Source organism: Pseudorasbora parva, chromosome 22, assembly GCF_024679245.1.
Source record: "Pseudorasbora parva isolate DD20220531a chromosome 22, ASM2467924v1, whole genome shotgun sequence".
Lineage (NCBI taxonomy): Eukaryota > Metazoa > Chordata > Actinopteri > Cypriniformes > Gobionidae > Pseudorasbora > Pseudorasbora parva.
The window spans coordinates 40,916,334-41,043,833 of record NC_090193.1 but is presented as its reverse complement, the minus strand read 5'-3'; the positions used below and the strand labels follow the sequence as shown (position 1 = coordinate 41,043,833).

At 41.8% G+C, this 127,500-nt stretch overlaps 3 protein-coding genes across 6 annotated transcripts in view; 1 reads left to right on the top strand and 2 right to left on the bottom strand.

The window, feature by feature from the left end:
- Positions 1–31,023: 31,023 nt before the first annotated feature.
- map1lc3c (microtubule-associated protein 1 light chain 3 gamma) lies at positions 31,024–32,777 on the bottom strand. 3 transcript variants are annotated; one of them, XM_067431192.1, is made up of 4 exons: positions 32,278–32,777; positions 32,119–32,190; positions 31,943–32,049; positions 31,024–31,491 (listed from the first exon to the last, which is right to left on the bottom strand). In XM_067431192.1, the coding sequence occupies exons 1-4, from the start codon at positions 32,332–32,334 to the stop codon at positions 31,308–31,310; spliced, it is 420 nt and encodes a 139-aa protein (XP_067287293.1). In that variant the 5' UTR covers positions 32,335–32,777; the 3' UTR covers positions 31,024–31,307. The 3 variants fall into 3 exon arrangements, with proteins under 3 accessions (XP_067287293.1, XP_067287295.1, XP_067287294.1); XM_067431194.1 differs by having other exon boundaries at positions 32,119–32,174; positions 32,277–32,425; XM_067431193.1 differs by having other exon boundaries at positions 32,119–32,187; positions 32,278–32,372.
- A 1,523-nt stretch (positions 32,778–34,300) lies between these two features.
- Positions 34,301–91,589, top strand: strn (striatin, calmodulin binding protein). Of its 2 annotated transcripts, XM_067431011.1 has the most exons (18): positions 34,302–34,668; positions 55,600–55,703; positions 58,223–58,296; positions 64,989–65,070; positions 65,835–66,011; positions 66,172–66,307; positions 68,495–68,657; positions 72,155–72,265; positions 74,501–74,644; positions 74,732–74,868; positions 76,674–76,849; positions 77,591–77,638; positions 80,477–80,598; positions 80,849–81,016; positions 82,671–82,817; positions 83,456–83,557; positions 86,977–87,063; positions 87,461–91,589. In XM_067431011.1, exons 1-18 carry the CDS (start codon positions 34,456–34,458, stop codon positions 87,628–87,630), a joined length of 2,361 nt encoding a protein of 786 aa, XP_067287112.1. In that variant the 5' UTR covers positions 34,302–34,455; the 3' UTR covers positions 87,631–91,589. The 2 variants fall into 2 exon arrangements, with proteins under 2 accessions (XP_067287113.1, XP_067287112.1); XM_067431012.1 differs by lacking the exon at positions 72,155–72,265 and having other exon boundaries at positions 34,301–34,668.
- Positions 91,590–117,955: 26,366 nt separating this feature from the next.
- opn6a (opsin 6, group member a) overlaps positions 117,956–127,500 on the bottom strand; it is a 10,610-nt gene continuing 1,065 nt past the window's right edge. The window contains exons 2-6 of the mRNA XM_067431020.1: positions 124,456–124,661; positions 121,926–122,025; positions 121,733–121,837; positions 121,257–121,480; positions 117,956–120,000 (exon numbers count right to left, since the gene is read on the bottom strand). Of these exons, the coding sequence (XP_067287121.1) occupies positions 119,494–120,000; positions 121,257–121,480; positions 121,733–121,837; positions 121,926–122,025; positions 124,456–124,661 (1,142 nt within the window). The 3' untranslated portion in view covers positions 117,956–119,493. The remainder of the gene's footprint in view (positions 120,001–121,256; positions 121,481–121,732; positions 121,838–121,925; positions 122,026–124,455; positions 124,662–127,500) is intronic.

Sequence of the window (127,500 nt, the reverse complement as noted above, 5' to 3'; positions counted from 1 at the left end):
TTTTGTTGTCATTTTAGTTCTTAAGCTTCAGGCAGTTCCCAGTGTAATATTTCTGATATTCATCTAATATTTAGATTTGATGTCATATCTGACAGCTCACAGTAGTTGTATCCTGAAATCTGTTATTTATTTTGAATTAGGTTTTATTTTTCAGTTGTCGTAATTGTTTAAGTTTGAGTCATTATTATTTTGATCAGAAATGTCAGCTGTTCATCTTTACCCGATGCAATATTTCTAAGGGTTTAGAGTTTTTCATCTAACATTTATAGTTGATGTATTTGTACTTTGTTGCTGATGGAAAGCTAATATTTTTGTCTGTTTAATGTAAAGACTCGCGGAATCATCGTTTTTGGCACACGGTTAAATCTTAACATTTATTATTATTCATCCGGTAACGCTTCTGCATGTGCTCAATATCACACTCCACATCTCCAGATTTTATATTTGATGTCCAGGTTTGATGTTCAGAGGTCGGCTCTCGTAACGCCGCTGACCTTTGACCTTTGACCTTCGTGTTTTCTGGAATTTCGTGTCGTGCACAAAGCAATAACAACAGCTGGTGCTTATTTAAAGAGCCGTTTACAGTGGCTGACGTCCAGGGGTTATTTCGCTCGGATGGATTCGGAGAACTTTATCTTTCTTCGGTTCACATCTATTCATTCGCTCATGATGAACAGACACTGATGCACTCATTAAAAACACGGCACGGTTAAATGATTTCTAATGATTTTGAAGGAATTTAGGCGAGTTTGTTTGTGGGAACGCTACCGGTGGGAAGACCGATCAACAGTGTTTCTGGGACATTTATTGATTATTATTGCACTGTGAAAAGAAAATCATGTTTCCAGTTGAAAATGTTCTGATCACTTCTATATTAAATCAATTCACAGAAATTCAATTTGGCCAACTGATAAATTTAGATGCGATCAGTCACTAGATGTTCAATTGGAAACATGATTTTTTGTTTTACAGTGTGTGTGACTATTTTCAGAATGAACAGGTTTCTATAATAAAAATATAATACTGCATATGAAAAATACTATAACACTAAACATGTTTTATCTAATATCTTTATTTTATTTCACATCTGAAATCTCATCCTGAAATTTGCGTTTAAAATAGTTTTTTAATAATATTTTGAATTAGGTTTTATTTTTACCTTTTCCGTTTTCATTTGAATTTTTGTTTTAGTCATTTTGCTATGCGCTGTTTTTAAGTGTAAATATAATTGAAAAGATGTGTTTATTTGACACCAATCAAAACAGTTTTTTGTAATTTTATCAAGTAATTAATATCTAGTCTTTTTTCATCTGATATTGATTTGATATTATTTTAATATATATGTAAATATCATTGATGTCACCAGAGTGACGGCTGAAATTATTGTGGGATTTGTCATTTTTCTGGTTTTGTGAGTTCATAATAGAACAGATTATGCATCTTTTAAACATACATCATTATGTCATGGATATAAACATTACTTTTTTTAATGAATATTCCTGTTTGTATTTATATTTAGCAAACATTTATTAACAAAATGTATATTACAGCTAATTTAGTGAAAGTTAAGTTGCAAAAAGCCAAAACATTATTATCTTGATCTACATTTTCTGTTTTTTTACTTTGAACAAATGGTTTTGTCTCTGGGAAAACAAATATTTTGGTTAATATTAAATCAAAATGTAAATGATAAGAACATCTGGCAATATATTTGGTGTTTTTTAAAGTTGGTGCCAATCAAAGCATCATCAGTATTATATTTAATCGGTTGCATTATGCTAAATTAATGAAATCAGACGCCCGAGCAGAACAATCTCTCTCATCACTGAAGCGGGATCGTGCTGGAAAAACATCAGCTGATGCGGGTTTTCCCGAAAAACAAAAAGAGACATGGATTCTCCTCGTGAATCCCGGCGCCTGATTGGCTGTGATCCCGCTTCCGTAACCATGGCGACCGCCCACAGAGCACCTGGAGTGATGACGCAGCCGTCGCCATGACTCCTGAAGGACGGAGTGCTGGTATAAATAGAAAGAGGGATGATATTTGGTGAAGATACTGCCAGCTGTGACCCACACACACACACACACACACTCTGGTATCAGAGCCACAGGTGTGACACTGAATGAATGCCAATGGGAATCTCTTTCAGTGTGACTTTGGGAAATCACAGAGTTAGTGAGACTGTAACAGACCATAATGCTCATCTCTTATCGCTCAGGAGAGAAGATGGAGCTCGAGTCCAGTCTTATATTAAAGGGTTAGTTCACCTAAAAATGAAATGTCTGTCATTAACTCCTCTCCCTAATGTCGCTCCACACCCGTAAGACCTCCGTTCATCTTCACACACAGTTTAAGATATTTTATATTTAGTCCGAGAGCGTATGCAAGTGTATGCACACTATACTGTCCATGTCCAGAAAGGGAATAAAAACATCATCACAGTAGTCCATATGAGACATCAGTGGGTTAATTAGAGTCTCTTGAAGCATCCAAAATACATTTGGGTCCAAAAATAACAAAAACTACGACTTTATTCAGCATTGGCTTCTCTTCCGCGTTTGTGTTCAATCCTCAAATAAAGATTCAAACGGTTATGAGTCAGCGAATCGATTCATGATTCGGATCGCGTGTCAAACTGCTGAAATCATGAGTCATTGGCGATCCGAATCATGAATCAATTCACTGATTCATAACCGTTCCAATCGAAAGAAATACTTTTTGGATGTAACGAGTAAAGTAACGCATTACAAGTAACGTGCATTATGTAATCAGATTACTTTTCGATGTAACGAGTAAAGTAACGCATTACAAGTAGCATGCATTATGTAATCAGATTACTTTTTGATGTAACGAGTAAAGTAACGCATTACAAGTAACGTGCATTATGTAATCGGATTACTTTTGGATGTAACGAGTAAAGTAACGCATTACAAGTAACGTGCATTATGTAATCGGATTACTTTTGGATGTAACGAGTAAAGTAACGCATTACAAGTAACGTGCATTATGTAATCGGATTATTTTTGGATGTAACGAGTAAAGTAATGCATTACAAGTAACGTGCATTATGTAATCGGATTACTTTTGGATGTAACGAGTAAAGTAACGCATTACAAGTAACGTGCATTATGTAATCAGATTACTTTTGGATGTAACGAGTAAAGTAACGCATTACAAGTAATGTGCATTATGTAATCGGATTACTTTTTGATGTAACGAGTAAAGTAACACATTACAAGTAACGTGCATTATGTAATCGGATTACTTTTTGTTGTAACGAGTAAAGTAATGCATTACAAGTAACGTGCATTATGTAATCGGATTACTTTCGGATGTAACGAGTAAAGTAACGCATTACAAGTAACGTGCATTATGTAATCGGATTACTTTTTGATGTAACGAGTAAAGTAACACATTACAAGTAACGTGCATTATGTAATCGGATTACTTTTTGTTGTAACGAGTAAAGTAATGCATTACAAGTAACGTGCATTATGTAATCGGATTATTTTTGGATGTAACGAGTAAAGTAATGCATTACAAGTAACGTGCATTATGTAATCGGATTACTTTTGGATGTAACGAGTAAAGTAACGCATTACAAGTAACGTGCATTATGTAATCAGATTACTTTTGGATGTAACGAGTAAAGTAACGCATTACAAGTAATGTGCATTATGTAATCGGATTACTTTTTGATGTAACGAGTAAAGTAACACATTACAAGTAACGTGCATTATGTAATCGGATTACTTTTTGTTGTAACGAGTAAAGTAATGCATTACAAGTAACGTGCATTATGTAATCGGATTACTTTCGGATGTAACGAGTAAAGTAACGCATTACAAGTAACGTGCATTATGTAATCGGATTACTTTTTGATGTAACGAGTAAAGTAACACATTACAAGTAACGTGCATTATGTAATCGGATTACTTTTTGTTGTAACGAGTAAAGTAATGCATTACAAGTAACGTGCATTATGTAATCGGATTACTTTTGGATGTAACGAGTAAAGTAACGCATTACAAGTAACGTGCATTATGTAATTGGATTACTTTTGGATGTAACGAGTAAAGTAATGCATTACAAGTAACGTGCATTATGTAATCGGATTACTTTTGGATGTAACGAGTAAAGTAACACATTACAAGTAACATGCATTATGTAATCAGATTACTTTTGGATGTAACGAGTAAAGTAACGCATTACAAGTAACGTGCATTATGTAATCAGATTACTTTTGGATGTAACGAGTAAAGTAACGCATTACAAGTAACATGCATTATGTAATCAGATTACTTTTGGATGTAACGAGTAAAGTAACGCATTACAAGTAACGTGCATTATGTAATCAGATTACTTTTGGATGTAACGAGTAAAGTAATGCATTACAAGTAACGTGCATTATGTAATCAGATTACTTTTTTATGTATCGAGTAAAGTAACGCATTACAAGTAACGTGCATTATGTAATTGGATTACTTTTGGATGTAACGAGTAAAGTAACGCATTACAAGTAACGTGCATTATGTAATTGGATTACTTTTGGATGTAACGAGTAAAGTAACGCATTACAAGTAACATGCATTATGTAATTGGATTACTTTTGGATGTAACGAGTAAAGTAACGCATTACAAGTAACGTGCATTATGTAATCAGATAACTTTTTGAGTAATGAGTGAAGTAACCCATCAAAGATTGTCTGCTTCTTCACCGCAGCCTCTCAGACGCTGAGAGACAGACGGTGGTCCATCAGTGGTAAATGTCTTATAGATGCAGCTCGAGACTCTCAGCTGCTGTCAGCACAGGTTTAAAGTTTCAATAAGACTTGAATTATTCCGTCAAACGATCCGTTTCATCCTCCAGTTGTAGACGGTCGTGTTTGTTGTTGAGCAGTCTGTGATGAAAACATCTGAAGCATGAGTTCTCTGTGTGCGTTTCTTGCATTGATTTCTTTACTTCAGAAGTGGATCACGCAATATCTGGCAACATTGTTACCGTTTACATATTAAATAATATAATATAGTTAATACCATATAATATTATAGTCTTGTGATGGGAAATATATATTTTAAATCAACTGAAGCCCAATCCATGAGGGTCTTGCAGCAGATCATACATCATTTACACACACGTGACACGTGATCTTTGACTGATGAAACATTTACTGTGGAAAAACACACGCTGGCAAACAAACGCGGACTAATTGAGCGAGTTCATTCTGTCACACACATGAATAGATGCTCGGGCCAGGCCGCTCTTATCAGAGGAGGCGTGACGTGTGATTGGCCAGCAGGATCAGGTGACAAAACAACCTCTCGGGAGGAAAAGTTCAGGTTTGTGTCTAAAGTTTCATGTGCGGTTCGTTTTTCATTGGTTAATTATTAAGTGTGGGAAAGAGCAGTTCGCGGGGTGGGGAGAGACACGGCTGCTTTCAGATGCACTGTAGAGCGACAGAGGACTCTAGGGCACCTGTTTCATTCCACATAACCAGTGTGTGTGTGTGTGTGTGTGTGTGTGTGTGTGTGTGTGTGTGTGTGTGTGTGTGTGTGTGTGTGTGTGTGTGTATATGTGTGTGTGTGTGTGTGTTTGTGTGTGTGTGTGTGTGTGTGTGTGTGTGTGTGTGTGTTTGTGTGTGTGTGTGTGTGTGTGTGTGTGTGTGTGTATATGTGTGTGTGTGTGTGTGTGTGTGTGTGTGTGTGTGTGTATATGTGTGTGTGTGTGTGTTTGTGTGTGTGTGTGTGTGTGTGTGTGTGTGTGTGTGTGTGTGTGTGTGTGTGTGTGTGTGTGTGTGTGTGTGTGTGTTTGTGTGTGTGAGCCTGTTTATGTGGTTTATGAGGACATATCAAATGTCCTCATAATTCAAATGGCCTTAAAAACATACTAAATGATGTTTTTTTGAGAAAGTGAAAATGCAGAATGTTTCCTGTGATGGGTAGGTTTAGGGTGTGTGTGTGTGTGTGTGTGTGTGTGTGTGTGTGATAGGTAGGTTTAGGGGCAGTGTAAGGGGATATACGGGGAAAATACGGTTTGCACAGTATAAAAATCATTACACCTATGGAATGTCCCCATATGTCACAAAAACAAACATGTGTGTGTGTGTGTGTGTGTGTGTGTGTGTGTGTGTGTGTGTGTGTGTGTATGTGTGTGTGTGTGTGTGTGTGTGTGTGTGTGTGTGTGTGTGTGTGTGTGTGTGTGTGTGTGTGTGTGTGTGTGTGTGTGTGTATGCGTGTGTGTGTGTGTATGTGTGTGTTTGTGTGTGTGTGTGTGTGTGTGTGTGTGTGTGTATGCGTGTGTGTGTGTGTGTGTGTGTGTGTGATTTCTGAGTTTACATGTCATGGGTTTGTACAGGACATTGTGTGAACAAGTTCTTCTCTGTGTAACCCAAATACGTCTCCATTCACGACAGGAGACACTCCTCCTGCTTTTAATGTCAGCTTCCCAAAGCTATCGCTTTCCGTTCTTCAGCTCATTCTGAGGAACGAGGTGATCAGGTGATCTGTACTGTAGTTTTAAATCCTTTTAAAGCCAAACACCACAGGAGAACTGTTTTTTGTAATACAGGTTTCTGAAATGTTACGTTTAAATATGCAAATTAGGTGTGGTCTAATTAAATATGCACTCATTTGCATACATTTCCAGCACAGAAATCTGTATATTGGATAAAGTCAGATTTATAATTCATTTGGTTGTGCTTGCTTTAAGTGATAATAGAGTGCATTATGCAGTTGTCTTCAGATCTGATGATTAATGAGAGAAAAGCTCATAATTATATTAATATCAGCTGCTCTATCAGTCGTTTAACAAACACATTTATGGTAACAGCGTTTCCATGGTGACAGTATTTTCGGCTCACACTGAATGAATGTCGTCTAAGCACACATCAGCATTATTAAAGCTACAGTTATTTCCTGCATTCTGCCTTATTCACAGTTTAAGAGTTGATTCTCGAGCAGCATTAACATTTTTTGTTGTTTTTTAACGCGTGACGGAGTATTTCTGTGCCGAATACACTCCTTCAGGAATCACACGAGTTTCAGAAAGGACTTTTTTGAGTACAGCCCTGAATGACATCATAAAGGGCGGAACTCCTTATATGGGCACTTCCCCCGGGTGAGCATGTGCACACACACACACACACACACACACACACACACACACACACACACACACACACACACCCTTGCAGAACTCCAGAAACACAAACTGCATCCCCTGTAAACACAACGGCAATGCCGCCGGCGGGCTCCCATAACCCCAACCAAGCTTGATAGTGTGTGTGTGTGTGTGTGTGTGTGTGTGTGTGTGTGTGTGTGTGTGTGTGTGTGTGTGTGTGTGTGTGTGTGTGTGTGTGTGTGTGTGTTTGTTCCTGGTCATGAGTGGGATCCACAGGCGGAGGAGAAACTGCATCAGATGTGTGTTTTGTTGGCAGTCGGCGCCCAAGTACATATAATGTAAACAACACCAAGGTATAGTGTGTGTGTGTGTGTGTGTGTGTGTGTGTGTGTGTGTGTGTGTGTGTGTGTGTGTGTGTGTGTGTGTGTGTGTGTGTGTGTGTGTGTGTGTGTGTGTGTGTGTGTGTGTGTGTGTGTGTGTGTGCATATGAGGACACAAATGTGTGTAATGCCATGGGTATGACACAGGTATTACAGGAGAGGGTGAAATATGAGGACATTACCCATGGCCCCACTTTACAAAAGGCTTATAAATCACACAGGAGGAGTTTTTATAGAAAGTAAAAATGCAGAATGTGTGTGTGTGTGTGTGTGTGTGTGTGTGTGTGTGTGTGTGTGTGTGTGTTATGGACACTAATAATGGTTTATACTTCATCACTAAATGCTATTTTTACTTCTTGAAATCATTTGCAACTTAAACTCGTCAAAAAAAACTGTCTCAGCACACAGAAAAGAAAATGAAAGAGTGAAGTGTGTGTGTGAGCGTGTGTCCATGTGTGTGTGTGTGTGTGTGTGTGTGTGTGTGTGTGTGTGTGTGTGTCTCCAGCATGTGCCTTATAATTACACACATTCTGTGTCCCGCCGTAACGCATTCCTTCCTGTGTCCTTTGCTCGCTGGCCTTCGATCAGCCGGAGTTAATCCCAGGTTTGGAATTCCCCTCTGTCAGCAGACCACACACACACACACACACACACACACACACACACACACACACACACCCCTGCGTCCTGCATGTCGTCTGTTCCTCCCTTCCCAGCGGCAGCAGTGTAATTTTCACATGCAATCATGTGCTTAACTGTTAAACCACAGCTTCACTTTTAACTCCCGTCTGTGCGACTGACGCGCCGGCGAGCAAACAGGGGATTTATGAGCTGCACACACTGCAAAAAATGCCTTTCTTACTCAGTATTTTTGTCTTGTTTTAAGTCAAAATATCTAAAAATTCTTACAATAAGAGGTATTTACTAGACAAGCAAAAGTAATTGTCTTGTTTTGGGGAAAATAACTCTAAATGAAGAGAGTTTTTGCTTAAAATAAGATAAATAATCTGCCAATGGGGTGAGAAAAATAATCTTGTTTTCTGTTTGAATTAAGATTATTTTTCTCACCCCATTGGCAGATTATTTATCTTATTTTAAGCAAAAACTCTCTTCATTTGGAGTTATAATTTGTTCTTGTCTAGTAAATACTTCTTAATGTAAGAATTTTTAGATATTTGGACTAGAAACAAGACAAAAATAATAAAGTAAGAAGAGCATTTTTCACAGTGTGATGAAGGATGCTGTAGATATTCAAGGCCTGAATCATGAACTCTAAAAGCTAGACAGCATTTTAAAGCATCGGGTGAACAGCAAACCCTGATGTTTTCCTCCCTGCCGCCGCTTCTGTGGTTTCGAGTGTTTTTGTGCGTCTGGGCCTAAAATAGATGCATTGAGTTCTTGTACTGTACAGTGTGTTTGTTCGAGGTCACCCTCGGCCGGTGTGTTTATAAAGCCGTAAGCCAGTAATTTTCCAAGATCCGCTCCGTAGGTTGATGGCAGCCAGGCAATGTAAACTCACACACACACACACACACACACACACACACACACACACACACACACACACACACACACACACACACACACACACACACACACACACACACACCACACCACACACACACACACACACACACACACACACACACACACACACACACACAGCCCCTAAACCTACCCATCACAGGAAACATTCTGCATTTTTACTTTCTCATAAAAACTCCTCCTGTGTGATTTATAAGCCTTTTGAAAAGTGGGGACTCATAATGTCCTCATATGTCACAAAAACATGCCCACACACACACACACACACACACACACAGACACACACACACTTGAGTCTTTCAAAGAGAGCCCTGTTCTCTCTCAATATCAGCACAGCAACTGCACCGCTCACGGCCTCATGAGGTTCCATGAGACTGAACCAATCAGAGCAGCCGCAGGAGGAAACGCCCCTCTTTTCGGCCGATGCCATTGGTTAGTGAGAACTTCTGCTGCTTCCATTCATGTTCAGATATTCTTCCTTGATACACTTAAAAAATTAAACTGTCCTTATTTTGCATTGATGGATTCCATTCCAGCCAAAGTTTCTGATTTCTATTGGGCTTTTCCAAGCGGAGAGGAAACAAAACTGACTGTGGGACATTGCAGTGTTTTATTTTAAATGATTTATCATTATTGTGTTAATAATCTTGAGTCAGAATAACTTAATCTCTTCTCTGATGATGAGGGCGGGGCCACCTGTCACTCACATGAGATCAGCCAATAGCTAACCACAGCCGTCCAATCAATTCCCCACATACACAATCAAGCCCCGCCCACATTTGTTCTTGTTTGTGAAGCGATTAACTCAGATATACGGCACGATCAGGCATAACATTTATCCACTCCTAGTATTGTGTTTGCTGCCAAAACACCCCAGACCCGTCTCTGATGGACTCCTCTAGACCCCTGAAGGCGTGCTGTGGTATCTGGCACCAAGATGTTAGCAGCAGATCCTTTAAGTCCTGTAAGTTGTGAGGTGAGGCCACTTGTTTGTTCGGCTCATCCCACAGATGCTGGATTGGATTGAGATCTGGGGAATCTGGAGGCCAAGTCGACGCCTCAAACTGGTTGTTGTGCTCCTCAAACCATTTCTGAAGCATTTGTGCTTTGTGTCAGGAGCATTATCCTGCTGGAAGAGCCACAGCCACCAGAATACCGTTTCCATCAAAGGCTGCAAAACTGTACGCCTCAAACTGAGCTGCTCTGTGTATTCTGACAGCTTTCTATCAGAACCAGCATTAACTTCTGGAGCAGTTTGAGCTCCAGTAGCTCGTCTGTTTGATCGGACCCCACGGGCCAGCCTTCGCTCCCCACGGTCATCAATGAGCCTTGGCCGCCCATGACCCTGTGGCCGGTTCTCCACTGGTCCTTCCTTGGAGCACTTTTGATAGATACTGACCACTGCAGACCGGGAACAGCCCACAAGAGCTGCAGTTCTGGAGATGCTCTGACCCAGTCGTCTAGCCGTCACAATCTGGCCAAACTCGCTCAAATCCTTACGCTTGCCCATTTCTCCTGCTTCACACACATCAACTCTGAGGACTAAATGTTCACTTGCTGCCTAATATATCCCACCCACTAACAGGAGCCGTGATGAAGAGATCAACAGTGTTTTATATGACATAATAAAGAACAAAAGACGAGTGTAACTTCCCGTTCATGACTTTATCATCCAGCGCTGCTATGAGAACTATGTTTTACCTTCATCTGTTTTCATTCAGCAGAAATACATCACACACCCTCCAAACCGCTCGAGGACTCGAGGTCTGAAATGTTTAAAATAACGCAGCCGGACAGTTTTCCCTTTGATATATATGTGTGTGTGTGTGTGTGTGTGTGTGTGTGTGTGTGTGTGTGTGTGTGTGTTTGCGGCGTGCGCTGCGATGAGCCTCTGAGATTCCAGCTGTTATTCTCCTCAGAGCTCTTGTTTTTGTTGTGTTGAGCAGAATACAGTTACGTGGGTAAGATATTCCAAGATTTCCGGAAAAGAGTTGGCAGTAGCGCCTCCGCCCAGTAATTACAGCCCGTGGCTTGGCCAGGAGCGCCGAGGTCAGGACGAATGACTGACGAACATTAGGAATGAGACTCCATCCAGTGTTTATATCAGGGAGGACAATCTGCATCTCATTCCATATAACGCAATAACATTTACACACCACTGCTAATGCATCTGCACTTCTGAACGTCTGTTTTCATAAACATTATCATCAAATATTCTTCATACTCTGCAAAAAATGCTAAGCTGCTTTATCTCTGCCTGCTTTTCCTCAGTTTATATCTAAAGGAAACTCAGCGAGATATAAACTCATAACTGGGAGATAAATGTAGCAATAAGCGTTGTAAACTCTTCATGAAAGGGAAGTTACTCTCGTCTTTTCTCCTCTATCGTGCCGTATATCTGAGTGAAGCGCAAACAAGAACAAATGTGGGCGGGGCTTGATTGTGTCTGTGGGGATTTGATTGGATGGTTGTGGTTTGCTATTGGCTGATCTCATGTGAGTGACAGGTTGCCCCGCCCTCGTCATCAGTGAATGGCACACACATTTTCATGGACATTGCATATGGTCAGGGATCTGCTAGCTAATCACAGCGAGAGTACAGATCACACACACACACACACACACACACACACATACACACTCACACACACACACACACACACACACACACTGCCCCTAAACATTCTGCATTTGTACTTTCTCATAAAAACTCCTCCTGTGTGATTTATAAGCCTTTTGTAAAGTGGGGCCATGGGTAATGTCCTCATATTTCACCCTCTCCTGTAATACCTGTGTCATACCCATGGCATTATAAACATTTGGGTCCTCATATGTTACACAAACAATCACACACACACACACACACACTCACACACACACACACCTTCAGGAAATGGCCCTTCTGTTGATGATGGTGTCTTACCTGCAGGAGACTGTTATAATCCATAAAGCCTGTCTGACAGCTGCTGCTTACACACACACACACACACACACACACACACACACTCTCTCTCACACACACACACACACCCTTACACTCTGGGGCTCATGGGTGGTCCTGCGAAAATATAATCAGCAAAAACAAAGACTGTTCTGTAAGCAACACACACACACACACACACACACACACACACACACACACACACACACACACACACACACACACACACACACACACACACACACACAGACAGATGCTGACTGGACTGTTATTTTAAGATCAGACAGTCCGTTTGCACCAGCTCCTCTGGAAATAGAAAATAAACTACATTAAAATGAAAAATAATGTGATTTAAAAAAAAATAAACTTTTCCTTTGATTGATTAATTCATGCCTCAATACGGGATATTAATGTGTTGCATCTTCCACAGTTTGAGTCGCTCATCTTCTCCTCCTGTCAAGAGATTCTGCTTAGCAACCCGTTGTCATGGTGGTGGTCCTGCGCTCTGATTGGACGAGAGACGAGGCCTCAGGGACTCCGGTCCGGTAATTGCCTTTTTTTCTTCCCAGACGGAAAAAAAAGCAGAGCAGGAGGAACATGTTGCGTAACTAACATGGTTTCATCACACGCACACACACACACACACACATGTTTGTTTTTGTGAATTGTGGGGACTTTCCATAGGCGTAATGTGTTTTATACTGTACAAACCGTATTGTCTATCCCCTTACACTGCCCCTAAACCTACCCATCACAGGAAACATTCTGCATTTTTACTTTTTCAAAAAAACTCCTCCTGTGTGATTTATAAGCATTTTGAAAAGTGGGGACATGGGGTAATGTCCTGATATGTCACCATTTTCTGTAATACCTGTGTCATACACATGTTATTATACACATTTTTGTCCTGATATGTCACAAAAACAAGCACACACACACACACACACACACACACACACACACACACGTTTGTTTTTGTGACATATGGGGACTCTCCATAGGCGTAATGGTTTTTATACTGTACAAACCGTATTTCTATCCCATTACACTGCCCCTAAACCTACCCATCACACACACACACACACACACACACACACACACACACTGCCCCTAAACCTACCCATCACAGGAAACATTCTGCATTTTTACTTTCTCAAAAAAACATCATTTAGTATGTTTTTAAGGCCATTTGAATTATGAGGACATTTGATATGTCCTCATAAACCACCTTTATAGTGTAATACCCATGTAGTTATACACATTTGTGTCCTCATAAACCACATAAACAGGCGCACACACACACACACACACACACACACACACACACACACACACACACACACACACACACACACACACACACACACAGATCCTCCGTTATACTCAGGCTCTCTGTCTGTCTGGTTGATTATAATGAGAGCGTATCAACCGCAGCACTAAACCACCCAGTTATAATCAACACAGATCTGCGCGCTGTAAACATGAGATTTTATTTTTATTTTATTCAATGCCACAAAAAACAAAAGGTATTATGTGGTCAATATTTTTTAATGGAATATTGCAGTGTATATTCTAAATGATTTATCATTATTGTGTTAATAATCAGAATAACTTCATCTCTGATGATGAGGGCGGGACCACCTGTCACTCACATGAGATCAGCCAATAGCAAACCACAGCCATCCAATCAGATCCACACAGACACAATCAAGCCCCGCCCACATTTGTTCTTGTTTGTGAAGCGATTAACTCGACATACGGCTCAATAGAGGAGAAAAGAGCGTTTCATGTGGACTTTAACAACATTAACTAGGAGAAAATGCATGCATTTCAGCTCCTAACACGTTTTCAGCTTATTTTTGTTTTTCGTTTGTTCCAAAAGGTTTATGTGTAAAATCGTTTATAAAATGTGAAAATAATTTGGTTTGCAAAGAGCCCAGTTCTCTTTATGTGAATGGTGTTTTCCTAAAAAAAAAAAAATGCATTGTTCATATTGAAGCCAGATGTGTCCAAAGAAACAAACTTCCCCTCCCACGCCATGCATTCCCAGAATATGTGTGTGTGTGTGTGTGTGTGTGTGTGTGTGTGTGTGTGTGTGTGTGTGTGTGTGTGTGTGTGTGTGTGTGTGTGTGTGTGTGTGTGTGCCATCTCACTCCCAGCATGAAGGCGTAACAAACACACTAGCCGTGTTTATGTCCATGTGCTTCACAGAAATCTGTTCTAAGCAGTGTTGGGTGTTATTAGTTCTTCTGTTATTAGTTACTGTAATTTAATTACTTTTCTCTTGAAAAAGTAAAGTAAGGGATTACTCTGTAAAGTAAGTAATTATTTTACTTAAAAGTAAAGTAAGGGATTATTTTTGGTGTAATTTAACTACAGTTACTTCACATTTAATTGAACTAAATACTGTATTTGTACTGAATATATATATATATATATATATATATATATATATAATACAACAGGGGAATTAACATCAACATTTAAGTCTGAGTTTAAAAGCATGTTTTTGTGTCTCCTTCTCACGTGTGTAATACTTTGGTCAGTTAATAAGATTAATTGATGTAGTTTTATATTATGTATTTGAATAAATTAAGAGCCGTTTCATGTCTATCCTCGACTCGCTGAACTCGAGGCTGATTTAGGATTTGGAAAGTAAATACTTTTAGGAGAGAGTAATTTCTACAGTAATCTAATTACACGATTGAAGATGAGATTAGTAACTAGTAATGAGTTACTTTTTTAGAGTAACTTACCCAACACTGGTTCTAAGAGCGTTGTGATAGCGTTCCCAATAATTGATGAAAAGCTCTCAAAAATGTTATTCTCCTTGGTTATGCAAACGTTAAATAAAACAGTCTAATTTTATTATTTTGCAAATATTATGAGAACATTAGGCTACTTTTCCGAAACTAGTAGTATGTTTAACTGCACTCAAAAATGTTTGGGTAGTTTTTGACCCTGAGATCGGACGTAACGACCCAGTGTTTGTGCTAAACATTAAAGGGATAGTTCACCCCAAAATAAGAGTGTGATGTTTATCTGCTGACCCCCAAATCTGGGTGCAATCATAGATATATTTACAAAGATGCCTCATTAGTGCTTGCGTGGATAGGTCAAATGGCATCTATGTATATTTTTCTATGTATATTTATCTATGATTGCGCGCCGGTATTTTGACCTTATTCGCCGGAAGTAATGTCTCTGGGAACATTAGATGAGATTCGTCTGATATGAGGTAAAATAACACAAATACTGTTGTGTTTCTGACAGAAAGCGATCGTTTCGTATCTTAAGACATCAGTGTGTCGTCTCGAGCCGCAGAGTTTAATATGGATTCGTGTGTGTGTGTGTGTGTGTTTTACTCTTATAGAAATACACCCCATTGACACGCATTATACGAGCAACGGCTGAGTTAAAAATCTTCATTAGTGTTCTCCTGAAGAAACACACACACCTATGATGGTCAGCAGATCAACATCAGGATCATTTCTGGCTGAACTATCCTTTTAATGACCAGATAACTCTGAACGAATGTTACTGGAAGAACGTTTGTCCATAACTTTTTTGATAATAACGATTTTACGCTCCTTCACATGAAAGGGAAGATTGTTCCTGTGGATTTGCCACTAAATATCATGTGTGTTGGGACGCTTTGAGCCTGAGACCGTGCAGATCTCTCTTTCTTTCAGAGTAATGGCTCAGTTTTGGGGTTTGGCTTTTGTGCGCTCTCCAATTCTTCATCATTTGGAACATAACAAAACAGGACAGATCCTGTAACCAGAGAAATACGAGTATCCGCTCGACTCATTCAAGCTCGCCGGCCAAATGAGAAACAAATGTTTCTTGTCAGACGCTCTTGGCCGGGATCCCCGTCCTCCAAATGACGAACTTCCAACACAAAATCTCCCAAATGCTTTGCAGCGGGACAAAGGGAGTCGGAGAGCGCTTCCGTTCACAAGGTATCGGGTGGCGCATTGAGTCTTATCGTTTTGGGTTCATCTCGCTTCGAGTGGACTTCTGCCAAGATGGAAAATCATTATTAGTGAATGAAGATAAAAAGGAAATCAAGCAAATATGTTTATTTTGATGTACAGGTGCTGGTCATATATTAATATCAGCAAAAAGTTGATTTATTTCACTAATTCCATTCAAAAAGTGACACTTGTATATTAAATTCATTCATTACACACAGCCTGATATATTTCAGATGTTTAATTCTTAAAGTTTAATTCTTAAACCTAATCTTGTGGATGTTTATTGATGATTATAACTGACAACTAAGGAAAATCCCAAATTCAGCATCTCCTTTAAATGGCCTCAGTCTAGTTCTGTCGGCTACACAACGACTGCTGACTCGACAGTCCTCCAAAAGACCTTAAAGTCCTCATGTAATCAAAATTGACCATATTTACTTTGCAAGCGCAAATTGCTAGTTTTGTGGGGAACAATCCATCCGTGCAAGTCAATCCGCATCAAAAAATTATTTGGCTTCGTAATCTTTAATCAAAATCTGAAAATGCTCCTCCCACTACATTGGCAGGCCTTTTTTGATGACGCCTGTTTGACGGCTGGCTTCGACATGCCATCATTAAACACGCCCATCCAACCGACAGTCTGCTGCCCGCGACTGTGTAGAGAATGAAGGAAGTATCGAGTGTCATGGCGACGCCCACTAAGACTTGCAGGAAAGCTGTGGATATCCAATCAGGTCACAGGGAGGGGGAAACAAGTCACGCCCTCTGTTCTGCTCATTTAGTATTCCGTTTCTCTCAGAAATACGTCAAATCACCAAAATAAAGTCGGTCGCAACTTCCGGTTCACTGGGACTTTAAACAAGGAGGGCGAGACACTAAAGGTCACTGCAAAAGAGGCCGGCTGTTCTCAGAGCTCTGTGTCCAAGCACATTTATAGAGAGGCAAAGGGAAGGAAAAGATGTGGTAGAAAAAAGTGTACAAGCAATAGAGATAACCGCACCCTGGAGAGGAGTGAGAAACAAAACCCATTCAAAACTGTGGGAGAGATTCACAGAGAGGGGACTGCAGCTGGAGTCAGTGCTTTAAGAACCGCTGCGCACAGACGTATGAGAGACACGGGTTTCAGCTTCACATTTCTTGTGTCAAGCCACTCTTGACCACCAGAGAGCGTCAGAAGCGTCTCATCTGGGCTAAAGACAAGAAGGACTGCTGAGCGGGCCAGAGTTATGCTCTCTGATGAAAGTAAATTGAGTGCTGTACGTAATATTCAAATTTTCTGAGATGCTGAATTTGGGATTTTCCTTAGTTGTCAGTTATAATCATCAAAATTAAAAGAAATAACCATTTGAAATATATCAGTCTCTGTGTAATGAATGAATGTAATATACAAGTTTGACTTTTTTGAATTAAATTAGTTAAATAAATCAACTTTTTTTGATGATATTCTAATTATATGACCAGCACCTGTATATACACATAACGCAACAGCTGACAGCTGACAAATCGCATATATACAGTCTTGTTCAAAATAATAGCAGTACAATGTGACTAACCAGAATAATCAAGGTTTTTAGTATATTTTTTATTGCTACGTGGCAAACAAGTTACCAGTAGGTTCAGTAGATTCTCAGAAAACAAGTGAGACCCAGCATTCATGATATGCACGCTCTTAAGGCTGTGCAATTGGGCAATTAGTTGAATTAGTTGAAAGGGGTGTGTTCAAAAAAATAGCAGTGTGGCATTCAATCACTGAGGTCATCAATTTTGTGAAGAAACAGGTGTGAATCAGGTGGCCCCTATTTAAGGATGAAGCCAACACTTGTTGAACATGCATTTGAAAGCTGAGGAAAATGGGTCGTTCAAGACATTGTTCAGAAGAACAGCGTACTTTGATTAAAAAGTTGATTAGAGAGGGGAAAACCTATAAAGAGGTGCAAAAAATTATAGGCTGTTCAGCTAAAATGGTCTCCAATGCCTTAAAATGGAGAGCAAAACCAGAGAGACGTGGAAGAAAACGGAAGACAACCATCAAAATGGATAGAAGAATAACCAGAATGGCAAAGGCTCAGCCAATGATCACCTCCAGGATGATCAAAGACAGTCTGGAGTTACCTGTAAGTACTGTGACAGTTAGAAGACGTCTGTGTGAAGCTAATCTATTTTCAAGAATCCCCCGCAAAGTCCCTCTGTTAAAAAAAAGGCATGTGCAGAAGAGGTTACAATTTGCCAAAGAACACATCAACTGGCCTAAAGAGAAATGGAGGAACATTTTGTGGACTGATGAGAGTAAAATTGTTCTTTTTGGGTCCAAGGGCCACAGGCAGTTTGTGAGACGACCCCCAAACTCTGAATTCAAGCCACAGTACACAGTGAAGACAGTGAAGCATGGAGGTGCAAGCATCATGATATGGGCATGTTTCTCCTACTATGGTGTTGGGCCTATTTATCGCATACCAGGGATCATGGATCAGTTTGCATATGTTAAAATACTTGAAGAGGTCATGTTGCCCTATGCTGAAGAGGACATGCCCTTGAAACGGTTGTTTCAACAAGACAATGACCCAAAACACACTAGTAAACGGGCAAAGTCTTGGTTCCAAACCAACAAAATTAATGTTATGGAGTGGCCAGCCCAATCTCCAGACCTTAATCCAATTGAGAACTTGTGGGGTGATATCAAAAATGCTGTTTCTGAAGCAAAACCAAGAAATGTGAATGAATTGTGGAATGTTGTTAAAGAATCATGGAGTGGAATAACAGCTGAGAGGTGCCACAAGTTGGTTGACTCCATGCCACACAGATGTCAAGCAGTTTTAAAAAACTGTGGTCATACAACTAAATATTAGTTTAGTGATTCACAGGATTGCTAAATCCCAGAAAAAAAATGTTTGTACAAAATAGTTTTGAGTTTGTACAGTCAAAGGTAGACACTGCTATTTTTTTGAACACACCCCTTTCAACTAATTCAACTAATTGCCCAATTGCACAGCCTTAAGAGCGTGCATATCATGAATGCTGGGTCTTGTTTGTTTTCTGAGAATCTACTGAACCTACTGGTAACTTGTTTGCCACGAAGCAATAAAAAATATACTAAAAACCTTGATTATTCTGGTTAGTCACATTGTACTGATATTATTTTGAACAAGACTGTACATATTACTGTTGTTTGGTATGATTATATATATATATATCATAGATCATCTTGTAGGCACTTGAGTGGTAGATGTACTAACATTATATTTGAGGATGACCTTATTGCATATGCATTTGTAGCAGTTTACCAGCCAAATAAAGCATGTCTTAAAGGTAGATTGCGTTGGTCATTATGGAAATTATCCGAATGCATCATGTTCTTTAATTGCATGTCGTCAGTAGATCACGCGGGGTTTGTAATCACTCTCTCACGCTAATTTGCCCTGTTTAGTAAATCTGACCCTTGATACGCGTCCCCCGTTCAGTTTGATTGACAGCTCACTCGATTGGTCTTAGAGGCTGAGATTAGCTCAGATTAGTAAGGCTCCAGGTACGGTCAGGAATGACCAGAATGAGGCGAGGGGTCACGGGTTCACGGGGTCAACGCTTAACGGCAATAATGACTTCTGTTCAATACACCTCTGCGTTTCAATGAACAAGATGAGGTCACACAATGGCTGCGGTAATGAGTGACATAATGCGGCCGCCGAGGTTGCTGAGCTCATGGACGTTTATTTTGGTAGTATTGGAAAATCTCCTGTTCTCAGTAGGATCCTCTGGGAGAAAGCGTGTTCCTGGAAGCGGCGATGGCTGGAGTTTATTGATTCTCAGAGCCCGAGGCCTTTCCATTAGCTAAGATTACGTGACCTTTTCCTGCATGGACTCTGGCATTCAATATTGAGATGTCAGACAGAGAGCGCTCAGCTGTTCGTTCTGCGTTTAAATCAGGAATAATCCCAAAAGAAAAGAAAAATCAGGAATAATCCGTGTTTGTAATAAGTTTGTGTCGGGGATCAAACTCACTCCTGCAATAAGAATCTCGATTGAGAAATTAGGAACTTCTATTGTGTCTTCCCTTATGAAATATGTAATGTAATACATTAGGCAATATATTCACATATATGGGATTTAATATTTATTGCAATATATTGAAAGCAGCAATCATTTGTATATTTGCAATATATTATATATATTTATAATATATTTCAAGTAATACTTTGGTAAATATATTCTCCTTTTGTAAGGGTTTGTTAGGGGTCAGTGTGTCCTACATATTCTTCTGCATGGACATCCACATGTCAGATTGACCCCTGATGCTAAACTCACCCTAATTTATTCAGCCTCTCCAACTGATGTGTGGAAACTTCAAGCACATTCATGACCCACAACGAGAACCGGTCACCAAATTTCAAGAAGAAATAAGAAGTTTAACCAGTTTATCAAGCAGTTTAAAATGGATCATGCATTGACCTTGGTGTCCATACAGCAGGAAAAGGGCTTTATACACAGAACTCTCTCTCTCTCTCTCTCTCTCTCTCTCTCTCTCTCTCTCTCTCTCTCTCTCTCTCTCTCTCTCTCTCTCTCTTTCTCTCTCTCTCTCTCTCTCTCTCTCTCTCTCTCTCTCTCTCTCTCTCTCTCTCTCTCTCTCTTTCTCTCTCTCTCTCTTTCTCTCTCTCTCTCTCTCTCTCTCTCTCTCTCTCTCTCTCTCTCTCTCTCTCTCTCTCTCTCTCTCTCTCTCTCTCTCTCCGCCTGACCCGTCATGCACTTCGGATCAGCTCCAGTTTCCATTAATGGAGTAAGTAGAGCAGTGGAGCGTCCCGCAGTGAGTCGACGGCCCCTAATTCAGTCTCCAAAACCCAGTGAACCGCCTTCCTAGACAGCACTTTAAGGCATTAAGGCCTATTTTACCCTTTACGGTGGAGGCTATCCCATAATGCATACAGAGGCTCTCTGATTATAAATAATACAAATGTAGCATACAATACTGAAAACAAATCATTAATATCAAACCTGTGCTTCATATGAGACACTAACCAACCACTTACTGTATACACTATAGTGTTTTATTTATGTATTAGTTTGTTCATTTATTCATTCATTTGTAGTAATAAATACATTTTATTTATTTATATCCATTAATTTATGTTAATACATTTGTTTTTTATTTGCTGATGTAATGTAATTGTAATGTAATTCTGCCTATAGCGCCTCTTCTGGCAGTGCTGATAATGCAGTTTGGAAATATGCATGAAATATATAGCTAGAGTATAACTATTGTACTGCACTTCAGGCCTTAGAGGACATCTCTGTGTGTGTATGTGTGTGTGCATGTTTTTATGAATGTATCTATGTATGTGTGTGTGCATGTATGTACTGTATGTGTGTATACATGTGTGCATGTTTTTATGAATGTACGTATGTATGTCTGCATGTATGTTTGTTAAGGTCAGCCTAAAGCTCAAATGCTCTCCTGTGTGTGTAAAGAAGTAGAAGCCCAGATCAAAAATAACCTCTTACACAGTCAGGATTGACAGAGGCCTGAAAAGGGGAACGTGTGTGTGTGTGTGTGTGTGTGTGTCTGTGTGTGTGTGTGTGTGTGTGTCTGTGTGTGTGTGTGTGTGTGTGTGTGTGTGTCTGTGTGTGTGGGTTGAGCACATTTTGCGGTTTAAAGCTTTAGGGGATTGAAGGAAAGTGTGTTTTTAGGAAATTGTAAGTTTATGGTTCACCCTCCTCTCGCTGTGGGTATTTTATTTGGATTTGTTTACAGACATCATCATCATCTTCATCATCCTCATCAGGCTCTCAGAGCTTCTGTTTTCTGCTTCAGCGGCACATACTCATAATAATATTACTCATGTTTAAATTGTAGATTTACTGAAGTTATTTTCATGCGTGATTTGCTTTGGTGCGTTGAAACTGGGCATGCATTTCATGAAGCAGTTATGAAGTCTTAGATGTAACTGTTCCTCTTCTGTCTGTGTGTGTGTGTGTGTGTGTGTGTGTGTGTGTGTGTGTGTGTGTGTGTGTGTGTGTCGTCTTCAGGCTCTGGAAAGCGAATCTTCTGGGCCGGAGACAAGGCTTGTCTTTGTGCTGCGAGAGTGAATGATGAATGCTCGCTCGACTTCTGTTCAGCTGCGCTCACGATCCGCCTTGTTCAGGCGCTGCACGTTTGGTGTGGTAATGTCATAAACACTGCTGTAAACCTCACAAGACCTCATCTCTGCTCTTTGATTGGTTACTGGACGACTCTTGGCTTCGGTGCTGTTTGGTCATATTAAAAAGACCAAATTTAACTTGAATTAATTAAATAGGTACACCGATTAGGCATAACATTATGACCGGTGAAGTGTGAAGCGAGTTTGGCCAGATTGTGACGGCTAGACGACTGGGTCAGAGCATCTCCAAAACTGCAGCTCTTGTGGGCTGTTCCCGGTCTGCAGTGGTCAGTATCTATCAAAAGTGCTCCAAGGAAGGACCAGTGGAGAACCGGCCACAGGGTCATGGGCGGCCAAGGCTCATTGATGACCGTGGGGAGCGAAGGCTGGCCCGTGGGGTCCGATCAAACAGACGAGCTACTGGAGCTCAAACTGCTCCAGAAGTTAATGCTGGTTCTGATAGAAAGCTGTCAGAATACACAGAGCAGCTCAGTTTGAGGCGTATGGACCAGTCAGGGTGACCTCTGACCCCTGACCCCGCCGAAAGCACCAACAGTGGCACGTGAGCATCAGAACTGGACCACGGAGCGATGGAAGAAGGTGGCCTGGTCTGAGGAATCACGTGTTCTTCTACATCACGTGGATGGCCGGGTGTGTGTGTGTGTGTGTGGCTCACCTGAGGAACACATGGCCCCAGGATGCACTAATTCATATATACTGTAATCCATAGACTCATTACAAATGTTAAATAATGAGTGAATTCGGTTCCTTTCAGCTGATGCCACCGAGCTCTTCTTTTTAACCCCTCATGCTTGTGATCCAATGTAACGTTGTTTAAAGGTTATCATTGAGATCAAAGAGAAGAGTCTGAATCAGCAGCAGATGGAGGTGAAGTCAGGCCAGCGCAGAACAGATGTGTGTGTGTGTGTGTGTGTGTGTGTGTGTTTATCTCCACATCTGCACTTTGAGTTGATGCGTTTCTGTTTGTCTTTGGCTCATTTTGTTTGTGTGGGCGAGAGACTTTGACAGAGCCTCGTCCGAATGCGACGCGAGCTGCAGATTCATTACGGGATTACAAAATTATGCTTCATTATCATCCTTTTCGCCACATAAGAGAGAGAACTCATGCATCTGTTAATCATAATTATGATTTATAATTGATACAGGCCATCATTTTTAAACGTTTACATTTTTGAAAATTCATAATTGAGATTTAGCAAAGCATGGTTTGCTGTAAGGACGAAAGCGGGTCCTCCGGACATCACGGGAGTCTCTCTCCGGTCCGCCTGATTCGATTTAACACTGTAAATAATTGAAGCGTGCGTGAAACAGAAGCAGGGCCTCATGGGATGCGGATGACATCATCAGTTCAAGCGAGACGAAATGGATATGCTGTGAGCAGAGACAAAGCTAATCCTGGTCTGAAGCTAATCCTGGTCTGAAGCTAATCCTGGTCTGAAGCTAATCCTGGTCTGAAGCTAATCCTGGTCTGAAGCTAATCCTGGTCTGAAACTAATCCTGGTCTGAAACTAATCCTGGTCTGAAACTAATCCTGGTCTGAAGCTCATCCTGGTCTGAAGCTAATCCTGGTCTGAAGCTCATCCTGGTCTGAAGCTCATCCTGGTCTGAAGCTCATCCTGGTCTGAAACTAATCCTGGTCTGAAGCTAATCCTGGTCTGAAGCTCATCCTGGTCTGAAGCTCATCCTGGTCTGAAGCTCATCCTGGTCTGAAGCTAATCCTGGTCTGAAGTCTATCGGAACCACGAGCGCTCACACACACAGGTTACAGTTCAGAGTTACATCTGGAGCCTTCAGCTGTGCTCTTATTGAGGCAGATTGTGTAAAAAAAAAATCTAGCTATTTTTTAATAATCATAAAAATAATCATTGCATTTATGATATTTATGATTTTTTGCAATAAAAAAATATTTTAAATATTTTCTATAATTGAATAGACTTATAAGATCATTATTTGTAGTATTATTATTATATTATTTTAATAAAATATGTTATTGTATAATTTAATTAAATTAATAATAATATGCATAAACACTGTAGTTATTTCCCTTAAAATAATATTTTAAAAAATATAATTTAATAAAATTATCACATCATTAATTGAGGGGTTGTAATATTTTTATAAATAAAATTAATAATTTATAATATGAATAAAACAGACAAGCTCATGGGATCCACTAACGGCTGAGCTCATGGGATCCACTAACGGCTGAGCTCATGGGATCCACTAACGGCTCAGGTCATGGGTCCACTAACGGCTCAGCTCATGGATCCACTAACGGCTCAGGTCATGTGATCCACTAACGGCTCAGGTCATGTGATCCACTAACGGCTCAGCTCATGTGATCCACTAACGGCTCAGCTCATGTGATCCACTAACGGCTCAGCTCATGGGATCCACTAACGGCTCAGCTCATGGGATCCACTAACGGCTCAGCTCATGGGATCCACTAACGGCGCAGCTCATGGGATCCACTAACGGCTCAGCTCATGGGATCCACTAACGGCTCAGCTCATGGGATCCACTAACGGCTCAGCTCATGGGATCCACTAACGGCTCAGCTCATGGGATCCACTAACGGCTCAGCTCATGGGATCCACTAACGGCTCAGCTCATGGGATCCACTAACGGCTCAGGTCATGGATCCACTAACGGCTCAGGTCATGGATCCACTAACGGCTCAGGTCATGGATCCACTAACGGCTCAGGTCATGGGATCCACTAACGGCTCAGGTCATGGATCCACTAACGGCTCAGGTCATGGATCCACTAACGGCTCAGGTCATGGATCCACTAACGGCTCAGCTCATGGGATCCACTAACGGCTCAGCTCATGGATCCACTAACAGCTCAGCTCATGGGATCCACTAACGGCTCAGCTCATGGGATCCACTAACGGCTCAGCTCATGGGATCCACTAACGGCTCAGCTCATGGGATCCACTAACGGCTCAGCTCATGGGATCCACTAACGGCTCAGCTCATGGGATCCACTAACGGCTCAGCTCATGGGATCCACTAACGGCTCAGCTCATGGGATCCACTAACGGCTCAGCTCATGGGATCCACTAACGGCTCAGCTCATGGGATCCACTAACGGCTCAGGTCATGTGATCCACTAACGGCTCAGCTCATGGGATCCACTAACGGCTCAGCTCATGGGATCCACTAACGGCTCAGGTCATGGATCCACTAACGGCTCAGGTCATGGGATCCACTAACGGCTCAGCTCATGGGATCCACTAACGGCTCAGGTCATGTGATCCACTAACGGCTCAGGTCATGGATCCACTAACGGCTCAGGTCATGGATCCACTAACGGCTCAGCTCATGGATCCACTAACGGCTCAGGTCATGGATCCACTAACGGCTCAGCTCATGGGATCCACTAACGGCTCAGGTCATGTGATCCACTAACGGCTCAGGTCATGGATCCACTAACGGCTCAGGTCATGGGATCCACTAACGGCTCAGCTCATGGGATCCACTAACGGCTCAGGTCATGTGATCCACTAACGGCTCAGGTCATGGATCCACTAACGGCTCAGGTCATGTGATCCACTAACGGCTCAGCTCATGGGATGCACTAACGGCGCAGCTCATGGGATCCACTAACGGCTCAGCTCATGGGATCCACTAACGGCTCAGCTCATGGGATCCACTAACGGCTCAGCTCATGGGATCCACTAACGGCTCAGCTCATGGGATCCACTAACGGCTCAGCTCATGGGATCCACTAACGGCTCAGCTCATGGGATCCACTAACGGCTCAGCTCATGGATCCACTAACGGCTCAGGCACGCACTGCTTCAAGTCGGCCGCTGATCGGTCTGCGCATCGCTGGGTGAAGTCGAACAAGCCTCTTGTTTTCTTCCCCATGGCTTTGTTATCCTTTATTTTTCCTTCTCTCCGGTTCACATGATCTCAGTAAAGTGGGGTGAAGGGTCAAAGGTCACCTGGATGTAGCAAACCATGCGTTTATAAACTCGATCCAGTTCTGCAGTCACAGCATTAAACTGAGTAAATACAAGTAATGAAACTAAAAACTGGATTCTCATAATAGTGAGCACATTTTGCTCCAATCCAAAACCATGCAGCCACACACACACACACACACACACACACACACTGAGGGCCTCATGGGTAACAGTGCTCGACTGAGATCTGGAGCAGCAGTGCCATCTACAGACCACTGATGTGTTAACAGGCATGAGCTGTGTGTGTGTGTGTGTGTGCGTGTGTGTGTGTGTGTGTGTATGAGAGAGAGAGAGTGTGTGAGAGAGAGAGTGTGTGTGTGTGTGAGAAAGGGTGTGTATGTGTGTGAGAGAGAGTGTGTGTGAGAGAGGGTCTGTGTGTGAGTGAGAGAGGGTGTGTGTGTGTATGCATAATAGCTATATATAAAATATTACTATATAAAAGTAAAACATTTAAAATTATAAAAATGTTACAGCCTATATATAATCCACAACACACACACCTTTCTTACACACAGACACACACACACACTTGCTCACACACACACACACACACACACACACACACTTCAGCCCCAGTCTTATTAAATAATCATGTGGTCTTCTTATGGACCTCTAGGGATGGTTATGAAATATTCATTCATCTGTGGTCACATGACCCACTCATGCTCACTGATGATGTCACCGAGTGAATTATTAATGTGTCCTGCTGTCCGACAGACGGTGACTCAGTGTGTGTCGGGGCGGGCACGGTCAAAGGTCACCGTTTTGTTGTTGGCTTCATGCTTTTGTTCCAGTTTTTAGTGCGCTGTAGCTTTAAGGGTTTGCGTGGGAATGGTCATGTGCCAGGAGTATACACACTATATTCTTTCACCTAATATTCGTTTTTACATCAGCAAAAATTAGAGTTTCATTCATAAAGTGAGACCGCAGACTCTCGATATCTGAGTGTATTCTGCACAGGAAAAGCACTAATGCATGCTTCCTACACACAGCAGCAAAAACAGTGTGTGTGTGTGTGTGTGTGTGTTTGTGTGTGTGAGAGAGCATGTGTGTGAGAGAGTGTGTGTGTGTGTGCGTGCGACAGTGTAAGAGCATGTGTGTGAGTGTGTGTGCGTGAGAGTGTTTGTGTGTGCGTGTGAGAGAGCATGTGTGTGTGAGACAGTGAGTGTGTATGTGTGTGTGTGAGAGAGCATGTGTGTGAGGGTGTGTGTGTGTGAGACAGTGTGAGAGAGCATGTGTGTGTGAGAGAGTGAGTGTGTGTGTGCGTGAGTGTGTGTGTTTGTGTGCGTGTGACAGTGTGTGAGAGAGTGTGTGTGTGAATGTGAGTGTATATGTGTGTGAGAAAGAGCATATGTGTGTGAGTGTGTCTGTGTGTGAGAAAGTGTGTATGTGAGAGCATGTGTGTGTGTGTGAGTGTATGAGAGTTTGTATGAGTGTGTGTGCGTTAGGAGAGAGAGAGCATGTGTGTGTGTTTGTATGATTTGCCTTTAGTGTTTGACTGTGTCTTAATTTATGAATATATTTATTTTTAGGTTATTTACTGTAATTCTGTAACAGAAATCCTCCAGTTGAGATGAAATGATTCAAATAAAATACAATTAAAATTGAAATAATTTGGCAAGAATGAAATGCATCTCAACAAACGCCAACAAAAGCATTATTTTCCTCAGAATTATGAATGTGCACAAGATAAAATGGTTTTTCATATTAAAAAAAAATAAAATTCTACAATAATGCATAATTAAAAATAATAAATACAAATTGTAATAAACACAATTAATGAATCATTCCCTGAGGCGAGAAACACACATTAAGATATTAAAGAGATTTAAGAGCGTTTCAGATTTAGGCTTTAGTATCTTAAGACTAATCATCTGTTCAGATATGATGATTATAATAATTACAGTAAGAAAGGGATTGATTTTAGAGCAACACTGATGTTTACTCACAGCTGCACTGTTAGGCATTACCATAATGAATCATTTACAGGAACTATAGATTATAATAAAGCAAAGGCCGATCCTAAAACTAGCGGTGATGATCTTAAAGCCGAACGCATTTCGCTTTAGTATAAAACATGACTCAGATTCAATCTTCATGTGATTAATTAACCGCTTCAGAGATGAACTTCTGCTATCAGACCATCATAACCTACAGGCGCCGCAATAATTCATCAAACCAACCGCCCATAATCCTCATTGCCGTGCTAATGAACCTCACACACACACACACACACGTTTGTTTTTGTGACATTTGGGGACATTCCAAAGACGTAATGGTTTTTATACTGTACAAACCGCATTTTCTATCCCCTTACACTGCCCCTAAACCTACCCATCACACACACACACACACACACACAGGAAACATTCTGCATTTTTACTTTCTCATAAAAACTCCTCCTGTGTGATTTATAAGCCTTTTGAAAAGTGGGGACATGGGTAATGTCCTCATATTTCACCCTCTCCTGTCCCATTATACACATTTGGGTCCTCATATGTCACAAAAACATGCCCACACACACACACACACACAGGTGAAGAAATGCAGGATGAGGATCCACTGATCTCTGAACAGCACAACAGCGCCACCTGCAGGCTCACACTCGCTCATTTCTCAGACGTCATGACCCTCTTATTAGTCTCATTACTATGTGAAATTATATACATAATACCTTATAATTATATATAGCTTTTATAAAATAAAAAAAGAACAATCATTTTCAGGATTTAACACAGTAATGATAATCAAGAATCTTTATAAAGAGAATTACAAACCTAAAATGAAACATTAAGGCACAATATGTAAGCTTTTTTTATAGATTAAATTTACAGAAAACATTAGAATAGTTTTATATATTGTGTTGACTTTATCCCAAATGTTTCCAAGTATGTTTATATCCAGAGAAACCAGTGATTTTAATCAGGACATGGCCCGTGTGTGTGTGTGTGTGTGCGTGTGGCCTATCAGTGACATCATCCCCGCTTTAAAGGTCCCATTATTCGCAATTCCATCTTTCAAACTTTAGTTAGTGTGTAATGTTGCTGTTAGAGCATCAATAATACCTGTAAAATTATAAAGCTCAAAGTTCAATGCCAAGCGAGATGTTTTATTGAACAGAAGTTCCCTTTCAAAGCCGACAGCGAGCGGCCGGTTTGGACTACACCGCTGCACTTCCTGCTGTGATGACGGCACTAGAACCGTTTGTTGACTAAAGCTCCGCCCACAAGAACACGCAAAATAGGGGGCGTGGTCCTTTTGCTCTCGCAGGTCGAGAATAGGAAGCGTTGTTTTTGTAGAGTGTGTTTGTCGCCATGCCATTGAAACGCTGCTATCTTCATCCTGGAGTCAAATCACCTTTGTTTGGCCTTCCCACGGACGCTGTACGAGATCAATGACTACAGTTTACGGTTAACTCGGTTCCGGAAAATTATAACCACAATTTAAAACTATATGCAGCACATTTAGCTGAGGACTGCTTCCTCAATCTCAATCAGTTTAATGCCGGATTCGCAGAAAGATTATTCTTAAGAGATGACGATTCCCTCTTTGTCTGGAGAAGGCGTTGTTTATGGACCACAACCGGTAAGTGTATTTTATTAAGTCGGTCCGTTTAACAGTTTATGTAACTCATGACACAAAGTGCAACGCTGTTTAGCTTTGTTAACTAACGTTAGATGGTCATTGAAACTAATCCGAAAAACTTAGCATATAAAAGTGTAGTAGTTCATTCAGACACCATCGATTGTTGTTGTTTGTAAATGATCAGCATTTTTGCAATAACGGAGCGCGCGTATGGTATCTACACATTATGATAAGAGGCGGGACCTTTCCGGGCAACGTGCTAAGCTGCTGTCCAATCACAACACGGGAAGCGCTGGCCTAATCAGAACTCAGTACGTATTTTTGAAGGAGGGACTTCATAGAACAAGGAAATCATCAGGCCGTTTTTAGGACAGAGGAAACACCGGTGTACAGATAAGTAGATTGTGTGAAAAATACTGGGGTTTTTTTACATGTGAAACATGAACTCATGTTATATTGCACACTGTAAACATAATCATAATCAAACACGCGAAGAATGGGACCTTTAATATCGGTTTTATTAGACTCCACCCACTCAAGTCAAGACGCCTCTGTGCCGAGTAAGAGATGGAAAACTACATAGTGTGGCTTTAAATAAACTTTACAGAGGGTTAATCATTGCTTTCAAATTACATAATTTCTCAAACACAACCAAACCGTCACATACACTCTTCAAAATGTTTAAACTTAGGCACAGTATGCAATTCTCGCATTCAAAACAAAGAGGCGTGTCTTGACTCGAGTGGGCGGAGCTTTTATTCTGCCGTGTGTGTGCGTGTTGCAGCGCTGTTTTATCATCTCACACAAATCTGTGTTAAAGCGATGTTTTAATGCTACTTTCAGTGCTGCTATGAGACACTTGTTCACACTACAGTGAGCGAGATCATAACTTATTCAATATTTTTACTTAGTCATTTTTTTTGTTTTGTTTTTTTTCTTCCCTTTGTTGCACAGAGATACTTTGGAATGAAAAGCATTATAAATAAAATCCATTTTTAATAAAAGCTAGATGGCATACAATTAAAGTTAAAGCCTATTACGATTAAAAATCGATTTCGACATTCTTGGAAACATTTGGGATAAATGTAAACACAAGTCAATAAAATATAACTTCGTGTTTTTTTTGGATGGATATTTTAATCCAAAAATCTTCCATATTGTGCCTTAAATCTTTGAGTCCCTTTTGCAGCACCCTTTACATGCGCACTGATGTTCAGAGGGATTTGAGGAGTTAGTTTAACCCGTTGCAAAAAGTTAACTTTTTTAGTCTCGTATAGGGGCGATGAATCGTCTTTATAGACTTTCCTTGCTTTAACATTGCACAGAACAATACGTCAATAAATAAGTTGAAAGTGTGCAGCAAACATGAACATACTTTATTTTTTTAAATCACCACATGATTAACCATTGAGAGCTTGACATTTGACAGTTTTATTTCCCAGGCACAATTGAGGAGGCTTCTGCACCACATGAAATTATGCCGCCCTCTAGCGAATTAAAGAATTTATTACGCAGACAAATTAAAACACAAAATAGAAAGAGTATTATCGCAGATCTAAAAAAAGGTTACCACTATATACAAAGACTTAAATATTTCACAGTTGAGTGAAGTAAACGATCAGGCCCATCTGAACTCATCACCTGTTATTAAGAGCCACAAAATGTCCGAACATCTCCTGTGAGGCGTAGGTCATGTACAGAAAGCCATCTTCATCTTTATGGTCCTTATAGAGCTGAGCCATGGTCATGGACATGCTGGCAATGCCAGCGTTATTGATCAGCAGGTAGAACGCTTGATTGGGCATCAGGGTCATTCGATTCCTGAGGGGGGAAAAAAGAACACACCGTGAGAAAGTCCTTAAATCCAGATCAGCTGATACCTCGAGCCATTCACTGCACCACTAATGCAGTGTGGGAACTCTAGAGCCATGGCATCACACACACCATCGACTACTATAGCATATTACTTCATATTACCACTAACTTTATATACACTAAGCGTATGAATCCACCGGTAAAGTCGTTTAAAACTTTTCGCGCCTTTTGACATTTAAATTCGCGCGTCTGTTATGACAGTTATTTTCTGAGGTGATTTTGAATTTGAACACTGTCCGCCGCCAATAATCAGAAACAGTCATTTGTGATATAAGATGTGCTACAACAATAAACGGGATTTAAATATCTAATAACTTGGACACTTCCGGCAGAATCATATGTAAAATAACTTTAAAAACGCTTGATTAAAGAATAAAGGGTTAAGTGTTTTGCTCACCTGATGATGGTGACGAACTGAGTCATGGTGAGTTCTTGTGGCACGAGAAACTTGGTCTTATCCAGAGGTGGTAAGTACTTCTCTCTTTGATATCGCTCAATAATCACCTGAAATACAGATCATTTAAATCAAACGTGTAGGTGAGCTAACAATTCACAGAACTGGACTTTTCCTACCGGGATTTTAGTTGGAAATTTAGTCCGGATCCCTGCCACCTCGTGTTTCCTCGTAGCTGATCGGAAACCAACATTAAAAAAAAAAAAAAAACAGACAACTTTTGATTTTTACTGTATCTGCAGATCGACTAATGCTTGTAGGATGTAAAGATACATACCTAAACTCTTCCTCTGTTTGAAAGTTTTGGGATGTTGAGTTTTCTCAAATGGAGGCATGTTGTGTCGCACCACTGACCTGCGTACTAATTACTGGCGAAGCGCACTAACACTAATTAAATAGTGCGCCGGCGGTGACGTCACGGGTCACGCACGCTGCCACTTTACCACGATCAATACGCAAAAAAATCAAGTGTTAACTAATAATGAACTGTTCTAAACTCTAAGTTTCCAGTTGTTGGGTTGTTTTAGACGTCATTTCTTCGAATGTATATTAAGTGTAAAGATACACATTCCTACAATGTTGCAGGTAAATGAGTGTGTGAATGGATCTTTGTGTTGTTCACGGGTTTGACCTTCTCAGTGTGTGTAAAACAGAGGTTAGTATTGTGTTGTTGTTTAACAGTTTGTGCATGACATGACCACTTAAATGAATACATTGTGGAATTATGACACATTTGGTTTATTCTCAATTATGTAATGTTGCATTTTATATTACCTTACTTTCTTTTATTTGTTTCCGTACTGGTGTTTATTTGCATATGGCTTATTTTATATGTAGTAAAATTGTGTGTTTAAAATATCAAAATCTGTAGTTTCCTTGGGTGTGTGTTTAGAGGATTGCTAACCGCTATCAATAAACAATAACTCTCAATGTAGCCGTGAGAACGTTTGGCGGAGAAAAAAAAGAATAAATCGCATCCGAACTACAAGTCCCAGCATGCTCAGTGCGCTCGTCTCTGATTGGCTATTCGCAGTGCAAATAGTTTGTTCTGTCCAATCAGAGCGTTTCGTGCTAGCAGCGATCTGTTGACCTGTTTGTGGGCGTGAAATGAGCGGAAACCAGCGTTGAGAAGCGCGAGTCATTTGAGAGAGTCGGTTCGTTCGGACGTTTTGTTTGAACGGTTCGGTTCTTTATGGGCATAACCAGACGCGCGCATTTATCGTGGATTTTTGTTGTTGAAATTAAAAAATATTTGGTCAGTGGTTTTATCACAAGCTGCGTAAATTTAGTGTAAAACTTATTTTAGTTCAGATAATTGGCAATGCAACGTTTCTCAGTTTAACTTGATGTATTGAAAAGCTTTAACTAAACTGGCAAAATATGGTGAAAAACCTAACATATAGATAAATAATTTAAATTAAAATGTGGTAAACGTATATAAGTTATGTAGGCCTAATTAAAACAATATTATAATTTTTCATTTATTTATATAGCACTTTTTCAAACAAATCAATGCTGTTTAAAATGCTTTACAGGCAAATGACAATTTATTAAGAAGTACTATATTAATATTACTGGTCAGAATTTAAAACTAAAAAGGTGTTTTTAATGCCACTAAAATAAACACGTATATTAAAATTCAAGCTAGAACTGAAACATTAAAATCCATGTTATTTTTCAATAGTAGCCTAATTGTTTATTTATATTGTCATTTGTTTTTTCTTGCCTATATAAATAACATTTATATACTTTTTTTTACAAAATTATTTTTTAATGACATAATGTATAGATAGAACATTTTTAAATGTTCAGAATTCATTCAGAAGACATTAAAAGGGTGTTTTTAATTTAGATGCCACTAAAATATACCTGTATACATTTATTATAATTCAAGCTAGAACTGAAATGTTTAAATCCATGTTATTTTTATAGTATTAAGCTATTATAGTATTAATAGCTTATGTATATTGTCATTTGCTTTTTCTTGCCTATATATAAATAACATTTATATACTTTTTTTTTTTTTTACAATATTAATATTTAATTATATAATATATAATTATTAAAATTCAAGCTAGAACTAAAACGTAGCCATTCCTTCGTTTCTTCCTGGATTTTAATGTTCAGAATTCTAAAACGTTTCAAGACATTAAAAAGGTGTTTTTAATGTAAAAGCCACTAAAATATACGCGTATGCAAATTCAAGCTGTTTTAAGCGGCCATTCCTTCGTTTCTTCCTGGTTGTTCGGTTCGACAGAGTTAGTTCAGCGAATCGGTTCAAACGAACGATTCATTCGCGAACCGAACTCCACTAGCGGAAACGTCATGAAGTGACAGCAGCAGCTCGCGGTGAGTGGAGCTCCGCAGCCGCCCCGTTTCTTCGAGCACCGAGGCGGATATATCGCAGCGAGCGATCGGTCGAGATCCAGCGTCCGTGTGGTCGATCAGACCTAGCCATGGACGAGCAGGCGGGCCCCGGTGTGTTCTTCAACAACAACAACAACTCGGTCCTTCCCGGCGGAGCGAAAGCGGCTCCCACGGGCGACGGCGGCGGCGAGGCGGCCCGCGCTCAGTACAGTATCCCGGGGATCCTACACTTTCTCCAGCACGAGTGGGCCCGGTTCGAGGTGGACCGGGCGCAGTGGGAGGTGGAGCGGGCCGAGCTGCAGGTAACGCGCCCGCCGCGACCGTTATTTTCCTGAGGTGTTTTGAACCCCGTCCGCCAAAAGTCAGACATTTGTGGGCTTGTTTTTCTCTCTCGCGCTGACGTTAGCGCGCGCGCGCGCTCACTCACACACACACGTTTGTTTTTGTGACATATGGGGACATTCCATAGGCGTAATGGTTTTTATACTGTACAAACCGTATTTTTTATCCCCTTGCCCCTGCCCCTAAACCTGCCCCACACACACACACACACACACACACACACACACACACACACACACACACACACACACACACACACACACACACACACACACACTCAACGCAGCAGCACAAAAAACTTGAGTTTCTGTGCTGTAAACGGTAACTCGATCCGTTTTATCACATTCACATCCACAGATCTGCCTTCAGTCCTGCGAGCTGGAGAATATTATCTCCTGAAGAATGGCCAGGACGTGTTCTTGACAGGAATTTTGCTGCACATTTTTTAAATTCCTGCGATTCTTAAAAACCCAACAAACAAAAAAGAAAAACCTTCATGTGGAGTAATTCTATAAACTGAGCTTTTTCATTCCTATTTGCATAAAGAAAATATAGCCTAAAAAATATGTAGCCTATATGACATTCGTGACGATTGAACCATGACCATTATATATATATATATATATATATATTATGTTCATAAAGAGAATTACAAACTTGAAATGTAACATTAAAGGTGCAGTATGTAAGATTTTTGGATTAAAATATCCAAAATCCACTAGAACTGTTATATATTTTGTTGACTTGTGTACTCAAGTTATCTCAAATGTTATGTTTAAATCCCAAAAAATCAGTGATTTTAAATGAGGACACGGCACATTTGTTTGTGTTTGTGTGTGTGTGTGTCGCCTATCAGTGACATCATCATCCCCTGCGTGTAGTAACCATGGCAACACTATCGCCGCTTTAATATCTGATGTGTTTTATTAGACTCTGTTTGGATCACTGATGGACAGAAACTAATGATTGTTCTCCAGCTCAACACAGTTAGTCTTATTGTTTAAATCTGCTGTTGTTGGTTTACCGCTCAGAGTGCCGTGATTTACCGCCTAATATGATCTCGCTCACTGCAGTGCAACAAGAGTCTCATATTAGCATTATAACATCACTTTAACACACTCACATGTGTGTGATATAATAAAACAGCGCTGCGTTACACACACACACAAGAGCGGAAGAAGCGGAAGCGCTCGTGGCAGAATAAAAGCTCCGCCCACTCAAGAGTCAAGACACCCCTCTGTGTTGAGTAAGAGACTGAAAATTACATACTGTGCCTTTAATTGTCTTAAAAAGCTTCCTTTCTCACTTTCGACTGTGAGAATGATCTGTGATTTCTCATGATGATGTCACAGTGACATCATTGAGCGACCGATCAGACTTATAACTCGCGTCTCGACTCTGTAAATTTGGGTTTGCGTGGAAAGTGACCATTTTGATCTTCAGAGGCTGAACTTCACGCTTCACTGCCTGAACGTCCTTCACACACACTTTCCCTGTGATGGAGATGAGATATTCAGACCTAAAGGCCAGCGATTGATTAATGAATGCTGTGGGAATGTCTCTGGCATTTATGGGTCGTTTACCCGCCGTCTGTACAGTCCGACGTGTTTTATTGTGCGTGTTGACTGAAGGACAAACCAGAAAGTTCAAATGGAAACTAAACAGGTCATGTGACGGGGATTTCAATCAGATCAGGATTGTTGATTGTGGTTTTGATAAAGGTATGTTTGCATTTAAGTCAATATTAATATAACATCAAGGTTTAATATTTTACTGTATGTCTCTACATTATAAACACTGGTAAAAGCTTCTCTCAACAGCTAAAACTGTGAAATTCCTAATAAATATTTTTATTAAAACTACAAAAACAACTTTGTCGTAGCTGAATAAATGCCCTTACAAACTTACGATTCATGCTTGGGTATACTGCAAATATCACAGACGATTATAATTATATAAGTTGATAAACTCAAATCGATTAATCGCAATTAATTGCATAAAAAATAGTGAATTAAATGTGTACTGTGTATAATTATTATGTATACACATGCATGTAAATATTTAAGAAGAATGTTAAATGTATTTATAAGAATTTATATACATAATTACACACATTATGTAAACACAAACTTTTATTTATGATGCGATTAATTGTGATTAATCGATCTCCCGGCACTAATATATTTTGATGATTTATATTGTAAACAAATAAAACACAATTTTCTTGATTTAAAAAAAAAAAAATATATATATACACACACACACACACATGCATGAGTGTGTATTTATATATTCATAATAATTATACACAATATATTATGTAAACAAACTTTTATTTTGGATGCAATTAATCGTGATTAATCGATTGCCCGGCACTGATATACATATTTATATTTTATATAAATAAATAAAATAAAATTTTCTTGAATATACACATTCATGAGTGTGTGTTTATGTATATATAATAATTATACTAATATATTATGTAAAAACTTTTATTTTGAATGCAATTAATCGTGATTAATCGATTGTCCAGCACTAATATATTCATATTAAATATTAACAAAACATTTTTCTTGAATATATATATACATGCATGAGTGTGTTTATGTATACATAATAATTATACGCATGTATTATGTAAACAAATGTTTGTTTTTGATGCGACTAATCGTGATTAATCGATTTGATAGCACATATACGACACATTAGAGGTTATTGCCTTATAAAAAATATCCTGTATGTTTCAAAACTTTCTGGCAAAAACAGCTTTGAATGGAATTGTCACATTATGATGTCATAGTGTGACGACAGACCGACGCCCACTTCTACATCATCACCTCTTTAGCCCCGCCCACTGATTCACACTTCGTGTAGTTAAGTCTGTGCATTGCTGTCCTTGTGATCCGAACGTTAGGAAAAGCGGGGATGAACTTTATTATTAAAGTCAGTAAGACACTGTTCAAAACAATTGCATGTGTGTAATAGCAGGTACATTGAAAATTATTTAAATAAAGATTCAAACGGTTACGAGTCAGCAAATTGATTCATGATTCGGATCTCCAATGTCTCGTGATTTCAGCAGTTTGACACGCGATCCGAATCATGAATCGATTCACTGACTCATAACCGTTTGAATCTTTATTTGAGGATTGAACACAAACGCGGAAGAGAAGCCAATGCTGAATAAAGTCGTAGTTTTTGTTATTTTTGGACCCAAATGTATTTTGGATGCTTCAAGAGACTCTAATTAACCCACTGATGTCTCATATGGACTACTGTGATGATGTTTTTATTCCCTTTCTGGACATGGACAGTATAGTGTGCATACACTTGCATACGCTCTGTTCAAAACAATTGCACGTGTGTAATAGCGGGGACATTGAAAATTATTTTAATGCACAAATGTTACCCAATCACAGAGAAGGTCAAAAATAGCTTTTTGCATGCGTTTTCCGTCATATTTGATATGTAATCATTGCACATTTGTATTTCAGTGCTGAAGTGCGCATTGTATTTGACACGGGTGTGGATGAGGAGATCCTGAGTGATGTTTGGCTCTTTCGTAACCAGCATGCCTTTCATAGCTGTGCGTGGGCCGTCGTATGTTGAAATCGCCCTCGAGCACCTTGACAATCAATTGAAAGGAGTATAATTTGCTCCGTTTTGCGTGTAGGCTCCGGCTACCTGAAGGAAGAGACGAGTGTGTAGGCAGTGATGCTGAGACTCCGAGCTGATGTCCGTGACTCATGCTGCTGATGCTTTGCTTTCTCCATCCGCTGCTGGAGCGAGAATGAGCCGCAGTTTGACTCGCATCAGCAAATGCTCACGGAAACCAGTCCTATCGTTCTCTTTTAAAGGGTTAGGTCACCCAAAAATGTAATTTATCCACATCCGTAAGACCTCCGTTCATCTTCACACACAGTTTAAGATATTTTATATTTAGTCCGAGAGCGTATGCAAGTGTATGCACACTATACTGTCCATGTCCAGAAAGGGAATAAAAACATCATCACAGTAGTCCATATGAGACATCAGTGGGTTAATTAGAGTCTCTTGAAGCATCCAAAATACATTTGGGTCCAAAAATAACAAAAACTACGACTTTATTCAGCATTGGCTTCTCTTCCGCGTTTGTGTTCAATCCTCAAATAAAGATTCAAACGGTTATGAATCAGCGAATCGATTCATGATTCGGATCGCCAGTGTCACGTGATTTCAGCAGTTTGACTCGCGATCCGAATCATGAATCAATTCTTACTAACCCTTCTTGTTTAATGGGGTAAGTACTCTTGCATTCTCATTTCAGAGGTGTTGAGTAAATGATCACACACCGATTCGTGAGTTCAGTGTTAGACAGATCAGTTCATTAAAATGAATCGGTTCAAATGAGTCATTAGTTCGTGAATCGGACAAAAGCGGACGCATTATGTGTGAACCCAGACTGTTAAAACAATGCAAAAGATTGATCACAGAAAACACTTCATAAGGATATTTTCCGTTTATTTGAACGTATGGTTTATGTCAGCTGCGTGTGCAAAACGTCTGTCAAAAGAGCTGCGAATTTTGAGCATCCAGCAGTAATTCAGGGAAAATATTGTGCGAACGCGCCACGTGGCGCAAGGATTCAGTCTTCCGACCTTTTACCATTTTGTCAGTTCTGTTGATTTTGATTGATATGCGCGAGTGAGAAAGAGAGAGAACGGTGATGGTATTGAAGGCTCTCTGCTCGTTCTCCGTCACTCAGTTAACGAGAGCGCATGTTAACCGAGTGTAGAACGAGCAGAGTCACGCGCATTAGAAATCTACATCAATTTATAAATCACAATAACTCATCAAATAAGGCTTTGGTGGAACAAAAATTTGCTTTGGCGGCCGTCAAAAAAATGTCAATGTAGGAAAAACCCTGACACACTAGGGCTGTCAAAATTGCTCAAAAATGACGTTTGAATATTCCCTAAAAAATGGAACTATTCGAACTTCTGGGTGCACATTTTTGTCAATGCATTACGTCAATAACAGGACAGATTAATAGAAAGAGACAGAACTACTTGTATAGGTTGTCTATTTAGTTTAAACATTTTTGACAATGTATTACATCTCTCTCTCTCTCTCTCTCTCTCTCTCTCTCTCTCTCTCTCTCTCTCTCTCTCTGCATAACGCCCCAAATATAGCAGGCTTCATTCAGTGATTGAAACTAATATTATTAATATTAATGTAAGTTGTGCAGCATATAGAGCGCTCCGAGCGAGCTCTGCTGTGCTAAACATGAGCTTCACCTTGACGTGAAGCGGTGAATAATCACACCAGTGTTAGTGCGTTTATCCTTTATTCAGGCGATATCTCTTCAGTCAGTACAGTAGCCGACACTTCAGTAATGCTTCTGTTTAACGTTAAATAAAATGAGGCAACGTTCAGCAGTGACTCCTGTGACCTTTGACCCGTCCCTGAACCCATTAAGCAAAGCAGACAGCCACGCCTCTAATATATATATTCGAATTTAGAATATTCGTTGACAGCCCTAAAGCACACACACACTCACTAACTCACACACACACACACACACACACACTCACTAACTCACACACACTCACTAACTCACACACACACTCACTAACTCACACACACACTCACTAACTCACACACACTCACTAACTCACACACACACTCACTAACTCACACACTCTCACACACTCACTAACTCACACACACACACACTAACTCACTCACTCTCTAACTCACACACACACACACACACTCACTAACTCTCACACTCACACACTCACTCACATACTCTGTCACACGCACACACACACACACTCACTCACTCCCACACTCACTCACTCACACACTCACATACTCTGTCACACGCACACACTCACTCACTCACACACACACACACACACTCACTCACTCACTCCCACACTCACTCACTCACACACTCACATACTCTGTCACACGCACACACTCACTCACTCACACACACACACACACACTCACTCACTCACTCCCACACTCACTCACTCACACACTCACATACTCTGTCACACGCACACACTCACTCACTCACTCACACACACACACACACACACACACAAACACTCTCACTCACACACACACACACACACAAACACTCTCACTCACACACAAACACTCTCACTCACACACACACTCTCACTCACACACACACAAACACTCTCACTCACACACAAACACTCTCACTCACACACACACACACTCTCACTCACACACAAACACTCTCACTCACACACACAAACACTCTCACTCACACACACACACACTCTCACTCACACACAAACACTCTCACTCACACACACACACACTCTCACTCACACACAAACACTCTCACTCACACACACACTCTCACTCACACACACACAAACACTCTCACTCACACACAAACACTCTCACTCACACACAAACACTCTCACTCACACACACACACACACACACACACACACACACAAACACTCTCACTCACACACACACACACTCTCACTCACACACACACACACTCACTCACACACTCTCAGTCACTCACTCCCTCTGTGTGTGTGTGTGTGTGTGTGTGTGTGTGTGTGTGTGTGTGTGTGTGTGTGTGTGTGTGTTTTGACTGGGAGTGATGTCAGACCAGCATGTGACTGTGTCCCTCTGTGAGTAACTCCGTCTGATGTCCTCATTTGTGTCTCGTTTGCTCAGTTTGTCTTTATTTCTCGCAGACACACACACACATGACACATTTTCTTACACTTTGCATGCTCATTCCCCCTGTTTTCCCTATTTTCAAGCATCCATTGCAGTTGTCTTGCTCTGTCTCTGTCGCAGAAGTGCATAATTGATCCCGGGCTCATGTGGTGCGTGTGCGAGTGTGTGAGTGTGTGAGAGTGTGTGTGAGTGCGTGAGAGTGTGTAAATGTGTGTGTGTGTGTGTGTGTGGACATCAGTGTGTTGGCCGTGGAGGTCGACGTTCCCACTGCTGTAATATAAGCGGCTTGATCTGAATCATTAACAAATGGCCTTATTTCCTCTTAAACAGCTCAGCTAGTGGACTAATCTTCCCTTAATCTGCTTGCTTGGCTTACTCCTGTCAAACTCTTCCTTAATGTGCTTTGATTTCCAGCTAATAACTAATCAACTCTCAATCACACCGGCTCGGATACGAGTGCGAGAGCGTTCTCAATGTTGGCCGTCGAGGAGAGTTAAAATCTGGTCAACGTTATGCTAATGAGCTATGATGCGGTTCGGCGGCAACCAATGATAATGCAGAAGTCCAGCTTGAGAGAACAAGTCCTGGAAACGTTCCCATGACCACATTTGTTCCCAAAAACAAAATGAAGGAGTGGTTGATCTGTGGCGCGTTTGATAAGAAGTGCAACACTTTATACAGGTGACATTTTCGGGCTAGAATGCTTGTTTTTCAGCGCTGGTTTGATTAAAACTACACCGATCTGATTTGGCTACACTTCACCCAGGACAGTTATTGTAATGTCGGCAGCACACAGATGAATATTAATGTTAATTAAAGACCACTGCTAGCAAACATCTCCTATAAACTGGAGACGCCACACCACACAAATGGTTTTAATTGGTTTATTTCGTTAGCAAACATGTAACTATAAGTTCTTACAGTCACATTTAAAAGATGTGAACTTAAACCCTGGAGCTCAACACCAGTCGTAATCTCACGGTATATCTGTGGCAATAGCCAACAATACATCATATGGGTCAATTATAGTTGAGCCAGTAATGAGCCTGATGTTGATCTGCTGACCCCAGGGCATCAACATGTAGGTGTGTGTGTTTCTTCAGGAGAACACTAATGAAGATGTTTAACTCAGCCGTTGCTGTGTGTCGGTCATATAATGATGAGAATGGAGAACAATTCTAGGAGAGCAAAACAAACAAACAAACAAACATGCTTAGACAACACACACACACACACACACACACACACACACACACACACACACACACACACACACACACACACACACACACCCTGCTGCTCGTGACGACACACTGATGTCTTAAGACACGAACCGATCGGTTTCTGAGAGAAACACAACAGTATTGATGATATTTTTACCTCATATCAGGCGAATCTCATCTAGTGTTCCCGTCCGCTATTACTGCCGTCTGCAGAGGTCAAACTGGCGCGATCATAGATATATATATATATAGATGCCTCATTAGTGCCTGCGTGGATCAGCCGAGTAAGGGCATCTACATAATATATATATATGATCCATACCTGTCAACTTTTGGGTACATTAGGCATAGACCCATAATAATAATACTTTTAATTTGTACCTTCCTACAAGTTACCCATGTAATTTGCTCTTCCTACTTGTATAACAACAAGTAGGAAATATACATAAATTGTTATTAGTTTGCACTGCATAAGTTATGAATTTAATAAGGATTAATCTATATATAAGTTACTGAAGTTATTTAGTCAAGAGCAGAGCATATTTAGTGAGCAATTACTTTACCTCTTCACATTGTCATTATAAGTGGTTACTGTCACTTTAAAAGATCTTCCGCTGTCGCACATGATGCGGATGTGAGATGCTCAGTAATGCTGCGTCCACACCGCACGCGAATGACGCGATTCGCGCGAGTGATTTACATGTTAAGTCAATGCAGAGACGCGAATAGGCATTCTGCGGCGCAATTCGCGCGAATGAGGCGGCAATGATCACGCGAATTGAGCGTTTTGAACGCGTGATTCGCGTGAAATGCGCGAATCGCTCAAGTTCAAAAATCTGAACTTTGCCGGATATTCGCGCCGCGTTAACCAATGAGGAGCCTGCTTACTGCGGTCACGTGGTGAAGTGACGGATGGGAAACCCCGAGGCCAGAGTAATTTACAAACACTACTGTATTGTGTCACAAAATGTACTTTTAATAGTTTTTCAGGTGAGAATGTAGTTGTTTAAAGCTCAAATATGTGATTTATTTATTAAGAGAGCTCCTATTTGAAAATTTGATCTGGTGTTTTCGGAGGTGTGAGACCCAGGCGATCAGCGGAGCTCAGCGCTCATCAACCGCAGCGAGAGCAGCCTTAACTCGGCTCGTCCTTCTGCCGAATTCGCGTGTGTTGTGTAGTGAATGTCACACGCGAATGAAGCGAATTTGACACGCAAATGAAGCGAATGGATTCAAAATGTTCACTCGTCCAACTTCGCGCGATTTATTCGCGTCATTCGTGTGCGGTGTGAACGCAGCATTACAAATCGTACCAAACGTGTGACTGTCCCCCACCTGCTCCTCTTCAGAATAATTACATTCGCTGTCCCATTGATCACGGTATTTACACGAGGGTTTCGGGGTTTTTGGGCAACAAAGCGACAAATCCGTCTCTAACGTTACGTCCATCATCCGTCTCTAACGTTACGTCCGTCATCCGTCTCTAACGTTATGTCCGTCATCCGTCTCTAACGTTACGTCCGTCATCCGTCTCTAACGTTACGTCCGTCATCCGTCTCTAACGTTACGTCCGTCATCCGTCTCTAACGTTACGTCCGTCATCCGTCTCTAACGTTACGTCCGTCATCCGTCTCTAACGTTACGTCCGTCATCCGTCTCTAACGTTACGTCCGTCATCCGTCTCTAACGTTACGTCCGTCATCCGTCTCTAACGTTACGTCCGTCATCCGTCTCTAACGTTACGTCCGTCATCCGTCTCTAACGTTACGTCCGTCATCCGTCTCTAACGTTACGTCCGTCATCCGTCTCTAACGTTACGTCCGTCATCCGTCTCTAACGTTACGTCCGTCATCCGTCTCTAACGTTACGTCCGTCATCCGTCTCTAACGTTACGTCCGTCATCCGTCTCTAACGTTACGTCCGTCATCCGTCTCTAACGTTACGTCCGTCATCCGTCTCTAACGTTACGTCCGTCATCCGTCTCTAACGTTACGTCCGTCATCCGTCTCTAACGTTACGTCCGTCATCCGTCTCTAACGTTACGTCCGTCATCCGTCTCTAACGTTACGTCCGTCATCCGTCTCTAACGTTACGTCCGTCATCCGTCTCTAACATTACGTCCGTCATCCGTCTCTAACGTTACGTCCGTCATCCGTCTCTAACGTTACGTCCGTCATCCGTCTCTAACGTTACGTCCGTCATCCGTCTCTAACGTTACGTCCGTCATCCGTCTCTAACGTTACGTCCGTCACCCGTCTCTAACGTTACGTCCGTCACCCGTCTCTAACGTTACGTCCGTCACCCGTCTCTAACGTTACGTCCGTCATCCGTCTCTAACGTTACGTCCGTCACCCGTCGCTAACGTTACGTCCGTCATCCGTCTCTAACGTTACGTCCGTCATCCGTCTCTAACGTTACGTCCGTCATCCGTCTCTAACGTTACGTCCATCATCCGTCTCTAACGTTACGTCCGTCATCCGTCTCTAACGTTACGTCCGTCACCCGTCTCTAACGTTACGTCCGTCACCCGTCTCTAACGTTACGTCCGTCATCCGTCTAACGTTACGTCCATCATCTGTCTCTAACGTTACGTCCATCATCCGTCTCTAACGTTACGTCCATCATCCGTCTCTAACGTTACGTCCGTCATCCGTCTCTAACGTTACGTCCATCATCCGTCTCGCGTTATCACTCGTCATCTGACCTCACACACTAGCCTCGCGCTAACGGCCCCTACGGTACTGTAGGCTAATGGCAGTTATCGCGAGGCTACTCACAGAGCTCAGATTGGAAATGTTTTTGTTTTTTTCCTCCGGTATTATTATTTTTTAATAACGCAGGTTAAAATACGGGATAGTTACAGGAAAATACTAATACAGGAGGATGTGGGAAAGAAGGGTAAAATACGGGACTTTCCCGGCCAAAACGGGATCCGGCCAAAACGGGATACTTGACAGGTAACATATGATCGCGCCAGCCTGACCTCATCAGACGGCAGTAATAGCGGACGGGAACACTAGATGAGATTCGTCTGATATGAGGTAAAAATATCATCAATACTGTTGTGTTTCTCTCAGAAACCGATCGGTTCGTGTCTTAAGACATCAGTGTGTCGTCACGAGCAGCAGGGTGTGTGTGTGTGTGTGTGTGTGTGTTTGTTTGTTTGTTTTTGTTTGTTTTGCTCTCCTCATTATATGACCGACACACAGCAACGGTTGAGTTAAACATCTTCATTAGTGTTCTCCTGAAGAAACACACACACCTATGATGCCCTGGGGCTCAGCAGATCAACATCAGGCTCATTATTGGCTGGACTATCCCTTTAAAAGAAGAGGATTCGATCTCCGTCATAGAATTACAGTCTGTCAGTTTGTCTTCTTTCAGTCTTTTGGAGAAGTGTGTCCTACAAGAACCAGAACATCAGCTTTAGGCCCCAACATGCTCTCAAAAAACCACCCTTCGTGCTTCATTCATGGCTCATGGCCCGTAAAGCAAGTCTGTCCTTGTATGTTTAGGTATGCACACCTGCCTATTGTGAACATACGCCCTCCTTACAGATCACTGTCATGCGGATAAAAGAACGAGCGTTGAGGAGGGCGTAGGTTCACACTTTACCATCCCAGATTTAAAGGGTTAGTTCAGCCAGTAATGTAAATAGTGTGATTAATTCCTCCTGTGGTTGGCCAGCCGTCAGACCTCCGCTCATCTTCACACACAGATGAAGATATTAGTGTTGAAATCCGATGGCTCAGAAAGGCCTTCATTGACACCAATGTCATTTCCTCTCTCAAGACCCATAAAGGCACTAAAGACGTCGTTACAAAGCCCATCTCACTACAGCGGCTCTACAATCATTGATGAAGAGGCCAGAATAGAGTTAGTGCGCAAAAACACTAAATAACGACTTATATAGTGATGGCCGATTTCAGAACAAAGCTTCGAACCGTTATGAGTCAGTGAATCGATTCATGATTCGAACCGTTATGAGTCAGTGAATCGATTCATGATTCGAACCGTTATGAGTCAGTGAATCGATTCATGATTCGAACCGTTATGAGTCAGTGAATCGATTCATGATTCGAACCGTTATGAGTCAGTGAATCGATTCATGATTCAGAATCATGAGCGTCACAAATCATAAATCAATTCACTGACTCATAACGGTTTCGAATCGAGTCGTTATCTATTTTTTTAATGACACAATTTACATTTCTAGCTGAACTAACCCTTTAAAGCGTCCTTAAAACCTAACAGCACTTCAGTTGTGTCCCACTGTGTGCTCTTCCATCTACTGTATTAAGTAATGAGCTGATTTTAGGACCTTTTGAGCTGTGAAAAGGAGCGAGAACATTCTGTCTCTGTCAAACGTGATCATATTCACTGAGATCTCGCTCATCTGAGCGATGCACGACGTGTTTGTGATGCATACGCAGTTAGATAATGCATAGTGTTAACAAATGCTCTCAGGCGCGTGTGATTTACACATCATCTGTGCATCACGACACAAGTTATTTTTGAATCCAATTGAGAAAATGGTGTTATTCAAGTCTGATTGACCTGATAAACTGAAGCACTAGCTGTGATTGCTGGAGGCATTAGGGCAGGTGTGTGTGTGTGTGTGTGTGTGTGTGTGTGTGTGTGTGTGTGTGTGTGTGTGTGTGTGTGTGTGTGTGTGTGTGTTTGTTTCCCATGATGCATAGAGAGCAGTGTTCGTCACACTTGCACAGGACAGAAGAACGTTAAAGGGATAGTTCACCCAATTTATAGTAGATAGATGCACTTTTATGATGTAAAATCAGAAGCAGTCATTCGCTGGTATTATTAAGCTTGGAAGAGCCAGACATTTATCAGTATAACTCTGATTGTGTTCGTCTGAAAGTAGAACGTCACACACACCGAGGATGAGCTGAGGGAGAGGAAATCATCATTTAGGGTCTTCATATAAATCAGTTTGCAGTAAAATAGCTCGTCCTATATTCCCGGCTCCTGTAATGCATGTGGGCGCGCTCCTAAAGCAAACACTGCCTATAAGTGTTGATTTGAATTGCTAAATGATGGTGAGGCTCTTTTAGATGCTGCGTGTGTTTTGTTGGACGTGTTCAAAGGCCGGATGACACACACTGTTAATCCTCCCACTCTCCTGACGCAGCTGCCCTCGGGGAGCGGATCAATCCATACATGCTCTCTATATACAGCCATCAGCAGCTTCTGGAGCAGACGCCATTAGAGGGCATCCTGGGAGTTTGCTGAACTGGGACACACATTAGCATCTATTTAGGGCGCTTGAGTCTCCGGATGGGAACTCCGACCGCATCCATTCATGCTCCGCCGGTGTCTCTCCTGCTGTCTGACTGACTCAATGTTTTCATGACTTCAGGCGCGATTACTCAGGTGATCACGTGATGCTGAGGCCCCGGCCGCCGCGTGGTGCTGAGGCCCCGGCCGCCGCGTGGTGCTGAAGCCCCGGCCGCCGCGTGCTGCTGAGGCCCCGGCCGCCGCGTGCTGCTGAGGCCCCGGCCGCCGCGTGCTGCTGAGGCCCCGGCCGCCGCGTGGTGCTGACGCTCTGGTCGCGTGGTGCTGAGGCCCCGGCCGCGCGGTGCTGACGCTCTGGTCGCGTGGTGCTGAGGCCCCGGCCGCGCGGTGCTGACGCTCTGGTCGCGTGGTGCTGAGGCCCCGGCCGCGCGGTGCTGACGCTCTGGTCGCGTGGTGCTGAGGCCCCGGCCGCGCGGTGCTGACGCTCTGGTCGCGTGGTGCTGAGGCCCCGGCCGCGCGGTGCTGACGCTCTGGTCGCGTGGTGCTGAGGCCCCGGCCGCCGCGTGCTGCTGAGGCCCCGGCCGCCGCGTGCTGCTGAGGCCCCGGCCGGCGCGTGGTGCTGAGGCCCCGGCCGGCGCGTGGTGCTGAGGCCCCGGCCGCCGCGTGCTGCTGAGGCCCCGGCCGCCGCGTGGTGCTGAGGCCCCGGCCGCCGCGTGGTGCTGAGGCTCCGGTCGCTTAATTGCTAACACACATTTAAAAAATGTAAGGCCTTATGAAATCTGTTTAATTAATCCCCATATTCAGTTTTATATGATTAACTTTATCTAGATTCTGTGTGTGAGTGTGTATTTGTGTGTATGTGAGTGTCTATGTGAGAGAGTGTGTGTGTGTGGGCATGTTTTTGTGACATATGAGGACTCAAATGTGTATAATGCCATGGGTATGACACAGGTATTACAGGAGAGGGTGAAATATGAGGACATTACCCATGGCCCCACTTTACAAAAGGCTTATAAATCACACAGGAGGAGTTTTTATGAGAAATTCTGCATTTTTACTGTTTCCTGTGATGGGTAGGTTTAGGGGCTGTGTGTGTGTGTGTGTGTGTGTGTGTGTGTATGTTTTCGAACGTGCGCGGGAAAAGTTGCCGCTCGTCTCTGACCGCACACACAGACCACAGCTCCTCCTCTCATGAGCCTTGCTCAAGCAGAATGAAACCGTTGGTGAATATACACACACACACACACACACACACACACACACAGTTGCTCAACTGAGGTTCATGAAGCGTTGTCACGATAACTAGCAGGTTTTCATCTGCTGCACATTAGCATCAGAGGCTGTAAAGGATTTATAGGCACTTAATTTTAGTAAATGCATTCAACGCTATATAAGAGTTAGTCAAAATATCAATATTATGTTATTCTGTTTCAGCACTTTAAGAACTTTTCACCATTAGGCTGTTTGCCTATGATTATGAATATTGCAAACTTATTTTGTATGCGATTAATCGATTCTACAGCACTAATATATGTATAGTTATGTATTTAATATTTTGAATTATATTTTATTTTATATTTTTGGTGTTCATTTAAGTTGGTGTGTAATAATGGCAGAGAATGTCTGTGATCTTAATCCCGTGCGAATCGGCCATGTCTGTAATTTATAAAGTAAAAATTCCCTCACAAATGACGACTATATTTGGCCGAACACCGAGGTCCTGTGATGATATTAGTCCTGTGCGAATCGCCATCTCTGTGATGTGGCCAGGATTAGGCGGATCGGATATCACTTTTGCAAGGTTTTTGTTTCCTGTGCGCATTTCTATCTTTATCTTTCATGAAGAGTGGAGGCTCCGTAATAATGTGCACAGTGTCTCGTAATAATTAAGAACTCACGGATTATACTTTCACTTTAGAATGAGGACCAATTTGAGAGCAAATTGCTTGAATGGTGTGTTTAATATTAATATCAATACTATTCTTAATGAAGAACAGAACAGTACAATGATAAGCTCGTTTAAATAGGCGCTTTTACATTTAGTTCTGAAACTCAATCTTCCGCTGTATATCGTCAGCTTCTCACTCGTGATCAATGAACTCTGACTCCTGCTCACTTCAGTTTTTAATCGTAGCGTCTGTTCTCTAACTGAACGCAATTATTTTTATTACTATAAAACAAATCAACACGATATAGATGACTGTTTATGATTTCATACAGCTATATCTATAACGAAAAAACATTTACAAGTCTTGACATCATATCTGGGAGATAAGTCAGTAAATTTGAGTACAATCACAGGCGTTGGTGATCCCGTGCGAATGCGCCGTAAAACTCAGATGTGGCGGTCGTCTCTAGATAAAACTAATCCTGTGCGAATAGGACTTTAGTCATTTTTATTAGTTTTTATTGTCTATAGTTTTAATGCCTTAAATGAGCAGTTTTTAAATTTGAAACAAAATGAGTTTAAATTTTGTATATTTATTGAAAAGTCATGAAGATGTTTTAGTTCAGGGGTCTTCAGTGTTTTTCAGAGCAGGGACCCCTGATATAAAATATAAAAACAGAACTACACATTAAGCATAATATAGCCTTCGGTATTAATAGATTAGAAACTCCCTATATTATGATAAAGAATAAGATATATTAAGACAGTAGATCAGAACTATGCACATGCATCACTGTCTGGATATTACTTGCCATTGTTTAAATTAACAACTTCATTAGTTTTTTAGTTGTTGTAAATTTTAATTGATACATTTATTTTATTAATCAGGTGGACTTTAAACATTTACCTGAACTTTAGTTTCAAGTTTACTAAAACAACATTTTACTTTTACAGTGAGATGGACAATTAAGAATATAATCACCATCTATCTATCGATCTCTCTCTCTCTCTCTCTCTCTCTCTCTCTCTCTCTATATATATATATATATATATATATATATATATATATATATACACACACACACAATTTTTTGTTTTAATTTATGATTCTGTGTTTACACTGCATATCTATTTTGGCATGCCATATTTTTGTCCAGTGTTAGTTATCACTCCCCAAACTTTGCAGTGTGTACTTTGGCGTCGTTCCTCTTCCCAGCATGATAAAAAAATACTTTTATTCAACGGATTATAGCGATATAACCTCAAAAGCACGAGAGCGCTCACTTTACAATCACAATCCAGCTGTCACTCATCTCAGTTCATCATCTCACTGCGTTCTTAACCTGCAAAAAATGATTTTCTTACTCAGTATTTCTGTCTTGTTTCTCGTCCAAACATCTAACAATTCTAGACAAGTATTTACTAGACAAGCAAAAATAATCTTGTTTTCTGTTTGAATTAAGATTATCAAAAACTCTCTTCATTTTGAGTTATTTTTCCCAAAACAAGACAATTACTTTTGCTTGTCTAGTAAATGTTTCTTAAGGTAAGAATCTTGAGATATTTGGATTTTAAAATAAGTAAGAAAAGCTTTTTTGCAGAGCACAGAATCGGCTGGAGATTATTGAGGTCGTTAAACACACTTGACCGAAATGCAAATGCATTTTAATGGGTCACGCCATGATTAGCACCGTGTATGAGTGTGTGTGTGTGTGTGTGTGTGTGTGTGTGTGTGTGTGTGTGTGTGTGTGTGTGTGTGTGTGTGTGTGTGTATGAGTGTGTGTGTGTGAGGAATTCTCCCATCATTCCCAGGACTCTCCTCCTCATGTGTGACTGTGGCCCAGTTCTAACACTAGCACTGGTTCAGAGATCCGCTGATGATTTATGAATCTGCATATTTGTGATATTTGTACCTTTTATAAAGGGTATTTTCCCCTAATCTTATTAAATACAGGCTATGCTTCAGGTTTCATATTATATTCTTAAATTTGATCTATACATTCAATTAAAATAAGAAACTATAGGGCTATTACCAATCACATTAAATAATTTACACAAAAAAATACAACTGCATTAAATAATGAGGTTTGTATTTTTTAATAAACAAATAGGAAATGTAAAAAAGTATGTTTAAATATGAAACTGAACCACCAGTAGTTCATCCAAACGATTCATTCAAACACTGAATCATTCAGTAACACACACACACACACACACACACTGTTGCTGTGAGACGCGTTATGGTTCTGCAGTAATCTATTTTCGCTGCTGAAATAGAACAAAACAGTCAAAATTGCATCTAATATGTAAGTGACTAAATGTTAATTAGTTGTTTATGGAGCTGTCATATGAAATCAGAGTCATTTTCAGTCGTGATTGTGTTCAGGAAAACACACTCTTGGTTGTGCGTTATAAATATATAAACGTCACATGTTGAGTGTTTAGCTCAGTGTCTCAGTGTCTCTTTCTCCTCGAGTGTCAACAGCGCCACCTTCAGTTCATTATATATTACACTATTATCCACTATCCATCGCCACTTACACTAAACTAATGATCATTCTTGCATTTTTGGTGATTGGCTCGTTATTTTTTGTTATTGGCGTTTTAATCCGCTTGTCCGGTCGGGTTAGTAAAATTCTCTTTCACTCGCCCCTTCAAAAATCCTCTCGTCCCGGGCAAGTGTTAATGTCGAGCCTGCCGGTGTATGTCATGCTTATTACATAAACGCCCATTTCCAGCTGGTTATTATTTGGTTACACCAAGCGGCTCCTCCCGCGATCTCTCCTGAAGCCGATACGGTAGTAATGCAAACTGCAGTTCCTCCACTGGCCACTAGAGCGGCTCCAGAAGCCGATAGTGTAGTAATGTAAACTGCAGTTCCTCCTCTGGCCACTAGAGCGGCTCCTGAAGCCGATACTGTAGTAATGCAAACTGCAGTTCCTCCACTGGCCACTAGAGTGGCTCCAGAAGCCGATACTGTAGTAATGTAAACTGCAGTTCCTCCACTGGCCACTAGAGCGGCTCCAGAAGCCGATAGTGTAGTAATGTAAACTGCAGTTCCTCCTCTGGCCACTAGAGCGGCTCCAGAAGCCGATACTGTAGTAATGTAAACTGCAGTTCCTCCACTGGCCACTAGAGCGGCTCCAGAAGCCGATACTGTAGTAATGTAAACTGCAGTTCCTCCACTGGCCACTAGAGCGGCTCCTGAAGCCGATACTGTAGTAATGTAAACTGCAGTTCCTCCACTGGCCACTAGAGCGGCTCCTGAAGCCGATACTGTAGTAATGTAAACTGCAGTTCCTCCACTGGCCACTAGAGCGGCTCCTGAAGCCGATACTGTAGTAATGTAAACTGCAGTTCCTCCACTGGCCACTAGAGCGGCTCCTGAAGCCGATACTGTAGTAATGTAAACTGCAGTTCCTCCACTGGCCACTAGAGCGGCTCCAGAAGCCGATACTGTAGTAATGTAAACTGCAGTTCCTCCACTGGCCACTAGAGCGGCTCCAGAAGCCGATACTGAAGTAATGTAAACTGCAGTTCCTCCACTGGCCACTAGAGCGGCTCCAGAAGCCGATACTGTAGTAATGTAAACTGCAGTTCCTCCACTGGCCACTAGAGCGGCTCCAGAAGCCGATACTGAAGTAATGTAAACTGCAGTTCCTCCACTGGCCACTAGAGCGGCTCCTGAAGCCGATACTGTAGTAATGTAAACTGCAGTTCCTCCACTGGCCACTAGAGCGGCTCCAGAAGTCGATAGTGTAGTAATGTAAACTGCAGTTCCTCCTCTGGCCACTAGAGCGGCTCCAGAAGCCGATACTGTAGTAATGTAAACTGCAGTTCCTCCACTGGCCACTAGAGCGGTTCCAGAAGCCGATACTGTAGTAATGTAAACTGCAGTTCCTCCACTGGCCACTAGAGCGGCTCCTGAAGCCGATACTGTAGTAATGTAAACTGCAGTTCCTCCACTGGCCACTAGAGCGGCTCCAGAAGCCGATACTGTAGTAATGTGAACTGCAGTTCCTCCTCTGGCCACTAGAGTGGCTCCAGAAGGAGCAGAATCTCATTGAGCTCATGTTAAAATGCCCAACTTTACAGCAGAATAAAACATGTTTACAGTCTGAGACAAATTGTGGTTTTGGTCTATACGGCTAATTTTCCCCTTCATGACGACTGTGAGCGGGGTGAATGTTTTTATAACTCATTCGTTTACGTTATATAAAGCCTTAAAGTTCTGCATAATTAAGGGCGTGGTTACTTTGAGTGACAGGTGGATAGCCATTTATCCGCAGCCTATAGTCATTGCGTCAACTCAGCTCCGCCCACATCCCGCCTTTTTGCCCATTTTCTGTTATCCGGGAGTGACACGCAATGACAAGATGGCGATGGCTCGTCTCTACTTTCCACTTCAGAACGGCTCTTCACAACCCTATGGGTGACGTCACGGACACTACGGACATATTTTTTTAGTCTATGGGTTACACACACTGTGTTCAGTTTAATGTGTAGCGATGGAAGGGCCGTTTTGATGATGTCACTGTAAGCCTAATGTGTCCTCACTTCAGCCGAACATGAGCTCATTTCTGGGATAATCATAACCAGGATCAGCTTTATCCGTATAGATCCGGCGAGATGTTGTTCTACATCTTCATCCACATTCCAGAGCGCAAATATCTGTGTTATGCAAGACATTTCAGTCTTGGTTCCCAGCTGTGTGTGTGTGTGTGTGTGTGTGTGTGTGTGTGTGTGTGTGTGTGCACGCATGATCGCACAAACACATCAGGCGTTACACACACCGCCCGATACACTGAGCTCATGTCTCATCATTCGTCACCTGTGTGTTGCTTTATGAATTATGCTCATCAGATTGAGCTGTCAGTCTAACTCTCAAAGCAACATCACGGCCATGGTTTGGAGCATGCACACACACACACATGATGCCCACACACAGTGCACACACACACACACAATGCACACACAATGCACGCACGATGCACACACACATGATGTACAGACACACGGTGAACACGTGATGCTCATACACAATGCACGCACACGATACACACACACGCATGTTGCACAGATGCATGATGCACGCACACGATACACACATGATGCACACACACGATGCTCATACACACACGATGCACACACACATGATGCTTCATATTGCAGGATGCATATTCATATAGTGTTCTTGTGGTTTAATATTCACACACACACTCGTCCACATCACCGTGTGATTTAACACTGACCTACTTTTGATTCATTCATCCAAAACCTGACGAGGTCCGCTCGGTTATACCGTAAACACCACGCATGATTTATTTTAAGATCATATGCATTTGTTCAACACTGCAAAAAATGCTCTTCTTACTCTTGTTTCTAGTCCAAACTTCTAACAATTCTTAAAACTAGAAGTATTTACTAGACAAGCAAAAGTAATTCTCTTGTTTTGGGGAAAATAACTCTAAATGAAGAGAGTTTTTGCTTAAAATAAGATAAATAATCTGCCAATGGGGTGAGAAAAATAATCTTGTTTTCTGTTTGAATTAAGATTATTTTTCTCAAAACAAGACAATTACTTTTGCTTGTCTAGTAAATGTTTCTTAATGTCAGAATTGTTAGATGTTTGGACGAGAAACAAGACAGAAATACTGAGTAAGAAGAGCATGTTTTGCAGTGTGTATTAATTAAATGTTTTACAGGTCATAAATTCTGCAGCTCTGTTTTATTTGTGACTCATCAGTGCATATGAATGAATATTTAATCTGTGTGTGTGTGTGTGTGTGTGTGTGTGGCAGGCTCAGATCGCATTCCTGCAGGGCGAAAGGAAGGGCCAGGAGAACCTGAAGAAGGACCTGGTGAGACGGATAAAGATGCTGGAGTACGCTCTCAAACAGGAGAGGTCAGTGCTAACACACTCTCTTCTCTGCATCTATGCTAACGTTCATTTCCCATAATGCCTCACTCTGGGCTCATGATGAGTCATGCTCATGTTCTCCATCACTCAGATGCAGGAAAGCCTCAGTAAACTCTGCAGCAAAACACATCATATTCATAATAAGGGCTCGACATTAAAGGGTTAGTTCAGCCAATAATGAAATGTCTGTCATTAACTCCTCCCCCTAATGTCGCTCCACACCCGTAAGACCTCCGTTCATCTTCACACACAGTTCAAGATATTTTATATTTAGTCCGAGAGCGTATGCAAGTGTATGCACACTATACTGTCCATGTCCAGAAAGGGAATAAAAACATCATCACAGTAGTCCATATGAGACATCAGTGGGTTAATTAGAGTCTCTTGAAGCATCCAAAATACATTTGGGTCCAAAAATAACAAAAACTACGACTTTATTCAGCATTGGCTTCTCTTCCGCGTTTGTGTTCAATCCTCAAATAAAGATTCAAACGGTTATGAGTCAGTGAATCGATTCATGATTCGGATCGCCAATGTCTCGTGATTTCAGCAGTTTGACACGAGAAACAATTATTATTTTTTTCGATCACTTTTACTCTGCACATGCTAGCTGGCAACGTAGGATTCCATTCATTATGCTAAGCTAAGCTAGCGGCGACCCTGCCAAACTAAAACAATGCACTGAGACAAAAATGTATTTACCCACATATCTAAATGTAGGAAAGATGTTAAATAAGCTCTATTTCTAAAAACACTGGAGTGCTCCTTCAAATAGGAAATATACAGAAATTGTTATCAGTTTGATAAGTTATAAATCATATATAGATTAATCTTTATTAAAAGTACTAAAGTTATTTTAGTCAAGAGCAGAGCATATTTAGTGAGCAATTACTTTAGTTCTTTACATTGTCATTATAAGTGGTTACTGTCACTTTAAGATCTTCCGCCGTCGCACATGATGCGGATCTCACAATCGACTCATTTTCTCACATCTCTCACATCACATTAAGTTAGTTTAAGATGTTATTTACCTTTTTTAAGGCTGCTCTTATGAAGAAACTCAAGAAAACTGGCATAATTCTCAGAAGTTCCGAAGTTATTAACGAAGTTATCGTTCGTTAAAGCGCGAAAGAGAACTTGAATCTGACCCGTCGTGTCAATTTCTCACACAGCACGTTCTCTTCGCTTTGTCGTTCTTAAATGGTTTAAAGGCATTTGCTTGAATAAAAGCGTGATCGTATAATGTAACGCTAGCCAGGGGATTACAGAAAATACTGACGCTACTTTAAATATTGACCTCTTCTCGTCCCGTTTCTACCGATGACGCTCGAGTCCACTTCCAGCGCAGATATCAACAGCGCAGCTAGGGTGTAGGTTGCCACTTCGAGGTCACAAATGGGTTGAAATTGGTGTGATGTTTCCTTTTTAACAGTCTATGGATGTGCCGATTGAATGTGTAGGTGTTTATACAACACAAGCTCTTGAAGCTCTGCCCACTTCCTGAAAGTGAGCAGCTCATTTGCATTTAAAGGGACACACACAGACACGATGCGTTTTTGCTCAGCTATTTTAACCAGCTATAAAATTGATGTGGGGTAAGCTGAAATTTCACACACAAACTCACTCAGATACTTATTTTGCATCTTGAATGGCATTAGAGGATGTGCTTTAAAACATTAATACACCGTGCAATATATCGAAATGTCGCAAATGTACATATCGCAATGGCTCGTAATATATGAATGATTTTAATAGGCTACTTCAACATTGTGAAAAGTGTAAGTTTTAGGTCACACATTGGACAGAGAATAGACTGGGCATATTACTGTTACTTATGTGACTTGCTTGACATTAAAAAGAGTTATTAAACACAATAATTTGCGCAAAACAATAATTTGCAGTCTCGCTCTGTTTGACACACACCGTAACGTGAACAATTTGTGACACATTTTTTGTCTACAACACTGCTGGTCACTTTCAGAAGTTGTAGCGATGCTTTCCTTTCCCAGAGAGAATGTGAAACATAAATGGTTTCATTCTCAGTTTAATAATTTTTTAAAATATAATTTAAATTCGATTTTACACACTAATTGCAATATCGTGTCGCATATCGAATATCGCATTATTTAACAAGATACCGCATTTCTCTTCAATATCGCACAGCCCTACCACTTACATGCAAATGCAATGGCCACAGATTATAACCGAGAGATGAAGAGCACACCTGGCAAACCATCAGGTTCGGAGGAAATGCACCGCAATTATTAATGCGTCTGCTGAAAGCTCGTTAATTAGCTTTAGGAATCCGAGACGCTTCCTGTCTGAGGGTTACTGGAGTTCAGTCGAGCTATTCCCATCATGAAGGAAAGACTTCTCACTTGCTGAGGAATTTATAGAATCTTCCTACACGTGTGTGTGTGTGTGTGTGTGTGTGTGTGATGCGAGCAAGCCGCTGTCGCCGTGGCAACAGAAGCTCTGAACCCGTCTCTCTCTCTCCTCCGCAGGGCGAAGTACCACAAGCTGAAATATGGGACGGAGCTCAATCAGGGAGACATGAAGCCGCCCAGCTACGACTCAGGTAAACCACATTTGAGCACGGTCAGGCTGGCCAACCATATCAGATCTGACATTATATTTAGGGATAAACCGATCTGATAATCAGCATTGGTATCGGCTAGGAGTGCACCGAAATTAAAGGGTTAGTTCACCCCAAAAATGAAATGATGTCATTAACCCTTAAATGCATACCTCGGAGACGTCATACACTACCCTCCTCCTCATTCATTTTTTAAAGTTAGACATCAACCTTCTTAGTATTCCTCAATCAATCCATTTTAAACAATATAACAAGAAAAAAATTATAGAATTATAATTGAATACCTGTTTTTTCACTAGTTTTTTGTCAAAATTGTACAGGGTCGCTAACGACCCGAGGTGTGTAGGATTGTAGGTAGATTTTTTTTGCACAATAATAAATTAATCTATAATGACAAAATAGGGCGCAATTCACCTTTATTCCACAAGGTGGCGATGTCTGATACCCAATGATGAAGTGAAGTTACACTCATAGTTACCTCTGACAGAAAACGAAACGATAATTATAATCTGCAAAACTTAAAATGGCTCAGTGATTTACTTCAGAGAGCAAGAACTAAACACAATCATATGTTAGTGTCACTGTCTCTGATGATGGATGTGCTCAAGAAGCTGTCAGTGATCAAAATATTGATTTTGAAGACATTTTCAACGTCTTTGGAGAATATGCTGGAGATCGCGAATATGAGGCAGATGCTGAATATACTGGTAAACGAGCTCTGACGAGGACAGATGATGATGGTATTAAACATCTGCTCACACTGAACCCTTCCAAGCTCCAAAAGGGAACGAAATATGCTTTATTTTATTCTTCTGTAGCTGTTACTCTAACATCAGGAGTTTTATATATTATCACAACAGGTAGAGGTCTATCCATGTTAAATATAGATCTGGGTGGCTAACGACCCGAATATGTAAGAATATTTGGCGAAACAGTCACGCATTTAAGGGTTAATGACTCGCTCTTCGTTCATCTTCAGAACACAAATGAAGATATTTTAGTGTAAAGCTGAGAAAGGCTTCAGATAGGCCTCCATTGGCATTCAGTCCATTCCCACTCACAAGACCCATAAAGGCCCTAAACACATCGACACACAGCCCATCTCACTACAGCGGCTGGACGATCACTTTACAACGCGACGAGAATAGTTATCGTGCTGAAAAAAAATAAACAAAACGACTTTACTCCTATGGTAAACTTGGCGGATAAAGCTTTGTTTACAAAGGAAATAAATTCACAGATGTAACACTGCAGCCCTGGATGAGAGAGGAGGCTGAGCCCAATTCAAGATCTGCCAACTTTTTCTGTTTTCTAAAAACATTCTGTTGTGCGATCTGGTCACCCGATTTTCTGCTTTCCGTGAATTTGAACAACGTTAGTCCATTTTAGCCCACTGGACATCGCGTTTCTCTTCTACAATCTTCACTCGCGTCGCACTCATTTTCACAGGATATTATAAACGTTTTTTCCTTTCGTTTGCGAGGTATAATTGGGTATAATAGACTTATTTACATCTATGGTAAAGACTGTAGGACGAATACCTTTTGACAAATTTTATTTTATTACATTTTAATATTAGACTTGAGTAGGGATGGGTATCGTTAAGATTTTAACGGTATTACTACTCTTACCGATACTGCTTATCGGTCCGGTACTTTAACGGTATTCTTATCGGTACTTTTTGAGATTATAATGTGTATTTTTGTTAATTGTGTGTGTGTATATATATATAATGACCTATACAGTGCTTTCATTTCTGGAAGAATGCTAGTAATAAAATGTAAAATAACACTGTTCATCATAAATAGCCAAAATAATGCTATTGAAGTTATTCATTCAAGAGCTGCGAGTGATTTTCTCTTTGCATTTGGTTGTTTAATTTGCAGTAATCCGTCCTCATGTTTATTTACACCGCTGCCTCTTTAAGACAGATGTGCAGATCTATATGCGACTGATAATAGGCAGATGCACTACACTTTCTCCTGACTATATCCATAATAACTACGTCCATTTTAGACACAAACTGTGTTTCAGAGACTCTCCAAGCCGGTCATTTTGGCACAGATGTTTGTGTTCATTTGATCCTTTAGACGCGAGTGTGAAACCGAAAGTGTCATTTGCTCGTCACTTTGCGGGCTGTTTCAGAGCACGTGCCGACTTGGGAACAGCCTCTTGGCCACATTTTTGTGCTTTTAATCGCTCTTTTTATTATTAAAACGCATCCCACAATTTACCAGCAGTAGCTAGACTGTATTTTACAACAATCACTGATCGTGCTGATTCTGTCATTGCGTTTTTATGGAGAAATGACAGCGTAGGCTACTGCTGCAAAGGGAATTACATAAGTTGCGCTAGACATAAATATTATTATTATAATCTTTGGAAGCCAAAATCTAAAATAAAATCAGACTATCACAGATCTAAAGTGTAACCAGGCTATGTTTGACTGTTTAGTTCTGTCCTCTGTTGTTTTGAGCGTGGTCGGTCTCTCTCTCTCTCTCTCTCTCTCTCGTCAAGTGTATTTTCTAAAGTACCGACAGCAGAACCGATAACGTCCGAGCTTATCGATACAACGGTGTTTCAAAATGCACCCCCGGGCCCGGTTTAATACCGGTTTTCGGTACCCATCCCTAGACTTGAGGCGCGTCAAGTTTATTTGCATAGCGCATTTCACACCCTGCGGTTTTACTTTAGTTTCCTCTGGCAGTGTATAATCAAATATAGCCTAAATGTCTTGACCCTGTGGCAGATAAAACTCATCCTCAGACGTTTTACAACATCAGGAGAAAACATGAAGACGAAGATATTCGAGACGGTGTCTATAATCCAGCTCGTGTCCCACGGTCATCTCAGAGCGCAGACCGCCGTAGGCGCATCTCTGCGGGGGAAAAGGCTAGGAATCTATCGACAAATCTTTTTTAAACTAATATTTAATTTTCTTATATTCTTTGGGTTACCATTATTAACTGATAATCGTTTTATTGTTTTACAGGCTGCAGTGAGTTGTTTTACTGACGGAAAATAAACACGCATGCTTAGGGCTGGACAATAATTCAATATCAATATATATCGCGATATAATTTTTTTCAATAACGGTGATATGATTTTTAAACACATTTCCGATATTTCGATATGACTGACGTTCAGGGCGCATGCCATCAGAAAGAGCAGAACACGATTGGCTTCTTGCGTGATGACGTACACCACGGACACGCAGCCAGTGCTCAGCAGTAGTAGGCTGATAGATCCAACGCGGCACGTTTTAGCTACAAAGAGAGTTTCCCTGACCGCAACACAAATGTGACTGAACGAGCTTCCACAAGTAAGGAGAAATAGTTAGTCTTTCTTCTCTTATCAACTATTTTTCTTTAGTGGCGTGGAAGTGGTTAGTCTATCTAAAGCACTATTCGCACGGGATTAGTATTATAGGGACCTCTGTGATTTAGAAATGACTCCTCCACATCTGAGTTTTGCGTGGCGCATTCGCACGGGATAAGCAAAGCCTGTGATTTTACTCGAATTTACTGACTTCTCCCGGATATGATGTTCGTTATAGATAGCTGTATGAAATCATAAACAGGCATCGATATCGTTTTGATTATTTTACAGTAGCCTAATAAATAAATATAATTTCGTTCAGTTAGCGAACAGACGCCATGAACTGAGCTCAGACCAGCGGCAGGAATCAGATTTAATTTATCATGAGTGAGAAGCTGAATATATACGGCGGAAGATTCCGTTTCAAAACTAAATGTAAAAGCGCCTATTTAAACAAGATTGTCATTGTACTATACTGTTCTGTTCTGTTTTTCATTCAGAACAGTATTGATGTTAATATTAAACACACCATTCAATCAGATTACTCCCAAATTGATACTCCTTCTAAAGTGAAAGTATAATCCGTGTGGGCGCGGCTGCACGGGAATTAACGGTGCGCATTATGAATGCAGACTTTATTCTTCGTGAAAGATAAAAATAGAAATACCCACAGGAAGAAAAAAAGCTTGCAAAAAGTATATACAATCCGCCTAATCCTGGCCAAATCACAGAGATGTCGATTCGCACGGGACTAATGTTATCACAGGACCTCGGTGTTCGGCGAAATATGGGTCATTTGCGGGGGAATTTTTCTTTACAAATGACAGACATGGCCGATTCGCACGGGATTAAGATCACAGACATTCTCTGCAATTATTACAAATCACCAGAGGTCCCCAGATTATACGAATCCCGTGCGAATGGGGCTGATATTAAACTTCAGGTTTCAGTGTGCTGCAAAATGTGCCGGAGAGGTGCCGACTAGGGGTGTAACAATCGACATAGATGCATCTATCTAATGTCTAACAATACGATGCCAAGCGTTACAAATAATCCATGTAGACTATTTGTGTGAGAGGCAAGTGGCACGTTTGTTTTAATTCTTTCCACATTTGCACACAATGTCATGTATTAACACCAACGCGTTCATTCTCGTTTAAATTACCTTTCAAAGCTTGTGAAAGACGGTCAGACATGGCTTCACGAAAATGTATCATTTGCTCGTGTTTAAAGCCTTGCAAAAAGCAGCGTGCACTCATCTCAAACAGAGCACAAATAGGCCACTGAATTGAGTCTTCTTTTATTTATTTTTTTGAGCATCAATCAGTATATAAAGGTCTGTAGTTTTGCATAAAAGGAGAATATAGCGCTATGAATCGTTCTTCACTGAAATTTAAAACTTAAAAGAAAATGCTCATTAAACTGCGTCTGCGAAGTGACAGTCTTGTTTATTTGACGGTGATTTCACATTTCTTGTTCGTATAAAGGCTAAATACAAATAAAAGGTGAACATTCATTTATTTGTACCGTTTTTATTTCTAAAATATTATATAGTTTTATAGGAGGAGGTTTCATAGACTTGGCAAATTAATTTGTCAGAAGTTTGTAGGTACAGACATCCCTTGTGGCAGTTCTTGGTAGTTTTTCTAAAGCTTTTATATAGTTCATATCGATATCGAAATTATATCGTATCGACCAAAATTAAGAAATATATCGTGATATAAATTTTGGCCATATCGTCCAGCCCTACGCATGCTTATTATGAAATCAGTGTTTGGGCGTTTATATATTTCATCACGATATCGCCCATCGGCACGACCCTACCGCAGATGTTGCTTTAGAGAAGCACGTGCAGGTCGTGGTTTCTGTTTGCGTCATCACAACATTTCGGCCGTATTGTCTCTGTGATAAAAGTCTTTTGGCAGAAAACCGAAAATGCGCTTTAATGCTGCGTCCACACCGCACGCGAATGACGCGACTCGCGCGAGTGATTTACATGTTAAGTCAATGCAGAGACGCGAATAGGCATTCTGCAGCGCGATTCGCGCGAATGAGGCGGCAAGGATCACGTGAATTGAGCGCTTTGAACACGTAATACACGCGAATCGTTCAAGTTGAAAAATCTGAACTTTGGCGGATATTCGCGCCGCGTTAACCAATGAGGAGCCTGCTTACTGCGGTCACGTGGTGAGGTGACAGATGGGAAACCCCGAAGCCAGAGTAATTTAAAAACACTACTGTATTGTGTCACAAAATGTAGTTTTAATAGTTTTTCAGGCAAGAATGTAGTTGTTTAAAGCTCAAATATGTGGTTTATTTATTAAGAGAGCTCCTATTTGAACATTTGATATGGTGTTTTCGGAGGTGTGAGACCCAGGCGATCACCGGAGCTCAGCGCTCATCAACCGCGGCGAGAGCAGCCTTAACTCGGCTCGTCCTTCTGCCGACTGCCGCTGCCTGGCGGAAGCCCCTCCCATGACGTGAATTCGCGTCTGTTGTGTTGTGAATGTCACGCGCGAATGAAGCGAATGGATTCAAAATGTTCACGCCTTCAACTTCGCACGATTTATTCGTGTGCGGTGTGAACGCAGCACTAGGCCATTTTCAGACGAAATTTTTTTGTGGCCGAATATTCGGTGCATCTCTTGTATCGGCTCCGATCCGCCATTATTGCCGGATCAGGTATCGGACAGACAGGGCCAATCTAAAGCCGATCCTGTGCGTATAATATTCTGTGTTATTGTTAAGCCCCAGTGCCCCACAAAAGGCACAACAACATAATAAAGCATCATCAACAATTTATGCACTATATTATAAGTGTTCTGAAGCCATTCCATAGTTTAATGTGAGTACAGATGAATCTTAAAGGGTTAGTTCACCCAAAAGTGAAACGTCTGTCATTACACACACACATCAGTACACATCACACCCGTAAGACCTCCGTTCATCTTCACACACAGTTTAAGATATTTTATATTTAGTCCGAGAGCGTATGCAAGTGTATGCACACTATACTGTCCATGTCCAGAAAGGGAATAAAAACATCATCACAGTAGTCCATATGAGACATCAGTGGGTTAATTAGAGTCTCTTGAAGCATCCAAAATACATTTGGGTCCAAAAATAACAAAAACTACGACTTTATTCAGCATTGGCTTCTCTTCCGCGTTTGTGTTCAATCCTCAAATAAAGATTCAAACGGTTATGAGTCAGCGAATCGATTCATGATTCGGATCGCGTGTCAAACTGCTGAACTCACGAGACACTGGCGATCCGAATCATGAATCAATTCGCCAATCTGAACACAAAAGTGCAAATACCCTGTGATTGACACATCTGTGACCTTTGACCTTTAGATGACGGCAACGAGAACGAGGCCCTTCCTGAGCCGCCCAACAGTCAGCTGAGCTGGAAACAGGGACGGCAGCTGCTGAGACAGTGAGTGACCACACACACACACACACACACACACACACACTCATACACACACTCACTCATATACACACTCACTCACACACTCATACATACACAACGTTGAGTGTTGTGTTGATTTGAGAGAGAGAGAGAGAGAGAGAGTGTGTGTGTGTGTGTGTAAGTGTACGTGTACTTGTACGAGTTTTAAGGGCAGGCTTAGGGTCAGGGTTTGGGTTCGGCGGTCAGTTGTGATGAGAGGGCAATCTCTAGCTCCTGACCCGTGTCAATGAATGTCCTCACAAAGATAGATGTACGAGTGTGTGTGTGTGTGTGTGTGTCAGTAAGGCTGAATGAATGCAGGATTGTTTGTGCTCGTTCAGCTTCCTGTGCCTGGAGAGAGGCTGGTACAGAGAGACGCCACACACACACACACACACTCTCTGTCCCTCGTGTTCTTCTTAAACTGCTGCTAAAGCATAATCCAGTCAGACGTGTTCCTCACGGCTCTCAGGGCGGTCCGGCTCAGGTATGATCGACACACACACACACACACACACACACCACCTTCTCTCTCAGCACTGCGGCTCGATTTGATAACCCAGTTATTAATGCCAAATACAGTCTTTACTCGATCATGTCTTGCTTTTATCGTTTTGATTTGAGGTTGAAATGTTCCTGACTCTCGCTGTGTGTTCTTATGTCTGATGAGTGTGTGGGCGCTCTGAGGTTTCTCCAGGCTGACCCCTGCGGTCTGAAGGGTTAACCCCTGACCTCTGTGTGCTCCTCAGGTACCTGCAGGAGGTGGGCTACACCGACACCATCTTGGATGTGAAGTCGCAGCGGGTCAAAGCTCTGCTAGGATTGGCTGGAGACAGCGGAGAGAGACCCGGAGACAAGCGGCCAGAGCCCATGGTCAACGGCACCGAGCCGTCCTCACTGAAGGACAGCACCAACACCATGATCGGGTCAGTGGGGTCAGGGGGGTCATGGGGGTCAGCGGGGTCGGTTGGCACGAAAGATGCTTATACAAATCATTTTTAATTTTATACATCCAACATTAAGTATAGCCAATTTCTGCATGTTTCTGTCCATCATTCGTCTCTCACACGCGTGTCTGAACCGCAGGAAGCCCGAGGTGTCGGACTCGGCGACGGTTCTGGAGGCCTTCAAGTTCATCGAGAAGGCAGCGGCGGAGTTCAGCGATGAAGACGAAGATGAGGACAGCGAGGGACAGAACAAGAGCATTGTGGACCTCGCTACCGTGAGCAGATACACACACACACACACACACACACATACACGCTCCGATAGATCTGAGATGGAGAGAGAGACACAGAGAGACTTCAGAACACACACACGTAGTGTTTCCATGTTGTATGGAGACTCCATAGGCGTAATGAATTTTATACTGTACAAACCGTATTTTCTATCCCCCTACACTGCCCCTAAACCTACCCATCACACACACACACACACACTGCCCCTAAACCTACCCATCACACACACACACACACACACACACTGCCCCTAAACCTACCCATCACACACACACACACACAGCCCCTAAACCTACCCATCACACACACACACACACACACACACACACTGCCCCTAAACCTACCCATCACACACACACACACACACACACACACACTGCCCCTAAACCTACCCATCACACACACACACTGCCCCTAAACCTACCCATCACACACACACACTGCCCCTAAACCTACCCATCACACACACACACACTGCCCCTAAACTTACCCATCACACACACACACACACACACACACACACACTGCCCCTAAACCTACCCATCACACACACACACACACTGCCCCTAAACCTACCCATCACACACACACACACTGCCCCTAAACCTACCCATCACACACACACACACACTGCCCCTAAACCTACCCATCACACACACACACACTGCCCCTAAACCTACCCATCACACACACACACTCACTGCCCCTAAACCTACCCATCACTCACACACACACACTGCCCCTAAACCTACCCATCACACACACACACACACACTGCCCCTAAACCTACCCATCACACACACACACACACACTGCCCCTAAACCTACCCATCACACACACACACACTGCCCCTAAACCTACCCATCTCACACACACACACACACACACACACACACACACAGCCCCTAAACCTACCCATCACACACACACACTGCCCCTAAACCTACCCATCTCACACACACACACACACACACACAGCCCCTAAACCTACCCATCACACACACACACTGCCCCTAAACCTACCCATCTCACACACACACACACACACACACAGCCCCTAAACCTACCCATCACACACACACACACACACACACACACACACACACACACACACACACACACACACACACACAGCCCCTAAACCTACCCATCACAGGAAACATTCTGCATTTTTACTTTCTCAAAAAAACCTCATATATCATACAGGATGAGATGTTTTCCTCATGGGGACCAAAAAATGTCCGACAAGGGTTTCGGATATTGCCATCTTTGTGGGGACATTTTGTCCCTATAACGTAGGGATTACCAGCCCACACACACTCAGAGAACATGCAGAAACTGACACTCAGTCACACGTCCATCTCTCTCCCTCTCTCATCTCTCTCTCTCTTTCCCTCCCTTATTCACTCCCTCTCGTCTCTCTCGCTCACTTGCTCTCTCTCGGTCACTCGCTCTCCCACTCACTCACACACTCACTCTCTCATCTCTTTTTCCCTCACTCACTAACTCCTTCTCTCATCTCTGTCTCTCTCCCTCACTCACTTCCTCGCTCTCCCCATCTTGTTCTCTCTCTCTCTCTCTCTCTCTCTCTCTCTCTCTCTCTCTCTCTCTCTCTCTCTCTCTCACACACGTAAGCTGAAGCTTGATGAGACTGTTTCCCCAGTATGTCCTTTTTGTAAAGCACTTGACTCTGTGTTTCATATGTTTAGTGAATGTTTCAGACTCTGTCCATTGTTTGAATCATTGGAGAAGATTATTGTAAATTTGGGTTTTTATTTATATTTGTTTGGCAACAACAGTGTACACTTGCCAATTTCTTAATAGGGCAAGCTAAACTTGCACTTTTTAAGACACATCAGTGTAAAAATGCTGGTGAGGATGTAAATATGGTGACCCTATTTAAGTCTTTAGTGAAGTCAAGAGTGGTCATTGAATGTACTTATTATCAGCATACTAACAATGTCCTTTATTTTAAATGGAGATGGGTTTTGCTGGGGCATTGGTGAATATAGGCGAAACAGGGAATCTGGTATTTAATTGGTAAAATTTAATGAATTTTTATGTTTTTGATTCCGTAATATTTATAAATTTAAAGTGTTTTAAAAGTCAAAGGCTCTCTCACACTCTCTCTCACACACACACACACTCTCTCTCCTTCTCTCTCTCTCAGATGGTGAGGAGGAAGGTGTCTCCGTCTCCCTCCTCTTCCTCCGCAGACATGAGTGATGACTTGGACACGGAGGAGGTTCTGAAGGACTTTGATTTCCTGGCCAACAGTGAGGACATGGAGGGCCTGTCCGAAGCGCCTTCCTCTGGAGACAGAACCGACTGGGGTGAGAATGACCAGTTTATAACACTATAGATTAAACTGACCCAAGGGCTTGAGATCGTACCGAAGTCTGGGGTCGGTAAGACTTACAGTGGGTTTTCACTCTTTGTTAAATGATTTTAGCAAATGGCTGCAATATAAGTACATTTTTTTCTCATTAATGTACACACAGCACCCCATATTGACAGAAAACACATCTGTCATGTTGGATGGTAAATGTTGGTGGACAGCCATTTTTAGTTCTCTCCAGAGATGCTCAGTTGGGTCTAAGTCAGGGCTCTGGACACGGAGTTGTTGTGAAGCCACTCCTTCGTTATTTTAGCTGTGCTTCGGGTCATTGTCTTGTTGGAAGATGAACCTTCGGCCCAGTCTGAGGTCTTGAGCGCTCTGGAGAAGGTTTTTGTTCAGGATATCCCCGTTCTTGGCCACATTCATCTTTCCCTCGATTGCAACCAGTCGCCCTGTCTCTGCAGCTGAAAAACACCCCCACAGCATTATGCTGCCGCCACCATGCTTCACTGTTGGGACTGTACTGGACAGGTGATATTTTTCTCCACACATACCGCTTAGAATTAAGGCCAAAACGTTCTATCTTGGTCTCATTAGACCAGAGAATCTTATTTCTCACCATCTTGGAGTCCTTCAGGTATTTTTTTAGCAAACTTTCATGTGTCTCGCTCTGAGGAGAGGCTTCCGTCGGCCATTCTGCCATAAAGCCCCGACTGGTGGAGGGCTGCAGTGATGGTTGACTTTCTCCATCTCTGCATCTCTGGAGCTCATCCTCAGTGATCTTTGGGTTCTTCTTTACCTCTCTCACCAAGGCTCTTCTCTTGATAGCTCAGTTTGGCCAGACGGCCAGCTCTAGGAAGGTTCTGGTCATCCCAAACGTCTTCCATTTAAGGATTATGGAGGCCGCTGTGCTCTTAGGAACCTTAAAGGGATAATTCACCCAAAAACGAAGATCAATTATTCACCCTCATGTTGTTCCAAACCTGTACGAGTTTCTTTGTTCTGCTGAACACAAAAGAAGATATTTGGAAGAATGCTTGTAACAAAGCAGAAAGAGCAACCATTCACTACCATAGTATTTTTTTCCTACTATGATAGTGAATGGTTGCTCTTTCTACTTTGTTGCAAACATTCTTCCAAATATCTTCTTTTGTGTTCAGCAGAACAATGAATAAATGACCTCATGTTGCTTCTGAGCTCTTCAGGCAGTTCCTTTGACCTCCTGATTCTCATTTGCTCTGACCTGCACTGTGAGCTGTAAGGTCGTATATAGACAGGTGTGTGGCTTTCCTAATCAAGTCCAATCCGTACAATCAAACACAGCTGGACTCAAATGAAGGTGTAGAACCATCTCAAGGATGAGCAGAAGAAATGGACAGCACCTGAGTTAAATATATGAGTGTCACAGCACAGGGTCTGAATACTGAGGACTATGTCAATATGGGGTCCTGTGTGTACATTAATGATAAAAAAATTACCTTAAATAATTTTAGCAAATGGCTGCAATATAACAGAGTGAAAAATTTAAGGAGGTCTAAATACTTTCCGTACGCAATGTTCACTGATACTCTAGATCCTTGATTAGATTTATGTTTTAATATCTACGTTCCTATAATTTCCTACAGTCCGGTTAAAGAACCGACAAATCTGCATGTTTGTGTCATGAACGTGACATGATATTTATTGTGCAAATGAGCATGTTAATTCAGACACGGCTTCTTACTTTAAAGTGCCCCGATTATGCTTTTTGGGATATTACCTCTCACAAACAGCTGCTTTATTACACACTGCAGGAATGTAAAGGCTCTGCAAAGTGTCAAATATCAAAGATAAATTAATTGTTAGCCTCCCAAAAGAAAAAAATAATTCTTAACTGAAACGAGCCATCAGTAATTACAGTCTTGAACCTAATTTGCATAATGCCCACCTCTGGTCTTGACTGGCTGACCAGCATCTCTTTGGTCCACCCTCAAACACTGGTTAATTTGCATAATGCCCACCCGTGGTCCTGATTGGCTGAACAGCGTCTTTTAGCCCCGCCCTCACTCCCTGTAGTCGTCTCTGAGACTGGAAGAGTTTGGTGTGTTGTTCATGTGGAGGAGACGATGTTTTCTGCTGAGATTGAGACGCTCAAATCGTATCACTGCGTGTCAAGAGCTGAGATTCAGATATGATAATGAGCACTTGCCTTCTGACCAATCACAGCAGAGCAGCTCTCAGAGAGACTGAAGCGTTTCAGACACTTAGAGAAAAGAGCTGATTAGAGACGCCAAAACAACATTAGGAGCCTTTAAAATCACACATTGGGGCACTTTAAATGGAAGCTTATTTCCACTATGGAATAAACAATTAAAAAAAGGTAATTACAATTAAAAGTTTACAATTAAAATGTATTCCCTTGTGGAAACCACTTCCATACTCTACAGCACACTTTAATGTCTTTGTAAGGGTCATAGCAGGGTTTAGAGAGAGATCTGATGGGGTTTATCTGTAGATTGAGGGCGGGTGTGTTGCAGGATTACTGTGCTGTTTTTCCAGCATCTTCACAGGACATACGGATGCTGATTTCAGAAGAGTTGCACAGCATTGAATGCACTGGCTGTCCCTGTAGAGTGTGTTTGAGTTACTGTCTCCTTGTGTGTGTTTCTCCACACACACACACACACACACACACACACACACACACACACACACACACACACACACTCCCAGCCCTCCTGAACCCATCCCTGTTGAGTCTCTGAAGAGAATTGGACTGACTTTTCTCCACAAAATCCCATTCATATGCCCATCTTCCTGCAGATCGATCAAGGTTTAGGCAAACTGAAAACCACCGTTGCCAAAACTAGCACTATTCTGAAACATATACAACATATAAAACACACATTTCTGCCATTATAATGGTCTTTTTCAACTATTATTCCCCAATTAGACCATCCGGTGTCCTTCGCTTCCAGTTATTCTAGCTGTACAAAACAACACACTGCCAAAAATGCTCTTCTTACTTTGTCATTTTGTCTTGTTTCTAGCCTAAATATCTAACAATTCTTAAATCAAGATACATTTACTAGACAAGTAAAACGACTTTTCTTGTTTTGTGAAAAATAACTCAAAATGAAGAGAGTTTTTGCTTAAAATAAGATTATTTTTCTCATCCCATTGGCAGATTATTTATCTTATTTTAAGCAAAAACTCTCTTCACTTTGGGTTATTTTTCCCAAAACAAGACAATTACTTTTGCTTGTCTAGTAAATACTTTTTGTTTTAAGACTTTTTAGATGTTTGGACTGGAAACAAGACAAAAATACTGAGTGCGAAGAGCATTTTTTATTTGAAGTTAACATCATAAACACACAGTGGTTTGCAGCCTGAAAAGGTCTCGGTTCAGACATTGGTGTTGAGTGAGAGTTGGAGGTTTGGAGCTGAATCGTTCTGATTGAATGTAAGTGAAGCGAGCGAGCCGTATAACTGTGTTCCTCCTGCTCCGTGTAGAGAAGGAAGAGCAGAGCCCTTCGTCTGAGTCCTGGGACGTGGATGAGGGTCTGATCTCTAAACTCAAGGAACAGTACAAGAAGGAGCGAAAGGGCAAGAAAGGGGTGAAGAGTAAGTGGGCCAGAATATCTCGCTCGCCGTCTCTTTCCTCATTACTGCTTCTTCTAGTGGTCAACCAATGTCGGCTGTTCAGCGACTGACGGACAGATATCACGCTTGAATCTCACAAAACCTGCACAGGGCAAATATTTCAGTAAATAATTACACGTGTATATGCAAACTAGGGTTGGGTACCGAAACCCAGTGTTAATATAGCACCAATACCTATACAAACCGGTATGTACCGAATCAGAACACAGATTTCGGTTCCACATTTCGGTCACTTGTTCACACTGCTAAGAGTAAAGCGCTCCTGCCAAATAAAAGCCGAAACCGAGGGTAACGCAGATATGAGGCGATTGACAGGCGACTCCCTCAAACGCAATGCTGAAACGTCCCTGTCCTCAGTTAAAATAGCAATTTTCTCACAATTTACAAATAGTTGGAAACATCTGGGATATTGTAGGCACTCAACTGAACAAAATATATAACACCACTAGGCCGGTTTTTGGATATTTTACTGCAAAAATACTACATAGTGCAGCTTTAACCCCGAATTGTCTTTGAAACATTGCTAGCATGTTTCAGCATGTGGACGGATGGATGTTATTTTGAGGAAGTCTGACTCGGCTCGTCTGTACAGGTTCTGTGAGATTCATTATATTTATATATTTATTCAAAACTGTTTAACAATAGAAACCGATCTCCATTTGTGGGCATCGGCCAACAGTCACAGCGATGATGTCAAACTGCCAATCATTGGTCGTTTAATCGGCCTGATGTATCGGTTCATCACTCACTTCTTCTAATGTTTCCATTTAATTTCTTTCTCTCAAAAATCACTAGTTTAACAAAAACCAGCAGCTCTCTTCAGTCCCTCCCGTCACGTGTTTGTCCCGTCTCCTCCTTTTCATCAGTTCATCCATTCCTTCTTTCCTCCATCCTCTGTTCTTTCAGGATCCGGCTGCCTGTCTTCCTCCACCCATTCATTTCTCCTTCTGTTTCTGAGACGCCTCAATGCTCTCTTCTGTTGCTCCCTTTGCATTTTATGCTGGTGCTCTGAGAGGGTGTGGCTTGTTAGCTCCGCCCAAGTGGGTGTGGTTATCAGCCAGGCTCCACCCCCTTCTCCTGCTTCCATTGTAAGAAAGTACAGACGTCAAAGTCGCTCGCTTGCCTCTTCAGTTATCACAGCTTTCTTTTGCTAGTTTTTCCACGGCTTCATGTGCCAGATCCTCGTCAGAACAGCCCACCTCGAGAGTTAGGCCTGTCACGATAGTCAATAAATCAATTCATCGCATGATAATAAAAAAATGCACTTTTCTGGCCGTGATAATTGCCATTTGCACGCTTGTTTGTTTTCCTCATCTCTCTCGTCCGTTTGGGGAGGTTTATACTCGGCCAGATTCGTCTGGAACTCGTGGCTCTTCAGTTGCAGAGCCGTTTGCAAAGTTACAAAATTTGACGCGCTCAGCAAAACGGGACCCGAACCGAACCGGTTTTGTAAAACCGTGCTGCTCCTAAAACACAATCATCCGTTGCAGTTTTCATCCATTTTATCTATTGTTTTTCGGGATTTATTCAAGTGCATTTTTTGTTAACAGGCCGAGAGTCCATTGCTTTTATTGTTTGTGTGGTTTTGTTAATTTATGGTGGATATTTAAAATGTTTTCCGTTTTCTGTCTTAAAGTCTTTAGAAATAAAAGTTTATTGACCTTTTGATAGGTGTACCTGCATTATTATACACTGTGAAAAATGCTTTTCTTACTCAGTATTATAGTCTTGTTTCTAGTCAAAATATCTCAAGATTCTTACATTAAGAAGTATTTACTAGACAAGCACAAGTAATTGTCTTGTTTTGGGAAAATAACTCAAAATGAAGAGAGTTTTTGCTTAAAATAAGATAAATAATCTGCCAATGGGGTGAGAAAAATAATCTTGTTTTCTGTTTCAATTAAGATTATTTTCCTCACCCTATTGGCAGATTATTTATCTTGTTTATTTATAGATGTTTGGACTGGAAACAAGACAAAAATACTGAGTAAGAAAAGCATTTTTGCAGTGTCTCATTATTTTAGAGGAAAATGGAACGATTATTATCATTTATCGCAGTCATTTCTTGGCCAATTTATCGTCCAAATGGTATGATCGTGACAGGCCTCGAGATGCTCAGGTGGGCAGGTTTCTGACGGGCGTTCTCTGTCCACAGAAGATGATGAACTTGTGGTTTAACTTGTAATGTGTTTGTAGGGCCCAACAGGTGTAAACTGCAGGACATGTTGGCTAATCTGCGAGACGCGGAGGATCTGTCGTCCATTCAGCCGCCAGTGGCGCCGCCAGTCCGGCCCAGCTTACCCCGACTCAACGAGCATCAGCTGGGCCGCACAGACGAGGGTAATTCTGCCACAAAACCACCATCCAGCTTCTGATCATCTCTGCAAACGGCTCATGTGTGTGTGTGTGTGTGTGTGTGTGTTGCAGTCGAAGCCCTGACGTTCCCTCCCTCCTCCGGAAAGTCCTTCATTATGGGGACGGATGAGACGCTGGAGAGCGAACTGGGTCTCGGAGAACTCGCCGGACTCACCGTGGCCAATGAGGCCGAGAATCTGTCCTACGATGTGAGTATAGGGTTAACACACACACACACACCACACACACACACACTGCCCCTAAACCTACCCATCACAGGAAGCATTCTGCATTTTTACTTTCTCAGAAAACTTCTCCTGTGTGATTTGTAAGCCTTTTGAAAAGTGGGGACATGGGTATGACACAGGTATAACAGGAGAGGGTGACATATGAGGACATTACCCATGGCATTATACACATTTGTCCTCATGTCACAAAAACACGCACACACACACTAGATGTTAGTGTTGCTCACATTAAAGTGTATATATTTATACTTATTAATAAAACTAATAAAATAACAACACGAAATATTAATAAAATAAATATTAAAATTAAAGTTAGATTTTATGTTCATTTTAGTTATTTCATTAAATAGCTAGCAAAAGGAAAAATGCATTATGTTTAGATTTAATTGAATAATTTTAGTGCTTCAACACTAGTATTGTAATTTATTTCAGCTTAATTTCAATGAACAAAGTTTTTAATAGTTTTGGTGAAGGAGCTGTATGTCAGAAATGTATTTCACTGAATCATAAATGGCCCTGATATGTCTCTAGACATTAATAAATCATGTTAATGTTAAACTCTTCTATCACTGACGACAGTAGTCCGGCAGGATATTGTCATTATAAAGTTATTGCTGCAGCTCAGCTGATGTTGATGATGTCATGTTGTGTTTTGGCCTGAAGCTCCGCCCTCCACCGATCGACCAATCAGGAGTCAGTAGTGTTTGGGGTTGCCAGATCTGCTCTAGTTCCCACAGCTGCAGATCTACAAACGGTCTGCTGATCCTGCAGCCAATCTGGCAACCTCGAGTCAGGGGGAGGAGGAGGGGGAGACACCGCTCTACAGTCATTTAAAGGGATTGGAGGACCAGTTTAGGCTACAATCTTACACACACTTCCTTTATTGATAATAGCCTTTAGACTGATTAAATATTAAAATGTTTCTGAAGCAAACGACGATTAAGGGTGAGTTTATACTTGTCATGTTTGGTTGGATTAAAACGAACCCTGGTGCGATTGCTCAGTTAGTGATCCGAACCAAACCAGCGGACCGAGAGCGCTAAAAAGATGAGTCTCGATCCGCTTCCAAACGAACTCTGGTGCGGTTTGACTGATATATGAACGCAACACGGACCAAAGACATGTAAACAAACCTACGAACCTAGCTACAAGTCAGCTGACTTGACGATGCAGAAAGATCAGTGTATCCGAAATGAGTAACGCTAACGTTAGAAGGCAAACGTGGAGCAATGAGGAGGTAAGAGCCTCATCAATATTTGGTCCGGCGAGCATGTTTTGAAAATGCAGGAAAAAACACACAAAAAGCAATCCTGGCTCTTCTCATCAAAGGACCTGTCGGCCATTAGTCAGTAAAGACTTTTGCAGCAGATCTTCATTTCTGCACAACGGAGGAAATCCTGTTTTGAACATTATGAGCTCTTCATGAATTCTCAGCTAGTAATAATAATGCCATATGTACACGCATAAAATGATGGCGTGTAATCGGCACACAGCGTTGTTCTGAATGTTCAGAAAGCAGCTCCTATGTCATATAAGCCGACCAATCAGGTTGTTAGCGTCTCCCTGTGCCTTTGGTTTGGTAACTTTAGATTCTGTTATAAATGCCAGTGTGAACGCTGAGCGGACCAGGACTATATGTTTTGTTTTTGTTTTTTGGTCCGGACCAAACTAACCGAACTACAATTGTGAACGCACCCTAATAATCTTTTACTTGCATGTTTTGTGTTTGAACACACATTAAATGTGTTCCTCATGTATTTCCTCAGATCACTAATAACAAAGACGCCCTGAGGAAGACGTGGAACCCAAAGTTCACCCTCAGGAACCATTTTGACTCGATCCGCGGCCTGGCCTTCCACCCGGTGGAGCCGGTTCTGATCACCGCGTCTGAAGACCACACGCTGAAGATGTGGAACCTGCAGAAGACCGCACCTGCCAAAAAGTCCGAGCCCTGTTTTACATCACGGTTACCCCTTTTCCACCACGCCAGTGCTGGTGCTAGTTTGGAGCCAGGGCCTAGTTTCAAAGCTAGCTTGTTTTCTGTTTTAAAATAAGATAAATAATCTGCCAATGGGGTGAGAAGAATCTTAATTAAGCAAAAACTCTCTTCATTTAGAGTTATTTTCCCCCAAAACAAGACAATTTGTACTTGTCTATTAAATGTGTCTTAATGTAAGAGTGAGCTGCACGAACACGTTGGAGTCGCGGCATTTTGATGCCGATGTAGGAACATAAAGCCATGAGCCATTGAGGGAATAAGGCTCGATCGAGATGCATCAGCGCTGTGTAGACCGATCGCCGTATGACAACAAGTCCAGCGAGAGCAAACGACTCCTAATGCTTTTGAATCGCTCACCCGGTATTTTGATATCAAACGCAGATCGCACAGCGCTGATGTATCTCGATCAAGCCTGGTGTGTGTGTGTGTGTGTTTCCCGCTAGTGTTGATGAGAAAGATGAGCCGTATACAGTGACGTAAGACCCGGCTCTGTGGTGGCTCTCTAGCCTGTGGAAAGCCAAACCGGTTCTTTAAGGCTCCTCCGTCGAACCAACTTAGAACTGACACTAGCACTGGCTCTGAACTAGCACCTGGTTTATTCTGGTGGAAAGGTAGTATGTGACCTGTAGAGCTTTAGGTGGGCCCGTATGATTGGTTCTGACACGTGTGTGTTTGTGCTTTCAGGTGTGCAGCTCTCGACGTCGAGCCCATCTACACCTTCAGGGCTCACAGGTACAGCATCCTACATCCAGGGCCTGAGATTAACGTTCTTGACCACCTGCCACAGTGACTTTCTGCCTGCCAGTTTTTCAAGTAATGGGTCCTGTGCGATTTTTCCAAATCCTTTGCGAATGTTGCTTGTCAGACTGTATGAGGCACGCCAAAAAACAGATGCACACAAGAAAACTTGTCCAGAGTTTTATATCATCAATGAATGACGCGTTCGTTGAGCTGCATTCAGTTTTGGGTAAATTACTTTAAAAAAAGTAATTAGTAACTGATAATGAATTACATCTTCATTAGTGTACCGTATTTCCTCAAATAAAAGCCTGTAGTCAATTAAACGCCGGGCCTCTGATAGTGGCCGGAGGCGTGGTCAACACGGACATATAAAGGCCGGTCTCAAATAAAGGCTGAGGGAAATGAGTGGATAATCTCCTAAATGCCGTTCATTTAATGCGAAACCATCCTGATGCCACGCGCCCCGCTGCGAGTCCTGCCAGTGCGACACACACTAATCCTGGGCTCTTCTATAGTTAACCTAAACACTTTACAGGGATTGCTTTGTAAATTAAATTGAGAATATAACGGATGCATGTGCCAATTAAAATAGGCTACTATAGTCTGAAAGATGCGACGTCTGTGAAAATGGCGTGTCAGATATCGATCTTCACAATGCGTGCGTCTCAATCTGCTCCGTCAGTAGTCAGGGCACTGATCAGGGATCAGCCCATTGACTTACCGGTATGTCCTGATCAGTGCCCTGACTACTGAACTAGAGCTGATTTAGACGCACCTAATATTAGCCTCTCGCCTCTTTTATGTCTTAAGGGTGTCGCACCCAAGCCTCGAAGCTCAGCTCCGCAAAGCGCCACGTCTCAAGCCTCGTTTATACTTTCGCCTGTCTCCGCTGCGCGAGCCTCCGCTGACTGCGCACCGCGCGCTCCTCCCCAAACGGATGAGGCGTTTACACTCGCCGCGCTCGCCGTTGTGCTATTCTTTGAAGCGACAGAGGGCGACTCGGAGTAATTGTTCTATAAACCAACGCATCGAGAAGAAGTGGGCTAACGTGAACAGGTGATGATATTTATTTTAGTATATTTAACCAAAACCACACCACAAAAGAATCGTGTGAAACTCAGTAAACCTTGGCTTGATATTATTACTTGTGACATGAGAATAAAATATGCACTAAATTAACGATCTCTTAAATATTTCCTAATTTCACTAAACTTTAATGTCATGATTTATTTATTTATTTGCTTAAACCTGGATCTTTATTTAAAATGGCTTATTTCTGCTTTTGTAGGCTCATTCAGTGAATATAAGCACCTAATGTGCAAACTGGGGCCCGGTGTGATGAGACGTCACGCTTGGCTAGATTCGCCTGAACTCGTTCATCTTCGGATGCGGAGCTGTGCGCAGAATTACAAAAAAATGCGTATTATTTTGTTGTATGGTGATATTTTTGCAAATGTTTCTTTAAAAAATCAATGATATTTGTCCACTGGAACGATCACTTTAAATTGAAAACGGTTTACATAAAGCAATTATATTTCAAACAGATGGAATTAGAAATACAGGCCTGCCCCTAATAAAAGCCTGCTTCCCTCGGCAGTTCAGGTAAATAACGGCCCCGGACTTTATTTGAGGAATTATAGTAAAAAGATTACTCTGGAAATTACTCTCTCCTAAAAGTATTTAAAGGTCCCGTTCTTCGCGATTCCATCTTTCAAACTTTAGTTAGTGTGTAATGTTGCTGTTAGAGCATAAATAATACCTGTACAATTATAAAGCTCAAAGTTCAATGCCAAGTGAGATGTTTTATTTAACAGAAGTTCCCTTTCAAAGCCGACAGCGAGCGGCCGGTCTGGACTACACCGCTGCACTTCCTGCTGTGATGACGTCACTAGAACCGTTTGTTGACTAAAGCTCCGCCCACAAGAACACACAAAATAGGGGGCGTGGTCTCGTTGCTCTCCCGAGTGGAGAAGAGCGCATTCAGCGCTTGCATCGCCCCGTTATGGTAAGAGGCGGGACCTTCCCGGGAGAAGTACGCTAAGCTGCTGTCCAATCACAACACGGGAAGCGCTGGCCCAATCAGAACTCGTTACGTGTTTCTGAAGGAGGGACTTCATAGAACAAGGAAATCATCAGGCCGTTTGTAGGACAGAGGAAACAGCGCTGTACAGATAAGACAACTGTGTGGAAAATACTTTATGAGGCATTTATATAGTGCTTTCATATGTACTACTGTACACCCGAAGCGCTTCACACTCCTGTCAGGGGTCTCTCCTCATCCTCCACCAGTGCGACGGCAGCCACAGTACAACACACACCAGCGATAGGTGGAGAGGACCTGTACATAGCCTAACATAAGATCAAATATCACAAAATCTCCAGCGTTCGTTTCAACCAATCTCATTTAGATCTCATTATATTTTCACGCGTACTATTGCACTATTTACACTCGCGTTAGACACAACGACTGTGTTTATGTGAATACTCACTAAAGAATTTTGGTATGGAGCCATCCCTAACACACACACACACACATCTGTGAAACTGTCATTGTACTGTAGCTTACATCCGCGTTGCATTAACTCGCACATCCTAAGTCGTAGTCAGAGAAAGGCCTCATCTTCATTCAGATCGCATGAACTAATTAATCACTCAATTCTCATTGGCTACCTGTGGCAGGTGGATTGACCCGCATAATTCACCCGCACTTGGCACATGGTCGGGTGTTAATTTCAGGCCCTGGCTACATCACACCATACGCCTGTATTAGCTGTCAGAAAGCTCTTTAGTGTAACGTCCTGCCGGTGTGTGTGTGTGTGTGTTCTGCAGGGGTCCGGTTCTGTGTGTGGTGATGAGCTCGAGTGGAGAACAGTGCTTCAGCGGAGGCTTGGACGGATCCATTCAGAGCTGGAACACTCCAAACCCCAACATAGACCCCTACGACTCCTATGGTACGCTCGTGTGTGTGTGTGTGTGTGTGTGTGTGTGTGTGTGTGCCTGTTTATGTGGTTAATGAGGACACATTTGTATAACTACATGAGTATTACACTGGTATTACACTTGAAATGTCCTCATAAACCACATCTATAATGTCGATGAGTCTAAGCCACACCCACCGATCGGCAACACCAATAGTAACAGGAGACCCGTCACAGTGTGTGTGTGTGTGTGTGTATTGACCTCTCTCTCTGGCTGTAATAGAGCCGTCTGTCCTGCGGGGGGCGCTGTGCGGACACACAGACGCGGTGTGGGGTTTGGTGTACAGCTCGGCTCATCACCGGCTGCTGTCCTGCTCCGCTGACGGGACGGTGCGTTTGTGGACCGCAGCAGACACTGCTCCCGCCATCGCCATCTTCAACGAGAACAAAGGTGAGAGAACACACACCGCTCACACAAACACCATCTTCATTTCGGTTTTGTTTACGTGGCCCTGAACCACTTCACCAGTCATAATCTCACCGGTATATCTGTGGCCATAGCCAACAATACATCATATGGGTCAGAATTAGACATGTTTTTCAAATGCCAAAAATCATTAGGATGATTTCCATGAACATATTTCATACCATAAAAATATATTATTAGTATTAATATGCATTGCTCAGGACTTAATTTGCACAACTTTAAAGGGTACACTGCAAAAAATGCTTTTCTTACTCAGTATTTTTGTCTCGTTTCTAGTCCAAACATCTAACAATTATAAAAACAAGTATTTTGCTTGTCTAGTAAAGTTATTTTTTCCCAAAACAGGATAATACTTTTTGCTTGTCTAGTAAATGTTTCTTAATGTAAGAAATTTGAGATATTTTGACTAGAAACAAGACAAAAATACTAAGAAAAGCATTATTTGCAGTGTATTTCCTCAATATTTCGATTATTTTTGTTAGCTGGGAACATAAATAAGCGTAAGTCAATCTATCATCCGCATATTACATCCCATAACCAACAGCTCTTTCTTAAAAGCGTTCTATAATGTTGTAAAGGCTCTTTATCAGCATCTATGGCTCAGTGAAGAACCTTAAACGCTCATGAACTCATTTCTGGTTCCCCAATCGCACCGTTTCCCAATCTCAGGAGCCTTTAGTGCAATGGGAACTCTGCATACAGTAAAGGTGGGAACTGGAAGCCCTGTTTTTAAGAGTTTGGATCCTAAAAGGCTCTTAAGGGGAAAAAGATTCCTCAGATTATTAAACTAATCTTCACACTAAGAACAGATCCATGAAAGGTTCTTTGGGGAACCTAAAGATGGCTTTTAAATGGCATTTGCAGTGAAAACCTCCTTCATTTTCAAGAGTAAAATCTACTTTTTCAACTTGAGTTATAATTTGTTTATTATAAAATATGTTTAAATGATCTTTTTATTTTGATGGTTAGATGATATTAGCATTGAAACGGACCCCAGAATAAGTCTCAGAGAATGATTACAGCACTCGTGTACATGTTTTATAAGAGTTTTTTATTAGATGAATGAATTATCTTATTTGTCAATAATGATGGTGATGATATCAGGATTGAAAAACACCAAAATAAAGTCTAAATGCAACACATCACTTTACAAATATATATATTTATTTATGTTTTGGTAACACTTTACTTCAGGGTGTGCATAAGACTGACACCTTCATAATCAATATTAATGAGTTTTTGTGCAATTTATGATGATCATATCAGGATTGAAACTGACCAGAATAGAATAATAATAAGTCTTAATTAAATAAATAAAAATTACCACATGCTAGTTTTCAACAACAAAAAAATATATTTTTTATTATTTGTTTGTTTTATTACCGTTGTTAATTATTATTATTGAATATCAGCATTTAAATGGACCCCAAAATAACAACATAAAAGTTTTAAACAATTCAAAATTATTCACCACATGTCAGTTTTAAAAATATATATGATTTGTATTTTATGAATGCATGGAACTTTGAAACATAATTGTACGCTGGTTAGATGAAGTCAGCTTTGAAACCCCTCCGTCTTAAACGTTGCCTTGTATTGATTATTGATTGTGCTTTAGATCTGGGCGTGCCGTCGTCTGTGGATCTGGTCTGCAGTGAGCCGGCTCATATGGTGACGGCCTTCAGTAACGGCAGGGCGGCCATCTTTAACATGGAGACCCGGCAGCTGCTTCTGGAGCTCGAGTCACAAACGGCCGGAAAACACGGTAACACTCACTCACACACACACACATATGTTGGTCTATGTGGTTTACAGGGACTCTCCATAGGCGTAATGGTTTTTATAATGTACAAACCGTATTTTCTATCCCCTTACACTGCCCCTAAACCTACCCATCACACACACACACACACGTTTGTTTTTGTGACATATGGGGACATTCCATAGGCGTAATGGTTTTATACCGTACAATCCGTATTTCTATCCCCTTACACTGCCCCTAAACCTACCCATCACACACACAAACACACACACACACACACACACGTGATGCATACACGTGATGCATACACGCGACACACACACATTTAAGGACAACAGAAACATTGCTTAAAATCAGCCTAATAATACATTTTTAATATCAAGCGTAGTACATTAATGAACTAACAATAATAAATGCATTAAGAATGAATGAGTCCATGCTAGCTAATGCATGTAACCAATGTATTAAGTTTTATTTGTAGTTATGCATTTCTACACTAGTATGTATTAATTCCTGTTATTGGTACATGACATAAAAATGTAAAACTGCCCCATAAATCACACAAAAAACTAGTATAAACTCTATAAACGACTCTATAAATAGAAGATGTTTGCATCATGATCCTCTGATCTGTTCTTCAGATGCTCCGTGTCAGATTAATAAAGTCCTCAGCCACCCGACGCTGCCCATCACTGTCACGGCTCAGGAGGATCGGCACATTCGCTTCTTCGACAATAACACAGGTAACGCCAGAGGGGGCCAAGAAATTATGATTATATCTTAGAGATTCTGATTTATATTCTTATGTTCAGAGCTGGACAGTCACTCAGCTCATTTACTCGAGTACTGTACTTAAGTACACTTGTTGAGTATCTGTGCTTTACTCGAGTACTGTACTTAAGTACACTTGTTGAGTATCTGTGCTTTACTCGAGTACTGTACTTAAGTACACTTGTTGAGTATCTGTGCTTTACTTGAGTACTGTACTTAAGTACACTTGTTGAGTATCTGTGCTTTACTCGAGTACTGTACTTAAGTACACTTGTTGAGTATCTGTGCTTTACTCGAGTACTGTACTTAAGTACACTTGTTGAGTATCTGTACTTTACTTGAGTACTGTTCTTAAGTACACTTGTTGAGTATCTGTGCTTTACTTGAGTGCTGTACTTAAGTTCACTTGTTGAGTATCTGTACTTTACTTGAGTGCTGTTCTTAAGTACACTTGTTGAGTATCTGTGCTTTACTTGAGTACTGTACTTAAGTACACTTGTTGAGTATCTGTGCTTTACTCGAGTGCTGTACTTAAGTACACTTGTTGAGTATCTGTACTTTACTTGAGTGCTGTTCTTAAGTACACTTGTTGAGTATCTGTGCTTTACTCGAGTACTGTACTTAAGTACACTTGTTGAGTATCTGTGCTTTACTTGAGTGCTGTTCTTAAGTACACTTGTTGAGTATCTGTGCTTTACTTGAGTGCTGTTCTTAAGTACACTTGTTGAGTATCTGTGCTTTACTCGAGTACTGTACTTAAGTTCACTTGTTGAGTATCTGTGCTTTACTGGAGTACTGTACTTAAGTACACTTGTTGAGTATCTGTGCTTTACTGGAGTACTGTACTTAAGTACACTTGTTGAGTATCTGTGCTTTACTTGAGTACTGTACTTAAGTACACTTGTTGAGTATCTGTGCTTTGAGTACTGTACTTAAGTACACTTGTTGAGTATCTGTGCTTTACTCGAGTGCTGTACTTAAGTACACTTGTTGAGTATCTGCTTTACTTGAGTGCTGTTCTTAAGTACACTTGTTGAGTATCTGTGCTTTACTCGAGTACTGTACTTAAGTTCACTTGTTGAGTATCTGTGCTTTACTGGAGTACTGTACTTAAGTACACTTGTTGAGTATCTGTGCTTTACTGGAGTACTGTACTTAAGTACACTTGTTGAGTATCTGTGCTTTACTTGAGTACTGTACTTAAGTACACTTGTTGAGTATCTGTGCTTTGAGTACTGTACTTAAGTACACTTGTTGAGTATCTGTGCTTTACTTGAGTACTGTACTTAAGTACACTTGTTGAGTATCTGTGCTTTGAGTACTGTACTTAAGTACACTTGTTGAGTATCTGTGCTTTACTTAAGTACAGTACTTAAGTACACTTGTTGAGTATCTGTGCTTTACTTGAGTGCTGTACTTAAGTACACTTGTTGAGTATCTGTGCTTTGAGTACTGTACTTAAGTACACTTGTTGAGTATCTGTGCTTTACTGGAGTGCTGTACTTAAGTACACTTGTTGAGTATCTGTGCTTTACTTGAGTACTGTACTTAAGTACACTTGTTGAGTATCTGTGCTTTACTTGAGTACTGTACTTAAGTACACTTGTTGAGTATCTGTGCTTTACTGGAGTACTGTACTTAAGTACACTTGTTGAGTATCTGTGCTTTACTTGAGTACTGTACTTAAGTACACTTGTTGAGTATCTGTGCTTTACTTGAGTACTGTACTTAAGTACACTTGTTGAGTATCTGTGCTTTGAGTACTGTACTTAAGTACACTTGTTGAGTATCTGTGCTTTACTTGAGTACTGTACTTAAGTACACTTGTTGAGTATCTGTGCTTTGAGTACTGTACTTAAGTACACTTGTTGAGTATCTGTGCTTTACTTGAGTACTGTACTTAAGTACACTTGTTGAGTATCTGTGCTTTACTTGAGTGCTGTACTTAAGTACACTTGTTGAGTATCTGTGCTTTGAGTACTGTACTTAAGTACACTTGTTGAGTATCTGTGCTTTACTGGAGTGCTGTACTTAAGTACACTTGTTGAGTATCTGTGCTTTACTTGAGTACTGTACTTAAGTACACTTGTTGAGTATCTGTGCTTTACTTGAGTACTGTACTTAAGTACACTTGTTGAGTATCTGTGCTTTACTTGAGTACTGTACTTAAGTACACTTGTTGAGTATCTGTGCTTTACTGGAGTGCTGTACTTAAGTACACTTGTTGAGTATCTGTGCTTTACTTGAGTACTGTACTTAAGTACACTTGTTGAGTATCTGTGCTTTACTTGAGTACTGTACTTAAGTACACTTGTTGAGTATCTGTGCTTTGAGTACTGTACTTAAGTACACTTGTTGAGTATCTGTGCTTTACTGGAGTGCTGTACTTAAGTACACTTGTTGAGTATCTGTGCTTTACTTGAGTACTGTACTTAAGTACACTTGTTGAGTATCTGTGCTTTACTTGAGTACTGTACTTAAGTACACTTGTTGAGTATCTGTGCTTTGAGTACTGTACTTAAGTACACTTGTTGAGTATCTGTGCTTTACTGGAGTGCTGTACTTAAGTACACTTGTTGAGTATATGTGCTTTACTCGAGTCCTGTACTGAAGTTCACTGTTTGAGTCTCTGTGCTTTACTGGAGTATTATTTTTTCTGTAATCTTCTGACTTTAACTTCACTCCATCTGAAAGACAAATATCGTCCTCTTTACTCCACTACATTTCTATCAAGGTCCTCGAAGTGGAAAGTCGTTTCTGTCACAGCTTTGAAAGTCAGCGGATGATTTTTTTCTTCTTTAAAAGGTGTTTGGGTTTTTGCAGAAAGCCTTTCAGGAATCACTCTTGTAGAGTCTCGTGAAGTTCAATGATTTCACAGCATTTATTAAACACTGATTTATAGTTTAGAGCAAAATGGAAGAAGACGGATGTCCAAATGCTCATTTAGTGGAGTATTCACATAAACAAAGTTGATTCTGTCTTCAGTGAAGGTGAACAGTGTGAGAATATCAGATGTGTATCAGTGTATTGGATCCGTGCATTCGGCCTTAAAGTGACAGCAGCTTTGTAACTTTTCTCCAAGTATTTAAATGAGTTTAAGTTAGTCGTCTGCTAGTGTGTCAGATGGAGCGTCACTGACTGGCTTAAACCATGATGGCATAATGTGCATTTATACAACTATAATACAATAATGCGGCGACAGAAAGAAGGACATTTACTTTTGATACTGAAGTACTTTTGAAAACAAATACTTCTGTACTTTCACTCCAGTAAAAATCAGTTTTTACAACTTTCACTTGTAACAGAGTAATATTTGACCAGCAGTGCTTTAACTGAATTAATGGAGTTGTGTAGTTTGTCCAGCTCTGATTATGTTGTCTTTTCTCCTCAGGAAAGTGTGTTCACTCCATGGTCGCTCATCTGGATGCCGTCACGAGCCTCGCTGTGGATCCCAATGGACTCTATCTGATGTCCGGCAGTAAGTGCTCGCTTCCGTAGAGATCAAATCACATTCGCAGCATTATTGGTGGTCTTTTACGGTGACGTATATCTTGTTTCTTGTCTCCGTCCCGATCAGAAATCAGATTATTTTTCTCACCCCATTGGCAGATCATTTTGCCTGTTCTAAGCAAAAACTCTCTTCATTTTGATGTTTTCCCCAGAAAACAAGAATAAATATGTAATTTTATTTATCTAGTGCACAATGCATCTTGATTTAATAATATTTAGATGTTTGGACTGGAAACAAGACAAAATTACTAACTAAGAAGCTAATTTTTTGCTCTGTGTGTGTGTGTGTGTGTTCCTCAGAGGATATCCTGCTGATCATCTCATGGTTTTTGCCTAATTTGCTGATTTGTGGTCGTGTGTTTTAGGTCATGATTGCTCGGTGCGTCTGTGGAATATGGAGAGCAAGACGTGCATCCAAGAGTTCACGGCTCACAGGAAGAAGTTCGACGAGTCCATTCACGACGTGGCGTTCCATCCCACCAAATGCTACATCGGCAGCGCGGGCGCCGACGCCCTCGCCAAAGTCTTCGTATGACCTCCGACCTCAAGCGCTTCCACGAACTCGAAGCTGATGATCCGGGCGGGCCTGGAGCTCGAGGGGAAGCGAGGAGCGGGATTGGCTCTTCTTCCCGCTCTTCTGTAGTCTAGTTTTCCTTTCGTTATCTCTCTCCTGATGTGAGCGTGAGTGAGTCTCTTCCTGATTTTTCTGCTTTTAAACGACGTGCCTTTTGCTTCAAAAAGTCCCGAGAAATTCGGGCTCCCTGCGTTCCCCCGGCGAGAGGAATAAACCTCGCTGGAGTTTCAAACTCGCCACACATGCGGCAAATTATCGAGACGGTCACACTGAAACTAGTGTGTGTTTCTTTCTGTCTCTTCTTCCTCAGTCATGTTGTCTTGTTTCCAGTCTAAATATCTAACAAATCTTAAATCAAGATGCATTTACTTGTTTCTTGTTTCCGTACCAAACAGAAGATTATTTTTCTCATGAAGTGAGTTTTCCTTAAAACTTTGCAGATCATTTTGCCTGTTTTCAGCAAAATCTCACTTGATTTAGAAATGTTTTAACTCACTTTATTTTGATATTTCCCCCAGAAAACAAGCAAAAATGTCTCATGTCGTTTTACTGATCTAGTAAATGGATCTTGATTTAAGAATATTTAGATATTTAGACTGAAAACAAGACAAGATTACTAAATAAGAGGAGCATGTTTTCCAGTGTAGAAGAGCTGATCACACACACACACACACACACACACACTCCGCTGTGAATTAACAGATCCTCTCGTCTGACAGAATATTTATTCAATTAAATTTGTACATAATATAAAACAAACCGACTCGATGTTTGAAACCTCGCGGCTTCATTTCTAAATGTGTGTGTCCGATATTATAACCCGAGATCTCCGAACGGAGTCAGAATGCCGGATCTGGGAATATTGCTCATTACACTCACTTTGATTTTGTGGTGAAATCCGTCTTGAGATTCAACAACATAAGCGTAACGTTGAATTAATAATATCTTTACGCGTAAACCTCGGCCTCGCCGGTTTCTGGATGTTCTTATTTTCCAAACGGACCGTCTGTGAAATCTCCGCTCGGATCTTTAACGCTCCAGCTCCTCCCGTTTATGAATATTAGTTGTCATTCTGCGGGAAAAAGTCTTATAATAGTTTGAATGTGCTGCAGTTTTTGACAAGCTGTACTCAGAGTACAATGATTCAAAGTCTATTTTCGTCTGAAATCTGTGATGTTTATTTATTTCCTCTTTTTTTTTGCCTGTAATGCCAAATGAATAAGTGGGTCACACAGGTTCTGGTGTGTGTATTAGAAGAGCATTGTGTGATCAGATCCTGGTGTTTTTATTATCAGTGTGTGACTGGGTTTTTATTTAAAGCTCTTCCGCTTTGTTTGAACTCGTCTGTGATTACTTGAACTCTCTGGGCGTGTGTGTGTGTGCAGGTCTGCGTGTTTTTAACGGCTAGGATAGAGATTTTCTGCTTTTATCGGGATTCGTTTGCCTTTAACATGAGCACTACAAGACAACCGAGTGTTTGTGCTTTTCCTTCAGGTGTGTGAAACGGCAACTCGACCAAATATTGGTAAAGGGTTAGTTCACCCAAAAATAAGATTGATGTCATTAATATCTGTTCATCTTCACACACAGTTCAAGATATTTTATATTTAGTCCGAGAGCGTATGCAAGTGTATGCACACTATACTGTCCATGTCCAGAAAGGGAATAAAAACATCATCACAGTAGTCCATATGAGACATCAGTGGGTTAATTAGAGTCTCTTGAAGCATCCAAAATACATTTGGGTCCAAAAATAACAAAAACTACGACTTTATTCAGCATTGGCTTCTCTTCCGCGTTTGTGTTCAATCCTCAAATAAAGATTCAAACGGTTATGAGTCAGTGAATTGATTCATGATTCGGATTGCGTGTCAAACTGCTGAAATCACGAGACATTGGCGATCCGAATCATGAATCGATTCGCTGATTCATAACCGTTTGAATCTTTATTTGAGGATTGAACACAAACGCGGAAGAGAAGCCAATGCTGAATAAAGTCGTAGTTTTTGTTATTTTTGGACCCAAATGTATTTTGGATGCTTCAAGAGACTCTAATTAACCCACTGATGTCTCATATGGACTACTGTGATGATGTTTTTATTCCCTTTCTGGACATGGACAGTATAGTGTGCATACACTTGCATACGCTCTCGGACTAAATATAAAATATCTTAAACTGTGTGTGAAGATGAGCGGAGGTCTTACGGGTGTGGAGCGACATTAGGGGGAGGAGTTAATGACAGACATTTCATTTGGGTTGAATTTAACCCTTTAAAGGACTGGTTCAGCCAAACGTGAGCTCGCTCGCCGTTTACACGCCTTGGAACAAACTATAGAATAAAGGGTCATTACGGCCTTTTTATATCACAGTTCTGACATTTTTCTCATTATTACGAGATTCTCACAATTCCGAGGGAAAAAGAGTCAATTGTGAATAATTTCTCATAATTCCAAATGTCAAATTCACTATTGATTTTTTTTTACTCAGAATACTCATAATTAAAAAAACTAAATTGGTAATTGCGACTTTATATCACATTTCTGAGTCAAAACTCTGATTTTAAAAGGAACTTTTTTATATTTATAAACATTTATAATTTTGATTCTCCCTCAGAATTGTAACTTTACTTCTCGCCATTCTGACTTTATAACCTTATGGTTTTTTCCTTGTAATCCCTATTTTATGTTTTACAATTCTGAAGGGAAATAAATAAATTGTGGGAGTTAAATTTGGAATTGCGAGAAATTGACTTCTCAGAATTTACTTTTTAATCGGAAAAAACCCAGATAGGATTATAGATTGCGGGTTATAATCTATTATAATTGTGATGTGTATATATATATATATATAAAATCACATATATATACTGCTTATAAAAGGTCAATAATTCCAAATATAAAACTCACAATTTACTTTTTTTCCTCGGAATTGAGATGTGAATTAGGAATTATGAGGAAAAAAAGATTAAATTGTGAGATACTAATTTTTTAAGGGTAATTGTGGCTTTATATCACAATTCTGAGGAGAAAAAAAAAGTAAATTTCGAATAATTTCGCACAATTATAAATTTAAACACAAAACAAAAAGAAAAATTCTCAGGGGGGAAAAAACGAGATAAAGCCTGAGAGAGATGAAGTTAAAATTCTGAGGTCAAAAAAGTGAAAACTCGCAATTAAAAATGCTAATTGTGTCTTAATATCAGAGTTTTGACTCTTTATCGCAGTTGTGATATATATATATAACCTGTGAGAAAAGTGTCGATGAAAACGTGACGTTAAAAGCGTGTTTTATTCCGTGGTTTGAGACGATCTCAGAGAAAGCCGGATCAAAAGCTCCCGTTTTCCTCTGAATCCGTTAAGCTCGCGGTTTGGGACGCTGAAAGGGAACCGCGTGCGTGTTTTCGTAATAGTAAATATATTTTCTGATTTCGTTAAATTTTGGTGCGTATTAATTTTAGATATATAAGAGAATCTTAATATGTATAGTTTTAAAGTATTGCTCAACAGTCTATTTATGAACCAGAACACGTGTATATTAACCTGCGACGCTAACCGTGAAGATTAACGAGAGTAGTTCGCGCCACCTGCTGGTCAGAGATGGGAACTGTACAGCGGACTCGGCTAATGAACGAACGAAGATGTGGCGATTATCGCAATGATTATCCGAAACGTCGGAGCGTTTGACGGGAGTTTGATTGGACGATCCAGTTCCGCCTGTATAGAGCTGTCACTGAACTTTGACCCTTTTTGGTTGTATAGAGAGAGTTTGGAAAGATTGTTAATAAATGCTATACTCCTCTTGTACATATTTTATTATTGATATTACAGTTTATTCTTGATTTCTTGTTGTATTCTCTTTTTTTTCCTCAGATGGACATTTATCAATATAATACAATAATAAAAGAATATGTTGTATTTCACTTGTGTTTGGTCTTTGAGTTCCTCATGGGAATACACACGTTGCAAAAAATATAATCATTAATTCATGAATTCACAGAGGATGTTGCAGTCAGTGCGGCCACTAGAGGGCAATGCAGGATTCATTTAAGTCGACTGAAATGCATCTTTTTTCCATAACCTGTCACTTTTTTTTAAATCAATGAATGCTAATATTCATTAAAGACGCATTCAGTTGATTAAAAGTGACAGTAAAGACATTGATAATGTTGCAAAAGATTCTATTTAAAATAAATGCTGTTCTTTTGAGCTTTCTATACATCCCAGAATCCAGAAATGAACACTTTGTGCATTGTTCAAATTCCCAACCCTCTCGTTATGTTTAGGATGAAAACATCCTCACAAAAAATAAACCGCTGTAAACACAAAAACTAACAATGCATCAAAGCCAATGTTGTTCCTAATCTCGCACATGCCTGAGACTGGGATAAAGGTACACAAATATCACTTTTTATATTGAGAATAAGTCATTTAGTTTGTTTTCCCCCAAATCAATGACATCATTCACAAACTTGGCAATTAAAGGCAATTTTTTGTTTTTAATATTTAGTAGTTTTGATCAGGACTGGGGTTGATTAACATATAATAGCTCCAAAAATGAAACTAATATTTATCCGATACATTTTTTACAGCAGTTTAATTTAGTGTATGTTTTCATCCCGAACATAACGAGAGGGCCGTGAATTAGTGTATCGTTGAGTTTAGGAAGATTTCAAAGCATTTTCTCAAAATGTGTGTCAAAATAAAATTTGTCACCAAAAATCATTTAATTTGTCGAAACAGAGAAGGTTGTGGCAAAATTAAGACTCAACAGCACCACATAGTGGACGAGAACGTCCCCAACATCACATAAGGGTTAAGAAATGTTTCCACAAAAATCTGAAAAGTGAATCAAAAATGCAAGATTTTTAAAAAACAAATTCATTTTTGCCGCTCCTGTTTCTGTTCTTGTTTTAATGTATTCATTTTTAAATTAGGAGAAAATTCTTACATTATTAACTCACCAAAAACATGCCATTTATTAATTATTTTAATAGCTTAATATTATAATTCCCTTACAACAGATTTAAATATTTATGCTATTATTATTATTATTGTTATTAAACAAAGCGTTGGTATTCCTTTACATAATAGCGTGAATATTTAATCTGTTGCATCTCACAGGTAGTTTAAGACTTGATTTAGATTTTTTTTAAATGTACTGTAAGGGAATTATAAAATTAAGCTATTACAATAATTTATAAATGGCATTTTTTGGTGAGTTTATAATGTAAGAATTTTCTCTTGTAAAAATTATTACATTATGAGCTCAAGATTTTTACATTTTGAAAATTACATTATGTGCAGTTATTACATTATGAAGTGTTTGCGGAGCGTCATAATGAGGTGAAATATTCCCGTCGTGTTTCTGAAATTGATGAGTCACTGCGGCGGAAAGGTCAACACAATGACTGTGCCAAAAACAGTCATGAAATATATACACACACACACACACGTCTAGCTCTCCAGATATCTCATTACGATATCAGTCCCTGTGTTTTACTGAATGCGTCTGCCTCTGCTTTGTGTTTAATGCATTATTTATGACTCAGGCTAATTATTGACCTGATAAGAATAAAATTACATTTCAAACTAGACAATTTAAAGGGTCCACGAGTCTTTAGTTGATCATATTTATAAAAGACAGATACACTGAACTGATGCTTTCTGAAAACAGCTGCGCTGTGGAGGGCAGTGGGCGGAGCTAAAGAAAACAGCGAATGTAAGCCACAACACAGCGAATGTAAGCCACAGCACAGCGAATGTAAGCCACAGCACAGCGAATGTAAGCCACAACACAGCGAACGTAAGCCACAACACAGCGAACGTAAGCCACAACACAGCGAACGTAAGCCACAACACAGCGAACGTGAGCCACAACAGCGAACGTGAGCCACAGCACAGCGAATGTAAGCCACAACACAGCGAATGTGAGCCACAACACGGCGAATGTGAGCCACAACACAGCGAATGTAAGCCACAACACAGCGAATGTAAGCCACAGCACAGCGAATGTGAGCCACAACAGAGAGAATGTAAGTCACAACAGAGCAAATGTAAGCCACAACAGAGCGAATGTAAGCCACAATAGAGCGAATGTAAGCCACAATAGAGCGAATGTGAGCCACAACACAGCGAATGTAAGCCACAACACAGCGAATGTGAGCCACAACAGGGAGAATGTAAGTCACAACAGAGCAAATGTAAGCCACAACACAGCGAATGTAAGCCACAACAGAGCGAATGTAAGCCACAAAACAGCAAATGTGAGCCACAACACAGCGAATGTAAGCCACAACAGAGCAAATGTGAGCCACAACACAGTGAATGTGAGCCACAACACAGCGAATGTGAGCCACAACACAGCGAATGTGAGCCACAACACAGCGAATGTAAGCCACAACACAGCGAATGTGAGCCACAACACAGTGAATGTGAGCCACAACACAGCGAATGTGAGCCACAACACAGCGAATGTAAGCCACAACAGAGCGAATGTGAGCCACAACACAGCGAATGTGAGCCACAACAGAGAGAATGTAAGCCACAACACAGCGAATGTAAGCCACAACACAGCGAATGTGAGCCACAACAGAGAGAATGTAAGCCACAACAGAGATAATGTAAGCCACAACACAGCGAATGTGAGCCACAATAGAGCGAATGTAAGCCACAACAGAGCGAATGTGAGCCACAACAGAGAGAATGTGAGCCACAACAGAGATAATGTAAGCCACAACACAGCGAATGTAAGCCACAACACAGCGAATGTAAGCCACAACAGAGTGAATGTAAGCCACAATAGAGAGAATGTAAGCCACAGCGAATGTGAGCCACAACACAGCGAATGTAAGCCACAATAGAGCGAATGTGAGCCACAACACAGCGAATGTGAGCCACAACACAGCGAATGTGAGCCACAACACAGCGAATGTAAGCCACAACAGAGCGAATGTGAGCCACAACACAGCGAATGTGAGCCACAACAGAGAGAATGTAAGCCACAACACAGCGAATGTAAGCCACAACACAGCGAATGTGAGCCACAACAGTGAATAAATTCCACTTTTATGTAATAGTATACACTGTCATAATTGTGATTTTTTTGTCCATTTTGACTTTATGAGATAATTTGAATGTGAGCCACAACACAGCGAATGTAAGCCACAATAGAGCGAATGTAAGCCACAACAGAGCGAATGTGAGCCACAACAGAGAGAATGTGAGCCACAACAGAGATAATGTAAGCCACAACACAGCGAATGTAAGCCACAACACAGCGAATGTAAGCCACAACAGAGTGAATGTAAGCCACAATAGAGAGAATGTAAGCCACAATAGAGCGAATGTAAGCCACAGCGAATGTGAGCCACAACACAGCGAATGTAAGCCACAATAGAGCGAATGTATGCCACAACAGAGCGAATGTAAGCCACAATAGAGCGAATGTGAGTCACAACACAGCGAATGTAAGCCACAATAGAGCGAATGTAAGCCACAACACAGCGAATGTAAGCCACAGCACAGCGAATGTGAGCCACAACACAGCGAATGTGAGCCACAACACAGCGAATGTGAGCCACAACACAGCGAATGTGAGCCACAACACAGCGAATGTAAGCCACAATAGAGCGAATGTGAGCCACAACACAGCGAATGTAAGCCACAATAGAGCGAATGTAAGCCACAGCACAGCGAATGTGAGCCACAGCACAGCGAATGTAAGTCACAACAGAGCGAATGTAAGCCACAATAGAGCGAATGTAAGCCACAACACAGCGAATGTAAGCCACAGCACAGCAAATGTGAGCCACAACAGGGAGAATGTAAGTCACAACAGAGCAAATGTAAGCCACAACACAGCGAATGTAAGCCACAACAGAGCAAATGTAAGCCACAACACAGCGAATGTAAGCCACAAAACAGCAAATGTGAGCCACAACAGAGAGAATGTAAGCCACAACACAGCGAATGTAAGCCACAACAGAGCAAATGTGAGCCACAACACAGCAAATGTGAGCCACAACAGAGAATGTGAGCCACAACAGAGATAATGTAAGCCACAACACAGCGAATGTAAGCCACAACAGAGCGAATGTAAGCCACAATAGAGCGAATGTAAGCCACAACAGAGCGAATGTGAGCCACAACAGAGAGAATGTAAGCCACAACAGAGATAATGTAAGCCACAACACAGCGAATGTAAGCCACAACAGAGCGAATGTGAGCCACAACAGAGAGAATGTGAGCCACAACAGAGATAATGTAAGCCACAACACAGCGAATGTAAGCCACAACAGAGCGAATGTAAGCCACAGCGAATGTGAGCCACTACACAGCGAATGTAAGCCACAATAGAGCGAATGTATGCCACAACAGAGCGAATGTAAGCCACAATAGAGCGAATGTAAGCCACAACACAGCGAATGTAAGCCACAATAGAGCGAATGTAAGCCACAATAGAGCGAATGTAAGCCACAACAGAGCGAATGTGAGCCACAGCGAATGTGAGCCACAACACAGCGAATGTAAGCCACAATAGAGCGAATGTAAGCCACAATAGAGCGAATGTAAGCCACAGTAGAGCGAATGTAAGCCACAATAGAGCGAATGTGAGCCACAACACAGCGAATGTAAGCCACAATAGAGCGAATGTAAGCCACAACACAGCGAATGTAAGCCACAATAGAGCGAATGTAAGCCACAATAGAGCGAATGTAAGCCACAACAGAGCGAATGTGAGCCACAGCGAATGTGAGCCACAACACAGCGAATGTAAGCCACAATAGAGCGAATGTAAGCCACAGTAGAGCGAATGTAAGCCACAATAAAGCGAATGTGAGCCACAACAGAGCGAATGTGAGCCACAGCGAATGTGAGCCACAACACAGCGAATGTAAGCCACAATAGAGCGAATGTAAGCCACAATAGACCGAATGTAAGCTAGGGCTGTACTAGAGTAATCGAATATTCGTTCGGTGAAGTGGCATTCGATTTTCAGTTTTGAGATTCGAATATTCTTCTTTTTTTTTCACGTGACTTCCATCGCGGACTCATTCTCACTCATGCTTGAACCCCCCGTTGGCGAACGTAGTGATTTATTTCATCTCATACTGAATAGGTACAAAATGCCCAAGACCTCAGCTGTTTGGGAGCACTTTAAATTAAGTGAGGATGACAAGACAAAGGTAGTGTGTCAAATATGCGATTTGAAACAGGCCTACCACAACAGCACCACAAGTTTGAAAAGTTCTGTAAGTAGCACGCGGCAAAAAAAACAACAAAAAACTGCTTTTATGCGCTTAATTTGCTATGATAAATAGGCTAATTGCAAATACGACACTATTTAAAAACATACAGCAGCACAGGCTAATAATAATTTGTTTATAGGTACATCCACAGGTATCGCAGCCATCAACATGCTCAACAAAACCCAAACCTTCACAGCAGATCCTGGAATTCCGAAAACCGTTAACAGAGAAAAGAAAGAGAGAGATACCAGATGCCATAGTAGAGTTTGTCGCTATGGATATGAGGCCCGTTAATGTAGTTGAATTAATGAAGATAATGGAGCCTGACTACACCACACTGTGTTTTGTATCACTTGTGCACTGTCCGTTTTCGGAGCATAAACCTGCCCATGTAATGCGTACCAGAAACTGTTCTATTTAAAAGATTATTAAATGTTTATTAACATTTAAAGAATGTGTGCCACCTGATCATATTGCACCAAATGCAACACTGCACTCCACTGGGTCTGCCGCAACACATTTACGATGCCGAAGAGTGAAACGTGAAGTCGTGAAAGATGATACAAATGCAAACCGACACTATTATTATATATTTAGCCCCACCCACCGAAGCTTCGAATATTCGATATTGATTGCCACCTAAGCTTCGAAGCTAAATAAATGGCATTCGAAACAGCCCTATAACACAGCGAATGTAAGCCACAACACAGCGAATGTGAGCCACAACACAGCGAATGTGAGCCACAACACAGCGAATGTAAGCCACAACACAGCGAATGTGAGCGACAACAGAGCGAATGTGAGCCACAACAGAGGGAATGTGAGCCACAACAGAGCGAATGTGAGCCACAACAGAGTGTATGTGAGTCACAACACAGCGAATGTATGCCACAATAGAGCGAATGTGAGCCACAACAGAGCGAATGTGAGCCACAACAGAGCGAATGTGAGCCACAACACAGCGAATGTGAGCCACAACAGAGAGAATGTGAGCCACAACACAGCGAATGTGAGCCACAACACAGGGAATGTAAGTCACAACACAGCGAATGTATGCCACAATAGAGCAAATGTGAGCCACAACAGAGCGAATGTGAGCCACAACACAGCGAATGTGAGCCACAACAGAGAGAATGTGAGCCACAACACAGCGAATGTGAGCCACAACAAAGCGAATGTAAGCCACAACACAGCGAATGTAAGCCACAACACAGCGAATGTAAGCCACAACACAGAGAATGTGAGCCACAACAGAAAGAATGTGAGCCACAACAGAGAGAATGTGAGCCACAACAGAGAGAATGTGAGCCACAACAGAGAGAATGTGAGCCACAACACAGCGAATGTAAGTCACAACACAGCGAACGTGAGCCACAACACAGCGAACGTGAGCCACAACAGGGAACGTGAGCCACAACAGCGAATGTAAGCCACAACAGAGCGAATGTAACCCACAACAGAGCGAATGTAAGCCACAACAGAGCGAATGTAAGCCACAGCACAGCGAATGTAAGCCACAACAGAGCGAATGTAAGCCACAACAGAGCGAATGTAACCCACAACAGAGCGAATGTAAGCCACAACACTGGGAATGTAAGCCACAGCACAGCGAATGTAAGCCACAACAGAGCGAATGTAAGCCACAACACAGCGAAGGAAAGCCACAACACAGCGAACGTAAGCCACAACACAGCGAACGTACGCCACAACACAGCGAACGTGAGCCACAACACAGCGAACGTGAGCCACAACAAAGCGAATGTAAGCCACAACAGAGCGAATGTAAGCCACAACAGAGCGAATGTAAGCCACAACATAGCGAATGTAAGCCACAACACTGGGAATGTAAGCCACAGCACAGCGAATGTAAGCCACAACAGAGCGAACGTAAGCCACAACACAGCGAACGTGAGCCACAACACAGCGAACGTGAGCCACAAAACAGCGAACGTACGCCACAACACAGCGAATGTGAGCCACAACACAGCGAACGTAAGCCACAACAAAGCGAATGTAAGCCACAACAAAGCGAATGTAAGCCACAACAAAGCGAATGTAAGCCACAACAGAGCGAATGTAAGCCACAACACAGCGAATGTAAGCCACAACACAGCGAATGTAAGCCACAACACAAACTCAGGCCACAATACAACAAAATCAAGCCATAAAGCAACGAAATAAAGCCACAATACAACAAAATCAAGCCACGTCACAACAAAATCAATCCATAAAGCAACGAAATCAAGCCATGTTACAACAAAATCAAGCCACAAAACAAAACAAAAATCAAGCCACATCACAACAAAATCAAGCCACAAAACAACAAAATCAAGCCACATCACAACAAAATCAAGCCATAAAGCAACAAAATCAAGCCACAACACAACAAATAAAAGCCACAACGCAACGAATATAAGCAACAACGCAACAAAATCAAGCCACAACGCAAAGAAATCAAGCCATAAAGCAACGAAACCAAGCCATAAAGCAACAAAATCAAGCCACATCACAACAAACTCAGGCCACAATACAACAAAATCAAGCCATAAAGCAACGAAATCAAGTGTGAATGTGAACCACAAAACAGCGAATGTGAGCCACAAAACAGCGAATGTGAGCCACAAAACAGCGAATGTGAGCGACAACACAGGGAATGTAAGTCACAACACAGCGAATGTAAGCCACAATAGAGCGAATGTGAGCCACAACAGAGCGAATGTAAGCCCCAACACAGCGAATGTGAGCCACAACAGAGCGAATGTGAGCCACAACAGAGCGAATGTGAGCCACAACACAGCGAATGTGAGCCACAACAGAGAGAATGTGAGCCACAACACAGCAAATGTAAGCCACAACACAGGGAATGTAAGCCACAACACAGCGAATGTGAGCCACAACAGAGAGAATGTGAGCCACAACACAGGGAATGTAAGCCACAACACAGCGAATGTGGGCCACAACAGAGCGAATGTAAGCCACAACACAGCGAATGTAAGCCACAACACGGCGAATGTGAGCCACAACAGGGAGAATGTAAGCCACAACAGAGAGAATGTGAGCCACAACACAGCGAATGTAAGCCACAGCACAGCGAATGTAAGCCACAACACAGCGAATGTGAGCCACAACACAGCGAATGTAAGCCACAACACAGCGAACGTGAGCCACAACAGAGAGAATGTGAGCCACAACACAGCGAACGTGAGCCACAACACAGCGGACGTGAGCCACAACACAGCGGACGTGAGCCACAACACAGCGAACGTAAGCCACAACACAGCGAATGTGAGCCACAACACAGGGAATGTGAGCCACAACACAGGGAATGTGAGCCACAACACAGGGAATGTGAGCCACAACACAGGGAATGTGAGCCACAACACAGGGAATGTGAGCCACAACACAGAGAATGTGAGCCACAACACAGCGAATGTGAGCCACAACACAGGGAATGTGAGCCACAACACAGGGAATGTGAGCCACAACACAGGGAATGTGAGCCACAACACAGCGAATGTGAGCCACAACAGAGAGAATGTAAGCTACAACACAGCGAATGTGAGCCACAACACAGCGAATGTGAGCCACAACACAGCGAATGTGAGCCACAACACAGCGAATGTAAGCCACAACACAGCGAATGTAAGCCACAACACAGCGAATGTAAGCCACAACAGAGCGAATGTAAGCCACAACAGAGTGAATGCGAGCCAAATCACAGCGAATGTAAGCCACAACACAGCGAATGTAAGCCACAACAGAGCGAATGTGAGTCACAACAGAGCGAATGTAAGCCACAACACAGCGAATGTAAGCCACAACAGAGCGAATGTGAGCCACAACAAAGCGAATGTGAGCCACAACAGAGCGAATGTGAGCCACAACTGAGCGAATGTAAGCCACAACTGAGCGAATGTAAGCCACAACAGAGCGAATGTGAGTCACAACAGAGCGAATGTAAGCCACAACAGAGCGAATGTAAGCCACAACAGAGCGAATGTGAGCCACAACTGAGCAAATGTAAGCCACAACGGAGCGATTGTAAGCCACAACACACCGAATGTAAGCCACAACACAGCGAATGTAAGCCACAACACAGGGAATGTGAGCCACAACAGAGCGAATGTGAGCCACAACAGAGCGAATGTAAGCCACAACATAGGGAATGTGAGCCACAACACAGCAAATGTAAGCCACAACACAGCAAATGTAAGCCACAACAGAGCGAATGTAAGCCACAACAGAGCGAATGTAAGCCACAACAGAGCGAATGTAAGCCACAACAGAGCGAATGTAAGTCACAGCACAGCGAATGTGAGCCACAACACAGCGAATGTGAGTCACAACACAGCGAATGTGAGCCACAACACAGCGAATGTGAGCCACAACACAGCGAATGTGAGCCACAACAGAGCGAATGTGAGCCACAGCACAGCGAATGTGAGTCACAACAGAGCGAATGTAAGCCACAACTGAGCGAATGTAAGCCACAACAGAGCGAATGTAAGCCACAACAGAGCGAATGTAAGCCACAACAGAGCGAATGTGAGCCACAACAGAGCGAATGTGAGCCACAACTGAGCGAATGTAAGCCACAACACAGCGAATGTAAGCCACAACACAGCGAATGTAAGCCACAACACAGCGAATGTGAGCCACAACACAGCGAATGTGAGCCACAACAGAGAGAATGTAAGCCACAACAGAGAGAATGTGAGCCACAACACAGCGAATGTGAGCCACAACACAGCGAATGTGAGCCACAACACAGCGAATGTAAGCCACAACACAGCGAATGTAAGCCACAACACAGCGAATGTGAGCCACAACAGAGCGAATGTGAGCCACAACACAGCGAATGTGAGCCACAACACAGCGAATGTGAGCCACAACAGAGTGAATGTAAGCCACAACACAGCGAATGTGAGCCACAACAGAGAGAATGTAAGCCACAACAGAGAGAATGTGAGCCACAACACAGCGAATGTAAGCCACAACACAGCGAATGTAAGCCACAACACGGCGAATGTAAGCCACAACACGGCGAATGTAAGCCACAACACGGCGAATGTAAGCCACAACACGGCGAATGTAAGCCACAACACAGCGAATGGGAGCCAAAACAGAGTGAATGTGAGCCACAACAGAGCGAATGTGAGCCACAACACAGCGAATGTGAGCCACAACAGAGTGAATGTAAGCCACAACACAGCGAATGTGAGCCACAACACAGCGAATGTGAGCCACAACAGAGTGAATGTAAGCCACAACACAGCGAATGTGAGCCACAACACAGCGAATGTGAGCCACAATAGAGCGAATGTAAGCCACAACACAGCGAATGTAAGCCACAACACAGCGAATGTAAGCCACAACAGAGAGAATGTGAGCCACAACAGAGAGAATGTGAGCCACAACACAGCGAATGTAAGCCACAACAGAGCGAACGTAAGCCACAACACAGCGAATGTAAAGCCACAACACAGCGAATGTAAGCCACAACACAGCGAATGTAAGCCACAACACAACAAACTCAGGCCACAATACAACAAAATCAAGCCATAAAGCAACGAAATAAAGCCACAATACAACAAAATCAAGCCACGTCACAACAAAATCAATCCATAAAGCAACGAAATCAAGCCATGTTACAACAAAATCAAGCCACAAAACAAAACAAAAATCAAGCCACATCACAACAAAATCAAGCCACAAAACAACAAAATCAAGCCACATCACAACAAAATCAAGCCATAAAGCAACAAAATCAAGCCACAACACAACAAATAAAAGCCACAACGCAATGAATATAACCAACAACGCAACAAAATCAAGCCACAACGCAAAGAAATCAAGCCATAAAGCAACGAAACCAAGCCATAAAGCAACAAAATCAAGCCACATCACAACAAACTCAGGCCACAATACAACAAAATCAAGCCATAAAGCAACGAAATCAAGTGTGAATGTGAACCACAAAACAGCGAATGTGAGCCACAAAACAGCGAATGTGAGCCACAAAACAGCGAATGTGAGCGACAACACAGGGAATGTAAGTCACAACACAGCGAATGTAAGCCACAATAGAGCGAATGTGAGCCACAACAGAGCGAATGTAAGCCCCAACACAGCGAATGTGAGCCACAACAGAGCGAATGTGAGCCACAACAGAGCGAATGTGAGCCACAACACAGCGAATGTGAGCCACAACAGAGAGAATGTGAGCCACAACACAGCGAATGTAAGCCACAACACAGCGAATGTGAGCCACAACACAGCGGACGTGAGCCACAACACAGGGAATGTAAGCCACAACACAGGGAATGTGAGCCACAACACAGCGGACGTGAGCCACAACACAGCGGACGTGAGCCACAACACAGCGGACGTGAGCCACAACACAGCGAATGTGAGACACAACAGAGAGAATGTGAGCCACAATAAAGAGAATGTGAGCCACAACACAGGGAATGTAAGCCACAAAACAGCGAATGTAAGCCACAACAGAGCGAATGTAAGCCACAACAGAGCGAATGTAAGCCACAACAGAGCGAATGTAAGCCACAACAGAGCGAATGTGAACCACAACAGAGCGAACGTGAGCCACAACAGAGCGAACGTGAGCCACAACAGAGCGAATGTAAGCTACAACACAGCGAATGTGAACCACAACAGAGCGAACGTGAGCCACAACAGAGCGAACGTGAGCCACAACAGAGCGAATGTAAGCCACAACAGAGCAAATGTGAACCACAACAGAGCGAACGTAAGCCACAACAGAGCGAACGTGAACCACAAAAGAGCGAACGTTAGCCACAACAGAGCGAATGTAAAGCCACAACACAGCGAAGGTAAGCCACAACACAGCGAACGTGAGCCACAACACAGCAAACTCAGGCCACAATACAACAAAATCAAGCCATAAAGCAACGAAATAAAGCCACAATACAACAAAATCAAGCCACATCACAACAAAATCAATCCATAAAGCAACAAAATCAATCCATAAAGCAACGAAATCTAGCCACATCACAACAAAATCAAGCCATAAATCAACAAAATCAAGCCATAAAGCAACGAAATCAAGCCATATTATAACAAAATCAAGCCACAAAACAAAACAAAAATCAAGCCACATGACAACAAAATCAAGCCACAAAACAACAAAATCAAGCCATAAAGCAACAAAATCAAGCCACAACACAACCAATGTAAGACACAACGCAACGAAATCATGCCACAACACAACAAATAAAAGCCACAACGCAACGAATATAAGCAACAACGCAACAAAATCAAGCCACAACACAACAAAATCAAGCCACATCACAACAAACTCAGGCCACAATACAACAAAATCAAGCCATAAAGCAACGAAATCAAGCCACAACACAACAAAATCAAGCCACATCACAACAAACTCAGGCCACAATACAACAAAATCAAGCCATAAAGCAACGAAATCAAGCCACAACACAACAAAATCAAGCCACAACACAACAAAATCAAGCCACGTCACAACAAAATCAAGCCAAAAAAGCAACGAAATCAATCCACATCACAACTAAATCAAGCCATAAAGCAACGAAATCAATCCACATCACAACTAAATCAAGCCATAAAGCAACAAAATCAAGCCACATCACAACTAAATCAAGCCATAAAGCAACGAAATCAAGCCACAACACAACAAATAAAAGCCACAACGCAACGAATATAAGCAACAACGCAACAAAATCAAGCCACAACACAACAAAATCAAGTCACATCACAACAAACTCAGGCCACATCACAACAAAATCAACCCATAAAGCAACGAAATCAAGCCACAACACAACAAAATCAAGCCACGTCACAACAAAATCAAGCCATAAAGCAACGAAATCAATCCACATCACAACTAAATCAAGCCATAAAGCAATGAAATCAATCCACATCACAACTAAATCAAGCCATAAAGCAACGAAATCATGCCACAACACAACAAATAAAAGCCACAGCGCAACGAATATAAGCAACAACGCAACAAAATCAAGCCACAACACAACAAAATCAAGCCACATCACAACAAACTCAGGCCACAATACAACAAAATCAAGCCATAAAGCAACGAAATCAAGCCACAACACAACAAAATCAAGCCATAAAGCAACGAAATCAAGCCACAACACAACTAAATCAAGCCATAAAGCAACGAAATCAAGCCACAACACAACGAATGTAAGACACAACGCAACGAAATCAAGCCACAACACAACGAATGTAAGACACAACGCAACGAAATCAAGCCACAACACAACGAATGTAAGACACAACGCAACGAAATCAAGCCATAAAGCAACGAATGTAAGACACAACGCAACGAAATCAAGCCACAACACAACGAATGTAAGACACAACGCAACGAAATCAAGCCACAACACAACGAATGTAAGACACAACGCAACGAAATCAAGCCACAACACAACGAATGTAAGACACAACGGCGAATATAAGCCACAACACAAACAAATAAAAGCCACAAAGCAACGAATGTAAGCCACAACACAAACTAATAGAAGCCACAACGCAACGAATGTAAGCCACAACACAAACTATTAGAAGCCACAACACAAACTAATAGAAGCCACAACGCAATGAATGTAAGCCACAACACAAACTAATAGAAGCCACAACGCAATGAATGTAAGCCACAACACAAACTAATAGAAGCCACAACGCAATGAATGTAAGCCACAACACAAACTAATAGAAGCCACAACGCAACGAATGTAAGCCACAACACAAATTAATAGAAGCCACAACGCAACGAATGTAAGCCACAACACAAACTAATAGAAACTAATAAAACCCTGTGTTTTTTATGATTTACCATCTAACAAAGTTATCATAGTTGGTTAAATGAAGTCGGTGTGCCACCTACAGGCATTTTTGGTGAAGTATAGGTTGGTAAAGAACATGCAAAATGGCCATAACTACATTACCCTTTTAGATAGAAGAATTGTGATTATCAGTTTAACCATTATCGTGCAGACCTACCTGCACTTCCATTGGTGGAGTTTTCTTTGGGTTTTCTGCTTGTCTCTGCTAGAGTCGTGGTCATTTTCAGTGACTTCTCCATCTTCTTCATCTCTACTGTCAGAGCATTCTTTGCATGCTTGATGTTGTCTGCACGTGAAAAGTATCTGAAAGAAACAATAAATAAATGTAACAAATAAATAACCTCCAAAGTACCATTTGGTGGGATCAAAGACTAAATGCATCAGTAATTATTGATTTAAGTGCAAATGGTTTTTAAAAATTGCATTTACAGTACTATTTAAAATAATATAACAAGTTTAGTAATATACTCAACATAGCAATGACAATATAATCAATATGAACATCAAGAAATTGTATAAAATATTTTTTAAATAGACATACCCATCTTTGAAACGTGGATCCAAGAGTTGCAACTGCATACATGGCCTTCGTGTGCCACCAGTTGGACAGAGTGTGCGAAGCATCCCAAACTCAATACTTTTTTTGTCTGTCTGTTGAAAACTTCTCTTCTTTTAAACGAAGCTTTCAAAGATTATTGACTGTGGCACAACTCATCCTTCTCTGCCCTAGCCTTTCTAGTGCAACCCTTGTGTTCTTCAGGTGACGAAGCCAAAACACAGCGAATGTAAGCCACAACAGAGCAAATGTAAGTCACAACAGAGCAAATGTAAGCCACAACAGAGCGAATGTGAGCCACAACACAGCGAATTTAAGCCACAACACAGCGAATGTAAGCCACAACACAGCGAATGTGAGCCACAACACAGCGAATGTGAGCCACAACAGGGAATGTAAGCCACAACACAGCGAATGTAAGCCACAACAGAGAGAATGTAAGCCACAACACAGCGAATGTAAGCCACAACTGAGCAAATGTAAGCCACAACACAGCGAATGTAAGCCACAGCACAGGCAATGTAAGCCACAACAGTGCGAATGTAAGCCACAACAGAGCGAATGTAAGCCACAACACAGCGAATGTAAGCCACAACAGAGAGAATGTAAGCCACAACAGAGCGAATGTGAGCCACAACAGAGCGAATGTAAGCCACAACACAGCGAATGTAAGCCACAACAGAGAGAATGTAAGCCACAACACAGCGAATTTAAGCCACAACACAGCGAATGTAAGCCACAACACAGCGAATGTGAGCCACAACAGGGAATGTAAGCCACAACACAGTGAATGTAAGCCACAACACAGCGAATGTGAGCCACAACAGAGAGAATGTAAGCCACAACACAGCGAATGTAAGGCACAACTGAGCAAATGTAAGCCACAACACAGCGAATGTAAGCCACAGCACAGGCAATGTAAGCCACAACAGTGCGAATGTAAGCCACAACAGAGCGAATGTAAGCCACAACACAGCGAATGTAAGCCACAACAGAGAGAATGTAAGCCACAACAGAGCAAATGTAAGCCACAACACAGGCAATGTAAGCCACAACAGTGCGAATGTAAGCCACAACAGAGCGAATGTAAGCCACAACACAGCGAATGTAAGCCACAACAGAGAGAATGTAAGCCACAACACAGCGAATGTAAGCCACAACAGTGCGAATGTAAGCCACAACAGTGCGAATGTAAGCCACAACAGAGCGAATGTAAGCCACAACAGAGAGAATGTAAGCCACAACACAGCGAATGTAAGCCACAACAGAGCAAATGTAAGCCACAACACAGGCAATGTAAGCCACAACAGTGCGAATGTAAGCCACAACAGAACGAATGTAAGCCACAACTGAGCGAATGTAAGCCACAACTGAGCGAATGTAAGCCACAACACAGCGAATGTAAGCCACAACACAGCGAATGTGAACCACAACACAGCGAATGTAAGCCACAGCACAGCGAATGTAAGCCACAACACAGCGAATGTAATTCAATTCAATAATTTATTGCAATGTCAACAAGTTGATAGGAATTTGTCTTGGTACAACTCTCAGACGTAAAAAGATATAAAGGACAGACATCATGAGTACAAAAACAGACAATGTTCCCCAACAATACCCAGCAAACAATATGACCTTAGAACAAAACCCCGCAGACATTAAAGAGACAATACCCCGGGACAAGAAAAATAAAGTGCACAGTGCATACAGTTGATAGTGCAGCTAGCTGTCAGTGCAAATTCAGATGTCTAATAGCCAGAGGATAAGAACTGTCTCTGAAGCGTGAAGTAGAAGTCTTAATGGTTCTATATCTTCTTCCTGATGGGAGGAGATTAAAGAGGTGGTGAGCAGGGTGAGAGTCGTCCGCTATGATTTTTTTTGCCTTTCTAATTATTCTGGTGGAGAAAAGTGAAGAAAGTGAAGGAAGGCTACAGCCTATAATTTTTGATGCTCTGCGTACTACTCTTTCCAACCTAGTTTTGTCCTGAGCGGTTGTGTGACCGAACCAGACAAGCATGGAAAAAGTGAGCACGCTTTCAATAGTTGACCTATAAAAGTGGGTCATGGCAATTTGGCTGACTTTAAATTTTTTGAGCTGCTGCAGAAAGTGAAGTCGCTGGTGAGCTTTACTGATCTTAATATTAGCGTTGAGCTCCCATGATAAGGATTCCTGTATTGTGGTCCCAAGGAAGCCACAACACAGCGAATGTAAGCCACAGCACAGCGAATGTAAGCCACAGCACAGCGAATGTAAGCCACAGCACAGCGAATGTAAGCCACAACACAGCGAATGTAAGCCACAAAACAGCGAATGTAAGCCACAGCACAGCGAATGTAAGCCACAGCACAGCGAATGTGAACCACAAAAGAGCGAATGTTAGCCACAACAGAGCGAACGTGAGCCACAACACAGCGAATGTGAGTCACAACACAGCGAACGTGAGCCACAACAGAGCGAACGTAAGCCACAACAGAGCGAATGTAAGCCACAACACAGCGAACGTGAGCCACAACACAGCGAATGTGAGTCACAGCACAGCGAATGTAAGCCACAACACAGCGAAAGTGAACCACAAAAGAGCGAATGTTAGCCACAACAGAGCGAACGTGAGTCACAACACAGCGAAAGTGAGCCACAACAGAGCGAATGTAAAGCCACAACACAGCGAATGTGAGTCACAACACAGCGAACGTGAGCCACAACAGAGCGAATGTAAAGCCACAACACAGCGAATGTAAGCCACAATACAACAAAATCAAGCCAGATCACAACAAAATCAATCCATAAAGCAACGAAATCAAGCCATAAAGCAACGAAATCAAGCCATATTATAACAAAATCAAGCCACAAAACAAAACAAAAATCAAGCAACATGACAACAAAATCAAGCCACAAAACAACAAAATCAAGCCATGAAGCAACAAAATCAAGCCACAACACAACAAATAAAAGCCACAACGCAACGAATATAAGCAACAGCGCAACAAAATCAAGCCACAACACAACAAAATCAAGCCACATCACAACAAACTCAGGCCACAATACAACAAAATCAAGCCATAAAGCAACGAAATCAAGCCACAACACAACAAAATCAAGCCATAAAGCAACGAAATCAATCCACATCACAACTAAATCAAGCCATAAAGCAACGAAATCAATCCACATCACAACTAAATCAAGCCATAAAGCAACGAAATCAAGCCACAACACAACGAATGTAAGACACAACGCAACGAAATCAAGCCACAACACAACGAATGTAAGACACAACGCAACGAAATCAAGCCACAACACAACGAATGTAAGACACAACGCAACGAAATCAAGCCACAACACAACGAATGTAAGACACAACGGCGAATATAAGCCACAACACAAACAAATAAAAGCCACAAAGCAACGAATGTTAGCCACAACACAAACTAATAGAAGCCACAACGCAACGAATGTAAGCCACAACACAAACTAACAGAAGCCACAACGCAACGAATGTAAGCCACAACACAAACTAATAGAAGCCACAACGCAATGAATGTAAGCCACAACACAAACTAGTAGAAGCCACAACGCAACGAATGTAAGCCACAACACAAACTAATAGAAGCCACAACGCAACGAATGTTAGCCACAACACAAACTAATAGAAGCCACAACGCAATGAATGTAAGCCACAACGCAACGAATGTAAGCCACAACACAAACTAATAGAAGCCACAACGCAACGAATGTAAGCCACAACACAAACTAACAGAAGCCACAACGCAACGAATGTAAGCCACAACACAAACTAACAGAAGCCACAACGCAACGAATGTAAGCCACAACACAAACTAATAGAAGCCACAACGCAATGAATGTAAGCCACCCCACAACGAATGTAAGCCACAACACAAACTAATAGAAGCCACAACGCAATGAATGTAAGCCACAACACAAACTAATAGAAGCCACAACGCAATGAATGTAAGCCACAACACAAACTAATAGACGCCACAACGCAATGAATGTAAGCCACAACACAAACTAATAGAAGCCACAACGCAATGAATGTAAGCCACAACACAAACTAATAGAAGCCACAACGCAACGAATGTAAGCCACAACACAAACTAATAGAAGCCACAACGCAACGAATTAAATGTAACACAACAGAGCAAATGTAAGCCACAACAGTGCGAATGTAAGCCACAACAGTGCGAATGTAAGCCACAACAGAACGAATGTAAGCCACAACTGAGCGAATGTAAGCCACAACTGAGCGAATGTAAGCCACAACACAGCGAATGTAAGCCACAACACAGCGAATGTAAGCCACAGCACAGCGAATGTAAGCCACAGCACAGCGAATGTAAGCCACAGCACAGCGAATGTGAGCCACAACACAGCGAATGTGAGCCACAGCACAGCGAATGTAAGCCACAACACAGCGAATGTAAGCCACAACACAGCGAATGTAAGCCACAACACAGGGAATGTAAGCCACAACAGAGCGAATGTAAGCCACAACAGAGCGAATGTAAGCCACAACACAGCGAATGTAAGCCACAACACAGGGAATGTGAGCCACAACAGAGAGAATGTAAGCCACAACACTGCGAATGTGAGCCACAACACAGCGAATGTGAGCCACAACACAGGGAATGTAAGCCACAACAGAGCGAATGCAAGCCAAAACACAGCGAATGTAAGCCACAACACAGCAAATGTAAGCCACAACAGAGCGAATGTGAGCCACAACTGAGCGAATGTAAGCCACAACTGAGCGAATGTGAGCCACAACTGAGCGAATGTAAGCCACAACTGAGCGAATGTAAGCCACAACTGAGCGAATGTAAGCCACATCACAGCGAATGTAAGCCACAACACAGCGAATGTAAGCCACAACACAGGGAATGTGAGCCACAACAGAGAGAATGTAAGCCACAACAGAGCGAATGTAAGCCACAACATAGGGAATGTGAGCCACAACAGAGCGAATGTAAGCCACAACAGAGCGAATGTAAGCCACAACAGAGCGAATGTGAGCCACAACACAGCGAATGTGAGCCACAACACAGCGAATGTGAGCCACAACACAGCGAATGTGAGCCACAACACAGCGAATGTGAGCCACAACACAGCGAATGTGAGCCACAACACAGCGAATGTGAGCCACAACACAGCGAATGTGAGCCACAACACAGCGAATGTGAGCCACAACACAGCGAATGTAAGCCACAACACAGCGAATGTAAGCCACAACACAGCGAATGTGAGCCACAACAGAGAGAATGTAAGCCACAACAGAGCAAATGTGAGCCACAGCACAGCGAATGTGAGTCACAACAGAGCGAATGTAAGCCACAACAGAGCGAATGTAAGCCACAACTGAGCGAATGTAAGCCACAACTGAGCGAATGTGAGCCACAACAGAGCGAATGTAAGCCACAACACAGCGAATGTAAGCCACAACCGAGAGAATGTAAGCCACAACACAGCGAATGTAAGCCACAACTGAGCGAATGTAAGCCACAACTGAGCGAATGTGAGCCACAACTGAGCGAATGTAAGCCACAACACAGCAAATGTAAGCCACAACAGAGCAAATGTAAGCCACAACACAGCGAATGTGAGTCACAACAGAGCGAATGTGAGTCACAACAGAGCGAATGTAAGCCACAACACAGCGAATGTAAGCCACAACAGAGCAAATGTAAGCCACAACACAGCGAATGTGAGTCACAACAGTGCGAATGTAAGCCAAAACAGAGCGAATGTAAGCCACAACTGAGCGAATGTAAGCCACAACACAGCGAATGTCAGCCACAACACAGCGAATGTAAGCCACAACACAGCGAATGTGAGTCACAACAGTGCGAATGTAAGCCACAACAGAGCGAATGTAAGCCACAACTGAGCGAATGTGAGCCACAACTGAGCGAATGTCAGCCACAACACAGCGAATGTAAGCCACAACACAGCGAATGTAAGCCACAACACAGGGAATGTGAGCCACAACAGAGCGAATGTAAGCCACAACAGAGCGAATGTGAGCCACAACTGAGCGAATGTAAGCCACAACTGAGCGAATGTAAGCCACAACAGAGCGAATGTGAGTCACAACAGAGCGAATGTAAGCCACAACAGAGCGAATGTAAGCCACAACAGAGCGAATGTGAGCCACAACTGAGCAAATGTAAGCCACAACTGAGCGAATGTAAGCCACAACACAGCGAATGTAAGCCACAACACAGGGAATGTGAGCCACAACAGAGCGAATGTAAGCCACAACAGAGCGAATGTAAGCCACAACATAGGGAATGTGAGCCACAACAGAGCGAATGTAAGCCACAACAGAGCGAATGTAAGCCACAACACAGCGAATGTAAGTCACAGCACAGCGAATGTGAGCCACAACACAGCGAATGTGAGTCACAACACAGCGAATGTGAGCCACAACACAGCGAATGTGAGCCACAACACAGCGAATGTAAGCCACAACAGAGCGAATGTAAGCCACAACTGAGCGAATGTAAGCCACAACACAGCGAATGTCAGCCACAACACAGCGAATGTAAGCCACAACACAGCGAATGTGAGTCACAACAGTGCGAATGTAAGCCACAACAGAGCGAATGTGAGCCACAACTGAGCGAATGTCAGCCACAACACAGCGAATGTGAGCCACAACTGAGCGAATGTAAGCCACAACAGAGCGAATGTGAGCCACAACTGAGCGAATGTAAGCCACAACTGAGCGAATGTAAGCCACAACAGAGCGAATGTGAGTCACAACAGAGCAAATGTAAGCCACAACAGAGCGAATGTAAGCCACAACAGAGCGAATGTGAGCCACAACTGAGCAAATGTAAGCCACAACTGAGCGAATGTAAGTTACAACACAGCGAATGTAAGCCACAACAGAGCGAATGTAAGCCACAACAGAGCGAATGTAAGCCACAACATAGGGAATGTGAGCCACAACAGAGCGAATGTAAGCCACAACAGAGCGAATGTAAGCCACAACAGAGCGAATGTAAGTCACAGCACAGCGAATGTGAGCCACAACACAGCGAATGTGAGTCACAACACAGCGAATGTGAGCCACAACACAGCGAATGTGAGCCACAACACAGCGAATGTGAGCCACAACACAGCGAATGTGAGCCACAACAGAGAGAATGTAAGCCACAACAGAGCGAATGTGAGCCACAGCACAGCGAATGTGAGTCACAACAGAGCGAATGTAAGCCACAACTGAGCGAATGTAAGCCACAACTGAGCGAATGTAAGCCACAACAGAGCGAATGTAAGCCACAACAGAGCGAATGTAAGCCACAACAGAGCGAATGTGAGCCACAACAGAGCGAATGTGAGCCACAACTGAGCGAATGTAAGCCACAACTGAGCGAATGTAAGCCACAACACAGCGAATGTAAGCCACAACACAGCGAATGTAAGCCACAACACAGCGAATGTGAGTCACAACACAGCGAATGTAAGCCACAACACAGCGAATGTAAGCCACAACAGAGAGAATGTAAGCCACAACACAGCGAATGTGAGCCACAACACAGGGAATGTGAGCCACAACAGAGCAAATGTAAGCCACAACAGAGCGAATGTAAGCCACAACACAGGGAATGTGAGCCACAACACAGCGAATGTAAGCCACAACAGAGCGAATGTAAGTCACAGCACAGCGAATGTGAGCCACAACACAGCGAATGTGAGTCACAACACAGCGAATGTGAGCCACAACACAGCGAATGTGAGCCACAACACAGCGAATGTGAGCCACAACACAGCGAATGTGAGCCACAACACAGCGAATGTGAGTCACAACAGTGCGAATGTAAGCCACAACAGAGCGAATGTGAGCCACAACTGAGCGAATGTGAGCCACAACTGAGCGAATGTAAGCCACAACACAGCGAATGTCAGCCACAACACAGCGAATGTAAGCCACAACACAGCGAATGTGAGTCACAACACAGGGAATGTAAGCCACAACAGAGCGAATGTAAGCCACAACTGAGCGAATGTAAGCCACAACACAGCGAATGTAAGCCACAACACAGCGAATGTAAGCCACAACACAGCGAATGTAAGCCACAACAGAGAGAATGTAAGCCACAACACAGCGAATGTAAGTCACAACACAGCGAATATAAGTCACAACACAGCGAATGTAAGCCACAACACAGCGAATGTAAGCCACAACACAGCGAATGTAAGCCACAACAGAGAGAATGTAAGCCACAACACAGCGAATGTGAGCCACAACACAGCGAATGTGAGCCACAACACAGCGAATGTGAGCCACAACACAGCGAATGTAAGCCACAACACAGCGAATGTAAGCCACAACACAGCGAATGTAAGCCACAACAGAGAGAATGTAAGCCACAACACAGCGAATGTAAGCCACAACACAGCGAATGTAAGTCACAACACAGCGAATGTAAGCCACAACACAGGGAATGTAAGCCACAGCACAGCGAATGTAAGCCACAACAGAGAGAATGTAAGCCACAACACAGCGAATGTGAGCCACAACACAGCGAATGTGAGCCATAACACAGCGAATGTAAGCCACAACTGAGCGAATGTAAGCCACAACACAGGGAATGTAAGCCACAACACAGCGAATGTAAGTCACAACACAGCGAATGTAAGCCACAACACAGGGAATGTAAGCCACAGCACAGCGAATGTAAGCCACAACACAGGGAATGTAAGCCACAACACAGCGAATGTAAGTCACAACACAGCGAATGTAAGCCACAACACAGGGAATGTAAGCCACAGCACAGCGAATGTAAGCCACAACAGAGAGAATGTAAGCCACAACACAGCGAATGTGAGCCACAACACAGCGAATGTGAGCCATAACACAGCGAATGTAAGCCACAACACAGCGAATGTGAGCCATAACACAGCGAATGTAAGCCACAACACAGCGAATGTGAGCCACAACACAGCGAATGTGAGCCACAACACAGCGAATGTAAGCCACAACAGAGAGAATGTAAGCCACAACAGAGAGAATGTAAGCCACAACACAGCGAATGTAAGCCACAACACAGCGAATGTAAGCCACAACACAGGGAATGTAAGCCACAGCACAGCGAATGTGAGCCACAACAGGGAACGTGAGCCACAACAGAGAGAATGTAAGCCACAACAGAGAGAATGTAAGCCACAACACAGGGAATGTAAGCCACAACAGAGAGAATGTAAGCCACAACAGAGAGAATGTAAGCCACAACACAGCAAATATGCAAAACAAAATCAAAAAAACATGGAAACACATCGTGTGTACGTCCGTACACACACACACACACACACACACACACACACACACAACAGTGACATCAGTTCACTGATCTTTGCTGTTCCAAAACTGACTTTTTTAATGGCACACATATATGTTTGTTTAATGCAGTTTAAATGTGACTGTATAAGCAATTGTGTTTTAAAATTAAAATGATGATAAATTAATCTTCCCTTTGCAGTTTGACAGGCCTGAAACTGAAACTTAACTGCTCATGCAAAAAAAAAAAAGTTGGCACAGCTGATGTTTCAAGAACTGTATGGCCTAAATAATTATATTTTAGTAGATAATATCAACACAAATTATCAAAAACTGTCATTATTAATCATAAAAACACATGGAAAAGGCATGCTATTGTATTATTGTCCCAATCGATTTAACGTTATCAAAAAGTGGCCCAATTTAGCTGATATCACCCTATATAAATATAAAGGAATATTCTATAGATTTAGCACCACATGAAACCATCAAATCTGTTTATCCCAGTGACACTACAATGCACGTTTATTAACAATCATCTCGATCTCTTTCCATTTATAAAACAGAAGTAAATTGAGCAGCATACCTGTAAACACAGATCATTGATGGATCAACGGGACATCTCTCTCGTGCACACTCTGAGCATAAGATGCTATTAGTTAGCGCCGTGGTGAATTAGCCAACAATTAAACACTATCACAACCAACACAATCAAAAGCTGAAACCCAAAAATCACACTTGTTGAGCAAAATGTGCGCTTAGACAATAAACACCACCATACCAGCGCTCATCAGCCTCGCGCAAATTTGGGGTGGCCATGGTGACCTGTTTGAAGTTTGGCCTCCCTCCCCTTTCAGTTCGCCTACTTATACTACGTCCTAAAAGTATGTACTCTTTTTGTGAAGAAAAAGTGCATACTTTTGAGTGTGCAGCAGAAGAGTATGCAAGCTTTGAGACAGTTAACTACTTTGTCATCTTTAACGGACTCTGTTGCTTAGTTATGTGCATCCCATAACCATTTAAACTGCCCTGTCAATCATCACAGTTCAGATCCTCCTCATTCAGATTAATCTCCTGCCGTATGGGAGAGAAATACAGCCGCATGTGTGTGTCTTTAATGCAGAGACTCTCCTCGTGTGTTCGCAGTTTAAATATAATGATGCTTTAAAAAGTTAATGGCCAAACGTGTCATTACAAAAGTTCTCAATGCTGCTCAGGTGAAATATAATGAGGACAACACTGAATAAATATATTTTTGTCAGGTTAAATACTGATAATTGATCACTCAAACCCCTTTATCTAAACCTCTCTACTTAAAGGCAGTGTATGTAAGATTGTGGCCGAAACTGGTACTGCAGGTGTATCTCCTATCAAATGATCAGAATATGATGATCTGACAATGGGTTATAAAAATATGACCCAAGTGTTCATGTGGCTCAGTTTACCCCAGGGGGTAAGTTGCACCATCTGGTAGTAAACTGAGCATCTAACTGACTCTGAATCAAACTCATAAGACATTTCAAAGAGAATTTGCATCTTTTAAAAACAAATTAATCAAATTTCCTTTTACAAATAGTCGTATTTATTTCTGAGCATTTCTGAGAAATATGTTGAACACCAAAATTGTAACCTTTGCAAAATCAGAATAAACAGGTTTTTTTTTTTGTTGTTGAGTACAATTAAATAAAAACTGAATTAGAATGAAAAAATGTCACTGAAACTGATGAACATTTAAGTCAGACGGTGTTTTTCTGCGATATTGAACCTATATATATGATTAATCATCTTAATAATTTATAATTATAAAATAAACCAGTTGCGTAGTATTACAATGAAATTATACCAGTTTATCCTTCAGAGATTTAACTTAACTAGGGCCTTATGGTAGGGTAGGTTAAAACACTGGCTCAATTTACCCCACAGTATTTGGCTCACTTTGCCCCATAATTGCCATTTTGGACAAAACTAACTATCTTACCAATTCAAGCTAAATGATTAATATGTTGTCGTTTTACATTGCTAAATCACCAATATGGATCATGAATATTGTAGACCTGAACACGTTTGCTTCGATGCTACATCTGTTAAAGTAAACTTTTAGGTAAAAACAGATTTTAAAGTAAAAGGCCTTCCACTCTTCCCATTCTCCTGTTCCCAGTCTGGCAGAAACGGTGGACGATTATACAAATATATGGTCACAAAGTGTACAGCTGCCAAGATCAACGGGGTGGGTCAACTTACCCGCTGGCTCATCTTACCCCACTCCCCCCTATTATTTTTGTGAATGGCAGTGAAGCGAAGTTAGGTCACATGATAATGACAGCATGGTGAATGTAGTATGTCAGGGTTAAACTTATTTAAAATAAGTACCAAAGACAAAACCTTTTTATTTTTTTTTGGTGTTTCAGATTTAATGTCTTGTGATGAACTGCATGTAAACACAAAACTGTTATTATTAATGCTGACGTACACAGTTAAAAAACAATATTTCACATTTACATCCATCATTTACAAAAGTAGCTTTACATGATGCTTACGATCATTAACGTGAAATTTCATCATGCAGCTTATATAGAAAAATCAAACACTAAAAACCCTGCCCATCAGTTGATAAACTATGTGATCCACAGAATATACTTTACACCCTTGAAACGTTTTAGAATGAAACGTATTTCTTCCCGTGTGTGTGACAGATGTAGCATCGGTGGGCAGTTTTCTCCGTATTTTCTGGGAATGTCCCCAGATCATCAACTTCTGGGTTTATGTCTCTACTGTTCTATCACAACTTTTAAAACTGACACTCGATCTTGAACCAAATCTTTTCCTTCTTAATGATAACTCCTCCGTAACCCTGACTTTAAATCAAAAGCTTGGATTAACAGCTGCAAAGAAAACCATCATTAGTTCTTTGCTTCCTCCGAATTCTCTGTCAGAACACCAGTGGTTGTCCTATTTTATAGAGACGGTTTGCTTGGAGCGGTCCACTGACTTAATCAACAGAGCAAAGATCACAGCTATTCTGTAGCATTTCCATTCTTAAAAATGAAGTGACTTAAAGGTATAGGATGCAGTAAAACAAGATGTAAATCAGGGCTAACGAGACTGCAGCTTCTCTTGTTTGTTTGATCTGCTTTTATTTTTTCCATTTTATTTTAAAAAATGTATTTAACACACTTCCTTCCGCTGAATCATTTGTCTCTGACATTATGAATACAGATATTTTAGTTTATTTTATTCTTCCCTTTCCCTATGTATTTGTTTTTCTTGTGTATATGTGTTTTATATCTGTTATCAGTTATGCCAGTATCATGTCAGTGTTAATGCTGGTAACATTGTTTGTAAGAAAAGCACAATAAAGTATTGCGGTTAAAGTATTCACGTAGAATGTTTCTAAACACCAATCCCAATGCATCTGTTCTCATTGTCTAACCCTAACCCATGGATATTAAAATCACCAACAATAGGACTACCGTTTCTGTCAAAAATACTAGAAAAGGCTGTGTCTTCACTACTATGCTCCTTTTTAGAAAGAAATGTTATCTGTGAGGATTTCCAGTCAGGATTTAGACCGTATCATAGCACTGAGACTGCTCTCATTAGAGTTACAAATGATTTACTCTTATCATCTGATCGTGGTTGAGTCTCTCTATTAGTGTTACTCGATCTTAGCGCTGCATTCTGTGTTGCGAAAAGTTCTATATATCTGTTATCAGTTATGCCCTCCACGCTGTATCATGTCAGTGTTAATGCTGGTAACGTTGTTTGTAAGAAAAGCACAATAAAGTATTGAGCAAAAAATAAATAAATCAAACACAAAAATCGTGACGATCACTCTTGATCTACAGTCTGACGCACAAAGACTCGGACGTGTCTGACGGCTCAGGCACATCGATGGAGAACACCTGTTTATTGGCAGGGGGCGGAGTCTCGGGACGACTGCCCACCCCTGAGTCCGGGCTGGGGGCGGGGTTTGCCGGCTCTTGACCTAGATGGTACTTTTTCTCGAGCTTCTGTAATTCGCGGTTTTCTTCGCCGCCAGGCCTGAAGCGCTGCCGCGGGGCTTTGGGCGACGGGCCGTCCGCCTTCCCCTTGATCTTTTTAAAGCGTTTGAGTTTGACCGTGTCTTTTCCGTCGCCGCTGCAGGGCAGCAACACGCTCACGTCTTTGCGGAACTTGGAGCTCAGGCCGAAGTAGATGAGTGGGTTGTAGAAGCTGGCGGACTTGGCGAAGAGTCGCGTGAAGATGCTAGTGAGATTCGGCACGTGGAAACCCCACGCTGACCACATGGACACCACAGCATACGGAGACCAGGCCAGGATGAACGCTGTGCAAATCACAATGGACACCTGAGACATAAAGAGAAGCGAACGCCACGTTATTTACACCTATTATAACACCTAGACATGATTAGGGGTTCAAGAGCAAAGCTTAAGATTTTTATCCATAAAAATGGATTAACTATAAAGCCTAGAGCCTGAAACGTGGCCCTAATTGGCCAATAAGGGGCGCTAAAGTGATCAAAATGTGTCATAGACCCATGTGTAAACAAGCTTAATAAAGTTAACATGAAAAATGTGCCTTACTTTAGTGGATTTTACTGGTGGTAAACACCTAAAATGAAAGTGGTCCTCTGCTGCCATCTGCTGGTTATAATGTTAATTTTGTCATTCTACTCACTAATATAGTTCTTTTCACAGGTTTTGCTTTTGCATTTTTTAGACATTATAAAATCATTATTATAGTCTTTACAGTCACATTTTGTCAAAGGCTATCACTTAAGTCTCACCTCATTTTATCGGCAGTGGTGATAGTCCTGCCATATTTGAAGCGAGGGGATGGCTTTGCAGCCTTAGGTAAATTAAGTATACATGATATTAGGTAATGATCTGAGATGTCATCACTCTGCTGCAGAATTTTAACAGTATCAACATTTATCCCATGTGACGTTATTAGATCTAAAGTATGATTAAGGCGATGAGTGGGTCCCGATACGTGTTGTCTAACTCCAATAGAGTTTAGAATGTCTCTAAATGCCAATCCCAATGCGTCTTTTTCATCGTCTACGTGGATATTAAAATCACCAACAATTAGAACTACCTTTTCTGTCAAAAATACTAGAAAAGGCTGTGTCTTCACAACTATGCTCCTTCTTAGAAAGAAATTATATCTGTGAGGATTTCCGGTCAGGATTTAGACCGTATCATAGTACTGAGACTGCTCTCATTAGAGATACCAATGATTTACTCTTATCATCTGATCGTGGTTGAGTCTCTCTATTAGTGTTACTCGATCTTAGCGCTGCAATCTGTGTTGTAAAAAGTTCTATATAAACAAGGGAGTCTTGACTTGAATTTAGTTTTCCTTAGGTATTAGTTTTGACACTTGTGCCACATTATGATTAGTATGAAACCTGTTATACAGAGAGGTCGCCGAGATCCTATCAGCATACAGGGCATTTAGGACTTAATGGCTGCTTGCATCTATATTTGTCTCTTTCTCTCTCATTATAATTCTGAGTGTGTCTGAATGCGTGTGCATCGGATAATATTCCAACATTAAACGCTCCTGAACACCTCAGTAAAGCAGCGACGGCTGCACTCACAATAGTGACGTCCCTCTCGATCTTGCGCTGTCTGTCGGTCAGGTCGCCCTCCGCTGACATGGCATTGCCTCGCTTCACCGTGTTTATAATGGACACATACGAGAACAGCATGATCAGCACGGGGACGAAGAAACAGAAGATGAGGATGGAGATGATGTAGGACTTGTGGATGGTAGAATAATTCGCTTTGACCCAGTCGATCTCGCAGGTGCCGTATCCTCGATCTGTCAAACAGCAAGAAAGAAACGTTTTCATACATGCATATACTATATGTGTTATATTGTTTTAAGAATTTATAGATGTTTGGACTAGAAACAAGACAAAAATACTGAGTAAGAAAAGCATTTTTTGCAGTGAAGGGCAGTGTAGGGGGATAGAAAATACAGTTTGTACAGTATAAAAACCATTACGCCTATGGAAAGTCCCCATAAAACATGGAAACACAACTTGTGTGTGTGTGTGTCCACATGTATGACCTGTGTAGCTTCCCCAGCCCAGGATGGGCGCGGCAGACCAGAACAAGGCTCCGATCCAGATGAAAATAACGCACATGATCACCGTGGTGTTGGTTATACAGTGAGCTGTGAACAAACACAACAGCCACGCAAATGAGAAGCGAGATTCGCCCAGGAAGTGACATCATTGAAGCTGTAATGGAAATGTCCCTGCCTTTATTCGGATGGCATCCCTTGATATATCGGGTGAGGCTGATGACAGTGAGTGTGTTGATGCTGCCGAGACCAAAAACCAGCGTGAAGAAACCGTCCACCTGAGAGACAACAGCAGACGAGAGAATAAACACACACTGCAAAAAATGCTCTTCTTACTTAGACTAAATATCTAACAATTATTCAATCAAGATGCATTTACTAGATAAGTAAAATGACATGATATTTGTTCTTGTTTTGTTCAAAATAAAATCAACATAAAGTGAGACTTCGCTTAAAACAGTCAAAATGATCTGCCAATGGGGTGAGAAAAACAATCTGATTTCTGATTGAAATCGTGTTTCTTGTTTCCGTCCCAATCAGAAATAAGATTATTTTTCTCACCCCATTGGCAGATCATTTTGCCTGTTTTAAGCAAAAACTCTCTTCATTTATATATTTTCCCCAGCAAACAAGCAAAAATATCTTATGTAATTTTACTGATCTAATAAATGCATCTTGATTTAAGAATATTTAGATATTTGGACTGGAAACAAGACAAAAATACTAAATAAGAAGAGCATTTTATGCAGTGCGGAAGCCCAGACTTCTGAAACTAGATCATCTGTAAGAGCTAGAGAGAAATAGAGCGATCCAATTGACAATATGCATCCATCTTACACTGCTTTTTGAGTCTGAATATCCATGTTAGTTTCAAACCTCAGAACAAAAATTCAACATGCAATAATATAATTTTCAAATATCTAACAATTAAACACAATAAAACCACATTTTCTCTTTTTTTGAGTCTGAATATCCATTTATTTTGGTCTCATAAAAGCATTTGGATGACAGCTGTGAAATGATCGGAATTACCTCCGACTGAATTAATGACTGAACAGACACAATTATGATGCAATTATGAAATTAGTTAATAGCGTTTTAATGGTGTCTCTTCGAAATGCAAGAATGAATGGCTGTGTTTCCACTGTGTGTGTGTGTGTGTGTGTGTGTGTGTGTGTGTGTGTGTGTGTGTGTGTGTGTGTGTGTGTGTGTGTGTGTGTGTGTGTGTGTGTGTGTGTGTGTGTGTGTGTGTGTGTGTGTGACACAGAAACACCTCCAATCACACCTCCATGTCTCAGTGAGACCCTCATTCATCGGCTTTCAGTCCAGAAGCTCTTAATGGGTTTAAACCCGCTCAACATGGACACTAATCAACGCGTGTCCATAGGAAATAATCAGAAAGATCTCAGAGCCATTATCATCATCTGTAAAAACGCCACATTTTAACACTTCAGCTGTTTCATAAAGAGAGTTTTCATATACTGGGTTAGTTCTATATCATAAGCCCCAGGGGCCGGTTGCATAAACTCCTAAAACTACCTTTACAAGCTGGGCATCAATTTTCTTTCTAACATTATGGCGGTGTTTATGCACCTGACCTCAGATCTTAAAGGGTTAGTTCACCCATTAATGTGAATAGTGTGATTAATTCCTCCTGTGGTTGGTCAGCCGTCAGACCTCCACTCATCTTCACACACAGATGAAGATATTAGTGTTGAAATCCGATGGCTCAGAAAGGCCTTCATTGACACCAATGTCATTTCCTCTCTCAAGACCCATAAAGGCACTAAAGACGTCGTTACAAAGCCCATCTCACTACAGCGGCTCTACAATCATTGATGAAGAGGCCAGAATAGAGTTAGTGCGCAAAAACACTAAATAACGACTTATAGAGTGATGGCCGATTTCAGAACAAAGCTTCGAACCGTTATGAGTCAGTGAATCGATTCATGATTCGAACCGCTATGAGTCAGTGAATCGATTCATGATTCGAACCGTTATGAGTCAGTGAATCGATTCATGATTCGGATCGCCAAAGTCACAGGATTTCAGCAGTTTGACTCGCGATCCGAATCATGAATCGATTCAATATATACACATTCATTATCAATATGCCTAATCTGGTGAAAATGGCTTTGTTAATATTTCTTGTTCGTTAATTAGGCCTAGGCTTCATTATGAATCACATAGCATATTTTAATTTCAACTCAAAATTACGAAATTGGACAAAGAATTGGACAAAGAATTGGAAAAAATTTTGTCTATTGTTTAACATTTCTAACTTAAAGCAGCAGCTGTCAAACATAAATGTTTATTTCAACTGCTTACATTTCTCCCATTTCTCCCAACTGCTTACATGGCCTCAGCAGTTTCTGTTTGAACCTTAAGCCCGCCTACTCTAATTTGATTGGTTTTCTCAAATATTTTGACATTGAGGAGCGGTAACAGACCAATGAGGCTCAGATTTACACACACACACACACAAACTTCTGCTTCTGACATGCGCTCTGTTCGGCGCCGCTGCGGCAGCGAATTGAAGAACTCAACACACAGACAGACTAAAAGACGGGATGAAGCCTAAGCCTGCCACCAGTTTCATATGTTTTAAAGGTTAATCACATATTTTTTAGGGGGGCTGAGGCATAAGCCCCCCAAAAAAAGGCCTAGCGACGCCTATGTGCCACGACCCATAATTCTCCTTCCCGTACCTGGCAGGTCCACACAGATGTGATGAGGTATCCGTTATCCTTGAACACGTTGAAGATCTCCAGGATTCCTCGGGAATATCCGAACACGGAGATGCTTGCGTCGGAGATGGCGAGGTTGAGCGTCAGATAATCTGTGGGCTGGAGGAGCGATCGCTGCTTAAACAGGATGAAGATCACGATGCTGTTGCCAAACCACGACAACCAGCCTGCAACATCACACACACACACACACACATTACTTTATGCAAAGATTTGAACTGATGCATTGTGGGATACTGAAGACCAACTCCAGCACACAGCAAGAAACATCACAGTGTAGTGGCAGATACAAACAACCCACAGATCACTGATGCATAATTTGCATATCACCGACACGAATAAGTAAGTATTTGAACTATTTTGCAAGTTCTCCCACCTAGAAATCATGGAGGGTCTGAAATTGTCATCGTAGGTGCATGTCCACTGAGAGAGAAAATTCAGAAATCACAATATATGATTTTTTAACTATTTATTTGTATGATGCAGCTGCAAATAAGTATTTGAACACCTGAGAAAATCAATGTTAATATTTGGTACAGTAGCCTTTGTTTGCGTTTCCAGAGGTCAAGCGTGTGCTGTAGTTCTTCAGCAGGTTTGCTCTGCAGGAGGGATTCTGGCCCACTCCTCCACACAGATCTTCTCTAGATCCGTCAGGTTTCTGGCCTGTCGCTGAGAAACACAGAGTCTGAGCTCCTCCAAAGATTCTCTATTGGGTTTAGGTCTGGAGACTGGCTAGGCCACGCCTTGATATGCGTCTGACAGAGCCTCTCCTTGGTTATCCTGGCTGTGCTTCGGGTCATTGTCATGTTGGAAGACCCAGCCTCGACCCATCTTCAATGCTCTAACTGAGGGAAGGAGGTTGTTCCCCAAAATCTGGCAATACATGGCCCCGGTCATCCTCTCCTTAATACAGTGCAGTCGCCCTGTCCCATGTGCAGAAAAACACCCCCACAGCATGATGCTGCCACCCCCATGCTTCACAGTAGGGATGGTGTTCTTGGGATGGTACTCATCATTCTTCTTCCTCCAAACACGTTTAGTGGAATTATGACCAAAAGGTTCTATCTGACCTCATGACTTTCTCCCATGACTCCTCTGGATCATCCAAATGGTTATTGGCAAACTTAAGACGGGCCTGGACATGTGCTGGTTTAAGGGGAACCTTCCGTGCCATGCAGGATTTCAAACCATGACGTCTTAGTGTATTACCAACAGTAACCTTGGAAACGGTGGTCCCAGCTCTTCTCAGGTGATTGGCCAGCTCCTCTGTGTAGTTCTGGGCTGATTTCTCACCTTAGGGTCATTGAGACCCACGAGGTGAGATCTGGAGCCCCAGTCCGAGGGAGATTGACAGTCATGTTTAGCTTCTTCCATTTTCTAATGATTGCTCCAGCAGTGGACCTCTTTTCACCGAGCTGCTTGGCCATTTCCCCGGAGCCCTTTCCAGCCGTGTGGAGGTGTGTGATTGTGTCTCTCGTGTCTTTGGACAGCTCTTTGGTCTTGGCCATGTTAGTAGTTGGACTCTTGCTGATTGTATGAGGTGGACAGGTGTCTTTATCAGCTAACGACCTCAAACAGGAGCATCTAATGTAGGATAATAAATGGAGGGGAGGTGGACATTTTAAAGGCAGACTAACAGGTCTCTGAGGGGCAGAATTCTAGCGGATAGACAGGTGTTCAAATACTTATTTTCAGCTGTATCATACAAATAAATAGTTAAAAAATCATACATTGGGATTTCTGGATATTTTTTAGATGATGTCTCTCTCAGTGGATATGGACCTACGATGACAATTTCAGACCCTCCATGATTTATAAGTGGGAGAACTTGCAAAATAGCAGAGTGTTCAAATACTCATTGTCCTCACTGTACACATTTGGCATTTCCCCTTTAAGAAGTGGGAGAGTTCGAGAGTTGGTTGATGCTTTGTTCCAGCGCAGGAAGATTAGTAAAAATACGACCGTTCTGGTCACATGCAGCGATCCTGTCTCTGTGTATCTGAGAGCTTACACAGCTACAACAGAATGTTATAGTAGTAATAATCAGGAATAAATGTGATATCTGAATGATGGACAGTAAGACGGAAAGACAAACTGACAGACAGACAGTCAGAAAGACAGACAGTCAGATGGACAGTCGGACAGACAGACAGACAGACAGTCAGATGGACAGACAGACAGACAGACAGTCAGTCAGATGGACAGACAGACAGACAGTCAGTCAGATGGACAGACAGTCAGTCAGGTGGACAGACAGACAGACAGACAGACAGACAGTCAGATGGACGGTCGGAGAGACAGTCAGACAGACAGACAGACAGTCAGATGGGCAGACAGACAGACAGTCAGTCAGATGGACAGACAGACAGTCAGATGGACAGACAGACAGTCAGGTGGACAGACAGTCAGTCAGATGGACAGTCGGACAGATAGTCAGTCAGATGGACAGACAGTCAGTCAGATGGACAGTCGGACAGACAGACAGTCAGATGGACAGACAGACAGACAGACAGTCAGATTTACAGACAGACAGACAGTCAGATGGAGAGTCGGAGAGACAGACAGACAGTCAGATGGGCAGACAGTCAGTCAGATGGACAGTCGGACAGACAGACAGACAGACAGACACTCAGATGGACAGTCAGACAGACAGACAGACAGACACTCAGATGGACAGTCAGACAGACAGACAGACAGACACTCAGATGGACAGTCAGACAGACAGACAGACAGTCAGACAGACAGACACACACTCAAATGGACAGACAGACACACGGACGGACAGACAGACAGACAGACAGACAGACAGATGGACGGACAGACAGACAGACAGTCGGACAGACGGACAGACAGACAGACAGACAGACAGACAGACAGACGGACTCATTCCTCCCCCATCAGGAGGTCTCCAGATCTGAGCTGCTCTAATCCTTGACTTCATCTCCACAGCCGGGCAGAAAAACATTCGCTGGAACCACTAAACTTCACATGATCATTAGGGCCCGA

Coding starts and splice junctions, on each gene's coding strand:
- map1lc3c (XM_067431192.1), bottom strand. CDS start 32,334: ATGCCTCCATTTGAGAAAACTCAACATCCCAAAACTTTCAAACAGAGG. Junction 32,191..32,277: donor TCAAACAGAGGAAGAGTTTA/GGTATGTATCTT, acceptor TTTTTTTTTAAT/GTTGGTTTCCGATCAGCTAC. Junction 31,492..31,942: donor CAGTTCGTCACCATCATCAG/GTGAGCAAAACA, acceptor TTCCCCCCTCAG/GAATCGAATGACCCTGATGC.
- strn (XM_067431011.1), top strand. CDS start 34,456: ATGGACGAGCAGGCGGGCCCCGGTGTGTTCTTCAACAACAACAACAAC. Junction 58,297..64,988: donor GCCGCCCAGCTACGACTCAG/GTAAACCACATT, acceptor TTTGACCTTTAG/ATGACGGCAACGAGAACGAG. Junction 72,266..74,500: donor GGGCAAGAAAGGGGTGAAGA/GTAAGTGGGCCA, acceptor ATGTGTTTGTAG/GGCCCAACAGGTGTAAACTG.